The sequence below is a fragment of the Oncorhynchus masou genome, chromosome 16 (genome assembly GCF_036934945.1).
Source record: "Oncorhynchus masou masou isolate Uvic2021 chromosome 16, UVic_Omas_1.1, whole genome shotgun sequence".
Taxonomy (NCBI): domain Eukaryota; kingdom Metazoa; phylum Chordata; class Actinopteri; order Salmoniformes; family Salmonidae; genus Oncorhynchus; species Oncorhynchus masou.
This window is the reverse complement of record NC_088227.1, coordinates 8,625,749-8,769,927: the sequence shown is the minus strand read 5'-3', so window position 1 is coordinate 8,769,927 and position 144,179 is coordinate 8,625,749. Positions and strand designations below refer to the sequence as shown.

At 42.8% G+C, this 144,179-nt stretch overlaps 2 protein-coding genes across 5 annotated transcripts; both read right to left on the bottom strand.

The window, feature by feature from the left end:
• Positions 1-41,716: 41,716 nt before the first annotated feature.
• Positions 41,717-138,251, bottom strand: col12a1b (collagen, type XII, alpha 1b). 4 transcript variants are annotated; one of them, XM_064990672.1, is made up of 86 exons: positions 137,962-138,250; positions 136,164-136,277; positions 129,692-129,808; positions 129,287-129,430; positions 127,885-127,944; positions 126,409-126,669; positions 126,076-126,240; positions 125,324-125,497; positions 124,851-125,141; positions 124,134-124,736; positions 122,144-122,422; positions 121,750-122,025; positions 120,561-120,833; positions 113,447-113,716; positions 108,373-108,639; positions 107,679-107,871; positions 107,415-107,539; positions 105,079-105,228; positions 104,779-104,898; positions 104,054-104,218; positions 103,710-103,856; positions 102,756-102,895; positions 98,765-98,897; positions 96,910-97,055; positions 96,094-96,223; positions 95,276-95,412; positions 94,012-94,141; positions 93,394-93,533; positions 93,096-93,228; positions 92,941-92,961; positions 92,169-92,308; positions 89,648-89,777; positions 89,286-89,425; positions 88,922-89,051; positions 88,398-88,540; positions 87,671-87,800; positions 87,147-87,289; positions 84,286-84,415; positions 83,762-83,901; positions 83,449-83,572; positions 83,193-83,335; positions 82,939-83,068; positions 82,414-82,556; positions 82,185-82,314; positions 81,893-82,032; positions 78,305-78,434; positions 77,698-77,837; positions 77,346-77,475; positions 77,078-77,217; positions 76,830-76,959; positions 75,357-75,496; positions 75,075-75,204; positions 74,817-74,956; positions 74,499-74,628; positions 73,312-73,454; positions 72,056-72,185; positions 71,665-71,807; positions 70,815-70,944; positions 70,040-70,159; positions 69,047-69,199; positions 68,728-68,844; positions 64,115-64,267; positions 63,868-63,942; positions 62,970-63,109; positions 62,700-62,823; positions 62,340-62,483; positions 62,002-62,166; positions 61,830-61,868; positions 61,562-61,700; positions 59,404-59,546; positions 58,678-58,787; positions 52,917-53,075; positions 52,561-52,638; positions 50,819-50,905; positions 50,321-50,374; positions 49,806-49,901; positions 49,160-49,213; positions 47,793-47,846; positions 47,625-47,678; positions 47,114-47,185; positions 46,938-46,973; positions 46,768-46,834; positions 46,469-46,654; positions 45,720-45,788; positions 44,129-44,299; positions 41,717-42,631 (listed from the first exon to the last, which is right to left on the bottom strand). In XM_064990672.1, exons 2-86 carry the CDS (start codon positions 136,231-136,233, stop codon positions 42,510-42,512), a joined length of 12,033 nt encoding a protein of 4,010 aa, XP_064846744.1. In that variant the 5' UTR covers positions 136,234-136,277; positions 137,962-138,250; the 3' UTR covers positions 41,717-42,509. The 4 variants fall into 4 exon arrangements, with proteins under 4 accessions (XP_064846744.1, XP_064846746.1, XP_064846747.1 ...); XM_064990673.1 differs by having other exon boundaries at positions 42,539-43,871; positions 137,962-138,251; XM_064990674.1 differs by lacking the exons at positions 83,762-83,901; positions 84,286-84,415; positions 87,147-87,289; ... (1 more) ...; positions 88,398-88,540; positions 88,922-89,051 and having other exon boundaries at positions 137,962-138,248.
• A 1,757-nt stretch (positions 138,252-140,008) lies between these two features.
• Positions 140,009-141,684, bottom strand: LOC135557419 (cytochrome c oxidase subunit 7A2, mitochondrial-like). The gene is made up of 4 exons (XM_064990670.1): positions 141,580-141,684; positions 141,149-141,238; positions 140,376-140,460; positions 140,009-140,252 (listed from the first exon to the last, which is right to left on the bottom strand). The coding sequence occupies exons 1-4, from the start codon at positions 141,595-141,597 to the stop codon at positions 140,194-140,196; spliced, it is 252 nt and encodes an 83-aa protein (XP_064846742.1). The 5' UTR covers positions 141,598-141,684; the 3' UTR covers positions 140,009-140,193.
• Positions 141,685-144,179: the final 2,495 nt, after the last annotated feature.

Sequence of the window (144,179 nt, the reverse complement as noted above, 5' to 3'; positions counted from 1 at the left end):
CAGTTGCAATCATGTGTGACGTAGAGCGCATGTTCCACCAGTTTCATGTGAAAACAGAAGACCAAGATTACCTACGGTTCCTTTGGTGGGAGAACGGAGATCTAGAGTCTCAACCCTCAGTGTATCGTATGAAGGTCCACTTGTTCGGCGCAGCTTCATCTCCTGGTTGCGCCAACTATGGTCTCAAACATCTTGCTGCCGAAGGACGAGGAAGCTTCAGCGAGAAGTCTATCCAGTTCATAGAAAGGAACTTTTATGTTGATGATGGGTTGACGAGTGTATCGTCTGAAGCTGAAGCGGCCCAGCTGGTGAAAGAAGCAAGAGAGCTTTGCAGCATCGGCAAACTTCGGTTGCACAAGTTTATCTCTAATGGCAAGGAAGTTATAGCCACAATTCCCAAGGAAGAACGTGCCGAGGGTGCCAAAGACCTGGATATGGCTCTGGGTGAACCACACATGGAGAGAGCGCTTGGTGTACTGTGGTGTGTCGCATCAGATGAGTTCCAGTTTAGAGTAGTTGTCAAGGAACGCCCACTCACAAGAAGAGGAGTGTTGTCTACAGTAGCCTCTGTATATGATCCGCTTGGGTTTGTGGCACCCTTTGTCCTGGCAGGGAAGCAGATCTTGCAGAGGATGTGTCGTGACAAAATCGACTGGGATGACCCCCTTCCAGATGACCTACGTTCCCAGTGGGAATTCTGGCTCCAAGGTCTACAAAACTTGTCTGAAGTAAGGATCCAACGAAGCCACTTGCCATCAAGTTTCAAGGAGGTGCAGAGTTATGAGCTCCATCACTTCTCTGACGCTAGTACCTCAGGTTATGGAGAGTGCTCATACCTCAGAACAATCAGCACTGCAGGAGAAGTTCATTGCTCCCTAGTTATGGGGAAGTCGAGAGTCGCCCCCTCCAAGGTTACGACCATACCACGACTGGAACTTTCAGCAGCGGTGGTAGCTGTTCGAACAAGTGACATGCTCAAAAAGGAGCTAGAGATACAAGGTCTACAGGAATACTTCTGGACAGACTCAAAGGTAGTTCTTGGCTACATCAACAAGGAAGCCAGAAGATTCCACGTCTTTGTAGCTAACCGTATTCAACGCATTAAGCAAAGCACAGATCCCGAACAATGGAGATATGTGACCTCTGAAGAGAATCCTGCGGATCATGCTTCCAGAGGTCTCATATCAGAACAGCTCATGGCTTCCAACTTGTTCACAGGTCCAGACTTTCTTTGGCATGAAGAACTTCCCAAAGGACAAGTCAAGGGGGAAGAGTTCTCAGACAATGATCCAGAGCTGAAATCCCTGGTCCATGATACCCAAGCAAAGGAAGAAAGATCATTACTAGATCACCTTCATAAGTTCTCAGACTGGGCAAGAGTGGTAAAAGCTATTGCCAGGCTCAAACGACGTGTCAAGGAAGCCATAGGCTTAAAATTGAGGTCCAATGAAGCTACAAGCATAGAAGAAAGGAGAGAGGCAGAGCTCACCATTATAAAGATGGTTCAAGAAGCAGCCTTCTCCCATGAGATACACAACCTTAGGCACCAGAAAGACATCAAGACCAAAGATAAAGCAAGCAAGTTGCATAAATTGAGTCCATTTCTGGATGAGCAAGGTATCCTCAGGGTGGGAGGTCGCTTGGCTTATGCAACTCTTCATTCCCCTGTGAAGAAACCTGCAGAACCCTTTGACAAAAATCACCGGTGATTGGTGGGAGTGTAACTGACAGTTAGACTTACAGGTTATGTCGTTGTCTTTTGTTTGAATTGTTTACGTGTCCGCTGTGCGGGGGAAATGATAATACAAGCGGAACCACGTAGCTAATACTGTTGTAACAGGGATCCTTATTGTAGCAACACACTGTTGGAGGGAAGGCAATCCTGCGCTGCTAGTTAGCCAAGTTTTCAAGTCATCTGGTGTAGTTCATAAAGGTTGAAGAGTGTATGTTAGGATGAAGTGTGAATTCATGCCATTGATAATACGTGTGAAGTTTGATTTCCTCCCTTCTGTATAAGCAGCCAATGAGGTATTTTTCCTTTATTCATGTGTTTAATCTGAACCCGTTATAATGCCGGTTAAACTGTTATGCATGTAAGCACTTCAGAGTTATACCAAGCTAATAAGTCACTCGTAAGATAAGGTTGTAAGAGTGTGCTTAACTGTATTTTTCATTTACTTTATAGTTCTCACGGAAGGTGATAATTCTGACTAAAACTACAGAATAAAGCCGCCAGTTAAAATCAAGGAACGGTTGTGCTCGTGGTTACTGAAGGGAGTTACAATTACTAAATATGATTCATTCAATCTATAACACTAATACAGTGCTAATGCGGAAAATGTGCCGTATGGCAGCAAGTGCTGCAGTTCTCACACACAGGCTGACGTCAGGACTTCATTACCCAGATCAATCAAAAAGGAACAGCCTGGGTCTCATTTTTTAGACTAAGTTATTCTTTCTTAGTCACGTCAAGAAGTAGCGGGAAGTGGAACTTCTTCACTCAGTGGTTAAAGATGTCCAAATTCCCCTCAAATTAGTCAATGTCATCCTGTCTCCATGACAACAAATGCTGTTGTTAACCCAAAAACTTGAGCTTGCAGCAGGCTTCCCATGTCTTGTCTCTGTCTTGGCTGGGCGGACCTCCGAAATCTCCAGATGAGTAGGAGTGTTTCTGCTCTTGTTCTGTTCATACTGGACAAGGGTGAAATACACATGTGCTGTTTCAGCCGCTTAAGTTAAAACATGTTGAAAACAGTGTTGCCCATTTCATCGTCATTGAACCGCAGGGAGACCCAGAGGGCTTGGAGAGCTCCAACACTTGGAAATCTAGGAAATCGATTCCCATAATAAAAAATCCCTATTCACTCACAGCTGGCAATGTACAATATGGCTGTATATTCGTTTTAGGAAGTTGCCACAGAGTCAATGTGAACTTAAATGTAATCGGAGTGTAACGATGCCCAGGAGAGCATTGCATAATGGACATTACATGAACCCTGCAATGGATGAGGAATTGCTCAGAACTACCTCAGGTCTCTCATCATGTCGCGGAGAGCCTTCGAATGCATTAGCTTTCACTATAAAACACATAGCAGGTGTTTCATACCCATTAGCAGTTGCACAAGAATTATGATAATTTAACATGGCACTCTATTCCTTGCTAGGGGCTGAATTAAGTAATGCATTTGACCAAACACATTATGTATGAACGGCCATTTTATGTCTCAACTCAACATTGTGAGGGCAGGAAAACAAAAGGCCTTGAAGGAGCATTTAAACTTGTTGTCATGTAACCCAACACCCAAGCTCTAATTTGCATTGCATATGTTTCGGCTATTGTAACTGGCTCCAAGGAAACAAGTGGGCTCAGACATCGAAATTAAATGTGTTTGGGATCCAAGGTTCCTTTAACGGATGTTGTATCTTTAGCCCCTAGTCTTGCAATTAAGTAAAAGTGTCAATCACTGATTATCTTTATATTTTGCCTCAAATCCAATATGACATCCAAAATCAAATATAGCTTCCATAATAGCATTTGATGGAGGTTAAAACCCATGTAAATATGAATTTTGTAAATGAGAGGAATTTTTACAGAATTGTGAATAACACTCACACCTATAAAGACTGTTGATGTTAATCAATATTATTTTGAATACAATATGGCCAACAAGATTACATTTAAACACCTTAGCCTGCCCTTCTTCATTTTGCATTGTGTTACTCTGTCTTTAAAATTGGTGGGCCAAATGTGAGCCACCCTGTGGGACTCCCAATCACGGCCTGGAATCGAACCAGGGTGTGTAGTGATGCCTCTAGCACTGAGATGCAGTGCTTTAGTCCACCACATGACTTGGGAGCAGCAGAACCAACACATTTTTCAATGTGTATTCATGATTTAATCTCATTCACAGACTTACAGCATATCAACAATGGGCAATTCCACAAAATAATAACAATCTTTTCACAACACAAGCACACAGTAGCGTAACCAAGTTACAAAGCAACCGTAATACAACAGTCAGCTACTCTAGTAGTGTTTATGTAAAGCCCTCTTTTCCCCACTAAAACTAAGCTTGCAAGGTTGATTCAATGTATTTGAGGTGACCAGGACATGAATGCATCCTTAAAGGGTGAGGTGACAAAGTAGTTAGTTGTAGTTCTGGGGCCTGACCAGTTTGCACAGCTAACTTGTCATTCTGGGAAAGCTGCAGCAACAAGGGTAGTATCCTTCCTGTGTGACTGGTGGGTTATTGGGGCTGAGGGGTGATCCGTTTCCATTTCTACAGTTCACCATAGGCAGTCCGCAGATGCAGTTTGCATACAAAAGAGGCCCATTTATTAGCTGGAATGTTATCCCAGCCTGAATGATGCTGGGGATACTCCAGTAGTGGAATGGTTGGTTGTCTGGTTGTGAAGGACAGTCTGTGAAAGGGCTGTCACAAACAGACTTGTCTAAAGATCTTTCCAATGTCTAATTAGCCTGTGGGTAGAGTTTTTTTTTATGTTGAATGCGGCTAAATGTCCCGCAGGTGACATCCTGCATATTTCTTTATATTCCTACGGAAGTCAGGTACTATAGGATGATAATTTGGCCCATATTAAACATGGGTGGTTAACATTGATTACAGACTGGGGTACAGCCAGCAGGAGATGTGGAGAGTGACCTGAGGTTACCTAGAGTTTGGTTAGTGTAGCTAGGTCATAGACTATGACTGAGAAGCGTTGGTTGTGAGGGACATAGCACAGCTCCACACCCATATACATTTGAAGATGATCCCTGGGCTTTGATGGACAGTAAACGGTTTGCAGAGGAGGTGGAGATGATCAAGCAACTGTCTCACAGTCAAACCCCAGCCAACATAAACAATCACATACAGCAGGTTTAATCATCCTAAAGTGCCTCTTGTTTGCAATATGTCCTTCTCGGTTGGAATTACTGCAGTTTCCAAGACCAATGCATGAATGCATGAAGCTCATTCTTCAAATGCCACTGAACAAGGCAGTAAGCCAACTGTTCCCCGGTAGGCCGTCATTGTAAATAAGAATTTGTTCTTACTGACTTGCCTAGTTAAATAAACATTTGTTATATTTATTTTTTTGTTATTCGAGTCCAGTTCAGGTGCCACATGGGCTGGCCAATCATGGTTGGTAGCAAAATAGCTACATATGAGGACAATGCACGCCAGCAATTTCCAGACGGCAATCCCCCCCACCCTCTCAGAATGGCCTCGTCGGGGCATGGACTTTACAAGGTGTCGTCAAGTTGGCTGGATGTCCTTTGGGTGGTGGACCATTCTTAACATACAAGGGAAACTGTTGAGCGTGAAAAACCCAGCAGCATTGCAGTTCTTGGCACAAACCGGTGTGCCTGGCACCTACTACCATACCCCGTTCAAAGACACAAATCTTTTGTCTTGCTCATTCACTCTCTGAATGGCACACATACACAATCCATGTCTCAAATGTCTCAAGGCTTAAAAATCCTCCTCTTCATCTACACTCATTGAAGTGGATTTAACAAGTGACATCAATAAGGAATCATAGCTTTCACCTGGATGCACCTGGTAAGTCTGTTAGGGAAAGAGCAGGTGTTCTTAATGTATACTCAGTGTAGACTGCCCAGGTGAATGCACGTAAAAGCTATGATTCCTTATTGATGACACTTGTTGTAGAGCTAGGGATAGGGTGGTCAGGGTTGGATTCTCGTTCCTTTCGTTGAACCCAGTTACCTCATAGATGCTCAAAGAGGCTCAGTTACACATCAAAAAGCATGTGTAAATGTATGCATTTTTTGTCAGGCAGGACCATACAGCACTAAATGAGAGCAAAGTGTACTTGGGACGTTCGCTATTCCACCACAGATAAACTGAAAGATGGTGCCAAAAAAAAGAGCTATTGAGGCAGAAGCTGCTAAATGTATGAAATTAACTGTCAATAGCCATCTACTAGGCAGTTATACAGTGTGTTTACAAAAAAAACGAAATACAAGGTCAATTCGGAGACTGTCTGTGTATTTAAATTGTTTTATCAATATTTATTTGCTTCTGAATCTCAGTCTCTTCAGCCAAGCGAGTGGGTTAATGAGCTGTTTTAACAAGTGACTCTTGTGTCGGATTACATTACATAGCCACCGCCACTGAAGACTGAAAAGTCCTGTCTCTCTCCCGCTTTTTTCAAAGACCCGTCACTTCTTTGCAAAAAGATATGCATATGTATGTCAAACGAAGCACAAACGCTGGAAATCTATCCGCATCCACATAAACTAGTACCGTAATTGTTCTTTGACAAACACAGAAGGTTGCATATTGAATTCAATAGAAGAAAACAGAGAGAGGGAGGGGGAGAGACTGCCAGTTCCTTATTGTAGCCTTTGGCTGTATTATACAGCCAAAACATTAAGGAACTGGCAGTCTCTCTCTCTCCTTCTCTCTCTCCTTCTCTCTCTCTCTGTTTTCTTCTATTGAATTATATGTAGCCTAATATTTAAACACTTAGGTAAGTGGGCAGGGGAGAACACTTGGCATGACTAATTTGAAATACGTAGTTCGGCTGTTATAAGGTATTATACGCTGAGTTTACAAAATATTATGAACACCTATCCCTGACAGACTGACCCGGTGAATCCAGGTGAAAGCCATGATCCCTTATTAATGTCACTTGTTAAATCCACTTCAAAGAGAATAAAGTAGACGGCACGCGTCAAAGTAATTGATTTATGACCCTGCGTCAATGATGAAGTGTACATGTCCAAATATGGGCCTCCGGCCAGGCCATCCTGTTCCTGTGGTCACGTGTTAGAGGGTGTGTGTTATTTTATATCTATATTGCATCCTTTGAAGTAGTCATGGTGATTGATGTCTAGGGGCCTGGGTGAACTGGGGGGGTTGAGTGTTTGAACTTTTGGAACGTGTATGTCCCCCACCCCCAGTTTTATAGCCCTTATGGTTGTCTGATGAAGCAGGAATGTCCTGGGGTATTGGCTGTGGTATATGCATTATAAACATCCAGAACAAGGCCTGCGATTTTTTAAAATAAAGGCCAGAATATTAAACATAGAAAATGTCTCCAAGGCCAATTCTCGGGGTCCTCTGCAGCTCATGTCATGAATCCAATGACAAAAGCCTGGAGGATGTTTTGCGTGAGGCTCCAGAATGTTTTAAATGATTTTTGTGTACGAGTGAGGGACATGTGTCTTACATATTCCGACCTGAGGAATCTACGGTTAAGATATTCACAGACAGCTTGTCCAAACCCTTTTATAGGGCAGAACCCGAGAGTTTTCCTCCAGCGCTAAGGATGAGAGAATGGCTTAAAATAAAGACTTGCGCTGTGTCAAATTGAACAGGCCCTGAGTGCTTCAAGTCTACCCGGATATGCGTTGAAAGAACAGGTCTGCGGACGAAATGATCTGATGGTGTTAAGAGTCGCTTCAATGGCGTATACCCCGGAACGTGTATGGCCCCCAAGTTTTATTGCCCTTAGGGTTGAATGGCCTATACCCCGGAACCTGTATGGCCCCCAAGTTTTATTGCCCTTAGGGTTGAATGGCGTATACCCCGGAACGTGTATGGCCCCCAAGTTTTATTGCCCTTAGGGTTGAATGGCGTATACCCCGGAACGTGTATGGCCCCCAGTTTTATTGCCCTTAGGGTTGAATGGCGTATACCCCGGAACGTGTATGGCCCCCAGTTTCATTGCCCTTAGGGTTGAATGGCGTATACCCCGGAACGTGTATGGCCCCCAGTTTTATTGCCCTTAGGGTTGTTATCGGATGAAGCAGGAATGTCCTGGGGTATTGGCTGTGGCATACGCATTATAAATGTCCAGAACAAGGCGTGCGAACCCAGAACAGTAAACACGATTTTTAAAACATGGATTTTGCGATCAGTGGCAAAGCTGTGATGACTAACAATGGAAGCAGGACCGCGGCTGAAACATAAAGAAAGGGCAGAGTATACTGCCGCAATATACGATGCTCCAAAAAAGCGGTTTCTAAGTGTGTATAGAACCCAGATACCGCCCGCAACTGCGCTGAAGGCCTGTCGGGGTTCCAGGGGTTCTGGGGTGTCATAGCTGGAAAGGAAGGCTTGAACATGAGGATCAGACTTTGAGGGCGGTCCACTCGTGCTCCCACAAAACCTCCACTTTTAGGCCGTAAGTAGCCTGTAAAGAATCCAATTTGTCTTGAAACTCTTGGTACATTTCCCCAAAAGTCTTTTGGGTTAGGACACACATGGTCTGGGGCACAAAGCAAGATTTGCAACCATGGAAGAAACAACCGTTGTACTCATACACTGTCTCAACCCCGTCAATCTGGGTGTAGCCATCTACATGGTAAGAGCCAAATGCCTTCTCCCCCCGATTCAAAGCATGTTGAATAAAAATGTCTTTATCCTGGGCCATATACTCCAACCATTGAATGGACCCACTAGAGTATGACTTGAATTGGCGTCGGTAGTTGTCAGGCGAGGGGATAGCTATAGAGGCTGTAGGCAGATAGTGTGTACGATAGGTTTTCATGCATGCCGATGCAATAGTTGTACAACTCCAGGGGTCAATGCCTGCATCTTTGATGACCTCTTCTCTGAATCTGAGGCATCCTTCACGAAGTATAACCACATCATTGTCACAGTATGATTCCATCTCTTTATGGAAATCAAAGGTGCCATGTCTTACTATCTCGTACCACGTCATGAATCTCTCACGCTCTTTGGGAGACATTTGATCACACCCGTACATTTCTGGGCTGGGATATGATCCGACAATGTAGATATGTAGATTCTCCTCAGATGTGAAGAAGTGGGGGAACCAGCCTTTCACAGAGTTTTCAAAACCCAAGGCCTCTGGCATTTGAGCCAATCGCATGGGTAAGAAGCTTAAGCTGTCAATGTATCTCTGGTTGAAGGCTGGGTCTACAAAACACAAGAAGCAGTCAGAAGCAGGTAAGAATCGTAGGCTCTTGCATTGTGGGCTATAAACGTGAAGTTTCTGTACTGTGGCTTTCTAAAATGTTTTAGAAAGAGTAGTGCACAATTGGATCCTTCTGCAGACCACTTTTCCCCCTTGAATGTCATGGTAGATACAAAAATAGGCAAATGATCCCCCGATTGCTGATTTGTCTCAAAATCATAGAACACATATTTCTCTGAATGTTCATCTTCAGCCAAGGGCTGAATATAACACTCGTGTGGCACTTCTTGAACCACTTCAGCGTCTCTGCTTTTCAAAGGCGCTTTACAGATTGGACAATGTATGATTCCACACACATGAGGTTTAGGGCTATCTATTTTAAGGTTGTAATTGCAATGACATTTTGGGCATTTCTTGTTTATGGCACAAATTTTTTCGTAACAGTAGGTCGAAGGACATGTGCGGTGGCAATCCTCACAGGGTGACAAATTTAAGGGCTGCATTGGGCAATCTACATCCTGAACAGTTATAACGGCACGAGTGCCCCCCCATTTCGGGTGTAGCCGGTATGGCAGGATGGACACACATATGGGGCCCCTATGAACGCCGTGATGTTGGTAACGGCGTAGTAATGTTCGTTTTGCACATAAAAGTACAGAATCTGAGGATGCGTTTGGGGGGTGTTTGGAACTTCAAGAGAGCTGCATTAGCTCTACTGTGGTACAAAACCGCAATCTTGATATACCGAGACCCACCGCCGTTTGGATCTCTCTAGCCTTTTGCAATGCCGTCAGATCCGTACATCCAGGGTTAAGTAAATGCACTAGGCCTATTGCAAAACATAGCTTATTATCGGGATTGTGAACGTTTGAGGTAGGCCCTTTTATTGCTTATGATTTCTGACTGTATTAGGCTATCAAGCTTCCTTCTCTGCCCACCACCACCCTGGGGTTGACGTATTATTTGCACTACAAGCTCGAGGGTCCGATCTGCTATGATGGCTAAATTTGACTGAACAAGGCGGTCTAGCAGCGCGGTAAATTGTTCAAGATCTGCTTCGCCATTGGGTAAAATAAGAGATACGGTGTTATCTCCCCAAATTTCCAACTGTAAGACATCACATGGTTCGCCATAATCTCTTGCCGTCTCTAACAGATTGTTCAGAGTGTCCATTATCATCATGTAAAACACTGCATAGTCAAGATTCTGATTCACCCATAGGAAATTGAAAAACTGTCAAATCTCTGTATTGTTGAATTTATTCCGGTACACAACCCTGACACGTCTATCAATACCATCTCCCTCCAGATTTATTAGACAATTTTCCGATTCCCCAAAAACATCTTGTGGCGTTTCAGACTCTACGGACCTGGGCGTTACTGGTTGGTCTATCGCTGTTGGGGTGGCAGGGGCCGAAAATGTCTGACTCTATTGTTCATCCTATTAATTAAGGTTATGAGGGCTTCGGGAATCTGTGATAACAGGTTTTCATCGGGCGTCCCCGACTCATTCATACGATTAATCATTTCTAGGAGTTCGGCTGGAATAATATGCTTTCATCGGACGTCCCTGACTCGTTCATACGATTAATCATTTCTAGGAGTTCTGGCGGTATCTTTGCTAAGAGGCTTTCAACTGTCTCACCTTGTTCCTGTAGTTCTGCCATTTGGATAATTAAGGATGTGCATTTTTGGGTATTTCTGGAATGATAGGTGTTACATGTATGATTTTAGGGTCTGTATTTGCGTTTTTTAATCGGTTTGCTGTTTAACATGCGTGGAATTGTTTTATGCCAGAATAACATATCGTCTCTGTACTGTCTCTCAATTAAAAACACCCAGTCGTTTGTATAGCAAAACATTCCTCGATTTCAAAGCCCTGGAAAATAATGTGAAATACCTTTCTTGTTCTATTGCGGCTCTGGCTGCTCCATGCAGACTGGCGGCTCTGGCTGCTCCATGCAGACTGGCGGCTCTGGCTGCTCCATGCAGACTGGCGGCTCTGGCTGCTCCATGCAGACTGGCGGCTCTGGCTGCTCCATGCAGACTGGCGGCTCTGGCTGCTCCATGCAGACTGGCAGCTCCTTGCAGACTGGCAGCGCCTTGCAGACTGGCAGCTCCTTGCAGACTGGCAGCTCCTTGCAGACTGGCAGCTCCATGCAGACTGGCAGCTCCATGCAGACTGGCAGCTCCATGCAGACTGGCAGCTCCATGCAGACTGGCAGCTCCTTGCAGACTGGCAGCTCCTTGCAGACTGGCAGCTCCTTGCAGACTGGCAGCTCCATGCAGACTGGCAGCTCCTTGCAGACTGGCAGCTCCATGCAGACTGGCAGCTCCATGCAGACTGGCAGCTCCATGCAGACTGGCAGCTCCATGCAGACTGGCAGCTCCATGCAGACTGGCAGCTCCATGCAGACTGGCGGCTCTGGCTGCTCCATGCAGACTGGCGGCTCTGGCTGCTCCATGCAGACTGGCGGCTCTGGCTGCTCCATGCAGACTGGCGGCTCTGGCTGCTCCATGCAGACTGGCGGCTCTGGCTGCTCCATGCAGACTGGCGGCTCTGGCTGCTCCATGCAGACTGGCGGCTCTGGCTGCTCCATGCAGATTGGCGGCTCTGGCTGCTCCATGCAGACTGGCGGCTCTGGCAGCTCCATGCAGACTGGCAGCTCCTTGCAGACTGGCAGCTCCTTGCAGACTGGCAGCTCCATGCAGACTGGCAGCTCCATGCAGACTGGCAGCTCCTTGCAGACTGGCAGCTCCATGCAGACTGGCAGCTCCATGCAGACTGGCAGCTCCATGCAGACTGGCAGCTCTGGCTGCTCCATGCAGACTGGCAGCTCTGGCTGCTCCATGCAGACTGACAGCTCTGGCTGCTCCATGCAGACTGACAGCTCTGGCTGCTCCATGCAGACTGACAGCTCTGGCTGCTCCATGCAGACTGACAGCTCTGGCTGCTCCATGCAGACTGACAGCTCTGGCTGCTCCATGCAGACTGACAGCTCTGGATGCTCCATGCAGACTGACAGCTCTGGCTGAGCTAAACAGGCCGGAGACTCCGGCAACGCTGTAGAGGCGGAAGGCTCTGGCAGCGCTAAACAGGCGGGAGACTCCAGCAGCGCAGGAGAGGAGGAAAGCTCGGGCAGCGCTGAACAGGCGGGAGACTCTGGCAGCGTAGGAGAGGAGGAAGGCTCCAGCAGCGCTGGAGAGGCGAGGCGCACTGTATGCCTGATGAGTGGTGCTGGCACTGGTGGTACTGGGCCGAGGACACGCACAGGAAGCCTGGTGCGGGGAGCTGCCATCGGAGGGCTGGTGTGTGAAGGTGGCACAGGATGGGCTCGACCGTGAAGGCGTACTGGAGATCTTGAGAGCAGTGCTGGCACAGGACGTGCAAGGCTAGGGAGGTGCACAAGAGGCCTGGTGCGTGAGGCTGGCACCAACTTCACCAGCTGACTAACGCGCACCTCAGGACGAGTATGGAGCGCTGACCCAGGTGCCATCAAATCCCGACACGCTCCGTCGGGCGAATTCCAAACTTAACGCACCAACACAGCAACTCCCTCATTACTCTCTCCTCCAATTTCCCCATTATCTCATTCACAGTCTCTGTTTCGCTCACCTCCAACACCGGCTCTGGTTCTGGTCTCCTCCTTGGCTCCTCACGATAAACAGGGAGAGTTGGCTCAGGTCTAACTCCTGACTCTGCCACACTCTCCTTGAGCCCTAGAGCCCCCCCCCCCCCCCCAAGAAATGTTTGGGGCTGACTCTCGGGCTTCCATCCGCTTCGCCATGCTGCCTCCTCATACCGGCGCCTCTCCGCTTTCTCAGCCTCCAGTTCTTCTTTGGTACGGCGATATTCTCCAGGCTGAGCCCAGGGTCCTTCTCCGTCTAATTCGTCCTCCCATGTCCATTCCTCTCTTTGATGCTGTTGCTGTTGCCTGTTACCACGCCGCTTGTTCCTGTTGTGGTGGGTGATTCTGTCACGGCTTTCGTCTGTAGAAGGAGAGGCGGACCAAGCGTGGTTGTTATTCATTGTACTTTATTAAAGAAACTGTACACAAATAAACTAACAATACAACAAACGTGCAAAAACCTAAAACAGTCCTATCTGGTGCAAAACACAGAGACAGGAACAATCACCCACAAACACACAGTGAAACCCAGGCTACCTAAATATGGTTCCCAATCAGAGACAATGACTAACACCTGCCTCTGATTGAGAACCATATCAAGCCAGACATAGAAATAGACAAACAAGACATCCAACATAGAATGCCCACTCAGATCACACCCTGACCAACCAAAACATAGAAACATACAAAGTAAACCAGGTTTTTGGGACTGAGAATCCCCCTCATATTGTTCCAGACCCGTTAAACCACGTAAAAGCTGCGTAAATGTTGGGATGGGATCCTAACAAACGTTAGACAATATTACCCGTTATACGCTATATATACACTTTTTTAACATATATTGGCATTTGGCCTGAAATACACAAATAACAAGGGTTTAATATTACAATAATATTCCGATAATATTTAAACAAATCTTAAAATATATTTTTCACTTACTAACCTCCAGAAATATCCATTAGGAGAGATTCACTCAGAATTCATTCAGAATATATTTTTTAATCTGTCCGGGCAGCTAAATATTCGGGCCTGTGGGTTTGCGCTAAAGCTGTGCTAACCATGTTAAAAATAGATGCTCAACGTTCTGTCCCTGTATGCAACCACCCTGTATGTTTGGTTTAGAGAACAAAGGCGGTGAATTCAAAAAGACACTAAACATTGGTATAAAGAAGTTTACATCCTTGCATGCTTTGGAAGATACATATGAACTGACAGTTTTCGCCGCATTTGCACTATCATATTGTTCACATGCTAAAATTGTCACTCTGGAGTCCGGGGTATACGCCATTGAAGCGACTCTTAGGGCCATCAGATCATTTCGTCCGCAGACCTGTTCTTCCAATGCATATCCGGGTAGACTTGAAGCACTCAGGGCCTGTTCAATTTGACACAGCACGAGTCTTATTTTAAGCCATTCTCTCATCCTTAGCGCTGGAGGAAAACTCTCGGGTTCTGCCCTATAAAAGGGTTTGGACAAGCTGTCTGTGAATATCTTAACCGTAGATTCCTCAGGTCGGAATATGTAAGACACATGTCCCTCACTCGTACACAAAAATCCTTTAAAACATTCTGGAGCCTCACGCAAAACATCCTCCAGGCTTTTTTCATTGGATTCATGACATGAGCTGCAGAGCACCCCGAGAATTGGCCTTGGAGACATATTTTCTATGTTTAATATTCTGGCCTTTATTTTAAAAAAATCGCAGGCCTTGTTCGGGATATTTATAATGCATATGCCACAGCCAATACCCCAGGACATTCCTGCTTCATCAGATAACAACCATAAGGGCAATAAAACTGGGGGTGGGGGACATACACGTTCCAAAAGTTCAAACACTCAACCCCCCCATTTCAACCAGACCCCTAGACATCAATCACCATGACTACTTCAAAGGATGCAATATAGATATAAAATAACACACACCCTCTAACACGTGACCACAGGAACAGGATGGCCTGGCCGGAGGCCCATATTTGGACATGTACACGTCATCATGACGCAGGGTCATAAATCAATTACTTTGACGCATGCCGTCTACTTTATTCTCTCTCACTTCAATCTGTGTACATGAAGGGGAAGGGTTAAAGAAGGATTGAGACATTTGAAACATGGATTGTGTATGTGTGCCATTCAGAGGTTGATTGGGCAAGACAAAAGATGTAAGTGCCTTTGAACAGGGTATGGTAGTAGGTGCCAGGCGCACCGGTTTGTGTCAAGAACTGCAATGCTGCTGGGATTTTCATCCTCAACAGTTTCCAGTGTGTATCAAGAATGGTCCACCACCCAAAGGACATCCAGTCAACTTGACACAACTATGGGAAGCATTAGAGTCAACTTTGGCCAGCATCCCCTGTGGAACTCTCTCGACACCTTGTAGAGTCCATGCCCTGAAGAATTCAGGCTGTTCTGAGTTTCAGCCTTGTGTGGCTGAAATGCCAGTCCCTAACTTTTTCCCCAGTCCACCCCTGTCAGAGCTTGCAATATTGGGTTACATGAGCTGCTAGTTGGGGCAACCTGCACTGTAGCGGCTACAGTTTAGCCAATGCCCCAGCTCATTGAAGGCACTAATGGCACAGGGAGAAGGGCTCACATGCAGGGGCAGGAATGGGTAACAAAGACATAAAACTCTTAATGGACAACACATTTAGAATTCCTGGCACTAAAGAAAACATTTGTCTTAATAAAGGAGGTGTTGATTTGAATAAGTCACCAAACCAGTCTGTGACATACATATGGCCTTCGTTAAACGTTGAAATGATTGTTTGTATATTTACATGGGACCCTCTGATGTGGCAGAGAAGTAATTATTTTGAATTTGTTTTTTTTAATAAAGGAAGAAATCAAGATATGCATCCCAAATGGCACCCTATTCCCTAAGTAGTGGACTATTTTTGACCAGGGCCCATAAGGTTTCGTTCAAGATTAGTGCACTATATGTAATAAATAGGGTGCCAGTTGAAACACTGGGCTTGCGTCTGTCCTCTTTTAATAAACATGCCATATTAAGGTTATCAGTAATGAGGATTTGACAAGGATTTAATGTCTGGTTTTGAGGTCTGTCAATGTGACTGCGCTGAAACATTTCTCTGTACTTGTACTTCGAAAGTATTTGCCCCATACTAGCTCAATTGGCTTTTCTTTTGGAATAGCTGCAAAACTAGCTAGGGCTCATTTCAAACTCATTTAGTCAAGTTAATTATTAGTCGGTCATTAATATAAGTACAAGGACATGTTTTCCTTCAGTTGGGTCTGAATTCATTGCAATGGAATTGTAATTAAAGTTGCCTTTTGGACTGATAGAAGGAGGCTGCTCTTGTGAGGCATTTGATAAACAAATGCACACTCACTTTAGTGACCTGCAGACAATTCACTAAGTAAGTCTAGATTAGGAACGCGAAGCGGCCATCTCTGTCGGCGCCGGAAATCAATGATTAGAAATTAGATTAGAAATTGGTTGCTGTTAAACAAATCGCATGGATCAATCGACATGTTCTGTTTCTCTGACGGATTCATCACAAGACTTAAGAGAGAAAGTTACCATAAACTGTGTTACACTGATCCCTATTAGAAACAAAAAACTAAGTTTTAATTGAGAGGTAGGCATTGGTCTTAAGCTCAAAAATAAAGGAAATTCACATGAACACCACAATGCCTACTCCACCCATGCACTACCAAGGTTTCCAGCACACAGCTTCAAATAATCAAATAATCAAATAAATAAAATAAATAATCAAATAATCAAATAATGTGTAGGCAGGTTGCTTAGGATTCAAACCTTCTCAAACTGCCTAATTCATACTCTTAGAGGAGGTACTTCCACAATAATGTGATTTGTATCACAATCAAGTTAAAGTATTGGATTCGTCACACACCAGACTCATCGCATCCCACTACCTTTTCAAACTTTTTCAAATGATCTGAAAATAAGCTTCGCTTTTAAACTTACAAGACCATCATTTGATTAAGCGAGTGAGCTGTTTTGTCTTGCAATAATGTGGTGTCTGTCTGTATTTCTTTAAACCTTTTTATTTAGCAATACATGTACATGTCATTAAGAAAAAAATATTTTCCATTACATCTATTTTTGATCAGTAGGTGCCCAACATAACACCAGGTGGTTGTGTGTTGGACACAGACACTCATATGTAGAGGTCTATGGAGCCTGTCTGCACTCCTGATTTCTGAAATAGCACATATGGAATCATGTAGTAACAAAGAAAGTGTTAAACAAATTAAAATATGTTATATTTTGGATTCTTCAAAGTAACCATCCTTTGCCTTGATGACAGCTTTGCAAACTCTTGGCATTCTCTCAACTAGCTTCACCTGGAATGCTTTTCCAACATTCTTGAAGGAGTTCCCACATATGCTAGGCTGCTTTTCTTTCATCCCAAACCATCTCAATTGAGTTGAGGTCGGGTGATTGTGGAGGCCAGGTCATCTAATGCAGCACTCCATCACTCTCCTTCTTGGTAAAATAGCCCTTACACAGCATGGAGGTGTGTTGGGTCATTGTCCTGTCATTGTCTGGTTTGCACTTTGTCCCACTAATTGCAAAATAGATGGGATGGCGTATCACTGCAGAATGCTGTGGTAGCCATGCTGGTTAAGAATGCCTTGAATTCTAAATCAACCACTGACAGTGTCACCAGCAAAGCACCTCTACACCATCACACCAATGCCAAGAGAGGCAAAGGGTGGCCATTTGAAGAATCTCAAATATAAAATATATTTTAATTTGTTTAACACTTTTTTGGTTACTACATGATTCCACATGTGTTAGTGCATAGGTTTGATGTCTTCACTATTATTCTACAATATAGAAAATAGTACAAATAAAGGAAAACTCTTGAATGAGTAGTTGTTCAAAAACTTTTGACCGGTAGTGAGTGTGTGTGTGTATATATACATATATATCTAAAAAAATATATAAAAAATAAATAAATAAAATTTAATCGCAGGACACCGTATAGTCCATTATTCCACTGAAGAGTATAAATTAGGCTGTTTGAGAAGGTTTGAATCCTGAGCAACCTGCATACACATTGTTTGAAATACAACAGACCAACATAGCTACTGTGGTAGATCAAAGCTATAGGCTTGAAAACCTTAGTAGAGCATGGATGGAGTGGTCAATGTGATGCTAGTGAATTTGCTTTCTTTTTCAGTTACAGACCAATGCTTACTTCTAACTTAAAACATTGCTTTTTGTTTTTAATTTCCATGGTTTCTACACCGGAAGATGATTTTCTTTTAAAGGGGGAACTGCACCTGCTGACTTTTCCTCGTTTTTTGGGTTGCTTAAGAAATGCAGGTGGCCATGACAGAAGCCAAACGTGTGTTGGCTTGGGGGCGTGGTTTGATATGGGTTTCTTGGGTGTATCCTTGACACCACCAAAACATACCCATCTCCATACCCATACCAATCTCAACCACACTGCACACTGCCCTAACCCATCTGGACAAGAGGAATACCTATGTGAGAATGCTGTTCATCGACTACAGCTCGGCATTCAACACCATAGTACCCTCCAAGCTCGTCATTAAGCTCGAGACCCTGGGTCTCGACCCCGCCCTGTGCAACTGGGTACTGGACTTCCTGACGGGCCGCCCCCAGGTGGTGGGGGTAGGTAACCACATCTCCTCCCCGCTGATCCTCAACACTGGGGCCCCACAAGGGTGCGTTCTGAGCCCTCTCCTGTACTCCCTGTTCACCCACGACTGCGTGGCCACGCACGCCTCCAACTCAATCATCAAGTTTGCGGACGACACAACAGTGGTAGGCTTGATTACCAACAACGACGAGACGGCCTACAGGGAGGAGGTGAGGGCCCTCGGAGTGTGGTGTCAGGAAAATAACCTCACACTCAACGTCAACAAAACTAAGGAGATGATTGTGGACTTCAGGAAACAGCAGAGGGAACACCCCCCTATCCACATCGATGGAACAGTAGTGGAGAGAGTAGCAAGTTTTAAGTTCCTCGGCATACACATCACAGACAAACTGAATTGGTCAACTCACACAGACAGCATCATGAAGAAGGCGCAGCAGCGCCTCTTCAACCTCAGGAGGCTGAAGAAATTCGGCTTGTCACCAAAAGCACTCACAAACTTCTACAGATGCACAATCGAGAGCATCCTGGCGGGCTGTATCACCGCCTGGTACTGCAACTGCTCCGCCCTCAACCGTAAGGCTCTCCAGAGGGTAGTGAGGTCTGCACAACGCATCACCGGGGGCAAACTACCTGCCCTCCAGGACACCTACACCACCCGATGTTACAGGAAGGCCATAAAGATCATCAAGGACATCAACCACCCGAGCCACTGCCTGTTCACCCCGCTATCATCCAGAAGGCGAGGTCAGTACAGGTGCATCAAAGCTGGGACCGAGAGACTGAAAAACAACTTCTATCTCAAGGCCATCAGACTGTTAAACAGCCACCACTAACATTGAGTGGCTGCTGCCAACACACTGACACTGACTCAACTCCAGCCACTTTAATAATGGGAATTGATGGGAAATGATGTAAATATATCACTAGCCACTTTAAACAATGCTACCTTATATAATGTTACTTACCCTACATTATTCATCTCATATGCATACGTATATACTGTACTCTATATCATCGACTACATCCTTATGTAATACATGTATCACTAGCCACTTTAACTATGCCACTTTGTTTACATACTCATCTCATATGTATATACTGTACTCGATACCATCTACTGTATCTTGCCTATGCTGCTCTGTACCATCACTCATTCATATATCCTTATGTACATATTCTTTATCCCCTTACACTGTGTATAAGACAGTAGTTTAGGAATTGTTAGTTAGATTACTTGTTGGTTATTACTGCATTGTCGGAACTAGAAGCACAAGCATTTCGCTACAATCGCATTAACATCTGCTAACCATGTGTATGTGACAAATAAAATTTGATTTGATTTGATCTGTCAGAACCTTGCCCAAAGCTGTTTCCACCCAGTCATCCACAACAAACAAACCTCCTGCAGGTTAAGTTCAATAAATACAGGCAAATGTATGGTGAGCAGCTTTGAATAGGTCAGAAGAATGCAATGGCTAAACTTATATAGATATTGTAAACTAAGTGTTTTGATAACTTTCAAACGTAGTAACGTTTCCATGTGGAGTAAACAACCCTTTACATAATACCATAGAATCAGTGTTCGGCTAATATAACAATGTGCACCTTTCATTGTAATTGTGAGCCGGTACAGATACTGTGCCTATCAGCATTTTGTCTGGTGGTGATGGGGCTACCTTGGAAAACATGTCAGAGTGGTCAGACCTTCCTGTGTAGTGTCCCCTATACAACAAGAGTTCCCTGATCCTGGTGCAGAATACACAGGGTTTCTCCCTCCCTCTCCATATTGATTTTTATCGAATTGATTGGTAATACAAGTAAAAGTTGTCTAGTGATATCACGTAATATTGCAAATCTCCATGTGCTGACTCCATACATATTTCTGTGAACACATACACACATAGTCACTGTTCTATTACCACTGGCAGTAAGGATAGGTGATATCTGACACACAAACAGGTACTATGTAAAAGTTTGAACAGGTCAGATAAAACCTACCCAATGATGGTCTCCCCATCAAACGACTGAGACTGTCGTCTGGCAAAAGCATTTCCAGTCCATCTGTAGAAATAGGCAGAGTTGAGGCAGAAGTCATCAGTGACACATGGAATGAAAAGGGTGTTGCTAATACTGGACATGTGTGTTGTACTGTATGTACTGTAATCACCTCATAGTGGATGTGTTGCGTGGAAATGTTGAGTACCAGGTCTCTCTGCATCGGTGAACACACACACAGTCACTGTTCTGTTACCAATGGCAGTTAGGGATGGGTGATATCTGTCAGACAAACATATACTATGTTGAAGTTTGAACAGGTCAAACTAAACCTACTTAACTCTGTTCTGTTCTCCCCACGACGACTGTTGGCGAGCAGGCAAGAGGTGAGGTTGGAGGTAAGGTCTTTACCAGAGCAGCATAGATCAGCTTCTGGCCCCTCATCAAAGATACTGGTCAGTCACACACACACACACACACACAGAGCACTGATTAAATGATCAATGGTGGTTATGAGTAGCCTGGTGGAACCAAACTGATTGCTGCTTTCACCTTTTGATTTCACTTCAGATATCATAAAATGTGAAGTGAAATAGAATGAGGAACACAGCAATCAGGCTAGGTTATGCCCTGGACATTATATGCATGTAAGAAGTAGAAAATAAGCAACAAATTATGTCAGTTTACATAAATGATGTCTCTGAATTTGGTTATTAAATGTATCAAAGTAATGAAGTGGGTTGCCTTGTGTATTTGTATAAGTGATGAGCCTGTGAAAGCTGTTGCCGCTGACAGGTGAAGGTTGCTGGCAGGATACTTGCAAACATGAGGCTCACAGTGAGGGCATGTCTGCATGATGTTGATGAGGGGCCCCCTGCTGCTTTTCTCTGTGCTGCGTGTTCGGCTGCAAACAGGACATCTCTCAAACAACTGCAGCAGGTAATCTTATGAGGTGGTGTTGACTAGGAGGGCCTGTGACAGGGTGATGTAATAGACAGCCAATGTATTAATTGCATTTTGTTCTAAAGAAAGGACAAAGGTTTTGCTAATACACTTCACAACCAAAATGACTATCTGTTGCATCTTCTTGGCTTGGGAATTAGGCTACCAGTTCATCAAGCAGTGTGTTTTTGAATACAACTTTTATAATATACATAACCAGGTACATAACCTGCAGTCTATGCCCATGCTACCGGTATACTCACCACCATTGTACTGGGGACCAACAAACTCCAACCACCTATTCCGCATTATAGGGACCGTAGGCAGGGCATGCAAGCCATAGTTGGTCAATCTGTAGAAGGCTTTTCAGTCTCAAATGTCCGTGATACTTTAAAACAAATTCAGTAAAGGGAAGCAAAGTGGGCTTAGGGCTGATTTGAACGTGAAGCTTGGCAAAAAGGGGCATGATTTGTTCACATAATTGTAATCCAAACCCAACCTTCGTTTACTCATTGTGACACACTGAGGATCCAAACTCTTATCCTATTTTGTAGTACATTTTGAGACTCAATCTAAAAAGGATTTATTCTAAAAAGCACAATTCAGTTTCTCTCAAACATAATGGGAAAATGAGAAACAAAATGAGAATATTCACACAAGTACATAGGTTGTTAGAAAACCAAGACACTGATTTCCAAACGAGGTAACATGTTTCTGACTCCAATCGATGTCATATAGACATTTTTAAGGGATTCCTGTTTTTTTAGGGGCCGTCGCTCTTTAAACATTTCCATTGATTTTTTTTTGCAACCAAAAGTCTGTAATTGGCAGTGCTATTGGAACCTTTAATTTGGCCTCTGCTAAAAGGTCTGGGGCCTCATTTATAAAACTGTGCGGAGGATTCACGTCAAAGGGTGGCATACAGACAAAACACAGAAAGGGCTTACGCACTAAAATATTCTGATTTATAACGCAGTGCGCATGCACGTCCCAAGCCGGTTTCCCTTTATAAATCACAATCAACTCGAAATTTTGCGCACGTGTGCGAGCGTCTTGTTCCACCACCCTTTTAACGCCCATAGTTATAAATTGCCTATAAATAGTCAGTGAAGCGCCCCTAATTAATATTCATCCATACTGACTGCATAAAGGCAAATCCCGAAAAAAAAGGCAAAAAAAGGAATTTCACCCAGTGTGAAATGGAGGTTCTTGTAGGGGAGACTGATGCAAGAAAAAAAATATTGTTTGGTGGACACAGTGTGGGCATTACAAATACCAAAAAAGGCGTTAGCGTCCAACCACATACTACCACTCTGTATGCTGCTGGCTCAGAAGGTCGGAACCTCTCAGAAAAAAAAGTGGTCCGACATATAAACGTGGAGGCCAAAAGGCGCATATCCTTACACAGACAAAGTGTAGACAAAGTGTTGGTGCCATGGGCGGGGAATGGGGACACCGGAAATCAAGCGACTTGCTGTGTTCTAGGGGAATCGCTCCTGAGTGGAGTAGTGACGGAGAGGGACACGGATATACACGACACACCGGAAGATCCAGGTGTGTAATTAGTGTTCCCTCATTTGAAAATAGTAAACTAAATGCATTCACGTTTAAACATTTGACAAACAATTGGGACATTTTTCTATTGTTTTTAGTTGCTGCGTGTTCCAGCGGGGTCGGTGGTGCTGCAGCTGAGCAGGAGCTGAGTGCGCCCAGCCCCGGGGTCTCCACTGCACCTCACAATTATCCAGCGTCCGTGTCCTCACAGATGCAATCCTACAAATGCAAAGAGACACCATTGACGCTATCAACGAGGTTGCCAAGGAGTTGAAGTGGGACAGGCATGGCTTGTTTTCTGCAGGTGCTTCTCTGTGAAGCTGGGCCCACTACAGCACAGAGATCCAAGATAACAGATCTTGGTAATTGAAACTGGTTCATAAGGCACTCATCATTGGCCAGTAAATCTTGCTGGTCTCTGAATTCTCTCTCCGAATTCTTCCATTCGCCAAATCTTCCAACCGTGCCAAAGCAGCCATTGTGCGCCATTACGTATTGGTATTGCGTTCCTTTTTATACCCACCCATTTGATTGTCAAAGCTTACCAATTGCGTAACACCTTCAGGTGTGGTAAATACCCTGATTGTAACTGACAATGACAGGGCCATTATCACATTGCCAGTTCTGCGCAACGAACATGAGAACAATAAATGAAACTGTGCACTCCTATCTGCCCGACTGAGGCATTGAAAACGGCATCAGTTTAAACGTAATTTGTCCTACGGTTCACCTTATTATTTATGAGAATACATGTTATGAAATGTATTCTCATAACATGTAAGTATTGTTTAATAATTACAGATCCAATTAAATATGATTCCTGATTAAACTGTACAACATATTTAAGGGGTTATTTTGTAAAAACATATCTCCGTTTGTATTGATTATCCTAAATCATGTTTTCTTTAGTGTGCACTTTAGTGGGAACTCTTCATTATATAATACATGAGAGGTAATATTTCGATGTATTTTACACAATAGTATCAATTTCAAAGCGTTTCTCAAGTTTCACCCTTCTGCCATCGGACTCCGTTTCTAATTTCTCCAGTTTATGTGCGTAAGTATGGGTCAAAGTGTACGTGGAGGACCGCACATTCTCCCATCACCTTAGTATTTTATAAATCCCAAAGTTGTCTTAGAAAGTGGCGTAAGCCTTTTGTGCCTACTCCACGCTTATAAATGAGGCCCCTGGGCCTTATTGGCATAGGTGGTGTGCTTGCATAACGCAAGGGTTGCCGGTTTAAAGCCTGGTCTCTTGGCTGTTGCCCTCTAATAGCTCAAATCAGTTTTGAACTAGCTATTAAAGTATGTGTAGAATTGACCATGGATAGTCAAAAGTAATTGTATGCAGTTTTCAGAAGTTGAGAAGCTCAATTGATTGTGACAGTCTTACATTGTAAAATAAGACTCAATTTCCATTGAAAGCAAAGTAAAAGAGAACCATTTTAAGTCATTGACTTTTGAAGGTTGTATAGATCGTCCATAGAGACTAAAATATATCCCATTTACACTTGAACCACATCTTTCTTGTGCATTTTACAGCCTGTTTATTTTATATTGATATAATCTGGTTGGTTGGGGGGGGGGGCATTAGCCCTCCACCATGCCTAGAGCTGTGCCACTGGTATGGCCGTGCACGGCAGAGTTGTTGACAAATATCCAGCACAGAGTTGTTAGTTTGGCACTGTTGATCAGCACACATTTGGATTAAAATGCTAGCAGGCATGCATTTGCACACTGCAGTCAGTGACAACATAGGCTCTATTGGTTGAACAGTGCAATTTGTTTTCTCAGCAGTTTGAGTTGTGCAATGTCTGATAGTAAAATGTGGCTAGCTCTTACCGTAGCTTGTACTATGGCGTAGTAGCTAGCTACTGTTGCAAAAGCCCATTGTCTACATTGTAAGGTAGCAGCATGACAATTTTCCTCAGGTTTGGTGTTGCTTTTTAACTGCTATGTTAGCTAGCTATGTTTTGTGGGAAAATGTAGGACTGGCATTAGGATGTGAGCTAGCTAACGTCAATTAGCTTCTGTCGAGGCCCTTTGCCTGTTTGTTAGCTAGTTGGCTTTCAGCTGACTACTGTTAGCTAGCTACAGAGGCTATCGGACAAGCAAACTAACATTAGCTAACTAGCTAACATTACCTAGCTAATCAAAATATCTGTTTATCTGTTTAACCTCAGCTTGAATACAACCATATCAGAGTTTGTTCTGTTAGGTGACCTAAACTGGGATATGCTTAACACCCCGGCAGTCCTACAATCTAAGCTAGATGCCCTCAATCTCACACAAATCATCAAGGAACCCACCAGGTACAACCCTAAATCTGTAAACAAGGGCACCCTCATAGACATTATCCTGACAACCTGGCCCTCCAAATACACCTCCGCTGTCTTCAACCAGGATCTCAGCGATCACTGCCTCGTTGCCTGTATCCGCATCCCTCATCACTGTCAAACGCTCCCTAAAACACTTCTGCGAGCAGGCCTTTCTAATCGACCTGGCCCGGGTATCCTTGAAGGATATTGACCTCATCCCGTCAGTTGAGGATGCCTGGTCATTCTTTAAAAGTAACTTCCTCACCATTTTAGATAAGCATGCTCTGTTCAAAAAATGCAGAATTAAGAACAGATATAGCCCTTGGTTCACTCCAGACCTGACTGCCCTCGACCAGCACAAAAACATCCTGTGGCGGACTGCAATAGCATCGAATAGTCCCTGCGATATGCAAAGGAAAGGGAAGTCAGCAACCAAAACATGCAGTCAGTCAAAGCAAAGGCCAGTTTCTTCAGGCAGAAATTTGCATCCTGTTGCTCTAACTCCAAAAATTTCTGGGACACTGTAAAGTCCATGGAGAACAAGAGCATCTCCTCCCAGCTGCTCACGGCACTGAGGCTAGGTAACACAGTCACCACCGATAAATCCATGGTTATCAAAAACTTCAACAAGCATATCTCAATGGCTGGCCATGCCTTCCTCCTGGCTACTCCAACCTCGGCCAACAGCTCCGCCTCCCCTGCAGCTACTCGCCCAAGCCTCTAAAGGTTCTCCTGTACCCAAATCCAGATAGCAAATGTTCTGAAAGAGCTGCAAAACCTGGACCCGTGCAAATCAGCTGGGCTTGACAATCTGGACCCTCTATTTCTGAAACTATCCGCCGCCATTGTCCCAACCCCTATTACCAGCCTGTTCAACCTCTCATATCGTCTGAGATCCCCAAGGATTGGAAAGCTGCCACAGTCATCCCCCTCTTCAAAGGGGGAGACACCCTGGACCCAAACTGTTACAGACCTATATCCATCCTGCCCTGCCTATCTAAGGTCTTCGAAAGCCAAGTCAACAAACAGGTCACTGACCATCTCGAATCCCACCGTACCTTCTCCGCTGTGCAATCTGGTTTCCGAGCCGGTCACGGGTGCACCTCAGCCACGCTCAAGGTACCAAACGATATCATAACCGCCATCGATAAAAGACAGTACTGTGCAGCCGTCTTCATCGACCTTGCCAAGGCATTCGACTCTGTCAATCACCATATTCTTATCGGCAGACTCAGTAGCCTCGGTTTTTCTAATGACTGCCTTGCCTGGTTCACCAACTACTTTGCAGACAGAGTTCAGTGTGTCAAATCGGAGGGCATGCTGTCCGGTCCTCTGGCAGTCTCTGGTGGTGCCACGGGGTTCAATTCTTGGGCCGACTCTTTTCTCTGTATATATCAATGATGTTGCTCTTGCTGCAGGCGATTCCCTGATCCACCTCTACGCAGACGACACCATTCTGTATACTTCCGGCCCGTCCTTGGACACTGTGCTGTCTAACCTCCAAACGAGCTTCAATGCCATACAACACTCCTTCCGTGGCCTCCAACTGCTCTTAAACGCTAGTAAAACCAAATGCATGCTTTTCAACCGTTCGCTGCCTGCACCCGCACGCCCGACTAGCATCACCACCCTGGATGGTTTCGACCTAGAATATGTGGACATCTATAAGTACCTAGGTGTCTGGCTAGACTGTAAACTCTCCTTCCAGACTCATATCAAACATCTCCAATCTAAAATCAAATCTTGAATCGGCTTCCTATTTCGCAACAAAGCCTCCTTCACTCACGCCGCCAAACATACCCTCGTAAATCTGACTATCCTACTGATCCTTGACTTTGGCGATGTCATTTAAAAAATAGCCTCCAACACTCTCTACTCAGCAAACTGGATGCAGTCTATCACAGTGCCATCTGTTTTGTCACCAAAGCCCCATATACCACCCACCACGTGACCTGTATGCCCTTGTTGGCTGGCCCTTGCTACATATTCGTCACCAGACCCACTGGCTCCAGGTCATCTATAAGTCTTTGCTCGGTAAAACTCCGCCTTATCTCAGCTCACTGGTCACGATAACAACACCCACCCGTAGCAAGCACTCCAGCAGGTATATCTTACTGGTCATCCCCAATGCCAACACCTCCTTTGGCCGCCTTTCCTTCCAGTTCTCTGCTACCAATAACTGGAACGAATTGCAAAAATTGCTGAAGTTGGAGACTTTTATCTCCCTCACCAACTTTAAACATCAGCTATCCGATCACTGAAGCTGTACACAGCCCATCTGTAAATAGCCCATCCAATCTACCTACCTCATCCCCATATTGTTTTTATTTACTTTTTTGCACACCAGTATTTCTACTTGCACATCATCTGCTCATCTATCACTCCAGTGTTCATTTGCTAAATTGTAATTACTTTGCTACTTTGGCCTATTTATTGCCTTTTTTTTCTATTGTTTTATTGACTGTACGTTTGTTTATTCCATGTGTAACTCTGTGTTGTTTGTTTCGCACTGCTTTGCTTTATCTTGGCCAGGTCGCAGTTGTAAATGAGAACTTGTTCTCAACTGGCCTACCTGGTTAAATAAAGGTGAAATAAAAAAAATGTTGGTTTAGATATGATGGTAGGGAGATTAAAATTGAACACTTAGCTTTAATCAATGTATCCTCTCCTTGAGCACAATCTGCAGTCATGGCCTTCTGAGTAAGAAACGCCAGTATTGACGGAAATAAGGACAAACTCTTACCTATCATTACATTTACTTTGAAGACCAGTATCGATGACCAGTGATGATGATTTCTTCACCATCAATCATTCCTTGGTACTATCATTCACTGTCTGTAAAAGTGTTTGTATGTCTTCGACAGCCATATGAGTGATTTCAACAGCAACAATTCATGCCGATGCTGTATGTCGACATAAGTCTGCTTTGTTGTCATGTGTTCTTTCAATATGTGTGTGTGTGTGTGTGTGTGTGTGTGTGTGTGTGTGTGTGTGTGTGTGTGTGTGTGTGTGTGTGTGTGTGTGTGTGTGTACATGTATGTGTGTGTGTATATGTATTTGTGTAATTTGTCTGCAGACTGTGCATATTGCATTCAGTTTGAACATGCAAAGGCTTGTCAGTCTTGATATTTATAAAGTTCATTTAGGACCATCAACTGAGGATGTCCTGAAATATATTCTGTACTTCTGGTCATTTTATGGGACAATAAGATCACTTGAATGACCAAACACATTAGCACAGTCCAAGCCTTTGATGAAACATACTTACTCTTACCCATATCTAAGTTGAACCAGGTACACACACCAGTGATGCAGCAGAACTTGTGCATTTGCCCTCAGAGATCCTAGTCAAACACTAGGTTTGATCTTCATGTGTGAATCATTCTTTACTGTGACAGTGACATAATTAACAGGCTGTAAATGGTTCTTGTTTGTTTCGCACTGGGCTTATGAAGCGACCTGGAACTTGGGATACATCCCAAATGGCACCCTATTCCCTATATAGTGCACTACTTTAAACCAGAGTCTACAGGCCCTGGTCAAAAGTAGTGAACTATAAAGGGAATAGGCTGTCATTTGGGATGTAGCCTTGATCTTCACAGAGCCACAGAGGAGCAGAGCGGCAAAATGCTTTGCTTGCACTGAGATCTTATGAGACATACAGTGAAACAGCAGCTAACTTAAGTTAACCCCATAATGAACATAGACTCTACTTCCCTATTTAGTGCACTACTTTTAACCAGGGTCCATAGGGCTCTGATCAAAAGAAGTGCACTATAAGGAAAAGATTGTAGAATAATCCAATTACTTACTGCTTGTTAAATGTTTGCTATTTTTTCTCCAGCCCCTCTCTTTACTTTGACAGGTCCAGATTCACAAACCAGACTGATTACCAGAACGCGTACTCTGAACGTGTCTTCACTGACATTTTAAACCTCTCCCTGACCCAGTTTGTAATACCTACATGTTTCAAGCAGACCACCATAGTCCCTATGCCCAGGAACGCTTGCAAAGGCTGGTGATGGCTCACATCAACACTAAGAGATTCAAAGATGATGCAGTCTCTCCACACTGCCCTTTCCCACCTAGACAAAAGAAACACCTACGTCAGAATGCTGTTCATTGACAACAGCTCAGCATTCAACACCATAGTGCGCTCTAAGTTCATCACTAAATTAACCTCTTTAAACTCTGGGGGCGCAATTTCATTTTTGGATGAAAAACGTTCCCGTTTTAAACAAGATATTTTGTCACAAAAAGATGCTCGACTATGCATATAGTTGATAGCTTTGGAAAGAAAACACTCTGAATTTTCCAGAACTGCAAAGATATTGTCTGTGGGTGCGCTAGAACGGGAGCTACAGGCAAAACCAAGATGAAACGGCAACCAGGAAACCAGCAGGATTTTTGAGGCTCCGTTTTCCATTGTCTCCTTATATGGCAGTGAATGCGAGAGGAATGAGCCTGCCCTTTCTGTCGTTTCCCCAAGGTGTCTGCAGCATTGTGACGTATTTGTAGGCATATCATTGGAAGATTGACCATAAGAGACTACATTTTCCAGGTGTCCGCCCGGTGTCCTCCGTCGAAATTGTGCGTCTTTTTCAGCTGCTGGTATTTTTCCATGCGATTCTGAGGGGAAAGCAGGCTTCCACGAACTGCATATCAATGAAGAGATATGTGAAAAAACACCTTGAGGATTGATTCTAAACAACGTTTGCCATGTTTCGGTCGATATTATGGAGTTAATTCGGAAAAAGTTTGACGTTTTGGTGACTGAATTTTCGGTTCGTTTCGGTAGCCAAATGTGATGTACAAAACGGAGCGATTTCTCCTACACAAAGATTCTTTCAGGAAAAACTGAACATTTGCTATGTAACTGAGAGTCTCCTCATTGAAAACATCCGAAGCTCTTCAAAGGTAAATGATTTTATTTATTTGGTTATCTGGTTTTTGTGAAAATGTTGCGTGCTAAATGCTACTCAAAATGCTAAGCTAGCTTAGCATACTCTTAAACAAATTAGTGATTTGCTATGGTTCAAAAGCATATTTTGAAAATCTGAGATGACAGTGTTGTTAAGAAAAGGCTAAGCTTGAGAGCAGGCGCATTATTTTCATTTTATTTGCGATTTTCAGAAATCGTTAACGTTGCGTTATGCTAATGAGCCTGAGGCTTTATTCACGATCCCGGATCCGGGATGGGGAGTATCAAGAGGTTTTAAGGACCCTGGGACAGAACATCTCCCTCTGCAACTGGATCCTAGACTTCCTGACAGGCCGCCCCAAGTGGTGAGGGTAGGCAAAAACACATCTGCCAAACTGACCCTCAACACGGGGCCCCTCAGAGGTGCGTGCTTAGTCCCTTCCTGTACTCCCTGTTCAACAACTACTGCATGGCCTCGCACGACTCCAACACAATTAAGTTTGCCGATGACACAACGGTGGTAGGCCCGATCACCGACAACGATGAGACAGCCTATAGGGAGGAGGTGTGGGGCCAGGACCTGCCAGTGTGGGGCCAGGACAACAACCTCTCCCTCAACATCAGCATGACAATGGAGCTGATTATGGACTACAGGAAATGGGTGTCCGAGCATGCCCCCATTCACATCGACCGGGCTGTAGTGGAGTGGGTCGAGAGCTTCAAGTTCCTCTGTGTTGACATCACTAAGGACCTATCATGGTCCAAACACACCAACACGGTGTTGAAGAGGGAACTAAAATGACTATTCCCCCTCAGGAGGCTGAAAAGATTTGCACAGATGCACCATTGAGAGCATCGTGACTGGCTGCATCACCGCTTGGTATAGCAACTGGTTGGCATCCGACCGTAAGGCGCTACAGAGGGTATTGTCAAAGACTGGGTGGCAAGGCAAGCAGTACCGGAACGCCAAGTCTGGGACCAAAAGGCTCCTGAACAGCTTCTACCCCCAAACCATAAGACTGCTGAACAGTTAATTAAATGGCTACCCAGACTATTTGCCTTGACGCCCTTTTTTCTGCAATGACTCTTTTGCATTGTCTCTATGCACACTCACTGGACTCTACCGACACACTCACACTACTACACTGACACTCCAACACACGCAAGAACACACAATACCTACTGTATGCTCACACACACACACATTCATACTCTTTCACATACTCTGCTGCTATTCTGTTTATTATCTAACCTGATTGCCCAGTCACTTTTACCCCTACCTTAATTGCCTTACCTACCTCGTACCCATGCACATTGACTCAGTACCGGTATATAACCTCGTTATTGTTATTTTATTATGTTTCTATTTCATTTTTTTATTTTGCAAATTTTTCTTACTTTTGAACTCTGCATTGTTTGGAAAGAGCTTGTAAGTATTTCACCTGTTGTATTCGGCTCATGTGACAAATAAGATTTGATTTGATTGCAGACTCCTTAAACCAACAGAAAAGCTGATCTCCGTGCATTTAGTTATCCGATTAGAGCCATTACATTTGTTGGCACTAATAAGAAATATGTGAACAATGTACACTGCAGTTGAATCAAGATGCTAGTCTCTCTTTGTGATAGAAAGGAGCAACGTCCCTCTTTAACCTAATGCATGAGGATCTATAAGCAAGACAAGGTTTACTATTCAAAACGCAATCAATGTCAGGTACTAATCAGATGATATGAAATCTTTTCTGACTTTTTAGTCTTTCCAGTTGAACTCATCCTTTCAGAGACATCCTTACTTTGTCAACCACACAGCTTTACAATGTCATCACTGTGATCATGTCCAAGATCCATTTATATTCCCTGTTGCAATGTGCCACTGCAATCGGCAAAACCAATGAGAGAGGGCCATACAAACCTTACAGTAACTATAGTTGAGATATAATCTGTAGCGCAGAAGAGCTGTGTTATAGCTGTGTTATAGCTGTGTTATAGCGTGATTGAAATGTAATTTCCGATTCAGTGAATGCAGTCTCCACAAACGTGAGAGCATTGCCTTTAAATTTAAATATTTACATTTTTTTATTAAATCGGTTTTGCGGAAGATCCATGATATAGCATAATTAAAATGTAAAGGTGATATCCAATTGAGCCAACCTATGCAGCTTTGCCTTTCAATATAATTTGCGCTGTAGCACGGATCTTCCACGATACAGATTAAATCTAGGCCTAAACCTAAGAGCAGTTAATGATGTCATCAAGTGAGACCAGTGCCAGTAGAAACATGTGTCTTTCACACTACAAAGTTAATTGCATTGTTGGCTCTGGATGTGTAGTACATTTGTAACACTTACACTTGCTAAACAATAGGGTTATGTCATGTTTGGTTAACTTTTGAAAGCTTTCTGAAACTGACGAAACTGACAAAGGACAGGCATGAAATGAGTAATGATTCACACACTGTACTTTTCACAGTTGTCATAATACCATCACACCTATAAGTGTGCGCATGTTAAAACAGAAAGAATGCTGTACTAAGTCCTGCTTAGCCTGGTGGCTCATGGTCATAGAGTAGCACAGCATATGTCTCCTACAAAGATCAGTAATTGTTGCTATTTGGCTAACAGATTCTTCCAAGTGATTTAGCACCAAAATAGCTATTTATTTGAAAGGCATAAGTGGTGGTCATGCACAATTATTCAAGCATACTTTTCTACTCAGGCAAACAAGGCAATCCTGGGGGAGCAACCGCTCAATATTTGCATCTTTGGACATATGTGGTAGGCACAGAACTTTCTCAACTACATAATAAATCTGTGTTGGAGCAACATAATGAATGTTTTTGAGAACTGGTCATCATTTGTCTTATATTTATTTTATAGTCAGTTTCTTGCAGGATATTCTGCTTCCTGTCATTACACCATTCCATTCAATAATGTCTACCTACATAAAAACAATAAAGGTGTAATACGCAGAAATCGCTCCGCCATGTCCTAGTTGCAAAAATTTAAGTTTGTGACAAAACAAGCAATGTAGAGAATCTTTGTACCATATAAACCGCTGTGAAATATATTTTCTATAACCCCAAATATTGTATTTTCAGCTTTTTGAAGCTGGTGTACAAAACCGAAAGTAATAGACGCAAAAACTAAATTTAAGAATGGGAAACATAGAAATAGCACACAGAAAATATATACCGCTTCTTAGGCTTTCACTCAGAATGACATATCTATATCACACATTTCTATGTGAATTTGATCAGGTCATCCAAAAACTTTCATATTGCAGCATTAAAGTACCAATGTAGCCATTTTTATCTCAATATCATATTTCTGGGTAACAATTAACTGCCTTAAAGTGACTGTTTTCAATTACAATAGTCAAAAAGAAACAAAAATTGCTTCTTAGCAAGAGCAATATCTCAAGCAAGAGTTTTGCTAGGACTTTCTGGGAGTGGTCTGAGTGGGGATGGGAAAACTGAAAACTAGCTGTTAATGACAGAGATGTTTGGAACTCTCTTTCTTATTGGTCTATAAACTAATTTACAGCCTAGTGATGTCACCAGACAGTCCAAAACTCCATCCCACCAAAACAAGCTGGAATTTCAGTCAGTCTTTTCAAACAGCTCTTGCACTAAAAGGGCAGTATCATCATTTTCACAATTTCACAGCATTATTTCAACCTCCTAGTGTGTAAATGTATATACAACCCCAGAAAATCACGTTTTTGACTGCACAGGGCCTTTAATCCAATTTAATGTTTCTGTGGCTTTATTTTCAACCTCATGTGCTTGGTCACAGAGTGCTGCATCCGCAAACTAAATGCATTTCTAAATATTGACAAGAAGTGATGTAAGAGTAAGATGGAGCCAACTTCAAAGTTTTAAAAATATAATAATGTAATTCCATAGGAATGTATTTAGTGCCTGACTTGATAGCAGGTCAGGCAAGTTGCAGACAAACAAAATTAATACATTTTACTTTATTGCTTCGCTCTATAAAGTCCTGTCCATAATAATAATAATAATAATAATAATAATGAAAAAGGGGATTGTCATTTACTTTTGCCCTTTTTCAAAGTAAAAGTCACACAAAAGCCCTTCATGGAGGAACATGATAAATGTGACCCCGTGTAGTAACGGAACAATGATCTCACAAACAGCTTTTAAATGTATTTTATTTTTTACCCTTTTATTTAACTAGGCATGTCAGTTTACAATGACTGCCTAAACCAGCCAATTGTGCGCCTCCCTAAGGGACTCCTGATCACAGCCAGTTGTGGTACAGTCCAAGATCGAACCAGGGTCTGCGGTGATGCCTCTAGCACTGACATGCAGTGCCTTAGACTGCTGCGCCACCCGGGAGCCATGGAGAGACAGCAGAGCTTGTTTCCTGGTGAAACTCAATGCACAGGGCTGTATAAATAGCATGCCTAAAACAAGGTTTCTAATTGAAACTCTCACTCTTCTTGAACAATTTACTGTCTGTTGTTATGATGTCTGTATGTTAAATGACTAAGGAGTCTTACCGAGCATTTATTGTAAAACGGGGAGAAAATTAGACTGCTGAGCCGTGTAATGCTGTACCTTATCTCTAGAGACATTGTAGAGGAGAAATGTGGAGTCAGGGGAGATTGTTTAGAGAGTAATGTTCATTGGACTGTGTCTCAGTAAGAACAGTGTCTCAGTTGGCACTCCAACCATGCGTGAACAGCTATGGGGAGCTAGTAAATGCATGCAGTATGTAAGCGAGTATGATGAATGAAAGCTTAGCTATAATCTAAGACGGATTTCTGACGTAAACACAACAGGCACAGGTTCTCTCAAGTACTTTCTTTCAAATATGCATTATGTAGTGTGTGTCTTGTGTACTGTGGACACGCTAAAAGATTCCCTTGTACAGTAAGCGTTACCGTCTCTTCCAAAATGTCCATAAAAGTTCCTTACTCTTCAGTATTAACAGTATTTAGAGCTGAATTGACAATAAACTATGATCTATACTTGTTCGTGGTGTATAATCAAGAACACACAAGATGACAGTATATCACCATTTACCTCATAATTTAAAACCGCTTCTATCTCCAGGCCATCAGACTGTTAAACAGTCATCACTAGCAGGCATCCTGCTCTGAATCTTAGACACTGTCACTAGCCGGCTAACACCCGGTACTCTACCCTACACTTTAGAGACTGCTGACCTATTAACACTGGTCACTTTAATAATGTTTACATACTGTTTTACCCACTTTAAATGTATATATTGTATTCTAGCCCAAGCTCATCCTATATTCATATATTGTCTGTTCACATATATAAATATATACACAATATATATACACAATATATATATATATATATATATATATATATACACACACAATAAATATATATATATATATATGCACACAGTATATACACACAGTATATACACAGTATATACAGTGGGGAGAACAAGTATTTGATACACTGCCGATTTTGCAGGTTTGTAGAGGTCTGTCATTTTTATCATAGGTACACTTCAACTGTGAGAGACGGAATCTAAAACAAAAATCCAGAAAATCACATTGTATAATTTTTAAGTAATTCATTTGCATTTTATTGCATGACATAAGTATTTGATCACCTACCAACTAGTAAGAATTCTGGCTCTCACAGACCTGCTAGTGTTTCTTTAAGAAGCCCTCCTGTTCTCCACTCATTACCTGTATTAACTGCACCTGTTTGAACTCGTTACCTGTATAAAAGACACATGTCCACACACTCAATCAAACAGACTCCAATCTCTCCACAATGGCCAAGACCAGGAGCTGTGTAAGGACATCAGGGATAAAAGTGTAGAACTGCACAAGGCTGGGATGGGCTCCAGGACAATAAGCAAGCAGGCAACAACTGTTGGCGCAATTATTAGAAAATGGAAGAAGTTCAAGATGACGGTCAATCACCCTCGGTCTGTGGCTCCATGCAAGATCTCCCCTCGTGGGGTATCAATGATCATGAGGTGAGGGATCAGCCCAGAACTACACGGCAGGACCTGGTCAATGACCTGAAGAGAGCTGGGACCACAGTCTCAAAGAAAACCATTTGTAACACACTACGCCGTCATGGATTAAAATCCTGCAGCGCACGCAAGGTCCCCCTGCTCAAGCCAGCGCATGTCATGGCCCGTCTGAAGTTTGCCAATGACCATCTGGATGATCCAGAGGAGGAAAGGTCATGTGGTCTGATGAGACAAAAATAGAGCTTTTTGGTCTAAACTCCACTTGCCGTGTTTGGAGGAAGAAGAAGGATGAGTACAACCCCAAGAACACCATCCCAGCCGGATGCTTTTCTGCAAAGAGGACAGGACGACTGCACCGTATTGATGGGAGAATGGGGCCATGTATCGCGAGATCTTGGCCAACAACATCATTCCCTCAGTAAGAGCATTGAAAATGGGTTATGGATGGGTCTTCCAGCAGGACAACGACCCGAAACACACAGCCAGGGCAACTAAGGAGTGGCTCCGTAAGAAGCATCTCAAGGTCCTGGAGTGGCCTAGCCAGTCTCCAGACCTGAACCCAATAGAAGAGCTGAAAGTCCGTATTGCCCAGCGACAGCCCCGAAAACTGAAGGATCTGGAGAAGGTCTGTATGGAGGAGTGGGCCAAAATCCCTCCTGCAGTGTGTGCAAACCTGGTCAAGAACTACAGGAAAGATATGATCTCTGTAATTGAAAACAAAGGTTTCTGTACCAAATATTAAGTTCTGCTTTTCTGATGTATCAAATGCTTATGTCATGCAATAAAATCCAAATGAATTACTTAAAAATCATACAATGTGATTTTCAGGATTTTTGTTTTAGATTCTGTCTCTCACAGTTGAAGTGTACCTATGATAAAAATTACAGACCTCTACATGCTTTGAAAGTAGGACAACCTGCAAAATCGGCAGTGTATCAAATACTTGTTCTCCCCACTGTATTTCAGTGAAGGCTGCTGAGTAAATGGAATGGCATCAAACACATGGAAACCATGTGTTTGATGTATTTGCTACCAATCCACTAATTCCACTCCAGCCATTACCATGAGCCCATCCTCCCCAGTTAAGGTGCCACCAACCTCCTGTGATATATTTCAATTCCTGACTCTGACATTGCTCGCTCTGATATTTCTTCATATTTTCTTTTTACCATTTGGATTATGTGTTTATTGTTATTGTGTTATATTACATTACTACACTATTGGAGCTAGAAACATAAGCATTTCACCACACCTGCGATAACATCTGCAAATTTGTATACGCGACCAATAAACTTTGATTTGACCTTCTTGTCTTTTTCTGCCATAACACGCGACAGTGAAATATGCTTTCACCATTTAATTTACTACACTGCCATATTATGATGGTATAACAACCAATTGAATGACACTGCATAGCTTATTACTGTGTAAAAGTATGATTTACTGTGTGGGTAATTACACAATTGACATGGACTTTCCCTTGACCTTCTCAGGAAAACATCTGTAGCTACATGTTTTGAAGGAGCGTCTCATATCATGGCTTAAACGCTCATCTTTGCTCTTTCCTGACTGTCTCTATGTGATGATGGAATTTGTGTATGGACTCTGTCGGCAAATTGAACTGAGGCGATACCATATCAGTTGGAAAAAGAGCCGATGCCACAGAACCATGTTGAGTTCTTCTGTCCTTTTGAATTCCAGTTGCTCTTCCTCGGACTCCGCGTTGGAACTCTCTATTGGAATGTAAGTAAACAGAGGAGAAGGTGAAAGGAATGAGGAGAAACCTCACCATAATAGATATGTGGGATCATCTCTGTGGGGGTGGTGAGGGAGGCAGATTAAGCAACTATCAGGAAAAGGAGTGGCTGCTCAAGGAACACCTCGTGTTGTGCAGACGAGCCCCTCTGCCAGACTATCTCCTAGCTGTTGCTGCCTCTCTATCCATGAGGTCATCCCTAGCCAGGGAGATTCTGTGTGTTTATAGTTCTGCTAAGTGCCTTCAAAAGCCAGACAGAAGATAGGTTTTTCTTGCACGTCACAGCGACATATAAAACAAGGGTCTCTACATGGTGTTGAAAGCTGCTCTCCTGTGACTGAATGGTTTGAAACGTTAACGTCTTTGCAAAAAGCAACAGGGTCCAATCGTATGGATTCAATATTGTTTTTCACACATGACCAGGTGAAGCGTGGTAACTTTATACTTTTGTTCATTTCTCCATCCACACTCGAGTCATTGTGACACTACGGTATTAATCACTTTCAAACAGATTTAAGTGCTCGAGCCCTGTGTGTATACAACACTACCGTACCCGAGTTCCATTAATCAGAGAAGTCCGCACTGACAAATGAGGCGTCAAGTGTTTGATTATATTCTGCAGATGTGAGAGGTTTGAGCACCAGCTCAAACGTGAACCCCAGTGGCAGACCCCACAGTCCACCAGACACGGGAATGCTTCCCAAATGACACCCTATTCCTTATATAGTGCACTACTTTTAGCCCTATGGCCCCTGGTCAAAGGGAGTGCACTATAAAGGAAATAGGGTTCCATTTGGGACGCACCCAACTGCATCGGGAATGGTTTGCAAATGTGCAAACTGCTTCTCCTTCATCTGGCCTGGCGTCTGTGAGACAACGTGCTGCACTCAAAGTCAGAGGCACCTGTGCCAATAGTATCGTCTCTGACCCCAAAAAGGTGAGTCACGCCTGGCTTTTGAGAGGTGGATAACTTTTTATAGAGTCAGTAATATTATGCATCCATAACACGACGATGATGACACACTCTTTTCCTACCGTGTAGTGCTTACTATGTAGGGCGGTCATAAATCATGAATACTTCAAGGACCAAGGATGCTGTTTAAACAATTGGATGTGAATTCGAGTTGTCCCTTTGATTAGCTTTTTGGTGGACAGGTTAAAGGAGAGGACACATGATATTGCTTTTATTCTCACTGACCTTGGCTATATCATCAGAGAAAATGGTGACTTGAAACAATTTCTGCAGGGATTCTGTTGAGGAATGAACCAGCATCAAAGAGCAGCATCTTAATCTGCATACCTCTCTAGCAATGGTCCAAGTCAGGGATTCACATCAAAGACTCATTATTGATAAGAGTGGTGCGAAAGCAGCAAGCCCACTCCTCTTCCCTCCCTGCTCATCCCTTTTCAGTAAAGTACCAGAACTGTGCTGATGAAAAATGCCAGAGCTGCATATAGAGGTAGTGAACATCCTTAAATATTTTAAGTTGTATCCTTAGGAAAGCGCTTTCAGTCCAAATGTTTGAACTACATCTAATGGAATGGTGCAGTGCACATCCATGTCATCTAACCATCGGACATAACTGGGACACATGGCATCCAGTTGAAAAAAATCATCTATATTTTCCCAGCTTCCAGTTGCCTACATGGATGTGTTTAAGTTCATAGCAACAAGTAGCTTGTGTGATTCAGACCATGCTAAACGTACCCTTAAAACGAAAACTAAATCAACTCCAAAGCAGTTGAGCCAGAGCTGATGAGGTGTTTCCATGTAGTTAATAGATTCTGACCTGATGATTGTAACAAATACAAAGTTGTGAGCCTGACTTGTGTACTTAGCCATTACGATTTATGTTCGGGGCTCAGGCAAATGATTCAGGAGGAAAATATCTGATGAGCAAAAGTGGTGCGCAAATTGGTCAGATGAAATGAATTAGTGCCTTCGGAAAGTATTCAGACCCCCTGACTTTTTCCACATTTTGTTACGTTACAGCTGTAATCGAAAATGGAGAAAATAAATAAAAAATCCTCAGCAATCTACACACAATACCCCATAATGACAGGTTTTTAGAAATGTTTGCTAAATGATTACAAATAAAAAACAGAAATACCTTATTTACATAAATATTCAGACCCTTTGCTATGAGACTTGAAATTGAACTCAGGTGTGTCCTGTTTCCATTGAGCATCCTTGAGATGTTTCTACAACTTGATAGGAGTCCAATGGTGGTAAATTCAATTGATTGGACATGATTTGAAAAGGCACACACCTGTCGAAATAAGGTCCCTTAGCTGACAGTGCATGTCAGAGCAAAAACCAAGCCACGAGGTCGAAGGAATTATCAATAGAGCTTCAAGACAGAATTGTGTCGAGGCACAGATCTGGGGAAGTGTACCAAAACATTTCTGCAGCATTGAAGGTCCCCCAAGAACACAGTGGCCTCCATCATTCTTAAATGGAAGACGTTTGAAACCACCAAGACTCTTCCCTGAGCTGGCCGCCCGGCCAAACTGAGCAATCGGGATAAAAGGACCTTGGTCAGGGAGGTGACCAAGAACCTGATGGTCGCTCTGACAGAGCTCTCGAGTTCCTCTGTGGAGATGGGAGAACCTTCCAGAAGGAAAACCATCTCTGCAGCACTCCACCAATCAGGCCTTTATGGTAGAGTGGCCAGACGGAAGCCAATCCTGAGTAAAAGGAACATGACAGTCAGCTTTGAGTTTGCCAAAAGACACCGAAAGACTCTCAGACCATGAAAAACAAGATTCTCTGGTCTGACGAAACCAACATTGAACTCTTTGGCCTGAATGCCAAACGTCATGTCTGGAGAAAACCTGGCACCATCCCTACGGTGAAGCATGGTGGTGGCAGCATCATGCTGTGGGGATGTTTTTCAGCAGCAGAGACTGGGAGACTAGTCATGATCGAGGCAAAGATGAACGGAGCAAAGTACAGAAAGATCCTTGATGAAAACCTGCTTCAGAGCGGTCAGGAGCTCAGACTGGGGCGAAGGTTTTACCATCCAACAGGGCAATGACCCTAAGCACACAGCCAAGACAATGCAGGAGTGGCTTTGGGACAAGTCCCTGAATGTCCTTGAGTGGCCCAGTCCGTGCCCGGACTTGAACATGATTGAACATCTCTGGAGAGAACTGAAAACAGCTGTGCAGCAACGCTCCCCGTCCAACCTGACAGAGCTTGCAAGGATCTCCAGAGAAGAATGTGAGAAACTCCTCAAATACAGGTGTGCCAAGCTTGTAGCGTCATACCCAAGAAGACTCGAGGATGTAATCGCTGCCAATGTACTGAGTAAAGGGTCTGAATACTTATGTAAATGTGAAATCAGTTTATTTTATTTTATAAAAGAGCAAACATTTCTAAAAAACGTTTTTTTTTGTCTCATCATTATGGTGTAGTGTGTGTAGGTTGATGAGGGGAAAAAAACAATTTAATCAATTTTAGAATAAAGCTGTAAGGTAACAAAATGTGGAAAAAGTGGGGTCTGAATACTTTCCGAAGGCACTGTAAGTGGCATATAAAAGAAAATGCTCAGAGTAGCTTGCTCATTTTCTCTTGACTACACTAAGTTAAGTACCTTTCCAAATTCGTCTTATCTGTTCCTCGTCCCCTCATTCCTTCCATATTTCAATCTCATGGCAAAGAAGTAGCTCAATTTGCTAAACTTGTCCTCACGTTACAAATTCCTGTCAGACACTTATACTCTGATAATTTGGCAGAAAAAACCATGGTAAGAAATGCATAATGGTTTAACAATTTATACATTAACTGGACATTGAATCTTGCTACTATTTTCTCTCTCGCCACTTGACTTTTTCTTTGTTCAAACTAAACCACACCTCTCATGAGCTTTGTCTTTAGTACAAAGCAAAATAGTTCTGCCTTCAGGGCGTCCAACAAAATGAGTTGACATCCTGTCCTCATAGGCAGATTTGTCCCAGAACAAAGTAAATGTTATTATAGTTGACTAGATTTGATTGTGGTAGATGTTTTAATACATATCCCTGACAACAATCAATCTTTAAATCATCTATTTAGCTGGTGTGATATAATGATTGACACGACAGTACATTTTCAGTAGTTTTATTGAAAAATGCCTCTTGTGTTTCAGAAATAAATAAGAAAATAAGGCAGTGGAATTCACAATTTGCAGTTAAAACATGAAGCAGCAATACCATATCCATAGTCTTGCACACAAATTCCAACTGCATTCGCTATTAATAAAACAACAAATGACAACTATATTCTGATTAACAAACCATACTAAATATACACCACAGACATGCAATTCCACCTTTTGGTCAAATCAGCTGTGAGTTGATATAAGAAAACGGATAAATATTTTGTCTAAAGTTACAAAATGGAAGCCCTGTTTAACTGCAGTACTGAAGATGAAAACTGTAGGTAGATGGTGAACAAATGGCCATCTTTCAAGTGAGAAAAAAGGCAAAAGTATAAAATAGGAATAAAACAACATTTTGATAATCAGCCATTTTGGATGAACCGTAAAAGAGGCATTTTTTTGTTGGATGACCCAACACTGTGTGAACAAACATTTGCTTTCCTTTAATACCTTTGAATGATGGTTTTGTCATGAAGAGTGCATTGTCCAACACTGCAATTCAATAACACTTAATGCAGATATGTTACAAGCAAAATACACAATAGGGAAGACAGCAAGCTTACAGATTTGTCATGTTTTTGCTTCCCCCTCCCCCAACATATGATTTAAGGTACTTCCAAATATAGAGGTATCAAACCCCTTTTTAGTGGAATGTGCATAGCCCTTAATGACACCATATGTGAACACAGCAACAACAAAAACAAGAACAACAAAAAAAAGAAGAACATCCTCTTTTTTTATGAACCTATACTTTTGGATTCCATTCTTGATAGTGACCTCTTTCGACGCTCGTTTTCTGAGTCGTCTTCTTCTTCAGGTATTGGGACTACGTAGGTTTCAGGCTCAGGTGGATATGGGTCTGCTTGGAAATAGTGTTTTATGCCAATTGAACATGAGTGTAATTTGCAGAGTACGTCAGGCTCAACATGCACAAAAATGAATTGCTGTGTTAGGTTTTCTTTTCAGGCTTGGACATACAGTATACTGGTGGACGTGGTCATATCCCTCCATATGTTATTTTCAAAAGGCACTGATAGGAAGTAAACAATTCCGTGCGTTTTATATATCTGTGTGATGTTAGTATTACACCATGTTAATACAGTTTGAGTGGTGGGTGGGTTCAATCGTTCAGTGCATTTTCTATGTCTGTGTGATGTTAATAATACAATGTCAATACAGTTTGAGTGGTGGGTGGGTTCAATCGTTCAGTGCATTTTCTATAGCTGTGTGATGTTAGTACAGTTTGAGTGGCGGGTGGGTTTAATCATTGAACAGAATCATCATTGCCATTTGCTGCAACTCATTCATTTATAAAATATCAACACAAAATATCAAAAGATCAAGTAAGAGCTCTACCACCAGCCTATTCATACATGTTGGAATTGGGAGGTCATTCCTCATAACATAACAGAGGTAACCAGCTGGTACTGGAATCAATGCATGCTACAGCATAATGAATGATGATTCTCAGAATGCTACTGCCGTGTACATAGGTAGAAGAGCTAAACCTTCAAGGTCACATCGGCGCAAAAGGCACGTGGTTCAATATGGCCCTGAGCAGTCTGCGTGTGTTTATGCTACAGAAACATCCCTTGTAGGGGACGTGGTAGAAAAAGAAGCATTCGTATTGGCATTCACCAAGCAGCAGGTTACAAGGCAAAAGCATAACTACAGGTGTTAAAAACCACATTGAGTGGATGCGATTTAAACATCATTTACAAGGCATCATTAGTTTATTTACAGATTTCACCTCAAGAGTAACCATTGTTAATGTTGTTGTTGAAGTATTTGGTGTTTGTTTGTTTGCACATGCTTCTCCACCTGATAGAAGGTCTTTGTCTGCTCGTTCTCTGGCTTCAAGATGCAAACAGGCAACTATGTTGTTGTCATCACCGGTGCTTGTTTGATCTAGTTGCTCTACAATGTTGTTAGTACCGGTCCTCGTTGTTCTTGTCTTTCTCAACATAGCTTGTTAATCTTATCCTTTGGTGGCTTATCCTCAAACAGCTCTAGAGCGCGTGAGCAAAGCAGGCCTTTTTTTTCTCAGGATTTCAAAGTGAAAGCAGCACAGGCGATTTAGAAAGTTTACTATGGTGAACCTGAAATAGGTCAAACGAGGTGTTAGTCTTCAGTTGGTATGGGAATATTTACTTTCTCTCCAAATGTTAACAAATGAACTATCACAATTTATATATAGTAGTTTCTGGAATATATCCATTTTGTCAGCCTATACTGTACTCACTTATGTTACGTAATAACTATGTAGTAACTACACATGCTTTTCACTCATGTTTCATGCTTCGGTGACATGCAGTCAATGAGGATGTCATGCCCATCAACCTTTCCTGTTATGTACCTCTGTATCCTTGTCCATTGTACGGAATGCTGACGCACTGGGAAGAGTCACAGTAGCCAGGAGTGCCAGGTTGGCCCCTAATACCTGTGAACCCTTGGCGCCCAGGAGGACCGCGGGGCCCGGAGGAGCCTGCGGGGCCTGGAGGGCCGGTCCGAGCTTCGCCTGTTGGGCCTGTGGAGAGAGAAATCACAATCGACCAATTAGAAGGCATCGGCATGTCATCACCGTGACATCAGTGGGAGCTATAAGTGTAGTAACTGTTTCTGCCACAACGGTTTGGAAAATATTTTTTTCATTTTCTTTTTTTTACTGAAGGAGGAAAACCCTGGGTTCATTCGTTGATCCTTTTTCCCCCTCTGTTTCGTCTAGACGTTTAGAAAAGCTAAGCTTGGAATGTTTCCCTCAGTCTCTCATCCATGGTCCTCTAAGTCCTTTAAACATGTGGTGTTTATGTGACCATGACAGAAAGACCTCAGTAAATACATCTGATTGGCCCCTGAACAATGACTCACCATCAGCTATCTTCCCCTGTAATCTGGGCATTTCTCTTTCCCTGATTCAAGACCACTTCCCAAGTCTTGACCTTGTAGACCTTGAAGCCCAATGCTGTATAGTTACGTGTGCTGAATTTCAGTGGGAGTGGGTGGCTATAGTGAAGCGTGCTGAATTACAGTGGGAACGGATGTCTGTATTAGCTGTATTGCAACTCTATGGCCCCTGGCAAGACAAGCTCATATTATTGTTGGATGGCCTGGCAGGCAGTTTGGCTGGAATCTGTTCCTGTAGCTCCATTACAGGGTTCACACTGTCTGATCTCTGGTTTCAGAACTCAATCTATGATCTCTGTCGGCGCACTGGTCCAGTGTGCCGACAGAGGTCGTAGATCAGCGACAGCTTGTGATGACTGTGGTCCTGCTCAAGACGTTAGAATGGATGAAGACTGAGGCGAGCACATCATCTGAAATGGACCAACTCTGGTTACTATCCATATCAAGTTTGATGCTGCTAATCTGTTTGGTACATTAAATCTGTGATGTACATAAACCCAGTGGTGTAAAGTACTTAAGTAAAAAATCATTTTAAATACTACATTTTTGTTTACATTTGACCTGTGAATAGAAAATGTATTTCAACATCTGTGCGTACGAGCACCTCACACACAGAGACAACATGAATCCCCTAGAAGGCAGAGTGTTTAACTGGGAAAATGCTGAACGGCAGCGTTGGTCATTTATTAAACACAGCTGCCCCAGCACTGCTTCAGGCAACACCTCTGAGCTTAGCAATGCTTGGTTAAGCAGCCTTTAGTTACAGCTAAGGAGATTTAAACTGGGAGAAATGGTTCAATTCATAGTGACACATCCAGCTTAAAATGAGAGATGTGGCCAGAATGACCCCCATTACTGCAGCTAGAGCAAAGTAATGATTGATTTCCCCTGATTCTACCAAAGAATATGACGCCATGCGAATCACTCGGAGAGATTAAGCTTAATGAATGAGAAGTATTGCCATTAAGACAGATGTGACGCAATGCAGGACAAAAGACAAAGACTGGATTGTTATGGATCTGGAGCAAAAATGTGAAACTAACCAGGTGGTCCTCTTTGTCCTCGCTGTCCGACTGCTGCTGACCCTCGATCACCTTTCTCTCCTGCAGGGCCTGGGAAATAAATAGAAAATCACTCACAGCCGACAAAGACAAGGACACACACTCAAAGAGTAAACCCTAATGCAACCACTATGAGCGCACAGGAATTGACATTTTCATGAAGTTGCGGGGGGGGGGGGGGTAGACATTTCCTGAGCCACTGAAAACAGTCTGAGTGAGACAGGCCTATGGAAAGACACACAGAAATACAGACATAACCACTGAGATGAATGGAATATGTTGTGAAGATGAGACTTTGGAAAAGTCGGTGAAGGCTTCATTCCATTGCTATCGCAGCAATTCTAAGACGGAATTGGTATGTCTATGGAAAAATGTCCCGTCTTCGTTCCAACCGTGACAATATCGCACAGCAAGACACTCTAGTTAAGCCTACTGATACTGAACAGCTGGGCTAAGGGTGTCTATTCCTGGAGGCCCATGTGTCTGTTGGTTTTTGTTACTTCCTTTCAATTTGTAGTAAGACCTAGACAACCAGGTGAGGGGAATTTCTAAATAATCAATTACCTTAATTGGTCAATCATGTACATGGGAGGGGAACAAATCCGCAGACATACTGCCGTCCAGGAATTGAGTTTGACACCCTAGAGCTAAACCTATTGATAAACAGCTTTATCAGGTAACATAGGGGAGATCTTGGGTTCCTGACAGTCATGGACATCCTGACGACGTACCTCTCTCTCCTTGCTGGCCAGGTTGTCCTGAACTTCCTGGGAATCCATTCCTGCCTGCCTGTCCAGGCTCTCCACGGGGACCCTGGTTACCGCTGGGCCCAGCGGGTCCGGGGGGACCTGGGTTGTTGCTACTACGGTAACCGCTGGGAATCTGGTTCAGCATGGAATTGACTCTACTCATTTGTCCTGAAAAAACAATGATAAACATAAACACTGAGAAGGCAACAGACATTTTGATTTCTCTCTGGTAAAAAAGAAGTACTTACAAATGTAGTGCTGAAAAAAAAAGGCCCACTCACCATTTACTATCTGCTCACACACTTGTCTGGCAATGGATCGCATCATGTTCTGAGGAGCAAAGTCGCCCTAGAAACAAACAGAGAGGAAGGCTTGGTGATGAATATACATGACTTACTGAGATTTACTGTGGTTCACAACTTGGAGCTAGAACCCTGGAGATGTTACTCACTCTCTCTCCTCTGTCCCCTTTAATACCATTGGCTCCCTGAAATGAAATGAAAGTACAAGGCCGTTACATCTCACTGCATACAGATGTATGTACTGTATGACACAAAAACGTTGCCTTTCAGTGGTTTGCATGACATGCAGACCTGTATTATGAGATTTGGTGAGGTGGATGCTTACCGAAACACCTGTGTCACCAGGCTTTCCTGGTTTTCCTGAAACCCCAGGCATTCCAGGAGATCCAGGAGGTCCCTGAATAGTGACAAGACCAAAAACAACCAATCAAATACATGTATTGCACCATGCACTTCAAGGAACCACAATGGGAAGTCATCGACTTTGTTGTTATCCCTGTCAAGTTTTAAAATTGTATTTAAATTTTTTTAAGTATGTATTTTTTAAACTTGCAAATAAAACAATCAATCAATCCGGTGACACAAACAACGGACGGAACAAATCAGAAACAGTGACGCAAACAAAAGAACCAATCAGATACAGTGACACAAACAAAAGAACCATTCAGATACAGTGACACAAACAAAAGAACCAATCAGATACAGTGACACAAACAAAATAACCACTCAGATTACGCTCAAGAAACTTCTGGTCTCCCTTTACTATAGTTTAGTAGGCTGAGTTTGACAGTTCTTAAATGTCTTTATCTCCCTGACTTTACTTTGTCTGAGCATACCATTGGGCCTGTTGGACCTCTGGATCCAGCCTGTCCTTCCTTTCCTTGGGGTCCCTGCATTCACAACACACAGACAATAGAGTTAAACAAGTTGAGCTGATGGGATGAAGTTCATTTGACAGACGACATTGCATGATCATTAGACAAAGGCCCATTGATTTTACTTACCCTCGGTCCAGCAGGTCCGATTGGGCCGATGGTCCCAGCTATCCCAGGTGGACCCTGGGGAAAAAGGCGGAAACACAACCCACGTGAGAGCTGGACTTTCTTCATTTCTTCCTCACAGCTCACATTAACACAGGACACCTACCTTTGGACCAACCAACTCAAACCAGTTTATTTAACCACCAGTTTCCTGTGTGTCAAACAGCACATTTCCCATTTATTTCAAATTTCCTCTCAAACTCTGCTCACTTTTGTATTGTCAAATCCTCTCTGGCCTTTGATGCTTCGCATAAAATGTACAGGGAACATAATCTATTCCAGATCCGTTTTATTGGCCATTATAAATCAGGACTCTGCAAGTCGTTAAATGCATGTTGCTATATCATCTGTTCTATCATGTTCACCTGCAAACACTCGCCACAATCTATTTAAGCGAGGGGTTCACCAAGGCTTTTATCTTGGAATTTATCATTATTTTACACTTGGTATTTCATTCTCCAGTGTCTTGTGGCATCAACAAACCGGCATGAATTCTAAACTGAGGTAAAACTCAAAATGTAGGGAGGGGTAAGGCTTTGTTCCCAATTGACTCCTCTGCATCTGCATAGAAGTACTCTGAGTTTTCTGGTAGACACACAGGGGGCTTCTCCTTGTAAATCAGTAAATAAAAGATGCCATTTCATGTATGAGGACTGGAGGGGGCCATTTGTTTATGGCATTGTGAGTTTCATGGAAACCATCTCAGAGGATCTCTAAAATGCAGACGTTTGACGACACATGGAAGTGCATTGTTGCTCTGTAAAACGTCACAGACGAGGCCTGGAAATCATTGATGGGCTCGCATAATGTTGTCAATATTGATGAAGTAGAAGAGCCAGCTATGTTATGTGAGCAGAGTAATGCTCGTTTACCATTATGTTCTGTGTAGCGATGCCATCTATCATAGAGGTTTGGTATGTTAAAAAAAAAAAGACAGGTGTTCATGAAACTGGATTTTCCATTATTCCATTCTATATCACCTCATCCACTTTGTATGGACCACAGTAGGCGGAGAAGCAACGTCTGTTGACTGTAAAGGCATCACAAAGAGGAAGGCCTAATGTGCACAACCTAACCCAAAGCCCCTGGTTAAGAAGCGTTGTATATCAAGGTGATTTGTTTTCCACTCAGTTCTTCTTAACTTCAAGAAAGATTCAAAACAAATTTGGGAATCTCAACCTGCCTCTTTGTGAGTTCTCCTCATATGAAATATTGTCTGTGGCTTGCCACATGAAGAGACGCCAGAGAAGCAGAATATCTGTACCCTGTGAATTATCCCCGATTTACTGTTCTAAACCACAGCCAGGCCGGTGAGCCAAAGCAGCACTCACTTTCTGTCCAGGTAGCCCAGAATCACCAGCTTCTCCCTTCGGTCCTTGGCGGCCCTGAAACAGCGGAGGGAGAAACACATTCACACTCAGTGGATAACAACATAATACTTCCTCAAAACTCAACACTCACTAACCTTCAGGTGACAGATCTAAGAAAATGTGTTGTGCCAATCTGTCTTTAGCCCAAGATAAACACGCTGTGATGAGAGTTCTGTGCGAGATGTGTGGAAGTGTATTGGTGATGTCTGAACAGTCTAATGGCAAATTCCTTTTTTTGTGAAGAAGTGGATAAACATTCGTCTTGAGTTTGGGTGCTTTTCAGCGAAGGAAATCCCAGTGGTGATTAATGTAGCATTGAGCTGCATTGAGATGCATTGAGATTAGGCTGGTTTAACATATCCCTAGACATGAAGAAATGCAGGCTCAACGGGCCTCTGCCACAATTACTCTGCATCTAGTGATTTCCTTACATAATGAACGGACAAAATGATTCCTATTCGGGGTGTGTGGCGGCATCGTGGGATTTACGTCTAACTGCTGGAAACGAGCCGTGCGCAGCAGCAACGCCCGTGGCTGGGGGAGGGGGGGGGTATGTGGCGTGTGGAATGTGTGAGTGTGGAGTGTTCAGTGTAAGAGTGAGACTCACAGCTTCTCCTGGAATAGACAGCCCGCTAGATCCTTGAGGGCCAGGCAGACCCATAGGTCCTGGCAATCCTGTATCTCCACGCGGTCCAATTGGACCCTATCAGAGAAACAAAGAAAAGAGATAAGAATCAATTAGAGCTGGAAAGAATGTTGCTATTGAGATCTCCAGACTGAAAATAGCAGTGCAGTCAAATAAGCTACTGTTGCAATCTCTGGAAGAAGGCACCAAAACCGTGGAATGCCTACACTGTCAAACCAAGCCACCCTGAAATTTGGAGAAGACTGACATAGTCCTAATAAGTGAATTCAGATGTGTTCCTTCCTCTTCAAAGCCATGAAACTGTAAACAGTTCTCAGTTTTCATCAAGAGCAGAAAAAGCTTTAAGGACACTCCAATATCCCACATTCTCCAAACTGTGTCAAATGCCTTGACCACTTTATGACTTGCCTGCCGTCGGTTATAGCCCTGCAGTCCTAAAGAGGGAATCTGAGAGGTGAGGTTAGTGAGGTACTTACAGCCGGGCCAGTCTCTCCTCTTTCACCCCGGGGACCTTTGCTACCGGGGGCGCCCTGGTGAAGAAAGATCATTTGTCAAGTTAGCACCGGGTGTCCAGAAGCTCAGACCCATACTCATGATGGATACTCCCTCCCTGGGGGCTTCGTAATCATCACTGTAGTTTCCTTCTGGCTTGCCCTTTTAAAATGAAATACCAGCCAACTTTTGTTGTACATTGTTACAGTCAGTCCTACATAATGAATGCATGTATGTCAGAGGCAACTGTACAGTACATAAATCAAAATGTGTCAAAAAATATACTTTTTGCATCGGCAGATCAATGAGTTCACTAGAAACCCTGGCCTGCAGCATAGAGATGGAAGGAAAACAAGTCCTAAATGCAACCCTATTCCCTATGTAGTGCCTTATGGGCCCTGATCAGAAGTAATGCACTAAATAGGGAACAGAGTGCTATTTGGAGACAAATAGAGAGTGTAGTGGGTGTATCTGGTGCTTACCACTGCCCCCTGTGTTCCCTGGGGTCCTGTGCTTTCCGAGGTACATGTGCAGGCGTTGGGGAGGGACGGGCACTTGGACTCTTCTCTCTGATAACAGGGGAGGGAACAGACAAAGAGAAGTGTTGAGCTGCGATAACTAGAAGGAGTTGGGCTAAAACACAGACCCATTACTGCCTGTAAGTCTCTCCAGATAAAAGTGTCTGCTAAATGACCCAAATGTAATGTAAATGTAAGCAGAGGAAGGGTCAGGAGGTTACAGGATAAAACGTCTTATTTTGATTGATTAAATGTTTGTACCAGCAGTACGGTATATCTCAAGGAAGACAAACTGATGAAGTACATGCTCACTAGATAAGAGCAATATTTTATAGAACAACTCTAATCAGGCAGATGTGTTGGCATGCAACCCTATACAGCCTGAGTTTCCAGGAAGTCTATTGTTGTAAGCCCTACCCACAAGACATGAAACACATTAAAACACATTCTGGGTGTCCAACCGACAGTGATTGTGCAGCTCTGATTTGTTGAAACAGAGGCGTGTTCTTGGATCTCTCTGGCGGAACAAAAGCGAGAAAGTCCAGATCAAACAGGGGCATTGTCTTGACAGTTTAGTATTGTTTTCTGTCGGATGTACGTATCGTTGAAAGTCGTTCAAAGTTGTGATGCCTTTACAGTCAACAGACGTTGCTTCTCCGCCTACCGGCCGGGCTCTGGGACGGCGTATCTGCTAATCAGCAACACTCTCTCCTTGACAAAAGGTGTTTGAAGCTGCAGCTGGGCCATTTAAACCCAGTCATGGTTCTTTAACAGTCAGGACAGGAGACCATAATTATAGAATGGCCAACTAGGATTGTAAAATGAATGTGCCTCACAAACATCCATTGAGAGTCTTCCAAGAGTTTGAATAATTTAAGAAGAAGAATAAAACGGAGATTTCCTGTTCTAACTGATGAACGTTCTTTTTCTGCTGCCAAAATGTGCTTTGTAGTGAGGCACTTTTTCATCCAGCTTCGACTTTGACATATTAGAGAGAACAACTGCCTAGGGGTGGTTAGTCAAGTGCTAATCATGCCATACGTAGCTGCTCGCCATTCACTTTTCCATAGGTTGAGTGAAATATACGAAGCTTTCTGTCTGCACATGATTTGACCATTTGGAATCAGATTTGTAGGGATGCCGTTTCACTTTTACTGCATCTGTTATAAAAGTTATCAGGACAGCATTAGAATCCAAGACACGGCTCAGAAAATACAGGCTTGTTTTTCCATTGTTCCTCTTCACGTGTTCAGGATGAGGTAAGCATGTCCTAAAGCAGAGATGTTCGATGGATATGCGTCTGTTTCCTGCCGTGTTAAAAGGTGAGACAAGCAAGATGCATTGTCTAATACGCACATGTTCACACGCATGCACACACACACACACACACAACTGGATTTGATCTCAGTCACGGACACTCATGCCAGGCCGAAGGCACACACACACTCAGAGGCTCAACAGGTGTCCAGAGGACTATGGATTTGGGTCAGTGAAGATGCTTACAGACTGCTCAAGAGCTTTTTTTTGCAGCCTGTTAAGTTGTCCCGCCTCTCCCCTCCAGGGAGGTCCAGGTGTAGGGTGAAGTTGCCCCTAGTCACTGATCGGCATTTTCCCCCACTGATGGTTAAGGTTAGGATTGGGGGGAGAGGAAGCTGATCCTAGATCAGTAATGCCAGCGGAGGTCCACTGAGGCTCCTCTTACTCACCATAGACGGAAGGTCACAGCATCTGTCTCTGCTCGTCCAGCCCAGGGTGCACACTATATCGAACATCTGGAGCTGGAACTGTGGAACAGGGGGGGAAAAAGAAGGAAACTTTACATACTTCCTCCGCATCCCAAAATATAAAATAAGAAAACAAGGAGAACGTGGAGACAGAGAGCCCGCAGAGCATCAGATAAGGATAACAGGCACATTCCACTTGGGATGCACTGTGTTGGAGGGAGTGAGCTTCAAGGCTTCCTCCTGTCATAACAGCACTCAGATACACAGGAGCACTAAAACCGTCATGCTAGTAGGCTTGTAGGTCCATATCCTTTGATGTTGTATGACAGTTCACTTACAGTTGCAGATTCACCCTTGGAGCCAATGGACTTGGACATTTTGCCCAGAACTTGATAGCCATCCGTGGACGTGTTTCCAGCTTCCTTAATCTCCTTGTCCGCCACCTCTTGGCAGTCGAGGTTCAGCTTGACATTGGTGGGGGAAACAAGGATGTGGAGCTGCAGACAGAAAAGATTGAGAGTTGTTACATTCTTCGTCCAGGAAATACTTTCGTCTCGGGAACGTCTGCTGTCTATCCTAAAACTCTGCAAATCATTGGGTTATCTGGGGTTGGCAACAGAGCACAGAGAGACACAGGGTGTATTTGGATGTGTTATTTCCTCTCCTTGATGTGTTGTGCCTTGAATCTTTCCAAAAGAGATAGGCCAGAGTACAATAACAAGAGCAGCACACAAACATGATTTCAATGTGTTCCGATGATGTAGAGTATCCTAAAAGTGCACACAGGGTAAGATACGCTCAGGATAAGATAATCACCAAAATTCCATCGATGTCATCTCCATTCACTGTTAAATACATAACATTAGTCATATAGCATGTCATATCATCAGTAAGATTGAGCGAGTGTGATAGAACACAGTAGGCAATGCCGGATCAGCTGTTTTGCTTGCCTACTGATTTACAGAGCACCGCCATCCAATCATCTGTCTCATTGACTTTGTGGTGATGGGTTTAAAGTGATGTGGTGCACACCAAGGATGAGTCTTTCCACCACTGTGTTTCACAGAGTCAATGTACACACTGCGTTGCTAGTCCTGACTCAGATCGACCTCACCACATTTTCTGATGATGTTGTTTTGTGGTGCGGCATAAGAAGTGCTCCCTTTTCACCCTTTCCCTATATTGCCAAGCTTTGAGAGGCTAGCTGCTGTTCTGAGGAGTTCAGCTGTAGCCCAGTAACCACATTCTTACTGAGCATGCAAAATGATACTGTACAGTACCGAGCCATGGAGTCAGCCCCAGAGGTTTGACAACCACACACTGTTTAATTCATTGCGGTCGACAAATGTACAGCTATGTTTAGCCGACCACGAGCAGAGGAAACTCGTATCGCAGGATTCTTCTCGGAGAGCATGCAGACAGACAGCGGAGCACGCTCCGTAATTTATGGAAACTGTGAGTCTATTTTGGACAGCAAGAGGGTAAATAAGGCAACGCTACTGTGAGAAAGAAACTCGGCTCAAGGAAATGACATCATCATCAGCGCTCTAGGGCGAAGAAGAAATGCAGCACCTCTAGGAATGCTCTACACAGCCTCAGACTGTCCAGACCTTGGGCTGAGCCATTCAGAAACAGCAATACAACAAATCTCTCCTTGTAGCCCATCAAGAATCAGACACACAAAACCTTCAACTCTAAGAAAAGGGATACTGAGATGCTATCGTAACCCCAAAAAATGTGGTGTGCAGCAGGCAGGACCGTAAAGATGGCATTCCCGGTGAGCTCACTGATGTGACATCCAAGTTACAGACGTCGGAGTTTCCCTTGACCTCTGGTCAGTGACAGATTATCCAGCTCCTCCCAGACCTTCTACCATCATATGACCATATCCTCTCTCTCTGACATGACCATCGCCTAACATGTATTAGCCTTTTCATTCACAAGTCCTGGGTGTTCTCTATCCATTTGGTCTACACATGGTTTGAGTTTTGCTCACTGACTCAAGCTTCCATGAAATCCATATGCCTTTATTTAAGTATTTGGTACAATATGCATTAGGTTGTTATTGTATTATCCCAAACACAAGACAGTGGTTTTTGATAACGAATTAAATGTTTGATACTTTCCGCATGATGAAAAGCAGAGTCCATACTGTCAGGGTATGTCAACACTCATTTATCATCTTTGTGGATATTTAAACAAACTCCAAACGGCTATTAATCATGGTTTAAGAAACTGCTTTAGAGTTTGATTCCTGAGGGTCTGCTAAACCTACTATATGCTTACCGTAATCTTAGTTGAAAGAAAGGGTTACTGGCGAGAGAACAAAGCATTCAAACTGTCATCAGAAACAGGCAAATAGAGATGGTTTATACCAGGGGTTTTCAAACTGGGTTACAGACTGTCTGCATATTGCACCAAATGGGTACTGAACGGGGTCCGCAATTTTAATTTTTTTGCTAGCTGCAACATAACACCATGGATAACATTTTTATTTCTCTGCATCCAATATGAAGGAAGTTCGAGGTAGTTTCTAGCTAGCTTTAGCGCAATGACTGGAAGTCTACAGGAACAGTTAGCATGCTGGCTGTTCCTGTTCATCCGACTCTGGGGAAGTAGATAAAAGGCTTCAATGCCAAAATTTCGAACTACCCCTTTAATATGGAATCAAATTACATAATCTTTTCTGTATAGAAAATTCTTAGGCTTATTTCCTGCAATTCTACACATTTTGTCATGGAGTGCAAAGAAAATGTTGCTATTTTAAAGCAAATTTTCTTGCATGTGTATTCATGATATATTTGAGTGACTAAAAAGTACAACAATATCTATGGGCTAACAAAACTTAATAAAAAAACAATTTCTAGATCTGGACACTTCTGACAAATTATATAAATAGCTCTCTAAGGTATGTAATGACTAACATGACAAGAGGAACTGATGATGTCCTACCCAATTTGGAAATTGCCCCTTGTGCATTCTACTACTACAACTTTCAAGAGTAAGTTTAATACAGAATCGGTGACCCGTCCTCGTGCTCACCTCATTAGCATGAGGTTGTAAGAAACCAAAAAAAAGCCCGGGACATAGACATATCTGATATGGGCTGAAAGCTTAAATTCTTGTTAATCTAACTGCACTGTCCAATTTACAGTAGTTATTACAGTGAAATAATACCATGCTATTGTTTGAGGAGAATGCACAATTATGAACTTGAAAATGTATGAATAAACCAATTAGGTACATTTGGGCAGTCTTGATACAACATTTTAAATAGATATGCAGTAGTTCATTGGATCAGTCTAAACCTTTTCACATACACTGCTGCCATCTAGTGGCCAAAGTCTAAATTGCGCCTGGGCGAGAATGATTCATTATGGCATTTCTCTTGCATTTCAAAGATGGTACAGCAAAAAAAAAATCAAAAAAATGTATTATCTTTTACCAGATCTAATGTGTTATATGCTCCTACATTAATTTCACATTTCCACGAATTTCAAAGTGTTTCCTTTCAAATGGTATCAAGAATATGCATATCCTTGCTTCAGGTCCTGAGCTACAGGCAGTTAGATTTGGGTATGTCATTCAAGGTGAAAATTGAAAAAAAGGGGCTGATCCTTATGAGGATTTATTAAAGCTGCCACCACTGCCGACCCATTAAATATATTAAATAATGTATATATTTTTAGAATACCGTCTTTGAAAACTAACAATCAAATAAAAGCTAGACAGTCAGGGAGAGAAAAAAATAACTGCATTCAGGGCATATGGCTATTGATTTTGTTCTAATGTTTGAGGATTTCTTTTTGTGTGAATTTCAGTACAATTTTCTCTAAACCGCCAAGATACCTTTATCTATCTAGCTAATAGACTGTTTGAGTTTACACTTCCTCTTCCAATGAACTGTGGGGAGGTCAAAATAATGAAACTGTCTACCAAATCTGTTCATTCTAAAATGTTGATTACTTTTATTTGCCATTATCATTCACCTGATAATAAGACACAATGTGATTGTATTTTTTACTAAGATATGATGGGGGCTCCTGGGTTGCCGGTTTGCCTGGGCAGGGGTCCCTGGGTAAGAAAAGTTTGAAAACAAGTGGCTTATACAATAGTAGCAGTGAGGGTTTTTTTACTGACTGATATAATGGAATTGTATTTTGACCCAATATACACACAGGAGGCTCCCAATTCCTTCAGTGGAGCACATCTGTTAAACCTATTTTAGGGAATTTTGTATCATCGGCGGTAAGTAAGACCTTTCAAACGCTGAATTAGCAATTTCCTGACTTGCTTAGGTCGAGGTAAATCAGCCTTGCGGTGAAGCAGTGCAACCCGGCTGCTTAAAGCCCATAGCCCTTCTCACCACACAACACTATCCTAAACCTGCCAGAGTTGGCTTAGAAAACAAACCAAGACATCAATCAAATAAGGGAGTGAGAGTCTGGGTTCAAGCTAGCCCATCTAAATTGTGTTTGTTTATGCTGCATATTCTGGCAGCAGGGCGAGAAGAGTGGGTTCTATAAGTCACCAGATTCTGTAACTGACACGGTCATCTACTTCTTAAAAATACATTATGCATCCTGCAAAGGAAAGTTTCAACCGCTACACTGACTGAGGGAAATTACAAGTGAAAAGCGCTTAGCCTACTCAATCCCTACTCATTACTGTCTGTCTGTGAGTCTGTCAATGTAAGAAGTGTGGTTGAGGTCCTGTCCCCAAGTGAGAGCTGGAAATTTCCTAGCTTGGTTTCCAAATGGCACCCTATTCCTTACACTTTATTTACATTTTTTTTTTTTAACTAGGCAAGTCAGTAAAGAACAAATTCTTGGAGCACTACTTTTGAGCCCAGCTGGACAACACTCGGAGAGATAGTGCATAGATAACCATGCTGGAAGACTGGGACAGATACAGCATACATAACCATGCTGGGAGGTAAACCGCAGAACAGAGTCGCCGCCCCTACAGCAACGGCGAGAATTCCCCTGCGGTCGGCTACCAGAGGCAACAGAGGCAAGGCTTGCATCCAACATCCAGGCAGAGAAACGGCAGCAGAGCCAAAAATGGGATAGCGATAGAGAAAGAGAGAGAAAGAGAGAGCGAGCGAAAGAGAGAGTGAGCGAGCGAGCAAAAGGCAGGCAGAAAAACCTCCCCCCAGCCTGGCATTCCACTGCTGCCTCTCTGATGTAATTATTTAATAGTTATAGCAGTGACCCAATATTTTCCAGACTAGCACGCCAAGCAGCGACTAGCAGTACATTTTAATGGTCTCCGCGAGATGACTTATAGATTCTAGTGAACGTTTGTGATAGCGTTGTTAAATGACTATGTCCACAGCCCCTATGAGCACACGGCTCTGACCTTATGGTAAATGGAAACTCCGGTAAATACCAGAGGGAAGTACTTCCATATAGCTCTTAATGCACAGAGTATACACAGACTGCCTATGGTTAATCATTAATGGTCTCCCTCCCCCAGGCTACAATTTAATGCGCTAATCCAAGAGATCCAAGAGATCAAATATGCCAACAGAGTCTGATTTCTCGGCCCCACTTAGTCCAGTTTCTCCCGGGTAACCAACAGCCATCGAATTAGAGCCCAATGTGGAGTTGGAGCTGGACCAAACATGACCACTTCAGCTTAGCATGAACCAGTCATTTGATTAGCTTCAAAGTCCAAACAAACGGGTAAAAGATCAATGGCCACTTCTATCGCTTGATTACTTTGAGAGGCTTTGATTACCATCAATAACGTCAATCTATGCGTCATGTAACATTAGGGTTTATACAACTTACAGCCAAAGACCATCTGTTTGCATGAGCTGACACTGTTCTGCAGAACACATGTCTGTAGCTGTACCGGAAGGTACACCTCCTGTAATATACAATGTATTAGGAATGCCAGGTATCCCTTCTCATTATCTGTGTATCCTCAGGACATGCAAGCTGACGGCAAGAAGAAAGGAGACAAGTGTGATTGACGTGCCATACCTCAAGTCCAGTCGCCTCTGAATGTTCCATAATCTGACCATTAACTTCACTACACCCAGTATATTCCTCCAATCCCAACAGTCACGCAGACAGGCAAGTCAGGGTTTACCTTGTGGAAGCTTCCATGGAAGATTCTCTTCACTTGATCATTGTCGAATGTGACCCTCTGGATCTCCCCCCTCGTATCCTTGTTATAATACGAAATTGTTTGGCTGGAAGCTGAATAGAGAAAAACGAGTTTGAGGAGAGAAAAGAAAGAGGTTACAGATAGCTCTCCAACGTCGCATTAGGGCTTGGTGTCATGCAAAGCTCCTAAACTAGAAACAGTACTCCAATACCATTGTCATCAACGGGCAGTGTATCATGAAGCAGATATGCTTTGTGAAAGCTGCATCACAAACAACATGGCCGGGGCTTTATAAAGGCCAGCTGAAGATAGCTTATACAGGATGTTGGAACCGGAGGAGGGTGAGTGTGGTTACTGGGGGAGACCAAAGCAGCCCTGGGCTCTGGAGCCCATTACAGTCCCTTCACTGCTCCCATGAGAGAACATCAGACAGAACAACATAAGTCTATCTACAGCTGCTGGATATGATATCGCCTCCTCACACAACACCACTTCCTCCTTCCTCGATGGCTGTGTCACAAATGGCACCCTATTCCATATGAAGTGTACTACTTTTTTTGACCAGGGTCCATATGGCTCCGGTCAAAAGTAGTGCACTATGTAGGGAGTAGGGGGTCATTTTGGGATGCAACACCAGTAACATCTAACCCTCATTGTAAAACCCTATGTACTCAACCCCTTCAAATCCCCAGAGCTACAGAGCCTTACGATCAATGGTGACCCCGACTTCAGGCTTGTCGTCCTTGGTGGACACCTGCCAGATGTCAAAGGCCTCGTTGGGTGTGTCCGGGAGGAGACGGAACATCATGATGATGGTGTAGGAGTGAGGTAGTCCGTCTGGGTGGATCTCCCTGTTCAAACCCCCACACAACCCCAACAATAAGACTGACCATTAAAACAAAAAAAAAGACAAAATACACAATAATTAATTCACCATTAATATACATGTGTACAGTATTACTCTATGCCTATGAACCACCGTGATGTGGCTGATGTTTTTCCATAGAGTCGCAAACAGAGGTAAAACTCTGTGGCGGAAGGTTAAGCTGACTGGAGATATTTGATAGGCCTACTGTGCGTGTGGCTGATAAAACGCTTCAAAATGTCCGGTGTAGTTGGATGTCTCGGAGCTACGTGGGATGAGTGAACCCAGCAGCACGCCAGAACTTCAGATTAAGCTAGAACACTGCTATAGTCCATATTCTGACATGTTGGGACCTGTTGGGTCAGCCAATTACAAGCGAATAAGCAGGACATCGTACATTAATTGACCTAGTTTAGAGGGGAATGGGGTCTATCATTTTGTCTGAACATAGTTGAGTGTGACGTGTCATCTCCAAGTGCCAAACCAACATTAATACAGTTTTTACTGCATGGGAAAGGCCCACAAAAAGGTCATGTTTAAACAAGTAATTTCTTAACACCTGCACTCCCTGCATTGACCTTACATCTCATCAGTCTTCCTGGATTCGAGCAGAGACAAGCTTTCAGAGTCTGAGACTATCATTATAATGTGCTGCAACTCAATTATCCCTTAAATCCATTAGCTCACAAAAGCAGTGCAGAAATACATTGCAAATGAGTGGATTCGGCTATTTCAGCCACACCCATTGCTGCCAGGTGTATAAAATCAAGCACACCGCCATGCAATCTCCATAGATCAATCAATCAATCACATGTATTTATAAAGCCCTTTTTACATCAGCCGATGTCACAAACAGTGACAGTAGAATGACACGTATTGAAGAGATCAGTGACTTTTAACGTGGCACAGTCATAGGATGCCACCTTTCCAACAAGTCAAGTTTGTCAAATTTCTGCCCTGCTCGAGCTGCCCCGGTCAACTGTAAGTGCTGTTATTGTGAAGTGGCAACGTTTAGGACCAACAATGGCTCAGCCTCGAAGTGGTAGGCCACACAAGCTCACAGAAAGGGACCCCTCACTACAGAGTTCCAAACTGCCTCTGGAAGCAACATCAGCACAATAACTGTTCGCCGGGAGCTTCATGAAATGGGTTTCCATGGCTGAGCAGCCACACACAAGCCTAAGATCACCATGTGCAATGCCAAGTGTCAGCTGTAGTGGTGTAAAGCTCGCCACCATTGGACTCGTTCTCTGAAGTGATGAATCACGCTTCACCATCTGGCAATCCGACTGACAAACCTGGGTTTGGCAGATGCCAGGAGAACGCTACCTGCCCGAATGCATAGTGCCAACTGTAAAGTTTGGTGGAGGAGGAATAATGGTCTGGGGCTGCTTTTCATGGTTCGGACTAGTTCCAGTGAAGGGAAATCTCAAAGCTACAGCATACAATGACATTCTAGATAATTCTGTGCTTCCAACTTTGTGGCAACAGTTTGAGGAAGGCCCGTTCCTGTTTCAGCATGACAATACCCATGTGCACAAAGCTTTGGTCCATACAGAAATGGTTTGTCAAGATCGGTGTGGAAGAACTTGACTGGCCTGCACAGATCCCTGATCTCAACCGCATCAAACACCTTTGGGATGAATTGGAACGCCGACTGCGAGCCGGGCCTAATCACCCAACATCAGTGCCCGACCTCAATAATACTCTTGTGGTTGAATGGAAGTCCCCGCAGCAATGTTCCAACATCTAGTGAAAGCCTTCCTAGAAGAGTGGAGGCTGTTATAGCAGCAAATGGGGGACCAACTCCATATTAATGCCCATGATTTTGGATTGAGATGTCTGACGAGCAGGTGTCCACGTACATTTGGCTATGCAGTGTACAACCACAAGAATTGACCATTCAAAGCCAAAGACAATGATAGCGTGTAAAATTTCCAAACAGGACTTCTGAAAAACCTGGTGATTTTGTAATCCAAGACAATGGTATCGCCGACTCACGTGGTGGGCTGGGTCAGGAAGGAGTTCTTATGGAGTCTGTAGGCTGTGTAGCTGTTGAAGGAACCCGGTTCCATAGACACTCCCTTGATATAGCCATAGGTCTTCTCTGTCAGGTTGAACGCCTCCAGCATCCTGAAGCCTACAGCACAAGGTGAAAAACTCATTTTAAGTACTAGAACTTCTCAAACCAATGAGGGAATGATGCATGCGGTTTCTGCAGACGGTTCTAATTTGAGATGTACATAAATAATAATCTGAGCATTTTTACCAGGCGATGTGAATCCATTCAGGTAGATCAGGGGACAAGCTGTGAAAATAATATCAAAGATTAGCAACAGTTCAATTTGTTTCTAGAATTTTATCTTGGGCGATAAATGAAATCGCTTACAGCTAAATACTATAAGTGGTATCCCAAAATAACAAACAACAAAACAGCTTACATGACGTCGCTGTTTCGCAAATGAAGGTCACAAGGTTGTCTTGGATAGTTGCAAAGGCGTCAAAGTCGTCCACAACAAAGATGTGTCTGTCGCTTGGCTTGCTGCCAATGTTCTGCAGCTCAGCAAAATCCACATCGGCAACACCAACCACAAACACACTGTAACCTGGAGAAGGAGCACATGCATTCTCAGAAAACCAACTGCACTATGTGCATGGGGTGATGCTAAAATGCTACAGATTGCTAATACCTCAATGACAACATTTACAAGCATTATGGCATATGACTGACAATGGGTTGACTTGAAGATTGCTGTGCAGCAAATTGAGCAACCCTTACCAGCATGCTGCAGCGTGGCAGCGTTTTTCTTCACCTCATCCTGAGAGCGACCGTCTGTGACAGCTACCACAACCTTGGGGACATTCCTCCTCATTCCATTTTCTGGGGCAAACACCTTCTCCTTGACATGCATCAAAGCAGCGCCTGATCAAGAACAAAGAAAGGTAGATTAATTAAGGTGATAGACAACAATGTATACTCAAAGGGTGGATATATGCCTGGCTCCGATGAAACATGTTGGTGTCCATTGCAAAGTCACTTTTACATAAGGCCCTGGGCAAAAGAAGTGCACTATATAGGGAATAGGGGGGCATTTGGGAGACAGTCTAGTTGATGGAAGCTGGTTTTGGGGAGCCTCACCGGTCTTAGTGTTTCCTCCTCGGTACTGGATCAGCTGTAGAGCAGCGAGAGCGTTGCCCTTGTCCGAGTAAGAGTTCAGCCTGAACTCTGTCTTTGCTTCGTCGCTGTACTGCACGAACGACACCTGAATCCAAACGCATTACAAGGAGTTATAGTACGATTTCATACCGCACCTATTATTCTAAACAGTTTGCCAAGTTGACTAACAATTACAACTTGCTTTTTCCACTATTACAATGTGCTTTTCCCTCTATTTACAGCACTACACACCTGCATTCCTGTCGATCCGATGACGTCGAAGGCTCCAATCATGCTGAAGACGAACTGCACCACTTTCCGGAAACTGTCTTCTCCAATACTCCACGAGCCGTCAATAAGGAACACCACATCTGCCTTGGCACCTTTGCACACTGAGGCAAAAGAAAAAGAACTCAGTGAACTGCACTTTAAAGATTCCATGGCAGGCACCAGATTCTGGGCTGCCTGGAACACCAGGCCCGATAACAGAGAAAGGCATGATAATGAGAGTCGGCAACCTCAAAAATTTAAAAAAAGTCTGCATGAATCTCACAAACAAAATCATTGAGAGAAAGAAATTACATAATGAAGCTATACATGGCAATTATTGGTTTAATTGATCACACTTTCCTGAAGAAAATGAAAAAAAACTAGGAACATTTGGTTACTATAAAGGCTTCGAGATAATGTCTGCCTGATGTGATAGAGCACTTTATTTTTGTATCTCTCGCAATCCCCTTCTTCCAAGTCAGAATCCATAAACAAGTTTTACACCATACCTTATCAAACAAACAGCTTCTTTGGACTTTCTCAACACCTAGGTCAGTCATTAGTCAATGGGTGAGTTCCCATTGAAAACCCTGGAGGGTCTGTGTGGAGCATGTGGCGGCCATTACTTTAACACGGGCACCACTCTGATCCAGAGGAAATATCTCTGCAGGTCTCTGCTTCTGCCAAATAGTAAGATTTTGATGGCAATGCATGTTTTCTGAACCTGGCTTTTTATGACTCGCAACTAATCGCACTAAAACACACTCAAATTCAAATGTCGATGACTTCTATATAGCATTGGTGAATGTGGTGCCGTTTGGTGCTTTGGCAATATGGAGGTGATGTATGTCGTAGTCATCATGGCGCCATTGGTTCTTACCTGCCCATGCAGGAGGAATGGTAGGTGGTGGTGGAGGAGTGGGTGGTGGCGTTGGGGCTTCAGTAGGTTTGACCACTTTGAGAAAGAGACAACAAAGTGTCAGTGAACATCAACAAAGAAATGACAAATTCGGATAGCACATCGGCACCACTTGTGCAAAAGGCTGAAGACTACTGAGGTAACTGCACTGACTGTAAGTCACTCTGGATAAGAGTGTGTGCAAAATTACTCAAACGTAAATACTCACATGTTCTCTCTTTGGCGCTGACTCCAGGGCCCTCGAGGTTAGGGGTCTGAACGAACACGGTGGCGCTATAAAGAGCGTCAGGGGAGAGCCCCTTGAAGCAGTACTGGCTCTGAGCTGCAGTAATGGTGATCTCCTGCTGACCTTTACTGGAGGCTACACACAGATAAAACAAGGAGAAATTTGAGACATGTTGACATATGTTGAGAAGAGAAACATGTTGACATGTGTTGACTGCCGAGGCCGCCGCCTGCAACGTTGCTCCTCGTAAAAGGGTCTTCTCGGAGTACGAAAAGCAGAGTTAATGCCATTCAGCTGGGGCCATGACAGTGCTGCGGCAAGGCAAATAGATGTGTAGCGTGACAACACCGATATTACATGTAATTCAATATGAATTGTTTTGGGGAAAATGGAGAACGTTTTCCAAAATGTGGTATTTTTGGTCAAATGAACCATGAGACCAAGACAATGGCCTTATAAGGGCAAATATCCCCTCAATCACTTCTCCTGGGCTGACCCCTTGCTGCTCAAGGTAGAAGACCAAGATTATTGAGCAGAGATGTCTGCTATGATCCTCATTCCTCAACCACAATCCACTTCAGTAACAAACACTTGGCATTCCAATACTGACTTGGAAGCTCAGTCTGTCTGGGAAGCATCTTTAAAAAGGTCGCTAGCTTTTCAAACCTTGGGGACTGTTTACTTTCGGTGAGTGTTCTCTAATCTCTACCACAGTTGTCTTTCTGACACAAGCCTGCTTAAGTTTGGAAATATGTCATGGGTAGTGATTACCATGTTCATATTTAAATCCTTGAGATACTGCGTCTTGTTTTTAACAATTTATCCCTCTACTGAAAAAAAAAGAAAAATCGGGAAACAAAATAATAATTGTTGTTATACAATACATAGCCTAATAGTCTACCGCGTATTACGCATGGCAAAATTAATCATATTATTCTTTACGATTTAATATGTATAATAATTGGTCTGACCTATTGGATCCTCCAAAATGAAACTGAATTGTCCGTAGAGTTCCGAGGAGGATTGTGTCGAGGCACAGTTCTGGGGAAGGGTACCAAAAATGTCAGCATCATTAAAGGTCTCCAAGAACACAGTGGCCTCCATCAGTGGCAGGGACTGGGAGACTAGTCAGGATCGAGGGAAAGATGAACGGAGCAAAGTACAGAGAGATCCTTGAGGAAAACCTTCTCCAGAGCACGCAGGACCTCAGACTGGGGCGATATTTTCACTATCCAACAGCACAACGACCCTAAGCACACTGCCAAGACAACGCAGGAGCGGCTTCGGGACCAGTCTCTGAATGTCCTTGAGCGGCCCAGCCAGAGCCCGCACTTGAACCTGATCAAACATCTCTGGAGAGACCTGGAAATAGCCTTGCAGCGACGCTCCCCATCCAACCTGACAGAGCTTGAGAGGACCTGCAGAGAAGAATGGGAGAAACTCCCCAAATACTGGTGTGCCAAGCTTGTAGCGTCATACCCAAGAAAACTTGAGGCTGTAATCGCTGCCAAAGGTGCTTCCACAAAGTACTGAGTAAAGGGTCTGAATACTTATATAAAAGGCTGTAGCCCAACAAAATGAGGAAAAAGTCAATGGGTCTAAATACTTATATAAAAGGCTGTAGCGTAACAAAATGAGGAAAAAGTCAATGGGTCTGAATACTTATATAAAGGCTGTAGCGTAACAAAATGAGGAAAAAGTCAATGGGTCTGAATACTTATATAAAAGGCTGTAGCGTAACAAAATGAGGAAAAAGTCAATGGGTCTGAATACTTATATAAAAGGCTGTAGCGTAACAAAATGAGGAAAAAGTCAATGGTTCTGAATACTTATATAAAAGGCTGTAGCGTAACAAAATGAGGAAAAAGTCAATGGGTCTGAATACTTATATAAAAGGCTGTAGCCCAACAAAATGAGGAAAAAGTCAATGGGTCTGAATACTTATATAAAAGGCTGTAGCGTAACAAAATGAGGAAAAAGTCAATGGGTCTGAATACTTATATAAAAGGCTGGAGCGTAACAAAATGAGGAAAAAGTCAATGGGTCTGAATACTTATATAAAAGGCTGTAGCGTAACAAAATGAGGAAAAAGTCAATGGGTCTGAATACTTATATAAAAGGCTGTAGCGTAACAAAATGAGGAAAAAGTCAATGGGTCTGAATACTTATATAAAAGGCTGTAGCGTAACAAAATGAGGAAAAAGTCAATGGGTCTGAATACTTATATAAAAGGCTGTAGCGTAACAAAATGAGGAAAAAGTCAATGGGTCTGAATACTTATATAAAAGGCTGTAGCCCAACAAAATGAGGAAAAAGTCAATGGGTCTGAATACTTATATAAAAGGCTGTAGCGTAACAAAATGAGGAAAAAGTCAATGGGTCTGAATACTTATATAAAAGGCTGGAGCGTAACAAAATGAGGAAAAAGTCAATGGGTCTGAATACTTATATAAAAGGCTGTAGCGTAACAAAATGAGGAAAAAGTCAATGGGTCTGAATACTTATATAAAAGGCTGTAGCGTAACAAAATGAGGAAAAAGTCAATGGGTCTGAATACTGATATAAAAGGCTGTAGCGTAACAAAATGAGGAAAAAGTCAATGGGTCTGAATACTTATATAAAAGGCTGTAGCCCAACAAAATGAGGAAAAAGTCAATGGGTCTGAATACTTATATAAAAGGCTGGAGCCCAACAAAATGAGGAAAAAGTCAATGGGTCTGAATACTTATATAAAAGGCTGTAGCGTAACAAAATGAGGAAAAAGTCAATGGGTCTGAATACTTTCCAAATGCACTGTATGTGGAAATAGCACTTTAGAGGAAGATAAATGTTTCCAATGACATCATCAACCAATTACTAGACAATTAGTAGGCAATGCCTCCTCATCATTGGTGAAAGCACATGATGGACACTGATTATGTCATTGGAAACATTTATCTTCTATCTTTCTTTCAACAAAACATAGAAATGTGACATTTTCACATATGTTGATGTTGGGATGGTGCTGGAGATGATGAATTTGAAGTTGAAAATGTAAAACAGTTTAAGCACATTTCTCTGCTGTGAAACCGGAGTAGCCTATTAGAATGATTGAAAACGGGACAACAGGGAAAGCACAGCCGCCATTTGCTATTCGAGTGCAGACGGATGATAATGGTCCATTCTAAATCAAAACAAAGGCAGCACATTAATAAAGACAAGATTACATTGAGAATAGTCTGATGAGTTTGAATATTTTCACTTGATGAGGGAACAGCTAGAGCAACAGAGCGCAAGCTTTTTGTTTGTGACTTTTTACAAATCACCAATATAGTTGCATAGAGCAGCCCATATATGTTTGGATTTATAAGACATTCTGAAGTTGTGTCATTCACAACTAAAGTTGCCAAATAACTCAAAATCTAGCACTCAAAATCTGGTCACTTTCACGCGCAACATAGCTCATATGCGCACTCGCTCGGGAATGGTAAAAGTTTACTATAAAATCATATAATAAAAAATAATGGCACAGAATTTATGAGCATATCTTGTCTATTAAATGAACTAGCCTACAGCCTATGCTCCCATTGACATGGCACCTAGCCAGATAACATACAGTAGGGCCAACTCATATTCTGCTCTTCTGAAATACATTTTTTCCATATCATAATGTTTCTTTAGACCTGCCTAAAAGAAATAATGTACGTATTGTGATGGTGGATTTATTAGACTTTGGAAAATGTTGTTCCAAATCAGCAGCTTGTATGTGCGGACGCCTGGAGATGCTAAGCATGTTTACGTTAATTAACGGTCAATTACCATGAGAACAGCAGTTATTTACATGACAGACCCCATCTGACACAATGTCATGACAGTCGCCATTTGACACAATGTCATGAAAGTCACCGCCCTAGGTCTATGTGAACATTAATACAGATGGATTCACAATGTCATGACAGTCACCGCCCTAGGTCTACATGTGAACATTAATACAGATGGATTCACAATGTCATGACAGTCACCGCCCTAGGTCTACATGTGAACATTAATACAGATGGATTCGCAATGTCATGACAGTCACCGCCCTAGGTCTACATGTGAACATTAATACAGATGGATTCACAATGTCATGACAGTCACCGCCCTAGGTCTACATGTGAACATTAATACAGATGGATTCAAAGGCCGACAGTAATAAAAAGGATGTCATCTTCTCAGACAGAGACAACTAACCCTTGGTGGTCGGATGCTTTCGGAACACGCCACATTGATGCATTCTCCTTCAAGAGATAAACACAGGGGCGGGCTGAGGATAAACAGTCGTGTGAATGTCTAGACCCAATCTCAACAGCCAGCACCGTACCATTCCAATATTCTGGACACAGAGGAGGTCGTGGCTCTGATCAGTGGGGATCTATAGCATCTCTGACTAGTGACTGACTAACAACAACTACAGCATGTGTTGATGCTCCTTCTGAAGTCTCCTTTATGGCTTCAGACATAAGAAGAAGCATAAACTCAATTATAATGCAGCAATTCTTCAGGGTAGAAAAAGAGTCTCTCGTGTAGCCAAGCTTAAAGGTGCAATCTGAAATGAACGTTTGGCTGAGACTTACGGTCCAGAGGGTTGAGCTTGATCCTGTAGGAGGTGGCAGCCCTGTGAGGACTCCACTTGACGCAGAACTTGTCGAAGCCAACGTTGTAGGTCTCGAGGTTGGTGACGTTCAGGTAGACTGGAGCAGAACACAAGAAGACATTTCTCAGACTGACTTCAAGACCGAGTCCCAAATTTGCACCCTATTCCCTACATAGTGCACTACTACAGACCAGGGCACATAGGGCTCCGGTCAAAAGTAATCCACTATATAGTGAGCCATTTGGGGATGGTTGACATTGATGCTTCAGAAAGATGATATTTGTAGATCAGATACATACGTGTTGTTCCTTGTCCTTCGAGGGCCCCGCTCATGCCAGCATCATACTGGGCAAACACTTTGACATCGTAGGTGGTGCCAGGGAGGAGGTTCTGGAGGGTGTATGAGGTCACGTCACCCACAAACACATCCAAGCTCTTACTCTGATCTTCTTCTGCAGGTAAAAACAACACAACCTCTACATTAATAACAGCTACACTACAACACAATCTCTACTTTAATAACAGCTACGCTACAACACAATCTCTACCTTAATAACAGCAACAGTACAACACAATCTCTACATTAATAACAGCTACACTACAACACAATCTCTACTTTAATATCAGCTACGCTACAACACAATCTCTACTTTAATAACAGCTACACTACAACACAATCTCTACCTTAATAACAGCAACAGTACAACACAACCTCTACATTAATAACAGCTACACTACAACACAATCTCTACCTTAATAACAGCAACAGTACAACACAATCTCTACTTTAATAACAGCTACACTACAACACAATCTCTACCTTAATAACAGCAACAGTACAACACAACCTCTACATTAATAACAGCTACACTACAACACAATCTCTACCTTAATAACAGCAACAGTACAACACAATCTCTACATTAATGACAGCTGCACTACAACACAATCTCTACTTTAATAACAGCTACGCTACAACACAATCTCTACTTTAATAACAGCTACACCACAACACAATCTCAACTTTACTCATGAGGATAAGGAGAAGAGCAGACCTATCTAAACCTGAAATCATCTCATATGAAATGTAAAGATGGCCCTTAGATTTCATGCAAATTATTCTGGATCCTTACTTAGTCATTGCTGTCAAACGTTTACTTTGCACTGCAACCGTTGACGAGTAAAACGCGGTATGACAAAACGTGACATTGTGAAGTGCTGTAACTTTTATTTCCGAGCGTGTTATGGGTCCCTGCTCATGATTGCATGCACAGAGTCGGACGTCATCTCACCCGCAGGCGTGTAGACCAGCTTGTATCCGAGCACCGGAGACGGCGAAGGGTCCCAGGCAACACGGAAGCGGGTGTACCACTCATCCGAAACGCGCAGGTTCCTGGGCTCCAGCAGGCCAACTGTAACCAAGGCAGAGCAACAGAGTGAGCAGAAACATGTCAACATTCAATCAGTCACAGCAATTACCCTCAACAGCAAGTAGGGCCATGACACCATTTCCAGTCTTGCTAACCCTCAGTGCAGTAAGTCACCACATTACCATAGCACACAGCCCGGCCTGCTGCTAGACTACTGCTGTTTTTCCTCCTCCTGTGTTTATGAAGACTATTATGAGTAATACATGTGTTTAGATTGGATAGATTTTTCCATGGTCTTGCTGAGGGAGCTGGGCAGTGGATGGGTGGGTAGTCGGGTGCGGCGTAAGCTCCTCATTGGAGCGAGGCCCATCCAAACTGCCTAGCTGGCACAGTGGTGCCTCGGTCCAAGCCAAGACATAAAGTTTCTATTGTTTGTGTAACTCGGGACTAATGTTCGCCAGTCGTTGAGCTTTCCCAGTTGCTCTACTGTGAATTCCCCAATCCTCCGAACTCTTCAAACTGAAACATGTTGGAATCGGTTGGCTATTTTGTATGGCTCTTTAAAGTATTTTCCACTCTTGTGCACAGGTCTCACTCCCAGCTCATCAGGCTTGGAAATTATGTACAACTAGCTAGACTATTAGGTGTTCAGTATAGCAGGCTGAACACTTCCTGACCACTTTTCTAACCGCCTTACCTGTGCGTCCGGGCCCGTTCAGCGATCCCCCTGCTCCATCAGCATAGATGGCTTCCACAGTGATGTTGTAGGGAGTGTCAGGAAGCAGGTTCTGCAGGATGGCATTGTTTCTGTTGCCAGGGACAACGGTCTGTAAGGAAAAACACCAGAAAGAACTGTCAGTTCCTTCAAAAACGGCTTCCCAACACACTTGACATAGTCCTTTCAGCTCCTACTGGAGCAAAGCGCCTCAACACACAAGGGAATGTAATAGCTAATGGAAGCTATGTGTCGCTGCTAGCCTAGCTCCTACGTCACTGCAGCATAGAGAAAACGAGGGTAACCAGGAGGCTAATAATGAAAGTTTCCTGTCCTCTTAAAAAAAATTGGACGATTTAGCTCAAGTGACCTTTCATTTCAAATTCAGCATGTTAAAATACTCCTTACATTTTTCTCTAGTTAAGTAGAGTTTGTTAACACAATAGATTACCTTGCTAGGTAGGGGGCAATGACGCAGCACAGCTGTGCTATCCTTAACTGGTGCTCATGTTTAAGTCATTAATAATAGACTGTAAGGTAACATAATGTTTCCAGTGATAATGTTGATCTTAACGAGCATTTAATTCATCTTACTAATCAGCAATTAACTGTTGCGAGTGATATGCCTTTGTATGCCTTCAGTGCTTTGGCAGTAGTAACATTATCACGTTGAACAGAAGGGTTAATGCGAGTGTATGGGATGTGTATTTGATTTGCCACTCAGCTACATATAAAATGAGACATGATTAGGCCATAAACTCAACTCATCCCTCGAGTCAAACTCTAAGTCCTGTGCTACATGAAAGTTTGTTGAGAATGACTTTGAACTCACAAACTCAGTGATGGGGTCTCCTGTGGTGGGAGCGTAGGCTATCTTGTACTGCTGCACGGTTCCCTCAGCGTGGTCCCAGCCGATGGTCAGAGTGTTGGTGGTGGCATCAAACACCCGCAGGTTCCGAGGTCCAGCACGGGGCACTGCAACAACACTGGGTTACACTCACACACATGCACCTAGCAACCACCACTACACCGTGTGTTTGTTGTATATAGCTATGTGTATGTGTGTGCGGACGTGCTTGAATGTAGACTACAGTATAAGCAAGTATGCCTGGAAGCGTGAGTAACACGATCATGAGCCGGTAGTATCAATGTAAACAAAAGTCGCATGAGTCAGTAGTACCAATGTATACAACAAAGTCAGATTGATTGGATTCAAGTCTCACATGTTTTGCCGTCTCCCTTCACCGGTGGTCCCTCCCCGTCGGCGTACAGAGCCAGGACGCTGACCGAGTACGGTGTGTCGGGAATGAGCGAATCCAAGAACGCGTTGTTGATGTTCCCCGGGACCAAGACCTTTGGCGAGGTCACAGGACATAGATCACAATGATGGCTTACAAGAGAGGAATCATGGTTTTGTGTCCCAAATGGCCCCCTGTTCCCTATTTAGAGCACTCCTTTTGACCAGGGCCCGTAGATGCACCCTCAAATGAGCTTCTTCAACCATACTACTCTGGCACGAGACACGGACATAATGAGCTCACTGTGAATCCCTGCTAGTGTTTCCTTGGAAGGAGCCTAGTGCAAAGGCTAGCGGGAAGTACTAACAACGCCCTGAAGAGGTTTAAAAAGATAAACAAATGCATTCATTTTGCTTAAAAGTGACTGATAAACAGTTAGTGTTATGGAGGCAAATGAAGACGACGCAACCAACAGCAAGAGAGAGCAAGCGCTCTGTCATTGAACAGGCCTCAACGTGTATCTCACCCCTGTTTCTAACAACAGTGTAGCCTAGACTCGTCATATCATCAGGGTAATCACTATCACGACGCAGCCCATTATCATGTCCGAGGGAATGCTGCTACATCATGCTAAACACAGCTGCTCTTTAAAGTGGTCTACCCTCGTCTACAGCTTATCAGGGGATTCAGCAGAACATCTCTGTATATAACAGTATATGTCCTCCAATTCTTCAAATGTAAGAATTTGCAGATCTCTCGCGGATGTGCACATCAACATTTTCCAAACTCCTAGTGATACAGTAAAAGCTGTTTGTTGGGCAATTAGCTCCATCTTTCTCCTGTAATCCAAGATATGTTCATCGATGCATGAAACCAATCCTGATATTCAGATAATTAAAAAGCCAAATAGTCTGGATTTCCGCATGACTGAACATTAACCTTATTACAAAGTACCATCTGTGTCGGCTTCTAAACAGACTTCCTACAACACTCTTCCAGAGGCTTTTCGATATCGTTGCTAAACGTGTAGCCCAGCAACCATTTTCTACTATTTTTGCTTACGTTCCCTTTCCTTCTGAGAGGTCTGAGCAGAAAGGGAGAGTGAACGGGAGCGTGAACATACTTCCCACCACACCACATTGGAGAGAGATAGCTAGTATGTCCCAAATGGCACCCTATTCCCTATATAGGGCACTACATAGGGAATAGGGTGCTATTTGAGATGCATCCATTGAACTTACAGTCTCTGCAGGTCTTTCTCCGGACAGAGGTGTGTAGATGACACGGTACTGCTGCACCTGGCCAGAGGCTGGCGACCAGCGCACGTTCAGGCTGTTGGTGGTAGGGTTGTACACCTGGACGTTCTTTGGAGGGGTGCGTGGAACTGGGGGTCACAGAGGGTCATAGAAAATCAAAAGGGGAGAGGGCAACTGCTAGATTGACTTCCCCTAACAAGTTTAGCTATCTTAACAACCCAAACCAACAACAACTTTGATTTGACTCTCTCGGAATTAAGTAAAGATACCACAAGAAAATGTTAGAATTATTTGACTGCTAAATTTCAAATAGGACGTAGCTCAGTAAAAAAAAATAATACAAATGCTGAGGGGTGCAAACTCTCCAGTCTCCAAGTGATTTTATAGTGTCTATGTAGACAGCACATAGAGAGAAGCAACACAGTTTGGGTTTATGAAAAAAAACTCTTAACTTCCCGTTTAAACTAAAACAGATGTTCATATTCCTCTGGCATTCCGCAATTTAGCCCAATAAAGCTAGATGTAGTAGGTAGACAGATCCAGCCACCTTATTGAGAAGCAAAGTAGAACCTATTTGTCCAACAGTGAGCTTCATTCTATACTGAACACGTGTACAAGTGCACATGTATATGGTGTCTCTAGGAAGATTACTCTGTCAAACATCTCTTCACATTTGGCCGAGGAGCAGAGCACATCAGATGTGAATCCATGATCATAAATCTGTGTCCGTCTCAAGACTTGAAACTGACAAGGACATAGCAAGATCAAATAAAATGCTTGACTTCCATTGGACGTCTTCATATTAGCCTTGCACAAACGGAGTCTCTGGAACCTCCCGTGGAACCATCACGCACCATCAGCTCTGTAATACTGATATGCTCCGCTGGTATCACAGCTTTCCAATTAACTTCTCTGGGACGGATTTCTGCTGACTCAGCATGGCAAGCCATTTGAGCAGAAACAAAACCGATGCACACAGCCTGGTGCAAAAACGGCACAGACACAGGCAGGGCAACCCAACTAGCAAGTATTGTTTTTATGGTGAGATAAGCTACCCCTCTGTTGCGGGGGGGGGGGTATGATGCTACTGAATCAAAATAACTGAATAAGGCACATCTTTGTCCCAATAAGAACAACATGGATTACTTGAGGTCACTCAGTTGATAACTTACGTGTCTTTCCAGTCTCAGACTGGCGCAGGCCCTCTCCCTCGGGGTAGACGGGGACCACTGTGATGGTGTAGGGCGTGTCTGAGAGAAGGTTCCTCAGGACGGTAGAGGTGGTGCCACCAGACACTTGCTCCTGTTCACAGAGAGGTGTTTGAGATGCATTATCAATGTTTATACCATTGATTGGTTGAATGCTGCAGGATCCGTATTAGGAAGTAAACAAATTCCTAATATGGATGCCGTACTCGACTCAATTCTGATTGGTCAAGAGATACCCTGTACAGTATCAGCTGTGAAGGCACAGATAGTTGGTGGTCTTACCATGTCCTCGGCTCCGCCAGAGGCAGGGACGTAGAAGAGGCGGTACTGGCGCACATTGCCCTCCGCTGGCTCCCAGCGCACCTTGAGGGAGCTAGTAGTCGGGTCTATGACCTGCAGGTTCTTCACCCCACCCAAGGCCTCTGACAAGTCACCAAACAGTGAGTTGAGCATCAAATCACTCTTTCGATTTTGCTGCACATTTGTCTTTTCCTCACTGTATTGTACCTGTATTGTGTAGTTTGTTCAGTCATGACTTACTTGTCTTTCCATTTTCAGAAGTTCTCTTCCCTTCAATATCGCCGTACATAGGCACCAATGTCACTTTGTACTCTGTGTCTGGCACAAGGTTCCTGAGAACGGTGTTGGTTGACATCCCAGAAACTGTGGTCTGAAAAAGAGTTATCGGTTTGACAAGAATGTAAAGTAAAAGCACACTACTAAAGACATTCAATTATTCACCGTACATGTTTATAGTGCGCAAGTTAGTGAGTGTGCAGATATCGCTTTGATGCACTATGAAAGGAAGTGTTGACTTTGTACCGTGAGTTCAGGCCCTCCTGCTAGCGGGGCGTAGATGACAGTGTACTGGCGCACATCCCCCTCAGCTGGCTCCCAGCGTACCCTCAAGGAGTTGGTGGTGGGGTCAGTCACCTGCAGGTTCTTCACTCCACCCAGAGGCTCTGAAGAAGAAATAACACAACAACATCCCTTTAAGTAAATGGCGCCAAGATGCTCACGCTGTTACTGAATCTGATATGGAAGCATATACAGTGGGGTCTGAAATGATTAATACCATTGATAAAGATGAGCAAAAATGACAGTGTAAAATAAATAATTGAAACACTGAACTATGCTCCAAAGACATTGGGAAACTATATTATTTTATAGTAATACAAAAATGTGGAAGTTGGAATTCGTGACACCTTTCAATTCCTCACCTTGCGAGGATAATGGGACTGAGCCTTTTTCTAAATGTTTTTCTAGTTGGACAACATATTAGACCATTCCTCCATAGAGAATCCTTCCAGATCCTTGATGTCCTTCATCTGCGCTTATGGACTGCTCTCTTCAATTCAAACCACAGGTTTTCAATGAGTTTCAAAAGATTGAGATGGCCATTGCAAAATATTGATGTTGTTACCAATTAGCCATTTCTTTGTATTTGGGGTAATGTTCTTGCTGGAAGATTCACTTGCCGCCAAGTTTCAGGCAAACACATGTTTGGCTAAAATATCCTGGTACTGAATAAAGTTCATGATACTGTTGTTGAGCAAGGGCCCAAGGACCAGTGGAAGCAAAATAGCCCCATAACATCCAAGATCTACCACCATATTCTATAGTAGGTATGGGGTTATTTTCTGCTCCTGCATTGTCATTTCAATGACAAACCCACCACTGGTGTGCATTGCCAAATACCTCTATTTTCATGCCCTTGTTAAGGTCAAGGGCATCTTGAACTTCACCCATTACCAGAATATTTGAGCCAAAAACCTGGTTGCCTCTGCCAAGAAGTTGAAACTTCCAGTAAGACCCCAAGCTCACATCAAAATCCACAAACAAATGGTTATTTGGCCACAAAATCATTATTTTGCAATGGCCATCTCAGTCTCCAGACTGAAAAGCTGTGGTTTGAATTGAAAAGGGGAGTCTATAACCGCAGATGAAGGATCTGGAAGGGTTCTTTATGGAGGAATGGTCTAAGATCCCTCCCAATGTGTTTTCCAAAAAAACATTTGAGTAAAAGTTGCCTTTATCCTCGCAAACTGAATGATTTATTGGTATTGAAAACAGGGGTGGCAATACTTTTAAATTCTAACTTTTTGAGAAAAATAAATATTACTTGTTAAACAATCTCTTTCTCTGAGCAATCGTATTAGTAAAAAAATATATAATTGTATTTTTGCTCATCTTTTCATGTGTCAATCATTTTTAGATAGTTGACAGTTACATTCTTCACTAGTGTTATAGTATGGGGTTTCTGAGTAAAAGAAAGTATTGAAACGCTTCACTCACTTGTTTTTCCCATCTCAGACTGTATTATGCCGTCCACGTCTGGGTAGACTGGGACAACAGAGACGTTGTACTGGGTATCGGACTCCAGATTATGCAGGATAAGGTTGTTGGTGCCTCCAGAGACTTGCTCCTGTTCAGGGCAAGTGCAGATCAATGTTAGTACTGTATAACAATTCCATAATCTACTTATAGTGTAAACATGGCTAAGTTGACCGTAAAATGGCGAGAGAGATGAATAGGAGACGTGCCATTTGCTCCTTCCCATCTGGCTGGGCCACGTAGAAGACCTTGTAGTTGCGCACGTTGCCGACAGCCGGGTCCCAGCGAACAGACAAACTGTTGATGGTGGGGTCGATGACCTTCATGTTCTTCACTCCACCCAAGGGATCTGAGGCAAAAGAGACAATGTTATAGCATCACACTTACTGTACAAGCTGAACAAGTAGCAGACATTTTGAAAATGATCTGTTGCTTAGATGGTCTTTGAATAATTTCACCCCGTTCAGTTCAACTCACTTGTCTTTCCATTCTGAGACCTAGAGAGACCCTCCATCTCATGGTAAACAGGCACAACTGTCACAGTGTATTCCGTGTCTGGATTCAGTTCCTTCAGAACAGTGGTGGTCGTTGTTCCAGACACCTGGTCCTGTTCAAGAAAGAAGAAGGGAGAATATCAGTCAGAAACGGGGCTTACTTACACCTGAGCCATGTTGACTAGCTATAGGGGAACACAACATAGGCTTATGACACTTTAAATGGAAGGATGGGCTGATTGTAATGGATTTCACCCTCCACCAGTCTCCAATGGAATACACCATTGTTAGTGCGTTAGTAGGGGTGTTGTGTTGGTGAAGTGATCCGGACGCACCACTTCCTGCTCCCCGCCTGCAGTTGGGATGTAGACGATGATGTACTCGCGCACGTTCCCCTCAGCTGCGTCCCAGCGCACGTTCAGGGTGCTGGTGGTGGGTTCAATGACCTGCAGGTTCTTCACGAAGCCCAGGGGCTCTGAGCACCAAGAGGAAACAGGGCAACTTAGCCATCACGTCCATTTGAAAACAATGATACACCTGTTGCACAGCTATGTTTTACTACTACTATATGCCTATTGATTACGTGTGCAGATGAGCTAATACACATTATGAACTGGGTGGTTGGAGCCCTGAATGCTGATTGGCTGAAAGCCATGGTATTTCAGACCGTATACCACAGGTATGACAAAAATATCTATTTTTACTGCGCTAATTACATTGGTAACCCGGGGTTTGTGGTATATTGCCAATATACCACGGCTATATATGCATGCACTCCGCTTTGCACTGTACATAATAACAGCCCTTAGCCGTGGTATATTGGCCATATACCACACCCCATCAGGCCTTATTGCTTAAGTAATTCATGTCTTTCACTGTAGAATTTGCCCGTAACTATCACCAGTCACTGAGAGCATCGTGCAATAAGTTGTCGTTACTCACTTGTTGTTCCATCCTTGGTCTGGGTCTGACCATCTCCTTCCGGGTACACTGGCAGCACAGTGACTCTGTACTGTGTGTTGGGAGAGAGGCTCTTCAGCACTGTGGTGGTTGTGCTCTCTGAGACTTCCTCCTACAAAGGAAAAAAAATGATGGTGTCACACCAACAGAAGCTCCAACAGACATACTGGAACACTATGGCTGCATCCCAAAAGACGCCCTATTCCCGTGCATAGTGCACAACTTTTGACCTGAGTCTTTGGGCCCTGGTCAAAAGTAGTGCACAATATAGGGAATAGGGCGCTATTTAGGACGCAGTTATATCTCATATACCAGATCCACACGAGAAGGCCCATGTACCACCACTGTTCTGTGATCTGTAAAACTACATGTCCTGCTCTAGTTTCTCTCACCCTTCTGTGGAGTTTATTTTGACAGGTTTGATTTTGAGCAAAAGCCCTGCACCACACTGTTCAGGCCAATTCTAAACAGATAAACCAAACAATGCTTTAGACCAGTGGTTCCCAAACTTTTTATAGTACCGTACCCCTTCAAGCATTCAACCTCCAGCTCCGTAACCCCTCTAGCACCAGGGTCAGCGCACTCTCAAATGTTGTTTTTTGCCATCATTGTAAGCCTGCTACACACACACTATACGAAACATTTATTAAACATAAGAATTCGTTTTTGTCACAACCAGGCTCGTGGGAAGTGAAAAAGAGCTCTTATAGGACCAGGAAACAAATTATAATAATAATATAAATAATCAATAACTTTGCTCTTTATTTTCCATCTTACATATAAAACCTTATTTGTTCATAGAAAATTGTGAATACCTCACCACAGGTTAATGGGAAGTGTGTGTTTGACAGGATGCACATAACTCTGCAATGTTGGGTTGTATTGGAGAGAGTCTCAGTCTTAAATCATTTTCCACACACAGTCTGTGCCTGTATTTCGTTTTCATGCTAGTGAGGGCCGAGAATCCACTCTCACATAAGTACATGGTTGCAAAGGGCATCAGTGTCTTAGCGCAATTTGCCAAGGCAGGATACTCTGAGCACAGCCCAATCCAGAAACCTGTCAGTAGCTTCTGATTAAATTAAATTTTCACAGAACCGCTTGTTGCAATTTTGATGAGGCACTCTTGTTCAGATATCGGTAAGTGGACTGGAGGCAGAGCATGAAAGGGATATTAAATCCAGTTGTTTGTGTCATCCGTTTCGGGAAAGTACCTGCGTAATTGTGCACCCAACTCACTCAGGTGCTTCGCTATATCACATTTGACATTGTCCGTAAGCTTGAGTTCATTTGCACACAAAAAAAATCATACAATGATGGAAAGACCTGTGTGTTGTCCTTGTTAATGCAGACAGAGAAGAGCTCCAACTTCTTGATCATAGTCTCAATTTTGTCCCGCACATTGAATATAGTTGCGGAGGGTTCCTGTGATCCTAGATCCAGATGATTCAGGTGAGAAAAACATCACCCAGATAGGCCAGTCGTGTGAGAAACTCGCAACATGCAAGTGGTTGGACAAGTGAAAATTATGGTCAGTTAAGAAAACTTTAAGCTCGTCTCTCAACTAAAAAAAAACATGTCAATACTTTGAACCCTGATAACCAGTGCACTTCTGTATGTTGTAAAAGCGTTACATGGTCGCTGCCCATATCATTGCATAATGCAGAAAATACACGAGAGTTCAGGGGCCTTGCTTTAACAAAGTTAACCATTTTCACTGTATTGTCCAAAACATATTGCAAGCTGTCAGGCATTCCTTTGGCAGCAAGAGCCTCTCGGTGGATGCTGCAGTTTACCCAAGTGGGTCGGGAGCAACTGCTTGCACGCGCGTTACCACTCCACTATGTCTCCCTGTCATGTCTTATGCGCCATCAGTACAGATACCAACACATCTTGACCACCAAAGTCCATTTGATGTCACAAAGCTGTCCTGTACTTTAAAAACCAGGCCCGCCACATCTGTTGACTCCTCCAGCTGTAACGCATAGAATTCACTGGCTTGTATGCGAAGTAATTGTTTCAAAACATCTCTTGCCATGTCACTGGTGTGTCATGAAACAGTGTTGTTTGATGAAGTCATTGTCTGCATAGATTTTATGGCCTTTTCCCCCAGCATTGTCCCAGCCATATCCGCGGCAGCAGGAAGAATTAAGTCCTCCACAATAGTCTGGGCCTTGCCTGTCCTAGCTAGTCGGGAGCTCACCATATAAGACGTTTCTTGCCCCTTCTTATTAATGGTATCTGTTGCTTTTATACATATCTTACTACTCGAAAGTCGTCTTAATTCTCCCTCCAAAAATTCCTGTGGCTTAATTTTCAAATTGGCATGTTTTGTTTCTTAATGTCTGCGCAAGAGTGAAGGTTTCATCGAGTTGTTAGATAGAACTTTTGCACATACAACACACTGTGGCTGAGGAAAGGCATTACTCCCAATATAAGTGAACCCCAAATCAATGTTGTTCTCATCATATTTGCACCTCTTCGATGGTCCAACGTCCCTGTCTGTTGTTCGGTGCTTTTCCGGGTAAGGGAGCAGTAGCTCTTCGGCTGCATCAGATTCACAGCTGTCAGTGTCCATGCTAGCTGGGCTAACAACATATGTAGAATTACTGATGCTAGCATTGGATGTGCTCGTGGAAGCAGAACAACTTGTGTCGTTGACAGGTGCAGGTGTAGTGCTGCTGGTCGTAGAATCTAGGGCCTTACATTTTTTTAAACATGAATCAATTTTCGAGCAAACGGAATGAGCAGCAGCTATGATTGGCTACATATGGACCGTTAGTGGAATTCCCACGAGAGAGTAACGGTTAATGTGATTGGATGTTCATTATTTGACTAGGCCACCTGTGTTTGACATTGTGTTGTTATTTTTGCTGAACACTAGATGGTTAAAAACACGCATACCCCACTTTGGGAATACCTGCTTTAGAGTATCTTGTTCCGTATAAGCCAAACCAAACCAAAAAGTCCATTGCATTAGAGTTGTGATCACAGAGCTGTTCACACTCTGTTATTTATTTTTTTATTTTTTTATTTTACCTTTATTTAACTAGGCAAGTCAGTTAAGAACAAATTCTTATTTTCAATGATGGCCTAGGAACAGTGGGTTAACTGCCTGTTCAGGCGCAGAACGACAGATTTGTACCTTGTCAGCTCGGGGGTTTGAACTTGCAACCTTCCGGTTGCTAGTCCAACGCTCTAACCACTAGGCTACCCTGCCGCTCTTACGCAGCCTGAACTCCATCCTCGCTAGGCTACAACGGCGTTACTACTCTGCTGCATCATGCTTAACACAGCAGGCGAACTGCTAACGCTAAGTCCTAACGCTAACGCTAAGTCCAATGCTAACTCCTCAACACTACTCCTCATGCTGGGCTGACGAAATGCCCACTCCACAAAGTATGCCGTGCAAGGAAGCTGGATTCTTCCCTCCCACAGGATTGGAAACCATTGTGTTAGGCTGAGCTCAGGGGGATTACACTGTCAACAAATGTAACATCACCGTATCAGTGATGACTTTTAGGCTTATGGAGATAGGCAGTGTGGATCGGAGTACAGTAGAAAACTCACAACAATCTCAAGGCCTCCTGCGACGGGAGTGTAGATGACTTTGTAGCCCTGCACATTGCCGTCAGCTGCGTCCCAGCTGGTGGTGAGGGTGGTGTGGGTAGGGTTGGTGACCTGCAGATTGGTCACTCCACCCAAAGGCACTGGGAATAGAGATACAAGTGTGGCATTATGATTATTATATGATTCTGTGATTATTGGAGAAAATCAAGTAGACCATATTTCACATTTCCAATATTCCCAAATCACAAAATAGGCTGTATAGGCTACCAGTTAATTTCATGTTTCTACTCACGTGTCTTTCCATTCTCCGACTGGCGTTTCCCATCCCTGACTGGGTAGATAGGCAACACTGATATTGTGTAAGGTGTGTCAGGATTGAGGTTTCTCAGAACAATGGCGGTGGTGCTTCCAGGTACTTGCTCCTATTTACACGAGAGAAAAAGTGATTGCAGATGAAATGCTTTATCACAGTTTAATTTCCTAAACGCTATTTATGAGGTCATAAGGTGAAAGAGACCCACCATTTCCTCTGGTGTTCCTCCAGCCACAGGAACGAAGAAGATCTTGTACTGGCGCACGGCTCCGTCTGCTGGGTCCCAGTCCACCTTCAGAGAGGTCATGGTGGGTTCAGTCACCTTCAGGTTCTTCACTCCCCCCAACGGTCCTGGTGAGGAAAACAACATTAGAAACAAAACTATAGAAAACCTGGCCCTCATCCATTATATCCATCTTATCTCATTAATAATCATCTTACATTGAAAACTCACAGTTTACGGAAGCTTATTGCTGCCAAAAAAAGAAAGAAATGACCGGACAAAGAGAAAGGTTCTCTTTCGGGCAGCAATGAGGTTCCGTACCTCCATACCGTAAAAGGAAAATATAAAAAGTGAATACAAATAATACAGCATACAGTGGGTACTAATGGCAATTTATGAGATTTATGCATGCCCTGGCATCTGAGTTGTTCTGAAAAAGTGGAAGTGTGTCTTGGTTGCAATCAAGGTTCACGCATGGCGAAAGATTGCTTGGATGTCAGCCAGTCTTACTTGTCTTTCCGTTCTCAGACTGCCTTCTGCCCTCTGTCTCGGTGAAGACAGGTACCAGTGAGACGGTGTAGAGGGTGTCTGGTTGGAGGCCTCTCAAGACAGTGCTTGTAGCAGTAGCAGCCACAGTTTCCTAAAGATTACACAAACACATCCCAACTATTAGCCTCGACCCATCCCAACATACATGTGTTATTATATGGCAAGCAATGGGGAAACAACCATTTCTACACTATCAGCTACAGTACTCGTCCTACCATGGCCTCAGCAGCTCCACCAGCAGCAGGTACATAGAAGACTTTGTACTCCTTGACTTTCCCATCGGCTGGCTCCCAGCGCACGTTCAGGGTGGTCATTGTGGGGTTGATCACCTGCAAGTTCTTCACTCCACCCAAGGGCCCTTGGACACACCAAAGTTCAAGTTAAAAGCCATTAATGAAGAGCTCCCCTCTACTTATGATACTCTGAAAGTATCATTATCTCCGTCCCTCTTCCGATGTCAGCCAGGCTTACTTGTCTTTCCATTCTCAGACATCTTCTTGCCATCTCCCACTTCGTAGACCGGCACGACTGAAACGGTGTAAATGGTGTCTGATGTCAGGCCCTTCAGGACTGTGTTGGTTCCAGCCACAGTCTCCTTTACATTATGCAAACACAATACAAGTATTAACGTTTGCCCACTCCCAACATAACAATAACTAAGGTTATATAAATCACAAAATATGACAAGCAACTATATTCAGTCAAACAGGAGTGTATAAGGATTATGAGTACTCATACCCTTGACAGTAACCACACTTTCTACACTGACAGTTACCAGTCCTACCATGCTTTCAGCTCCACCGGCAGCAGGTGCATAGATGACTTTGTACTCTTTGACTTTCCCCTCGGCCGCGTCCCATTTCACGTTCAATGTGACCATGGTGGGGTTGGTCACCTGCAGGTTCTTCACTCCACCAAGAGGCTCTGGACACACCAACCAGGGCTTTAATAATATAACTTGATACTGATTGATAGTACTTATTACAGTACCATCGTATCTTATGGAGTTTGCATGTAGTTAAAATCCATCAAAAAAAGAGTTAACCTCTCCATTGATGATACTAATGGGTTTCAAGGCCATTGGGCAGTCTCTGAAACATACTGATTACATTTGGTATTGCAGGAGTCTGTATAAAGTTCAAATACAGACTCAATGTAGAGTTATCCTCCGCATTGGTGGATATTTATGGATTCACTCCATAAATCGGCTTTTAAGAAGGCCATTATCAGTCCCTGAAAAGATCACTGAATAAGTGATCTTTAGAAGATCTTTAACGATCTTTAGACGTAGATGTCAGCCCGTCTTACTTGTCTTTTCGTTCTCAGACTGTTTCTGTCCATCTCCCACTTCATAGACAGGCACCAGTGAGACGGTGTAGAGGGTGTCTGGCAGGAGGCCTTTCAGAACCGTGGTGGTGGAAGTGGCATCCACAGTCTCCTTTACATTACACAAACACAACCCAACTATTAACTACGGCCCACTACCAACATGCCAACAATACATGTTTTGAATGGCATGAAAACAACCATTTCTAACAACACCGTCAGCTAGAGTACTAGTCGTAATTAGTGATGAGGGGGAGAAAAAAAATCGCTATTTATATAATCGCAAAATAATTTGAGGGAGATAATATATTGATATTTGGCTCGTTTTGTAAAAAAGTTACCAAATATATATATATACACATACAGTACCGGCCAAAAGTTTGGACACACCCATTCCTTCCAGGGGTTTTCATTATTTTTACTATTTTCTACATTGTAGAATAATAATGGTGAAGACATAAAAACTATGAAATAACACATATGGAAACATGTAATAACCAAAAGAGGTGTTAAAAAAATCAAAATATATTTTATAGTTGAGATTCTTCAAAGTAGCCCCCCTTTGCCTTGATGACAGCTACCTTGTCACAACAAAACTGGCTCAAACGCATTAAGAAGGAAATACATTCTACAAATGAACTTTTAACATGACACACCTGCTAATTTAAATGCATACCAGGTGACTACCTCATGAAGCTGGTTGGGAGAATGCCAAGAATGTGCAAAGCTGTCATCAACGCAAAGGGTGGCTACTTTGAAGAATATAAAATATAACATATTTTGATTTGTTTAACAATTCTTTGGTTACTACGTGATTGCATATATGTTATTTCATAGTGTTGATGTCTTCACTATTATTCTACAATGTAGAAAATAGTAAAAATAAAGATAAACCCTTGAATGAGTAGCTGTGTCCAAACTTTTGACTGTTACTGTCAGAGCTTGAGAGGATCTGTAGAGAAGAATGGGAAAAACTTGCCCACTACAAGTGTGCCAAGCTTGTACCCAAGTGCCTTCGGAAAGTACTCAGACCCCTTGACTTTTTACATATTTTGTTATGTTACAGCTTTATTCTAAAATTGATTAAATTGTCTACACCCATAAAGACAAAGCAAAAACTGCTTTTTAGAATTTTTTGCTAATTTATTACAAATAAAAAACAGAAATATCACATTTACATAAGTATTCAGACCCTTTGCTTAGTACTTTGTTGAAGCACCTTTGGCAGCGATTACAGCCTCGAGTCGATTTTCGGTATGACGCTACAAGCTTGGCACACCTGTATTTGGGGGGTTTCTCCCATTCTTCTCTGCAGATCCTCTCAAGCTCTGTCAGGATGTATGGGGAGCGTTGCTGCACAGATATTTTCAGTTCTCTCCAGAGATGTTCGATCGGGTTCAAGTCCGTGCTCTGGCTGGGCCACTCAAGGCCATTCAGAGACTTATCCCGAAGCCACTCCTGCGAGTGTCTTGGCTGTGTGCTTAGGGTCGTTGTCCTGTTGGAAGGTGAACCTTCGCCCCAGTTTGAATTCTTGAGCACTCTGGAGCAGGCTTTCATTAAGGATCTCTCCTAACTTTGCTCTATTCATCTTTGCTTCGATCCTGACTTGACTCCCAGTCCCTGCCGCTGAAAAACATCCCCACAGCATGATGCTGCCACCACCATGCTTCACTGTAGGGATGGTACCAGGTTTTCTCCAGACGTGACGCTTGGCATTCAGATCAAAGAGTTCAATCTTGGTTTCATCAGACCGGAGAATTTTGTTTCTCATGGTCTGAGAGTCTTTAGGTGCCTTTTGGCAAACTCCAAGCGGGCTGTCATGCACCTTTTACTGAGGAGTGGCTTCCGTCTGGCCACTCTACCTTAAAGGCCTGATTGGTGGAGTGCTGCAGTGATGGTTGTCCTTCTGGGAGGTTCTTCCATCTCCACAGAGGAACTCTAGAGCGCAGTCAGAGTGACCATCTGGTTCTTGGTCACCTCCCTGACCATGGCCCCTCTCTCCGATTGCTCAGTTTGGCTGGGCGGCCACCTCTAGGAAGAGTCTTGGTGCTTCCATTTAAGAATGATGGAGGCCACTGTGTTCTTGGGGACCTTCAATGCTGCAGAAATGTTTTGGTAACTTCCCCCAGATCTGTGTCTCGACACAATCCTGTCTTGGTGCTTTACGGACAATTCCTTTGACCTCATAGCTTGGTTTTTGCTCCGACATTCACTGTCAACTGTGGTGTCTTATACAGACAGGTGTGTGCCTTTCCAAATCATGTCCAATCAATTTAATTTACCACAGGTGTACTCCAATCAAGTTGTAGAAACATCTCAAGGATGCTCACTGGAAACAGGATGCACCTGAGCTCAATTGCAAGTCTCATAGCAAAGGGTCTGAATACTTACGTAAATAAGGTATTTCAGTTTTCAATTTTTAATACATTTGCAAAAAATTTCTAAAAACCTGTTTTCGCTTTGTCATTATGGAGTATTGTGTGTAGATTGCTGAGGATTTAAAAAAAATCAATTTTAGAATAAGGCTGTAACGTAACAACATGTGGAAAAGGTAAACAGCCTGAATTCTTTCCGAAAGCACTGTATGTATGTTTTTGCTACTGTAGTTGGCTGTACCTGCTCCAGAATTCCAGTATGTTTCATCCTATAGCTTGTTTTCTATCTTATTTTAAATAGTGAGCCAACATGCGTTTAGCGCATTTATTTCCCTGACTGATCAAAACCAGTTTTCTCTGGTCTCTCTGCAATTCTCTCTTGTGAGAATTTCAATATACATTGTTTTTGGCAGCTAAGTATTGTGATTTCGTATTGTGTGATCCCTGGCAATTCCCAGCCCTACCTACCATTGCCTCAGCACCACCACCAGCAGCAGGTACATATAAGACTTTGTATTCTTTGACTTTCCCCTCAGCTGGCTCCCATTTCACGTTCAGGGTGGTCATGGTAGGATTGGTGATCTGCAAGTTTCTCACTCCACCCAGGGGCCCTGGATACGCCAAAAAAGGCTTTAATAATATCACATTATATTGATTGATAGAACTTAATAAAGTACTATCTTATCAAGGTTGTATGAAGTTAAAATCCAGCAATGAAGAGTTATCCTCTCCATTGATGATACTAATGGGTTTTAAGGCCATTAGGCAGTCCCTGAAACATTATACTGATTGAACTTGGTATTGCAGGAGTCTGTATAAAGTTAAAATACAGACTCAATGTAGAGTTATCCTCCGCATTGGTTGTAATTTATGGATTCACTCCATAAATCGGCTTTTAAGAAGGCCATTATCAGTCCCTGAAAAGATCACTGAATAAGTGATCTTTAGAAGATCTTTAACGATCTTTAGACGTAGATGTCAGCCAGTCTTACTTGTCTTTTCGTTCTCAGACTGTTTCTGTCCATCTCCCACTTCATAGACAGGCACCAGTGAGACGGTGTAGAGGGTGTCTGGCAGGAGGCCTTTCAGAACCGTGGTGGTGGAAGTGGCATCCACAGTCTCCTTTACATTACACAAACACAACCCAACTATTAACGACGGCCCACTACCAACATGCCAACTATACATGTTTTATATGGCAAGTGTGATGGAAAATGTTATGTTTGTGCTTTTCTAATAACCAATTTCTGTGTTCATGCAAGGGACTGACTGAATGAATCCTCACTATCAGCATCTGAAATTTGGCAGTATGCCCAGAACCTAGTTTTGAGAACGAAATAATATCTCAGTTTGAAGGTTATAGCTTGGAGAGAAGAAGCCTTGTGAGGTATTGGTCTGTCACATTCATGAACCAGTATTTGTCGGTCACATGCATGAACCAAACATGAATGATGAATTAATTACGAATAATGAATAAAATGAATCATGCAAATATAACTGTCTGTGTACGCAGTACATTAGAGGACTAACGGACAGCCCCCGTGGAGCTCCTGACAGACATGTACTATGTCGCATCAAGTTTGTTAGAACCTCTCCAACTAACGTACAAAAACAATTATTCATTAAATTTGACTTTGAGTGTCCCTCTGTAGAATTTCCACGACACAAGAAATGGGGAAACAACCATTTCTACACTATCAGCTACAGTACTCGTCCTACCATGGCCCCAGCAGCTCCACCAGCAGCAGGTACATAGAAGACTTTGTACTCCTTGACCTTCCCATCGGCTGGCTCCCATTTCACATTCAAAGTGGTCATGGTGGGATTGGTCACCTGCAAGTTTCTCACTCCACCCAGGGGCCCTGGATACGCCAAAAAAGGCTTTAATAATATCACATTATATTGATTGATAGAACTTAATAAAGTACTATCTTATCAAGGTTGTATGAAGTTAAAATCCAGCAATGAAGAGTTATCCTCTCCATTGATGATACTAATGGGTTTCAAGGCCATTAGGCAGTCCCTGAAACATTATACTGATTACATTTGGTATTGCAGGAGTCTGTATAAAGTTCAAATACAGACTCAATGTAGAGTTATCCTCCGCATTGGTGGATATTTATGGATTCACTCCATAAATCGGCTTTTAAGAAGGCCATTATCAGTCCCTGAAAAGATCACTGAATAAGTGATCTTTAGAAGATCTTTAACGATCTTTAGACGTAGATGTCAGCCCGTCTTACTTGTCTTTTCGTTCTCAGACTGTTTCTGTCCATCTCCCACTTCATAGACAGGCACCAGTGAGACGGTGTAGAGGGTGTCTGGCAGGAGGCCTTTCAGAACCGTGGTGGTGGAAGTGGCATCCACAGTCTCCTTTACATTACACAAACACAACCCAACTATTAATGACGGCCAACATGCCTATGCAACCCTGTTTGACTGAAGATACTGTAGTTGTTTGCCATATTTTGTGATTCATAAAACAAACAATATCAAACAATACAGTGATATGCTCATTCTTATTTTTGGATGTGAATTGTTGGGAGTATTTTCTACAGTCAGCCAAATGTAAGCTGAGAGACTTCCTACCGGTCCTACCATGCCTACCATGCTCTCAGCTCCACCGGCAGCAGGTACATAGATGACTTTGTATTCTTTCACTTTCCCATCAGCCGCCTCCCATTTCACGTTCAGGGTGGTCATGGTGGGGTTGATCACCTGCAGGTTCTTCACTCCACCAAGAGGCTCTGCGTAAAACCAAATGGCTTTAATATGGGGTTTCAAACATTTGACTGTGTGTTCTTGTTATAATATTGATTGAACAGAAGTCAAAATCCTGTACAAAATCGTCTTATCTTCTCTATTGATTGTACTCTAAAATTATACATCTATTGGGGGAATGTTGTGGGTGTTCTCTGGCCTTTTATACGTCTGAGGGTTCGAGAGATCCTGTCGCCAGGTCCACTTACTGGTCTTTCCTCGGCCTGAGATGTCTTTGGCCTCTCCGCTGGGGTAAATGGCAGCCACGGTGACAGAGTAGGGAGTGTCAGGCGTTAGCTTCTGGAGGATGACACTGTTCTTCTTCCCTCCTACCTGGGTCTGTTTGGGAGACAACATGTCAACAGTCAGAGTCTTTTCTATGTCTCTGGGAGGATAGAACATCTCACTTCAAAGTTTTAAGAGCAATACATTATAAAGGGCTGATAGATGGATGACAAGTAACACTGTTTCAATGGTTAGCGCTTTCCTCGGCTCTGAGACAAAATGCCCTGAAGCCCACTAGCTAGCTACCTCGGCAGTTGAGGCCAAGCAGAGTTCTTCGACACTGTCCCGGGGAAGCCATCCCAACGTGACCAATGTAAACTCCAACTCTATCAAAGCAGCAATTGAGTTTCTCTATAATCAACCAATACGTGAATCATTTATTTACCTGATGCCATGTGTGAACAGAGTTGCTCATTCAAACACCTTAGGAGAAAACAATTGCCTTTCTCACACTACTCTGTTCATCAACAAGTAGCATGTAAAGGGAAGACGAAATGGTCTTGAGGGACACTGGACATCATGGAAGCCTTTTACGTTGCAACATCATGCCGATTAATGGGCACTACAGTAAGCAACAACTATTGACAGCAGGAAGCGCTAAATCCATTGAGCGGAAAGACATACAATGCCATTTCCATTGCATTTGCTTATATCTGACATATCTACTTCGCAGCTCACCGAAGCAACACATCCACTGTTTGTGCTTTGACATCCCTAAACCATCATATCAGAGAAAGGCACTTGAGGATCCTCATATCACCCAAGTGTGAACGTCATGCCTGGCTTATATGAGGATCCTCATATCACCCAAGTGTGAACGTCATGCCTGGCTTATATGAGGATCCTCATATCACCCAAGTGTGAACGTCATGCCTGGCTTATATGAGGATCCTCATATCACCCAAGTGTGAACGTCATGCCTGGCTTATATGCCTTATGTTAAATCAACAAGTCTTCAGACCCACAGCAGCAGATGTCTCCATACTGTTTTAAGTGTACAGAGACACAGTACTATAATAGCAATAATGTGCTATGACGGGATCAGATGTACATGCAACAGCGCTGTCCCAATGGTGTCATGTTGAGATCACGGTTTAGAGAACTGACACCTTGTTTGGGGTGCCTTGTCATAACTTCTCAGTGACACTTAGGAAAATTGTTTAACTAATCAAATTCTTTTCATATTAGCGCATTGTCAACCGAAAAAGACCCCCCCAAAAAAAGTTCCTAGAGGAATTCCCAAGCAATTTCCGACGCTGCTCACAATTAAGTTATCAGTTAGGAATGTGGGCTTGGCTGCCAGATACAGTAAGTACACAAACAGACCGGATAGGAAGACATTGTCATGATCAAATGTCAAACTAACGATGTGCAGGAAGACAAAAGAGCCTGTTGTTAATACATTTACATTTTACACATTTTAGTTCTGGTCCCCTGTGGGAATTGACCCCACAGACCTGGCATTGCAAGCGCCATGCTCTGCCAACTGAACCACACGGGACTACTACTTACTACTCTTGTCAGTGGGGGGGGGGGGGGGGGAGACCACTAGTGGGTCCCAAGAGGCAAGGGATTTCATGTTACAATGAACCAATTCAGAAATGCTTCAGTACTTCTATGCACACGGATTTAGCCCTTTGACTTTAAAGGCATAGTTTTGGCCGAGTTACAAAATGACATATTGGTTTCGTTACCCTGTAAGCAGTCTCCGGAAAATGTATGACAGCAATCCATTCTTTGGTTTAGTTTTCCTGGCACTATTTCCACATGCTAATGGTGTAGCATTTGTGGCACAAATCCCATTGATGTTATGGGACCGATGTCAGCCTTTTTTGCACGTCATGTCCAAATCATCCAAAAGTATCTCAAATGTATTGCTGAAAGTCACTTACAGATGATTTTAACATGATGTGCAAAAAAATGCTAACATCGGTCCCATGATTTGAATGAGATTTGTGCCATAAATGCTCAAACGTTAGCATGTGGAAACAGTGCCAGGGAAACTAAACCAGCGCATGGATTTCTGTCATACCTTGTCCATAGACTGCTTGCAGGTTAAGAAAACCAATATTTTATTTTGTAATTTGGGTGAACTATCCCTTTTAAGGTTTTGGGCTGTTTTTCTGTTGGCCTTAAGAAGTACTGATGCACAGATTTTCCCGTTTTCATCATTGGGGTTAAACTACTTCCGGCACATTGGAGAAAATACACTGATAACAACCAACATCACCGCTCACTTACAGACCAGAAAGTAAGAACAACCTACTCTAAATTATAGGTGAGTAAACTGAGAGATATCATACCCAGAAGGTATAATTAATCAAGTTAAAGGATTTAGTAGTTAGGGTCGTCATGGGCGGCCAAAGCTTATCAGTTGCTCAAAATACACTCTTAGTTAGAATTAATCAAATTTTTCAAGAAACTACTGGAGGGTGTGTGACTTACTGAGAGAGCTTTGCCTCCTGCCACAGGTTGGAAGGAGATCTTGTAGTTCTGTACGGGACCTGGGGCGTGGTCCCACTTCACTGTCAGAGTGACCGTGGTCGCGTTGAACACCTGCAAGTTCTGCGGAGGTCCAGTGGGAGCTAGGAACACATTACAATCAACACACTGACCCAAGACAGTGGTAATGTATATACAATGGCTGCAGGGCACATGACACAGCCTTGACCAATTCCCAATGATCACTTGGGGGTCATGAAGCTGGATGAAGCAATGACGGTAATGATGGGGGGGTGAGATGATGGGAACACGTGATTTGGTGATGAGAACACATGGATTTGGTGAGGAAGTACACATAAGCGACACAAAAGGAGAGTGAAGCAGCCGGTAGGGTTACCATTAAATATGGCACATGCATTTCTAATGATGGGGACATTGATAAGGAAGACATTGTGACATGATGAGGCTTGACATTAAAGACATGATGAAGGACAACATTACGGCATGAAAAACGACATTAAATGAAATGAGAAATGATATTATGACGAATGGTTGACAATGAGGTGTCTGTGGTGGAATGTCCGGTCCCTGTGGGTCAGTAGTCACACTTTTGCATTTGCAGCTCTTTAAAGGCACATCAATGCACATGCAGATGATTATTTTTTTTAAAGTGTGTTTTCCATCAACAACACTGTCATTATCGTTGGCATTACCATAATAATTAAAGTCATGAATATTACAATGACAATGTCCTTCTCCGTTTCAAATAACATACCAGGTGTGGTCATCTTTAACACTGGAAAAAGAGAACGTTAAAGAGAACAACAGGTTATTTCAATACGCTGTGGACCACATCTGTGGTCTAACTGGAAAACATGAATGGAATTGATAGGAGGATGACAGAGGAGAAGAAGAGAAGGGTCAACCTACATGTGCGCTGGCTGCCAATCAGGTCCTCGCTCTCTGACTCGTCTGGGTAGATGGCCGTGACGGTGACATCATACAGGGTGTCCGGATCCAGGTTCTCCAGATTATGGGACGTTTCATCACTGTTCAGGATAGACTGGAGAGGGGAGGGGTGGGGGGAGTGAGAAAGGGAGAGAGAAAGAGAGAGTGAGTGAGAAAGCATAAACAGTCACATTTCACCACTCCATTCAATCCTGTCCGCTCTATAGCAGTAGATAGTCCAGTCAACAATCACCGTCGGCTAGCCACTTGATCAACGTACATATTGGAAGTTGTTCTCTCCCTTCTTGGTCCAGCCAATTCGGTAGAGGGCCACGTCAGGGGCCCCGTGTTCCCAGGTGGCCCTGAACGAGGTCTGGGTCACCTCGGACAACTTCAGATTCTGCGGGGCAGGAACAACATCTGTACACATGGACAGAGACGTGAGAGAGGGAGACGTGGTTATTATGAGGAAGTCCTGAGAGATGAGGCACAGCCATTTCATCAGAAGGGCTGCGAACCATGTGAGGAACATTTTTGCTGCGAGTCCATTTTGTGGAACAATCGTCGACAAATGGGTTTTTGCGTGTGTGTGTGTGTGTGGAAAACAAAATGTCCTCAAATCATCTGTGATTAATGATGAAGAAGGCCCCATGCAGTGAGTGACAGCAGACACACACAAACACACACACACACACACACACACACACACCCCTCCCCCTCAGGGAACAGTGGCTTCATGTTTGGGCTTCATCTAGAAAGACGAGAGGCTGAATCCAAGGGGGATCTACAGACTCAATTCTCACCATACAGACACACTCAATTCTCACCATTACAGACACACTAATCTCTAATCTACTGCTCGTCAGCCAAACAATAAATCAGACAAACGATTGTGTACCTGTAATGGCTTGTCCAAGCATAGAGTTTCCAACGCCTTCGTCATAAACTGGGGTGACAGCAACGTCGTACTCAGATTGAGAGATGAGGTTGGTAAGAGGCAGGTATGTTATATCACCATTGACTTCAACCTGGCAGAAAAGGGGTATTAGGATTATAGGATCAACAAACAATTAACAACTGTATTTTCTGCTGAACAACTAGCATGAACTCCCACTACTAACATTAACATGAACTCAGATTGGCCCATTTTGAACATTGATGTTAACCAATACAATGTTCCTCTCTCCAATTTCTTTCCTTGTTATTTCTAAACGTCATCAGCACATTTGAGAAAAACCTCATGAATAATAGTACGTGTCCGTAGAAAAGTCCTATGGCTATATTGGTAATTCCAGAGGATGTTTAATGGTAGGAAAAACCCTTGAAGTCAAAAAGCTTCCAGCAGGAATGCGGATAAATGTCTCTTTCAATTCAGTTTCCACTTCAAACTTCGAGAAAGAAAATCAAGAAAAAGGTGTCCATAACAGCGACAGTCCTCCAATTGTAACGTGGAGAAAAAAATCTGTGGCAACCGACAGGGCAGACCTTAGAACATAAATCCACAGAGAGAGGCTACTTTGGAGACAGCAGCCTTCAGATGTTATCCATGAGAGGAGCTGGTTGGATGTATCCAGTGGAGGCCCATAGCTCATCCATCAGTCATTTCTGAAGGTTCTTTCAGGGGTGTCCAAAGAGACACCTCCTTCAACATCAATTTTGAGCTTTCTTCACAGCTTGGCGGTCTCTTAAATGTAAGTGAGAAATGATGGCGTGTGACGCCAGTGATATATCTCTGAGCCTGAGGCTGGGTGCTGGGGCCAGGGTCTTCTCTGACTGCCAGTAGGCCTCTTTCCCCACATCGACGTGTGCTGGCCTGCCCATGGAGTCAAGATCCCAGTCTACTGAAAGGGCTGCTATTATAACCCCCTGACTTCAGTGGCCTTCCCTAAACAGCTAGGCGATCATAGAGAACGTTGAGTTCCTCACTCACACTTTTCCCATGACCTCATGGCACCACTGTAGAACCTTGAGGACAGTATTGGTGTGTCCTAAATGACACCCCATTCCCTACATAGTGTACTACTTTTGACCAGGGCCCATAGGGCTTAACCATACATGTTATTTATTGCTGTAGCTAGAGATTGTGTTTCAAAACCTTTCAGATTGAAAGGAAAATTCTATATTAGCGACAGGCCTGTTTAAATGTGTGGTGCTCGTGTCACCTCTTTGAGCTCTCCTTCCTCTGGCTTGTAGGTGATGATGTACTTGAGGACTTTCCCCGGGGATGCGTCCCATCTGAGCTTCATGGCACTATGGGTGACAGCAGTGATCCTCAGATTACCCGATGGTGGCAAGGGCACTGGGTAAAAGGAATGACAGAGAAAGGGATAGAGAGGGAGAAAAGAGAGTGTGTGGTAGAGGGGGCAAGGGAGTGAAAGTTAGTGAGTCTTAGACCCATCTATGTATTGTAAGGTAGTACACAGCTCTATAGGGTCATGGTGGGGGAAAGAGATGTTGATACACTCCCATATCTATTGGGTGAAATACCCATGTGGCATCACAACAACAAGGGCAACCAGTGAAGAACAAACACCATTGTAAATACAACCCATATTTATGTTTGCTTATGTTCCCTTTTGTACTTTAACTATTTGCACATCGTCACAACACTGTATATAGACATAATATGGCATTTGAAATGTCTTTATTCTGTTGGAACTTTTGTGAGTGTGATGTTTACTGTTACATTTTTATTGTTTATTTAACTTGTGTGTATTATTTATTTGACTTGCTTTGGCAATGTAGACATACGTTTCCCATGCCAATAAAGCCCCTTAAATTTAATTGAAATTGAGAGAGATAGAGAGAGACAGAGCGAGAGAGAGAGAGAGTGAGAGACAAAAAGAGAGAGAGAGAGAGAGAGAGACAAAGAGAAAGAGAGAGATGAGAGAGAAAGAGAGACGAGAGAGGAAGAGAGAGACACAAAGAGAGACAGAGAAAGAGAGAGAAATAAAGAGAGACAGAGATAAGAGGAACATACAGGTGACTCCTTGGTCTATGAGGGGGTTGCTGGCTGCCACTCCATGTAGGGCGAACAGGGTGAGTGTATACGCTGTGTCGGTGATAAGATCCTTCAGCTGAACATCATTCACATCTGCCCCAACTCGTACCTGCACAGCAGGGGAGGCAGGAGAGGGGGGAAGGGGAGAGGGAGAGAAGGAGAGGAGGGAGAGAGAGAGTGTTAGAGTAGGCCGGACGACAAAGGGGAACAAAACAACAAGACAGGACTTGTCAAAAGGACACTTTTTGAACACCTGGTCCACAGCGCTAACTGGTATGCCTGCCTTGCTGCCTTCAGTCCATAGTGAAATCCCTGTAAAGGGTACACTATGTCTTGTCAGCCCTTACAGAAGCCTGCAGTTCAAAATATACAGCATTTGTTAAGATTTTATTTGGTTAATATCATCTCAATGACTTCACTGGTGAAAAAATCATCTGCACAGGGTTAGCATGAGCTAGTCCTTCCCATTACCCTATGGGTCCAAAGGGTCTGTTTTTTTGTAGGCCTTGCCTGAACACCACTGTAAACGTCCACTTCCTGCTCTGTGCAGAGATCATCATATTGCCATCTGGAATGAGTAAGGCCCCACTAGCAGAGGCCTTGGCTTCAAGGAGTTATAAACTGGATGGGGATATGCTGATCAAGCACATGGAGCTCCTATCCAACGCATCCTCCACCAGGATGTGTGTGTGTGTGTGTGTGTGTGTGTGTGTGTGTGTGTGTGTGTGTGTGTGTGTGTGTGTGTGTGTGTGTGTGTGTGTGTGTGTGAGTGTGTGTGTGTGTTCTCCTACTCACCTCTTTCTCCACAGTGGGCACAGTGGCATTGATGGCACGGTAGAGCAGCATATAGCCTGTCGCCCCTTCAGCCTTCTCCCACCTCACCTTAAAGGTGGTCATGGTCTCGTCGTACACAGTCAACTTGATCACCCCGGGTAGTGGCACTACGGAGAGAGCAGGTAGGAAACCCACAGTTAGTCACCACCAGTCGAAGCTCTCCTCTATCCTGGCACCCCAACAGTGGAACAAGGTCCACCCTAACATCAGAAGAGCAGATTCCTTGCCCATCTTCTGGAAATGTTGGAAAACCTACAACCACAGCTACCCACCTAACTCTAGACTATTGACATCCACAACACAACCCAGCCACCCACATCTCTGTGTTTATGGCTGAGCCACACTAACAGATTACACAGGAGGGCCCTGGTCAAGAATAGTGCACTATTATAGGTAATAGTGTGCCACTTGGGTTGCAAACGTCACTTAAGTAAAAAGTACTTAAGTAAAAGTACTTAAGTAAAAATACTTTGAAGTACGAGTAGTTTAAGTAGTTTTTTGGGAGTATCTGTACTTTACTAATATTTTTTGCCAACTTCTACTTCATTCCACATTCCTAAAGAAATAATGTACTTTTTACTCCATACATTTTCCCTGGAACTGAAAAGTACTCATTACATTTTGACAGGAAAATGGTCCAATTCATACACTTATTAAAAGAACATCCATGGTCATCCCTACTGCCTCTGATCTGGCGGGCTCACTAAACACAAATGCTTCGTTTGTAATTTGTGTTGGAATGTGCCCCTGGCTATCTGTAAATAAAAATGTAATAAATGAATATTAGGAATTTGAAATGATTTATACTTTGACTTTTGATACTTAAGTATATTTTGGCAATTCCATTTACTTTTGATACTTAAGTATATCTAAAACAAAATACTTTAAAACTTTTTCTCAAGTAGAATTTTACTTGGTGACTTTTACTTGATTCATTTTCTATTAAGGTATCTGTACTTTTACTCAAGTATGACAATTGAATCGTTTTTCCACCACTGATCAACGTGTTAGCTTAAACTGACAAATAAAGGAAACTATGGTGATCTCACCCTACTATTACAGTGTCCAAGTGGAGGGCGACAAAACAATAACCATGCTTTATGGGAGTGAGAAATATCTTAGCACATCCACCATGTAAATCAAAGGGACACATTTCAAAAAGTAACAACGTCCACTATTAAGTACAAATAGAACAATGAAAGTGGTCAGTGTATTTAACCATCATGTGAAATTATGTCAGTTTTCTTAAGACACTTTTAATGAGGCCCAGAAATGAGAGAACAATGGTTATTCTCCTCATAAGAAGGGAAACCTTATGGGAACTTGTTGTTTAACACTTTGCTGCCACCATTCAGATATACACCCAATATAACCCTGGTGGTGTAAACAACCCTGTTTAATACGCCTCCAAGAGCAACATAAAGTTCCATCCATGTTCAACCCATTTAAAAACAGCCTAATAAGCATGGAGGGCATGGGGATGTAGTTAATTTCAGCATCGTATACCGTAATGAAACAAATGAGCTCCTACACCAGTGGAACTCATTGGAGCGGTGTTGCTATCCCTACATTAAAGTTCCCTTTTAATCATCCCTGAGGGCAACCGACAGATGTCTTTGCGAAACTCATCTCATCTGCAGCTCTGCTGAGTCATTCAACTTCCAAATAAGGCTATTGGATTGGCTGATCCGGGCCACCTTTCCAGGAAGTGATTACAAGGTTTACTCTGGGTAATTGGGACGAGGTTGTGTGAGGAAACGGCAGAAGAGCAATACAAGACAGAGAGGAGAGGGAGCAGCACGACTGCAGCACTTACAGGTGGTTTCAGTGCCCTTCAGTGGCTCTTCGCTGGTCTCCCCTCCGGTCACAGAGAAGACGTTGATCACATACTCCGTCAGAGGGGTCAGCTTGGTCAGGACCACAGTGGTGACCGCCCCATCGACAATCATCTGAGGAGTGCAAAGGAACACGGTCGTTATGCAGGAAACCCCGCCTCAAAATCCAAGTACAACAGGAGGATGGTCCAAAAAGCTGAGCAGAAAATAAACAGCAACCGCAGATTCGTCATGGGACTTTATTGGAATTACAGCAGGTCAAAGGCAAATGTCCCAACTAATACGGCACACATTTAGGAAACCCCAAAACAAAACTAACAAAACTAATCTTCTCGCACACATACTACTCTCTCTTCAAAATGTCAGAGGGCTATCCAAAATAACGGAGCACATATATCATCAAATTCAATGTCAAATCTGATTTACTTGTGTGAAGAAGATTTTTGGGGTCCAACGCAAGTATGAGTATGGATGGATTAGCCAAGAATCCGTTTCTAGCAGGAGAAGTTTTGTTACAAGTCTAAACTACAGGCCTATCTCAAACCTCCCCTTCAAAACATGGCCTCTCATGAACTTTCCGAACCCTTTCAGTCAGGCTTCCGGGCTATGCATTGCACTAAAACTGCCTTGGTAAAGGTAGTGAACAACCTCCTCTGTGCTGCTGATGCTCTCAACATCTTCATCCTTATCCTCCTGGGCCTGTCTGCAGTATTTGATACTTGTCTGCCATTATATTTTAACTGACTGTATGGAGAGGCTTCTTGGAGTTTCCGGAACACTCCTTGCCTAGTTCCACTCCTATATATCTGATAGACAACACTTTGACTACATTGGCAACTGCAGGTCTGCCCCAGCCCCTGTATCCAATTTGTAAGTCGCTCTGGATAAGAGCGTCTGCTAAATGACTTAAATGTAAATGTAAATGTAATGTATCACAAGGTGTCCCACAAGGCTCAGTGTTACGTCCATTGCTGTTTAGTATTTACATGCTACCCCTTGGCCAAATCCTCTGTCAATTTTTACTCAGATTTCACTGTTATGCAGATGACACACGAATCCACATCCACACAAACCCCAACTCCACTATGTCAACCCCCTCTGTTGTAGACTGTCTCCGTGAATTGAAAACTTGGATGACCATCCTCACCATCCCTCGCACCAGGCTCTGCTCCATGTGAGACCGGGCTTTAGCAGTTCAGCCCCCCAAAACTGGAACTCCCTCCCTCTCCATGTCAGAACCTCACAACCCATACACATATTCAAATCCACACTATAGACGCACCTCTTCACACGGGCTTACCCGCATTCTCTGTTGTTGCCTGGTTAATCTGTTATCATGTTTAGTGTACTCCATGGTTAGTCTGTCCTCACGTTTAGTGTACTTTTATATACTTCTTGCTTTTTATCCTGCTGATTTTATTGTGTATGAAAAGTGTCTTTGGGAGTCGAGAAAAGTGCTTAAAATACAATGTATTATTAAACTGACTGGGTCTGGTCTTAGGTTGAGGCCTAGTGGAAACTCTTTGGTCTCGCTTTCAGACAGGGCTCACTAGAACCACCCAAATCCTGACGAGGGCCAATGAAAGCAAAGCATGGAATAGATCCATTCCTTCACATAAATATGAAACTGAATGCAGGTCTGCCTCAGCCACTGTTGTCCACTTCTCAAGGGTGAGAAGAGAGCCAAATTAATCTGATCAACATGATGAAACGGATCGATGATGACAACTAGGTGGATTTAAGCAAACAATTCACTGTGGATAACACTCGGTAACCATGAAATCTCCCGTTCGGCAGCATAGAAGGCAGTTCCTCCTTCAGAAACTCCTGGATAAACAAAGTGCAATGAGGCCGTTGCCTAAGTGACCCTGATCACCTCTGGCGAGATGAACCATAGAGGTCTGAGAGAGGAATTCAGAACAAAAGGAATAATACAGCCAATTCTCTGTTACACAATCATCTGCATATTTATTTGGACAGTGAAGCAACACATTTAATTTGCCTCTATACTCCAGCATTTTGGATTTCAATCAAATGTTTCATATTTAGGCGACAGTACAGAAAGTCACCTTTAATTGGAGGGTATTTTCAAACATATCTGTTTTAATGTTTAGAAATTAAAGCACTTTATGTATCTAGTCATTCCATTTTATGGGGTAATAAGTATTTGGACAAATTTACTGACATGTGTATTCAAATAGTCAAAAGTTTAGCATTTGTTCCCATATTCCTAGCGCTCAATGACTACATCCAGCTTGTGACAAATGATGCATTTGCAGTTTGTTTTGGTTATGTTCCACATTATGTTGTGCCCAAATAAAAATGTATGGTAAACAATGAATTGTGTCATTTTGGAGAAAATTGTATTGTAAATAACAATATAATATGTTTCTGAATACTTCTACATTAATGTGGATGCTACCATGATCATGGATAATGATGAATGAATCGTGAATAATGGTGAGTGAGAACGTTACAGAGGCACAAAGACTCATACCAAACAAGACATGCTAACTTCTCACCATTACCAATAAAAGAGGAGGTAAGAATATTTTTTTTGGGGGGGGGGTATGATATTGACTCCCCTATAACATTCTCACTTCACTGATAGTGATAGACGTCATATGTATATACTGTATTCTAGTCAAGGCTCATCCTATATAACTACTGCTGTACACATATTTTCTATTCCATACTGTCTATACACACCATTCACATACATACAGTGCTCGACTTGGACTGAAATAGGTGCCGGTACTCATGTTTGGTACTGTTTATATTTAGGTGGAGGAGTTCAACAATACTTTTGAGCTAATATTTTACAGGAGCAGTAGGAGCTCAGGCAGTAGAACATTTGAAGCTAATTTCCTGCAATTCTATCCATTTTTTTATTTTCTATTTTACCTTTATTTAACTAGGCAAGTCAGTTAAGAACAAATTCTTATTTTCAAAGACAGCCAAGGAACAGTGGGTTAACTGCCTGTTCAGGGGCAGAACGACAGATTTGTACCTTGTCAGCTCAGGGATTTGAACTTGCTACCTTCCGGTTACTGGTCCAACGCTCTAACCACTAGGCTACCCTGCTACCCTTGACGTGGGGTTTCCTCTCCTTGTTCGGGGCGGCGGTCTAAGCCACCAACCTTCTAGCCACCGCTGATCCTCTTTCCATATTCCTTTGCTTTTGTCTTGTCTTGTATAGCACCTGGTTCCAATCCCATCAATTCCATGTTGTGTATTTAACCCTCTGTTTCCCCTTATTGTCTTTTGTCGGTGATTGTTATTTGTAAGTGTTTGTGCACGTTGGTCCTGGCGTGCGTAGGGCATTGTACCCATTTGTTATATTTGTTATGTTTCCCGGTGAGTTTTTGTTTAATCAACGGCGCCGTTGGAAACACAGTTCTCTCTCCTGCGTCTGACCTCTCTGCCGCCAGTACCCTCTTACATATACTGCATTCTCAACATAGCTCATTCTAGTATTTCTACTACTGTACATTGCATTTTAGTTCAATTGTTTATACACTGGATTCTTTACAAAGATCACTCTAATATACAGTATCTAATGCTGTACATAACAGTCTTAGTATATAGTGTAAATTCATCTGGTGTATTTACATATAGATTGCATTTGGATTACTGCTACAGTGCTATTTGGATATTAATTGGATTCGTTCCGACATTTCTTGATTTATTCTTTCAATTTGTATTATTATTATTATTATTATTATTGTGTACTGTTTGACATTTTACTGCATTGTTAGCACTAGTAACATAAGCATTTCGCTGCACCCGCTACATCTGCTAACCTGTGTATGCGACCAATAAACTTGGATTTGATTCGATTTTGGGTGTAATGTATCTAAACCAGGTGTGAGAGCTGACGCTCTTCAGTTCAAATGCAGTAAACGTGGAGAGATGTGCTGAGCTTGGAGAGGTGAGGTAAGTGAGGTACAGTACTGTAGGCTATAGGCTTACCTGTTCGGTGATTCCTCCCACCACGGGCATGTAGTCGACGCGGAACTTTTCCACAGGACCTTCAGGACCGGTCCAGGTAGCACGGAACGAGTGGTGGGTTACCTCGGAGGTTACCAGGTTAGTGGGCGGGTCTAGGCCCCCTGCACGAGAAGCGGCGGGAATGTGAGCAAACACCTCAAACATTTCATGACCTGAACAGTCTCACAAATCTGTCCCGAACACCTCAAACATTTCATGACCTGAACACTCTCACAAATCTGTCCCGAACACCTTAGCCTCATTGACACAGCGCTGTTGGAGCTGTTTCTATATATCAGACCAAAGTCTTCTTGAGGAAATAGTTTCCCTCCCCGTGTAGTAAATCACCATTGTGTTTCCTCCTAAATTTGATTTAAGGACAGGAGTGTGTCCAAAAATCAAAAGTTTCCATCAAATGGGTGGACCTTATGTAACATAAGTGAAGAAACTCAATTTATCAAGTGTGTGAGGCAACCTTTGAGACAAAATCCAAGTGTTGGCGTTCAATCTGTCTTTTTATTGGCTCGTCTCATCAATCACGCTGCTCTTATTGCTATTCTCTGCCTTCTATGCTAATCCATTTATGCAACTGATGGGAGAGATCAGTACAGCTTGTTCTGGGTGACAGATTAAATTACTTTCTAATGCCTGCTCTCTGCCATCTGTGCTGCTTTTGGCATCTTAGATTAGAAAGACCACTAACCGCTGTACCAAGTACAATACACAGCTTGACTCGGGAGAATCATTTTACAATAGCAAAACTTTAAGTTGAGCATTGCTTCACAAATCCATGTTTCTCTCAGTGATTGGGAAAGAGTTTGATAATTAAAGAGAGAGAGCGAGAAAGAGAGACAATGAGAGAGAGAGAGAGAGAGAGAGAGAGAGAGAGAGAGAGAGAGAGAGAGAGAGAGAGAGAGAGAGATGGCCTTACAGTACCTGGACCCTTCACACTGTTACAGAGGTTGATGGTGAGCTCATCCACTATGTCTAGCAGGAAGGAGAAATCATTCACATTGTACATGTGAATCTCATCTGGGTCTGAGGCAATGGATCTCAACTCATTCTCATCAGCGTTCTTCACACCTAAAAGTCACACAACACCACAATATTTACTTATGTGGGGTCTGGACAAAAAGATTGTCTTTTCATCTGTCTTTTTCATACAGTCCAAGCGTTGAAAACCTCATTGTAAAATGTCTGTTTTCACTTGACATGGTCACGAACTGATGATTAGCTGAACCATGACAGATTTTGAGTTATACACTAGGAGGGTCACTCACCGATGGCGTAGAGCTCGATGTTCTCATCCCTCAGCACCTGGGAGTTGGTGATGATCTCGTCCTGCGACTTGCCGTCAGTAATGAGCACACCGATCTTGCGCGAGTCCTTACGCAGTCCCACGTTGGTCTTGAAGTTGTTTGTGAGGATATAGTTCAAGGCCATACCTACAGAGAGACATTCGAGAGATTGTTTAGAGGCCCAGTGCAGTATATTATTTTATATCATTTCCACAAGTTGGAATAATACTGTGAAATTATGAAAATTATGATAATCCCATTTTAGTGTAAGAGCTGTTTGAAAAGACTGTTTTGGTGGGATGGAGTTTTGGCCTTCCTGGTGACATCATCAGGAGGTAAATTAGTTAATAGACCAATAAGAAAGAGAGTTCCAAACCTCTCTGCCAATAACAGTTAGTTTTCAGTTTTCCCCTCCCCACTCAGACCACTCCCAGACAGTCCTAGAAAAATTCTTGGTTGAGAAATTGCTCTTTGCTAAGAAGCTATTTTTTTAAATATTTTTTTACCATTTTCATTTAAAACAATCACATTGGGTACTTAATTGTTAGCCTGAAATTATTTGATATTGAGATAAAAACATCTGCTTGGACTTTTATCATGATTAAGTTAAGTGAAGTTATTTTAAGTTAAAGTAAGTTAAGTTAGCTTAGGTTTTTTTTAAAACAGATGACAGCTCGGAATTATCCCTTAATTTGATGATACGTCACCTGTCATGGTGTTTCCCCCTTTGTAGGGCAGGTCAGCCACAGCTTTGAGAAGCCCATCACGGGTTGGATGGGCATTCAGATGCCACTCAGTCTTGGGGTCTCCACTGTACTGAACCATACCTGGAGACACACACAACACAGCATGAGACTATACACCTACCTCCAACCAAAGTGATTGTTCAGAATGTAACATTGATTTTCAATTATGGCACCAACTCCAGATCAAACTCAATTGAGTTGGGTGATGAACCTATGCCATCGTACACATTGCTAATGGGATTTGATCAAAAGAAAGATTACCGATCATGACTCGATCAGGGTCGATGTCAAAGACACCAACGATGCGAGCGATGAAGGCGCGGATGGTTTTGAAGTTCAGGCGGCCAATACTCCATGAGCCATCGACCAGCAGGATGATGTCAGCCTTGGCCTGGCTCTTACACTTGGCTTCTGTAAGGGGTGGAGGAGAGGGCCGTGAAAGGGAGGCCTGATACCATGGACACCCCTTGGATTTGACCACTTAGTACAGTCCATGTAGTGTGACAGCAGAGAGGATGTGTGTAGGAAGGGATGAGGAGAGGGGTGCCAAAGAACATTAGAATAATAAAAAAACAGTTTCAGACAGACATGCACAGGCAAAATACACACATCAAATACAGACATCAACAAGCAGGAGGCAGAAAGGCATTACAAATATCACAATAACTATACTAAAAAACAATACGTACTATACAATAATGTTTCTACAATAAACTATCTATTGCTTCAACATGTTTTGCAGCAGTATTTTTATCTTGCGGGGGGGGATCAACTATTTTCTTTCCCCTGGGGGTCCATCTTCTTTTTTTTCTGTGTATATCCAAAAAGCTTTTTGTGGACTGCGGCTCTTCGGGATGCTTGTGGGGTTTCTGTCGTTGGGTTTGTCCCCTGCCTCTGAACAACAAGATCAACCAGCTCACAAACGATATACGAGAGACTCCTCTCCCCGAGTTATTGCACATTCCTGCTGTGCTCGCTCCTCGACACCTGTGGGGGTGAAAGGGTGGTTGCTCGCTCGTCCTGCAGCCGAGCAAAAGGACCCAGAGTCGTTCAGACACGGAGCTATGCAATCTGCCCACTGTATCTGCAATTGAAAACAGGTTAGAGGAGAAAACAAACATTTACCCACTTTCTTTACTGCAGCATGGAGAAACAGGTGCTTGACGATGTGTGGGGGATAGCCCCTCGTAAAATGTGTATCTGGTTATATTTGGAAGCAGTTTGTTTGAGTTACACAACTGAGACAGTAAGACACTGTAGAGGAGTCTTAACGACTTAAGTCTGGTCATGATGGACTGGAACGTCCCTAGCTCTGCTCTGATCGGTGCGGTGGGCAGTGTGTCACTGTGTGTCAGTGTGTCTGCTCCCCGTCACTGAGAGGAATTTCGGGCCAAGGTCAGCAGCTCTCTTAGGGTCTTTTATGAGAAACATTTTCCTAGCCGCATAGAGCTCTGCTCCACGGCAGCTCGGGTGCACTGCATACTCTCCTGGTTGTAAAACATCTCTAATTAAAAGCAGAGAAACATTTTTTCCCCCCAATAACTAACTTTTTTTTTTGCGAAGTAAAAATGAGAAATATTAACTTTTGCATGTCAGGAAGGATTAAGGAAGAAACAATATGGCTGCTGGGTCAAATGGGCACAGTGATGAGAAATATTTGTTTGTGGCAAAAGATACACAAACATGTTTGGCACACTGAACGTTTGGAGTTGTGGGGGAGTGTAAGTCATCACACAGTGGCACTGCAAGAAAAAGGAGGTCAAGACATAGTACCCATAATTAATTCATCCTACAAATATCATAATGTCTTGCTTATCACCATGCTGTGATAAGTATCATATGAAATTACCCTGGTACCCTGGTTCAGTTTCCTGGAGCGTTTGTGAGGATTCTACAGAATATGTTTTGCTTTCACGAGACCAGAAAAATAATTGTTTCTCGTGTGATTAGCAAGACGCACATTCTACATGACGTTAGCGAGCTAGCTTGTTTATAACGGGCCAAAAAATTTCACCCGACTCGCACTGTCGCGTCACAGTACCTGGTACTCTGGTCCTGGATCTTGGACCCGCTACTCACGCAGGTCCAGAATTAGTTTCAGCCAGTGTTCGATTATGTTTCGCACATGCTTTAAAGCGTGATCGGGGTACCAAACGCTCCAGAGATTTTTGAAAGTGCCTTTAACATGATATGAGGCAGAAAAAAGGCCATTGAAGCCAAACAGCTATAAGTGATTAGAATTGATGGCAGTGTGATGTGGTGCTTTATTCCAATGAGTTTGTGATGTGGATTAGTTTAGACAGACACATAATTCCCTGTAATGGGATGATTAGCGTCATACTGTAACTCGCAGTGGGAAAGCCAGTCCTCTGCTCTACGGATGGGAACAGAGACGGGCTGTGGCTGGGACACTGTGTGTCTGTGGTTTGGTCTGTGTTTCTATCTGAGTGGTTGTTCTGTGGCTGCCTCCAATACGGCGCCCTATTCCCTATATAGTGCACTGCTCTGGTCAAAGCTAGGAAATGAGGTGCCCTTTAGGATGCGACAAATGTCTGTTTGTCGGTAGTCGGTTACGTTATGGTATTGTACGGTTTTACCGTTCCAAGGTTCCAATGGGACTTCGGGTGCATCGGAGAGGGTCGTCTTCTCCTCTCCAGCCAGTGCAGCAGAATGGCCTCCATCAAACATTCCAAACACTGCTACAGAGTACTTGGTTCCGGCCCTGATGAGATGGAGAGATGAGATTCAAATGACTATGGTCAATAATAGTGCACTATATGGAATAGGGTGCTATTTGGGACGCAGAAAATGTCACAATGCAGAAGACTTCCTGTCTGGGGTTATAACTTCCTGTCTCTCACCGGAGCTCCTCTAATACCACAGTGTTGTCATAGGGCCCAACCAGCAGCTCTCCCAGGTCGATATCATTGCCACTGGGGTGGAATGTGACCTTGTAGCCACGCACATCTCCAGGGGCTGCGTCCCAGGATACTCTGAAGCTGGTCTTGCCAGGGTCCGAGGTCTTCAGGTTTCTGGGAGCTTTGTAAGGTGACACTACAAGGGGACAAACAGAGCAAACATATCAGTTCAAACTCATGAAGAAAGATCGTAACTTCATCTTTGGCAAAGCTAGCCATTTTTCAATGAGATCAGCCAACCCACATTCCAGTCAGTTTCTCATTAGTCCATAATACAAGTCTTGAGTCCCAGCATGGGTCCCAAATGGCATCCTATGCCCTATAGAGCGTACTACTTTTGACCAGAACCATATGCACATCAACAGTAGTGCACTACCAAGGGAATATGTTGCCATTCGGGCGTCTAAGAACCCAATGTCATTCCATGTGTTAGTAAGTGGTAAGATCTCTCTCTCTCTCATATATATATATATATATAGTATTTTATACCTTTATTTAACTTTGTGTTAAATATATGTGTGTATTAACCAAGTCTCTGAGGTGTCCTTAGTGAAAGATACCTGTCCCACTCCCACAGTGTTTCCCACTGCACCCTACTGTCTCTCATCTCATGGGGTTGAATTATGGACCAACGTACGTGTCGTTCCTACTCCTTGCCTTGCTTTTCCTTCTCCCCGCTTGTAGATGGGGTGCACCGTGATGTCATAAGTGGTCATGGGCGTCAGTCGCTTCAGCACAGTGGAGGTGGAGGTGCCAGGAACCTTGGCGAACATCTCTTTGCCGCCATCGGTGGGTACGTATGTCACTCGGTAGTTGATGACTTTCCCCGGTGCCGCCATCCACGTTATCTTCATGCTTCGCTCGGTCTCATCGGACACAGTCAGAGCCTTCGCAGCAGCAGACACTGAGGACAGAGAGGAGGAGAATGTTCGATAGGTAGCGAGGATGTTGAGAAAAATGATCTAAACGAGAGTTTGACTCATATCCCCAAATCTGTTTATCTTAAAGGCCCAGTGAAGTCAAATACTTGATTTTTCTGTGTTTTAGATACAGTTGAAGTCGGAAGTTTACATACAATTGGGTTGGAGTCATTAAAACTCATTTTTCAACCACTCCACAAATGTCTTGTTAATTGCTTTTGGCTGCAAGGGCAGTATTGAGTAGCTTGGATGCCCAGAGTAAACGGCCTGCTCCTCAGTCTCCTCAGTCTCAGTTGCTAATATATGCATATTATTATTAGTATAGAAACACTCTGAAGTTTGTAAAACTGTTTGAATGATGTCTGTGAGTATAACAGAACTCATATGGCAGGCAAAAACCTGAGAAGAAATCCAAACAGGAAGTGAGAAATCTGAGGTTGGTCGATTTTCAACTCAGGTCCTATTGAATTCACATTGGGATATGAATGAAGTTGCACTTCCTAGGACTTCTTCCACTAGATGTCAACCATCTTTAGAAACTTGAATGAGGATTCTACTGTGTTGTGGGACTGAATAACAGCTGAATGAGTCAGCTTACTGGCAGAGAGCCATTTCCTGGTCACGCTCATTCCGCATGATATCGCCCTGCGTTCCATTGCTCCTGTAGACACAAAGGAATACTCCGGTTGGAACTTCATTGAAGATTTATGATTTTAAAAATCCTAATGATTGATTCTATACTTAGTTTGAAATGTTTCTTTGACCTGTAATATAACTTTTTAAAGTTTTTGTCTGAAGTTTTTGTCCAAACGCACGAGCGTTTGGATATGTGTACCTAACGCTAACAAAAGTAGCTACTTTGACATAAATAACGGACATTATCGAACAAATCAAGCATTTATTTTGGAACTGCGATTCCTGGGAGTGCATTCTGATGAAGATCATCAAATGTAAGGGAATATTTATCATGTAATTTCCGGTTTCTGTTGACTCCAACATGGCGGCTAATTTGATTAATTTTCTGAGCGCAGTCTCAGATTATTGCATGGTTTGCTTTTTCCGTAAAGTTTTTTGAAATCTGACACAGCGGTTGCATTAAGGAGAGGTATATCTATAATTCCATGTGTATAACTTGCATTATCATCTACATTTATGATGAGTATTTCTGTTGAATCGATGTGGCTATGCAAAATCACTGGATGTTTTTGGAACTAATGAACGTAATGCGCCAATGTAAACTCAGATTTTTTTATATTAAGTATGAACTTTATCAAACAAAACATACATGTATTGTGTAACATGAAGTCCTATGAGTATCATCTGATGAAGATCATCAAAGGTTAGTGATTAATTTTATCTCTATTTGTGCTTTTTGTGACTCCTCTCTTTGGCTGTTTTTCTGTGGCTTGGTGGTGACCTAACATGATCGTTTGTGGTGCTTTCGCTGTAAAGCATATTTGAAATCGGACACTGTGGAGGGATTAACAACAATATTACCTTTAAAACGGTATAAGATACATGTATGTTTGAGGAATTGTAATTATGAGATTTCTGTTGTTTTGAATTTGGCGCCCTCCACTTTCACTGGCTGTTGTCATATCATCCCGTTAATGGGATTGCAGCCCTAAGAAGTTTAACAAACTATAGTTTTGGCAAGTTGGTCAGGACATCTACTTTGTGCATGAACCAAGTCATTTTTACAACAATGGTTAACAGACAGATTATTTCACTTATAATTCACTGTATCACAATTACCGTGGGTCAGAAGTTTACATATACTAAGTTGACTGTGCCTTTAAACAGCTTTGAAAATAGCAGAAAATGATGTCATGGCTTTAGAAGATTCTGATAGTCTAATTGACATCATTTGAGTCAATTGGAGGTGTACCTGTGGATGTATTTCAAGGCCCACCTTCAAACTCAGTGCCTCTTTGCTTGACATCATGGGAAAATCAAATGAAATCAGCCAAGACTGGTCCATCCTTGGGAGCAATGAAGGTACCAATGCCTAAAGGTACCACGTTCATCTGTACAAACAATAATACGCAAGTATAAACACCATGGGACCACGCAGCCATCATACTGCTCAGGAAGGAGACGCATTCTGTCTCCTAGAGATGAACATACTTTGGTGCAAAAAGTGCAAATCAATCCCAGAACAACAGCAAAGGCCCTTGTGAAGATGCTGGAGGAACCAGGTACAAAAGTATCTATATCCACAGTAAAACGAGTCCTATATCGACATAACCTGAAAGGCCACTCAGCAAGGAAGAAGCCACTGCTCCAAAATTGCCATAAAAAAAGCCTGACTATGGTTTGCAGCTGCACATGGGGACAAAGATCGTACTTTTTGGAGAAATGTCCTCTGGTCTGATGAAACAAAATAGAACTGTTTGGCCATAATGACCATCATTATGTTTGGAGGAAAGGGGGGGAGGTTTGCAAGCCGAAGAACACCATCTCAACCGTGAAGCACGGAGGTGGCAGCATCATGTTGTGGGGGGTGCTTTGCTGCAGGAGGAACTGGTGCACTTCACAAAATAGATGCCATCATGAGGGAGGAAAATTATGTGGATATTTTGAAGCAAATGGTCGCAAATGGGTCTTCCAAATAGACAATGACCCCAAACATACTTCCAAAGTTGTGGCAAAATGGATTAAGGACAACAAAGTCAAGGTATTGGAGTGGCCATCACGAAGCCCTGACATCAGTCCTATAGATAATTTGTGGGCAGAATGAAAAAGCGTGTGCGAGCAAGGAGGCCTACAAAACTGATTCAGTTACACCAGATCTGTCAGGAGGAATGGGCCAAAATTCACCCAACCTATTGTGGGAAGCTTGTGGAAGGCTACCCAAAATGTTTGACCCAAATGAAACAATTAAAAGGCAATGCTACCAAATACTAATTGATTGTATGTAAACTTCTGACCCACTGGGAATGTGATGAAATAAATAAAAGCTGAAATAAATTATTCTCTCTACTATTATTCTGACATTTCACATTCTTAAAATAAAGTGGTGATCCTAACTGACCTAAAACAGGAAATTTTTACTAGGATTAAATGTCAGGAATTGTGAAAAACTGAGTTTAAATGTATTTGGCTAAGGTGTATATAAACTTCCGACTTCAACTGTATATTTGCACACTATGAGGTTGGAATAATAACGTGACATTTTTAAAATTATGATAATGCCCTTTTAGTGTAAGAGCTGTTTGAAAAGGCCGCCAGAAATTTCAGCCTATTTTGGTGGTATGGAGTTTTGGCCTGCCTGGTGACATCACCAGGCGGTATAAGTCAATAGACCAATAATAGACAGAGTTTCAAACCTCTGCCAATAACAGCTAGTTTTCAGGTAACATATCCCTCCCATTAGGCTAATCCAATTTGGACCCTTCACTCAGACCACGACCAGACAGTCCTAGCAAAATTCTGTCTTGAGAAATTGCTCTTCGCTAAGAAGCTATTTTTGTTTCTTTCTTTGCCATTTTAATTGAAAACAACCACAGGAAAGTACTTAAGTGTTACCCAGAAATGAATTTATATTTTGATTTAAAAAAACAGCTGCATTGGACCTTTAACTTTGCCTTTCCCCTATTGTGAATGAAGCTAAGCTCCATAGACCATGCAATAAGGTGCATTTGTTCCACCATTTCGGCACGCAAGAATAGTCAAACCAAAGGCAATCCTTCCAAACAGTTAATTATCCCAGGAAAAAAAGTCAGACCACTCGCCTTCATTCGTTCACTAGGAGGATTGTTATTGGCGGAAAAAAACATGACCTCCAACTTCTCAATGTGTTGATTGACCTGAATGAACCTGTAAACCCTGTTACCAGAGATCCATTGGTTCCGCTGTGCGAACGTAATGAGGTAAGCACGGATATGAAAGGTGAGGTCCCCTGAGAGTGTCTCAAGGTTATTTACTGTTCAAAATATGCTTGACTTGGCCTGCCAGAGTCAATAAACTAAATTACTTTCCATATCTACAAATGTCTAATCAAACCATCTCAATGGTTCCTCAAGTGTTTGAGGACATTTCCATCAATGTGATTTCCCATGTGTAGGATAGAGGGATGTGTGGTGGATTTGATAGTGTGTCTAAATACTGCTCCCACGCACCCGAACAGCAGTATACAGGACACATTACACCATATGCCAACAAATGCATAATTAAAATGGAAAAAATCCCCTCCACAAAAGTGAGGTTATCTTAGATTCTAGAACACATAATGCATAATAACTGTCACCACCTCGGCTTTCCACTGCAAACCACAGCTGAAAAGGGAGTCTTAGAAATGACCCTTTTCCAAAATACCCGACACCAAGACAAAAGAGTTCCAGAGAGTGAGGATGATGAGCACTGGAATGGAATATTTTCATATTTTATCAGTTTGTTTAAAAAAAAATCTCAATCTTGGCACTGGCATAGTGCTATTGTATGAAAATATATGTGATGGCCCAAGGAGAGTTTCAAACCGTTCGACAGGTCTACAAAATGCTTCATGGATACATCCAAACCGCCACAACTAGCACCACTTCAGTGACTCATTACTTTGGTAATCCCTAGCAGTGATGAGACTTTGATTGTGTCCCAAATGACACCCTATTCCTTACTTAGTGCACTACTTTGGACCAGGACCATATGGGCCTTGGTCAAAAGTGTTCCACTATATGGGGAATAGGTTGCAGTTTGGGATGCTGCCATTGTGTCCACCTCTGACGTCCAACACTGAGAGCCTTCCCTGGCCACAGACAGAATGAACGGAGGATGATGTGTAATAAGTCTTACCATCGGTGGTCTCCTGTCCGGTCAGTGGGTCCCCGTCTCCTCTGCCGTAGGATGCCACGACAGACACCTGGTAGAGGGTCTCAGGTGTCAGACCATCCAGGACAGTGTTGGTGACATCTCCAGGGACCGTCTTCTCCCCTGATTCGTCACTGTACAACGACTTCCAGCGGATCCTGTACATCTTCACGTTTCCAGGGGCAGCCGTCCAAGACGCAGCAAAGCTGGTGTCCGTTACGTCGCTGGTGACAAGGTCCTTGGGGGAGCCCAGTTCTGAAACAAACACAAAGGGAAAAAAAATATCAGATTTCTGGGTGAGGATTTGGGAGAGGATACGGGATACAATGGTTGGTTAATGAGAGTCAATGAACGTTCCACCACACTATCCGGATAGGCCCTTATGCACTTCTCAGTAAAGGAAGAGAAAATGCTCAACTCTAAATCATCTTGCATAAACAAGTAAAAAGGGTGCTTAGAACCGTAAACAATATGCACTTTTGCAAACAACATAGAAATTCAGTGCCTTTGACAAATCCCCACAGCCCAGCTGTATCTAAGCATCCATTTTGACTGACTGCATCTGGCCAATGGCACTACTCAAAATGGAAAGCATTGAAACCCGTGTCCAGAGGACAGCATAGTTAAACAGCTAGTCACATCTATAAAGGCAAAAGAGCAGCAGAGATACCACATATCTACCTCGGATGACAAACATGCCTCGCACTCCGACTGGACCTGTGACATATGGGCTGACTGATAGGAGACTCCCAATAAACTAAAGGTCAACAGTGCACATCTGCTTCATATACTGGATGGATGGAGAGAGTGATGGAGGGAGGGAGGACACTGACAGGAGCTATGGGTCTATGCGAGAGCGTGGTCATGATGTGGGTTGTCACCACGGTTCCTAACTGATAAAGCAGACAAGGGAAGCCTGTTTGCCTTCACATATAGATGTGTTTCATTAAACAAGACCAAAACTAATTTCATGTGCACATGGCTCATGTTACTGCAAAAAGACACATGGAGTTTATGCTGCACAGAGCCAGCAGTCTATAGGGACTAAAGACATGACTGGGGTTTGTTAATGGCGGTGACAATCTGTATCGCTATTGTATATGTTACATTGGGCGCATTCGTTTTGCATCACTCTGTGCCACTGCCGGGCGGAGTTTGCTCCTAAGGGCGATAGCTCACCGACCCTGGGAACCGAGCGATGCAAAACAAACTCACCACATTGGTCATGAGTTGAATAGAGGTAAAACATTGCATAGTAGTACAAACTCTGTCTGTTTTTGATAATAATGAAACATGTCTGGTCGAGTGATCTAACTAAACAATGTAACTACAATGTAACAGAGAGTAGCCGTTAGACATACAACACTTCTCTTTCTGCCAATGGACATATTGGGATTGTAATGGATAGTGCACTGCACAGTCAACCGATTATAGTGGACCACAGCCAGTATTACTCTCCAGATACAAGATGACATTTTCATGAATCATCAAAACCTGTGTTAGGTTCATAATGTGGTGGATCCGAGACAGACTCTCTTAATCGTTTTAGGATAGCCCAGAGCAGGACTACTGGTGGATATTTACTGGTAAGACACGTGACCAATCTAACCATGCCACCACGAGCACATCGAGCAGATTCTGACTTAAACCGTTACCTTTTTCTCATCTTACCACTGAAGCCAAACAAGCTAACCGATAAACGCAAACGTCCGGTGCCCCATCAAATCAACATGTGTCCTCTTTCATATTAAAAACAAACATATGGAAGTACTGTGATACCTCAGGGGGGGAAAGAAAGATGTGGGGTTTTTTCCTGACAAAGAATTGTACAGGGGGAGATGTTAACTTTAAGCATGTGTTTAATTTTATAGATCAACAAGTAAGCTGCGTCTGATTTCAGGGAAAGTCTTTCCAACTGCCACGCCAAAAAGAATCTATCAAACATAATATAATCTGAAGCAACCCATTCCAGTCCCGGCTAAAATCTAATTTCCTTCATTTTACTGGACATGTACTGCCTCAGTCCACATGGGCAGGCTCTTCGTCTCCACCACAGAGGCACAGCAGCAGCCACTGCCATTGGCTCTCACTTTCAATGTCTGGGAGGGAGTCTGGAGGTTTTCTAAATATCAAGCCGCAGGCGGCTCTAGCAGGGAATCTGGCGCTCGGCGGCCGGGCCTGAAACCCACTCAACCCTATTATAAGGCAAAACTGAACAAAACCACAGTAAATTCAACTCGCTTTCTTTTAAACACTACACTTACCATTTCTCTCAAAAAAAACAATCCACTATTTTGGCTTGGAATACTTTCTGAATAAACAACCATGTGATTTTACGGCTGCCTGCATAACATTGAATAACAATGTTAAGCCAATCAAATGAGTTAATTGTTGAAACGTAACAAAATATATACACTATTGTTCTGTTCTATTTTATCTGCACTCACTGTAGCCTTCCAACACCAGGCGGCATTGATTTTGTTCAGGCCTTTGACATTCTAAATAGCCTTGACATATCAAGCACGTTGCAATCTCCTCAAGACTCAAGACAAAACTCTATCCAGCGGAGAAATCTGCTGTGCATTTGTATCCAGCACTGATATTAAGCCAAAAGAGCCTAAAAGTTCAGTACCACAGTCAAAACAAGCTAAACTTTAATGTTTGAGGTTTGAACCTTGCTTTCATATTCTTTAGACCCTGGTCCAATAGAAGGGAGAGTGCAGGTCCTGAAGTGCAGTCTGCCCACTACATGTTTGTCTTCACGGCATCCCTGAGGATCAGTCAACAGCAACTGGAATCCTTTATAAACTCTGACAAATGCCAGATAGGAGAGGGAGAAAACGTTCTGCTCACTGCGAGGGGGGATTCTAAGGTGCTATCTATCCTAAAGGAAGACAACTATATAGCTACAGAGCCTGAGTCCCAGTAAGAGTAAACCACCTCTTGACTAGGCCTTCAACCTCCTTTATGCTCGTTGTTGATTCAATTTCCATGCCTCGCTTTGGTTCTTTTTGATTCCTGGCAGTCTGGGCTCCTCGTCATCACCACTCCCTGATGAAAGTGGATGGTGAGTGCTCAGTATGGAGGCGGCCAGGGTTTGCACAGCTTTGAAGTATTTTCCCAGGTAACACTTTCCATACGCCTCCTTTGTCTTTAACATTCATTATCTCACCACTTTCCCTTTTTCATTTGTTTTCTTACAATTATTCTGTCCTCCTCCTACCACATCGAAATATTAAATTAGCAGGGGGGAAACATAGTGTGCTCCGTCGATTTAAAAGGAATGAAAAGGAATGTGAACTCCAAGTCAGAAGTCATCCTTTTCCCCCAATAGGGATTGGAGCTGTGCTGGAGTGTGTTGCGGGCCAAACTGGGCGCTCCACAGAAACGGCCACCCCCATAGGCAGGCCTAGGGTACGGCCAAAATGGCACCCTACTTCCTATACAGTGCACAAGGGTGCCATTTGGGACGTAGCCCGGTGCAGGGCGTGGCTCCACTACCCTTTAAGTGTGTCCAGGCATAGGGCCTGACAAATAATCACAAAATGGACTCCCCTGGTCAAATTTACTCCAAATCCCCACTACCTCACTGGGGCCAACATTATTGGATTTTGCTCTGTTTATAAGGACTTGCAGCTAGATACTGTACATATTCATCATTAAAGTACGTGCCTTCTACAATATACCACTACGGTTCAGTTTTGTTTTAGGAATTCACACAACATTGTTACAGTGGGAGAAATTGCAACACATCAAATCCAGTAATTCCACTGTTTTCAGTTGGGAATTGAAACATACCATAGGTTCTTCCCAGTGGTTGAATCCCTAGCCTTCCAGTGGAGCCCAGCACAAAGTGATCAGTGTGTGTCGGCTAGGCGGCATGAGCGAATGCAGAGAGAGTCCCAGATGCTGTGTCAGAAAACTAACTAACTCAGAGACTCTGAAACTCCTCCACGACCCTCAGGAGAGAAGAAAGTCTGCCAGCAGGGGGCCCGGGGCCTCCCCCAGTCGCCTCGACATCCATGACAGGCTCAGACACGTTCAAGGACCATGGCCCATTCCCAGTCACACCAAGTCAAGGTCCAGTCAAATATGCACCATTGTGCAAAGCCTGGAGACGGAAGGCTGGCTAACGTCAAGCTCTTGGCATTTTTTTAAATGAATGTAAAAGGGAAGGATTTAGTGGAAAAGGCAAAAGGGATGAGATGTTCTCAGTTTAAGACTCCTCTTTTGCTCCTTCCTACTGCATTGCATATGTGACTGTTGCCAAAACAGTCTAATATCGCCTAGTGGTTCTGCTTTATGCCAGCTCTGATGCTACTTCAAAGTCCATTCCATTGAAATTGGGCCACAGTGGCAGGTAAAGAACTAGGTGAGCACCACTGGGTGTGATACATTAGCTGTGTTATTGTGGCAGCAATCCGGGGCAACCAGCTTGACCGCCAGCCAAAACACAAGCACACAACATGCTCTCCAGCCTCCAGAGGGATGGAGCTGAGCTGACTAAAACAGCTATAGGAAAACCAGATGGCCGACTAGCTGAGGTACGAGTTGGGGCAGATGTGAATGATGTTCAGCTGAAGGATCTTATCACGACACAGCGTGTACACTCACCCTGTTCGCCCTACATGGAGTGGCAGCCAGCAACCCCCTCATAGACCAAGGAGTCACCTGTATATTCCTCTTATCTCGGTCTCTCTTTATTTCTCTATCTTTCTCTCTCTCTTTGTCTCTCTCTTCCTCTCTCGTCTCTTTTTCTCTCTCTCTTTGTGTCTCTCTCTTCCTCTCCCGTCTCTTTTTCTCTTTCTCTTTTTCTCTCTCTCTCTTCCTCTCACGTCTCTTTTTTTCTCTCTCTTTTTCTCTCTCTCTTTTTCTCTTTCTCTTTTTCTCTCTCTCTCTTCCTCTCACGTCTCTTTTTTTCTCTCTCTTTTTCTCTTTTTCTCTTTCTCTTTTTCTCTCTCTCTCTTCCTCTCACGTCTCTTTTTTTCTCTCTCTTTTTCTCTCTCTCTTTTTCTCTCTCTCTTCCTCTCACGTCTCTTTTTCTCTCTCTCTTTTTCTCTCTCTCTCTTCCTCTCTTGTCTCTTTTTCTCTCTCTCTTTGTGTCTCCCTCTTCCTCTCCCGTCTCTTTTTCAGTCTCTCTTTTTCTCTCTCTCTCTTCCTCTCACGTCTCTTTTTCTCTCTCTCTCTTTCTCTCTTGTCTCTTTTTCTCTCTCTGTCTCTCTCTTCCTCTCTCGTCTCTTTTTCTCTCTGTCTCTCTCTGTCTCTCTCTCTCGCTGTCTCTCTGTCTCTCTCTGTCTCTCTCTGTCTGTCTCTTTCTGTCTCTCTCTCTCTCTCTCTCTGTCTGTCTGTCTGTCTGTCTGTCTGTCTGTCTGTCTGTCTGTCTGTCTCTCTCTTCTCTCTCTCTCTGTCTCTCTCGCTGTCTGTCTCTCTCTCTCTCTCTCTCTCTCTCTCTGTCTGTCTGTCTGTCTGTCTGTCTCTCTCTCTATGTCTGTCTCTCTCTCTCTGTCTCTCTCTGTCTCTCTCTCTCTGTCTCTCTCTCTCTGTCTCTCCCTCTCTCTCTCTCCCTCCCTCCCTCTCTCCCTCTCTCTCCCCCTCCCCAACCCAATTGGTCCCAGGGATTCGCATAGTGAAAAAGCTGAAAAAAGCCTCACATTGAAGTTATATACCATGTTATTTTCAGGACAACCAGGGCTAAAAGTAGAACACAACATTTGGCATAAACAGTTGCATTCATGAGTTTTATTGACAAATGTCAATGAACAATAAACTCTGCCAAGCAAAAACATGATACAAATTTATACGAATACTAAAAGTAGAGGGAAAAAAATCTCAGTTGGAAATGAATATCCAGCCTAGTCAGTAACAACTATGTTGTGTTTGTGACAGCAGCTACACTACCGGTCAAACGTTTTAGAACACCCACTCATTCAAGGGTTTTTCCTGATTTGTACTATTTTCTACAATGTAGAATGATAGTGAAGACATCAAAACTATGAAATAACACATATGCAATCATAAAGTAACCAAAAAAGTTGCAATGGACATTAGACAGGTGGAAATTTGTCCTTTGGTCTGGATTCCAAATTGGAGATTTTTGGTTCCAACCGCCGTGTCTTTGTGAGACGTGGTGTGGGTGAACAGATGATCTCCGTCTGTGTATTTTCCACGGTAAAGCATGGAGGAGGAGGTGTGATGGTGTAGGGGTGCTTTGCTGGTGACACCGTCTGTGGTTTATTTAGAATTCAACGCACACTCAACCAGCATGGTTAACACAGCATTCTGTAGTGATACGCCATCCCATCTGGTTTGGGCTTAGTGGGACTATCATTTGTTTTTCAACAGGACAATGACCCAACACAACTCCAGGCTGTGTAAGGGCTATTTTACCAAGAAGGAAAGTGATGGAGTGCTGCATCAGATGACCTGGCCTCCACAACCCCCCGACCTCAACCAAATTGAGATGGTTTGGGATGAGTCGGACCGCAGAGTGAAGGAAAAGCAGTCAACAAGTGCTCAGCATATTTGGGAACTTCTTCAAGACTGTTGGCAAAGCATTCCAGGTGAAGCTGGTTGAGAGAGTGCCAAGAGTATGCAAAGCTGTCATCAAGGCAAAGGGTGGCAATTTGAAGAATCTCAAATATAAAATATATTTTGATTTGCTTAAGATATTTTTGGTTACTTCATGATTCCATATGTGCTATTTCATAGTTTTGATGTCTTCACTATTATTCTACAATGTAGAAAACAGTAAAAATAAAGAAAAACCCTTGAATGAGTAGGTGTTCTAAAACTTTTGACCGGTAGTGTATGTGAGCTTATTACAGTATTATAGACATTATGTCCTCAGATTTCCTATGATCTTCTATGTAGACGAACCCTTTACCTTCTAACGATTTTTGTGTGGCTTGTGAACATCATATAGCAAAGCAGAGCGTGTTCGTGAAAGTCACAGCTCATCATAGTGGGGTCATAATAGCTTGTAGTTCAAGCCGTTCAGACTTTACATACGTTTTTGTGAGAATAACTGTTTTTCGGGATCCGCCCTTGTCTCACAAACACCACTCTAGCTGCACTCCAATGAAACAACTCTCTGCTTTACCTTCCAGTGTGGTTCCTTTCCCCTCCAGAGGGTCTCCTAGGCCAGAGGAGTAGCGTGCGCTGACCGCCAGATCGTACTCCGTGCCAGGCAGCAGGTCCTTCAGAAGGGTGTTGGTGTTCCCTCCCTTCACCGACACCTCCTTCTTCTCGCCACCCGCCGACGGACGGAAAATGATGCGGTACTGGAGGACGCGGCCCGGTGCCGCCGCCCACGAAAGCCTCATGGTGGACACGGTCTGGTCAAAGACCTGTAGGTCACGAGGAGATCCCAGCGCTGGGAGAGAAGAGGCGGGGAAAGCCACACTGTCAATGAGGAGCCAATCAAAGTTGAAGTTGTTGTGTGTAGGCTATGGCATATCACCAATTAGCTGAGGTGTCTAGTATAGCCTGATTATAGTCTGTTGTTAGACAAGACAGATTGTAAAGACCACAAGTCTTCATTAATGCAAATCTTAAGTCATATAATTACAGAAACCTTTAGATTTTTGGAAAGGTACGCAGTGGTTAGCACAATAAGGGCAAAATTGTGAAGAAGATTGAGGTAAAAACACAAATCCATCTCTGAAACAGCTGGGTGGTGAATGCCAAAGAGGCACAGGCTGGGATACGTTCTACGCTTTCAAAGGCTCTGGAAATAAACAGCTGCCTTATTTAAAGGAGCTGGAACATCCGTGGGCACTAACTGCTCTGAGAGCTGATAATCACTGAGAAGAATGTGGCTGCCGTGGTGAATAAGAGTACATTTTTGTTTATTTCTCCTTGCTCCTTTGGCTCCGACGCTGTAAACTACAGCATTACTGGACACACACACACAAACACACCTCCGGTATGCATCGAAAAAAATCCCCCCTTAGATTGCAACCCCTTTGTGATGCCTTTCCGCCAAAAATCTAATGACACAGTCATTTTGGGTGGAAAATTAGCTCAGTAGAACACGAAGTTTAAAAAAATGAACACTTTGTCAGAAACAAAAGGCATGTTCAGTTCGCACCCCTGGAGGGATAAGGGAGTAGGATTCCTAGCCTCAGTCCCCAGCATGAAAGGTCTCAAATAGCTTTTCTATAACATAATTGGCTAAGACGTTGCAAGGCAGAGGAGCCCTAGTCTGAGCACAGTGAGGGACTGCGATGTAAAGCTATACTATTAAGCAAGCGCAGAGATGCCTGTTACATAAGCAAAGATTTAGTCACCTTCTTTGGTGGTGCCATCGATCTTCATCTCAGCACCAGCGCCCGACTGGTACTCTGCAGCCACCATCACGCGGTACGTTGTCAAGGGGAAGAGCTCTGGCAGCACGATGGTGGTCTCATCGCCGACGGTGGCTGTCTCTAGTCTTGTGCTGTCACCTCTGACTGGTACGTAGGTTAGACGGTACCGTACCACTGCCCCTGGTGCTGCCGCCCACGACACCCGGAAACTGTCTGTCGTTTCCTCTGAAACCCTCAGGTTACGCACTGGTCCTTGTTCTGCAACAAAGACGGTGGGATTAGAGGTCATAAGGAATTTAGAGGTTATACAAATATAGTAGAACAGAAGTGATGCATTGGCATCAAATTCTTTATCTGTTGGTCTGACGGTGCTGACCATCTAGTGTGGTCTCAAATCCATTCAGAGGGAAGCTGTCTCCTTCGCTGTACTGGGCAAAGACGTTGACCTCGTAGTGGGTGAGGGGTGTGAGGTAAGGCAGCAGAGTGGTGAGCATGTCCCCGGGCAAGGACATGGACACAAAGTCCCCGTTGACGTCAGCAGCAGGTCTGAACTGGATCAGGTAGGACAGGACATTGAGGGCATCGGTCTCCCAAGTGGCTCTGAAGCTCCTGGCGGCAACCTCAGAGAAAGTTAACAACCTCGGTGGGAGTAAGCCTGGAGGAGATGGTAGATGACTACACGTTAGGCCACAACACTCAGGATGCGTCCCAAAAGGCACCTTATTCCCAGCCTCCCATAGGGCTCTGGTCAAAAGTAGTGCACTGTATAGGGACTCAAGCGCCATTTGGGATGGAGCCTCAATAACACTCAAACATCTCTATTCCATTAGTGTATTGTTTTCTATGTGTACAGTTATTGATGTTGTCATAATAGATTATTATGTAAGGAATATATCATGGGTAACCAAACCTTGTGTGAGTTACGCAATACACTGGCCATGTAATGCAGAGCGACTAATATTTGATATTATATTTCCACATGCAAGTCATCTTACTGCCCTGAGAGGGCAAGAGTTTTTACATGTGTAACACATTGCTAAACAGAAGATGATAACTTTGGAAAAGAGTATTGTGACAGATGTAATTGCAAGCATATGTTGTATACAATCTTAGGATTTTCTCTTCTACTTCTCAGGTCATGGACCAACAAGACCAAGGTAGAGTGGAGTCATTTTCAAGAGTTATTCTCTCCGAATTGTCCAAATAGAAGCAGTTGATCAAAACTACATTGATTAATAAAGTATTTAAAAAAAAATTAAAAGGTGAACAATTTTTGCCACAATTCATCAAATTACTCATGTAATAGTATTTCAAAACATGGTTATTTGCTCAAAATCAAGAAATCAAAAACGTAAAAAGCGACTACTGTTTCGGATGTAAGTTATACATCAGAAATCTGTGCTCCTTGCTTGCTGCTATATGGCGCTGTATGATACTGTCTGTGTCAGATGTTAACTTCACACTTTACACACTGTTCGAATCTCATCACAAACAACTTCAGCATTTGAGCTACTTTGCAACTACTTAGCATGCTAGCTAACCTAACCTTAACACTACCCTTAACCCTTTACCCTAACCCCTAGCAAAAAATTTGAATTCGTAACATATCATACGTTTTGAAAATTGATAACTTATTGTATGAATTGCAATTCGTAAAATATTGTATGAACTGCAATTAATAACATATCATACGAATTGTAATTTGTCACATGGATGATGGCCTTCCACAAATTAATACATACCATACGAAAAGTAACATATCATATTAATTGAAGTGCCCCGGATTTACTTTTACTATGTAATTCAAAGAATGCTAGCATTTATTTTTGTATTGCAAACATATTGTATCTAAGACACTTACATTAACATCTTAGACTTTGGAAATACTGGGTGCTGGGCCATTATCTCCATTGAGAATATATGGCATACACAAATGTCCCCCATATTTCTTGTTTGCAAGACATTCTATTTAGCTCAGAAATTCCTTTACTTACTGTAGCCTAGCAGTTTGGTGAGTTGGGCCAGTAACCGAAAGGTCGCTGGTTCAAATCCCAGAGCCAACTAGGTGAAAAGTATGTCGATGTGCACTTGAGCAAGGCACTTAATCCTAACTGCTCCAGGATCGCTATCAATAATGGCTGATCGCTGGCTTTGACCCCACTCTCCGAGGGGGTCTCATGGGGAGTGGGATATGCCAAAAACGAATTTCCAATTCACACATGTACATGTGTGGAATACGACAAATGTAAGCACCCCCCTAATTACTATTATTTTTAACCATTATCTTCACTTGAGTACAGTTGGCATGGGTTTACTGACTAACAAAAATAACTACATCATGCAGATATAGAGAGGGTCCTACTCACTTTTCTTCTTGATGTTGAGGAGCTCCTGCTCAATCCTCAGGCAGATGGCCTGGGTGAGCTCTTTGGAGATCCTCTGGAAGGCATCAAAGTCCTCCACGGTGTACACATGGGTCTCCACAGGCTCGGTAGCAATGGCTTCCAGTTCAGACCTCACAGCGTCCTTCACGCCCACGGCAAAGATCTCCACATCTGCTTTCTTCAGCTTGGTGGCCGGGTCCTTGAAGGAGTCGGACGACTTCCCGTCTGTGATGAGGATAGTGACGCGGGGGACATTTGGCCGCGATCCTCGGTTGGTCAAGAAGATCTTCTCCCTGACATAGGTCATGGCCCTTCCGGTGTTGGTGGAACCGCCACGGTAGGGGAACGTCCGGACGGCATTGACCACAGCGCTCATGTCGTGGTGGGTGTTCAGGTAGAACTCAGTGTGAGCGTCCCTGCTGTACTGAACCAAGCTGATCTGAATCTTGTCCTGTCCAATGTCAAAGGAGTTCACCAGCACCTCCAGGAAAGCTCTGACTTTAGCGAAGTTGGACAGTCCGATACTGTACGAGCCGTCGACCAGAATGACAACGTCAGCTTGCACGTCTACTCCAAGAGAACATTCTAGAAGAGGACGCAAAAACATCTGTCATGTCATGACAAAATCAGACACTGAATAACTACAACAATGACTGACATACAGTATGACTTTAAGATATTGTTGTGGAGTATACTCACCAAGGGACACTTTGACTGGCTCAGTCTTCTCCATGGTTATGATGGGCTCACTGGGGGTCAGGCCCTTGAGGGCAAACAGGCTGATCTGGTACTCTGTGTCTGGAGACAGGCCCGTAACCATCACTGAGGTCTGGCTGGCACCTACGTACAGCTCGTGGCGCTTGCTGCCGGCCATCATGGGGATCAGCTGGAGCTTGTAACCCGAGACATCTCCAAAGGAAATGTCCCATGTCACCCTCATAGACTTGGAGGCCATCTCCATGACTCTGAGGTTTGATGCTGGTTCAATAACTGTAAATGAACAATCACAACAAAGAAATCACGACGGGAATTTGTTAGGAAGTGATCTTCCTCTCCCTAGCTGGAAAAGTTTTGATCCACCCCCATTAATTCCTTCATCTCTAATAATTTCTTCAACGTTTATCCACGCCAAAACCACTTCCAACATTTGAGTCGTAAAACTGCATTTTTACCTTCCTCTCCGCTGACGAGCGAGTTGAGTTGATCGTCCACCCCCGAGCACACATGGGTAATGAGCTCTTTCTGCACATTTTTGATAAGGTCAAAGTTGAGAATATTATAGACATGGGTCCTGTAGGGGGTTGAAGCCATTTGTTTTAGCTCGTCCTCATCTGCTCCTTTGATCCCTAAATTGGACAAAGAACAAAAAAGTGGTGTAAAATGTATATGGTCTCTTGTAAAAAACTCGGGAAAATGTTCCATATCACCATTGTAATTCTGATCTCCCGACAGTTTCAGAAGGTTTACTCATTCATAGTTAAAGCCAATAAAGTCCAAACACTCCTTGTTAAAGTCAATGGCGGCACATGAAAATTATTCCGAATGTAGGAATTAATTGCGGCATAGTTCCTCAGGTTTTTATTATACTGAATAAAACAAGTGATCTATAAAGATATGAAATGAAGCAAGAGGCCTTTCCCTATTTTCCACTTTTAAGAACAACCAGCTGGATTCACTATGGAATATATACATTTTTCAACAGACCATGTCATAACTTCAGTTGGAAAGAATGACAACATGGTCAAAATGTGTGAAACACATTTCATACCATTCTAACTTGTAGGTTTCCCAGGATCCTTTACTTGGTGATATGAACACGTCAATTTACTCCCGTGACTATAGAATATATATGTAGACAGGATTAGCAGTATCAGTAAGACATAAACAGGGTCAGATGACAGAAAGGTAGCCTGTAGTCACATACCCAAGGTGAAGATCTCCACCCCCATGTTCTTAAGTTTCTTGGCAATGTTCTCCACAGGGTCTTGAGACTTCCCATCTGTGATAATCATGGCCACCTTCGGAAAGCCTTTCCTGGCACCGTTTGCCTCAGTAAACGTGTTTTTCAGCAAATAGTCCATGGCCTCACCTGTAACAAAGTGGCATGACGTCCCTTTTGGTTATAACATTGCGCATTTGATTCACTCTACCAACCTCAGAGAGTTGTTGTTAATGACGAACTACGGCTTTGTCAGTTGGTATTATGTTATGATTGTCTATTGTATAGCCAGGTACTATACATGGGATGGGTAAGTACCTGTCATGGTGTTGCCACCCTTGTAAGGCAGTGTGTTGATGGCTCTGAGGAGCTCGCCCCATTTCATGTGCTGGTTGAGGTTAAACTCTGTCTTGGTATCAGTGCTGTACTGGACCACGCCCACCCTGGTCTTGTCCTCCCCAATCTCAAAGGCACCCGCCATGGCGGAGATGAAGTTACGGATGTATTTAAAGTCTCTTCCAGTGCTCCATGAACCATCAACTAGGAACACCAGATCTGTGATGGCACTGAATGAGCACTCTGGGAGAGAAGGAGTGGTGGAGAGAAGGAGTGAAGAAGGAAAATGAAAAAAGTAGCATAGACTGGAAAAAATGGGAGAGGCAAATTATTTGAGCTGAGGAGAGGCATGTCCTGTTTGCGTAGCTTTACAAGTCCCCGATAGCTGTATCATTGACCAAAGAAAACAATGTGAAGAGTGCTGCTGGGCAAATATATACAGTGAACAATGAAAGTAGCCTCCGGGTGCAAACTTTGGTCCAGGTGTTTTAACATTATTGTATGAAGAAAACAAGGAAAACTACCCTCTTAACACTCATATACTAGACAGGAACTAAGGAAAATCAATTAATATTTCTTATTGGCAAATGCAAATGCTCAGATAGGACCCTAAGGTGACAAAGAAAGAATGCAATAAAAATGTTGATGTTATAGCCATCCCTTTTGACAGAATACCAAAATCAGCACTGTATTCATCAGGCTCTTCATCAGACTTTTATTTGACGAGCCGGTGGTCATTCACCATCCTCACGAGACCAGATACCGGGTTAGGGATAGTGGCATCAACAGTGCAGTCAAGAATAATCCGATTGATATAAGCCCAGCAGCCACCATCCAGCTCAAATAATTATATAAACTATTAGGGTGATACTTTGAGATGTAAGCCCTCATAGCGGGTACAGTCTTTGGGAACACTACGAAAGGTGCAGTGAAGTTACAGTGGGTGAATAGGGGGTTACCTGGAGGGTATTTTCCAGGTATGCCTTCTGGATAGAAATACCGTCAGAGAGAGGTTTTCCCCAAGCAGCAGTAAGCATGCTGGGGGAGGCCACAGTGCTCTTGTAAAGAGCTGTATCCATAACAGTTTCCACTTTTCTCAACCTGGCTGTGTTCTCTTCCAGGTCCTGCCCCCTGACACAGGTGTTCGCTCCACACCACTGACCCCCACACTGAGCATGTGCAAACTCCTTCACTTAGCATGATTGACAGCCTGACTATGACAGGCAGCAACGTTATGATCTATATTTTCGAGAAGAACTGATTTGGCTATACAATGGGGCATTGAATAGAATAATATGTGGAAACTCCCTCTACTGTGCTGTCGACCACACACCAACGGAAAGAGACCAGGCACAATAAGAGAAATTTAAAAAAGACTGTAGCCTATGAACAAACTGGAAAATGATGTTAACTGCGAAGTGTCAGAAAAAGAAAAGGACAATGACGCAATGGACTTACTGACTGAGTCTGTGACCTGTGGTTTCCTGGGACCTCCTTGTGCTGTGCCACTTGATTGGACTGAAACACAAGCAATGAGACAAAGAACAATGTGAGTTAAAAAAAACAACTAATAAATATATTTAACCTTACCCACAACACCTTAATGTGAAAGAGTCAACTGGTAGAATGGGGGGGGGGGTATATATTTGATGAGGTTGTCTCTAATAAAATAAAATCCATTAGGGGTCACAATGAGCAGGCAGGCGAAGCCAGCTCCCAAATTATAATGGACTGATGCAATTAGTTACGGCAGTTTTCTCAGTAATCTCTAAAGACCCGGACTGGGCTGCTTAGGACTCTAGCATCAGAACTAAGGACTGGTGCCAAAGAGGTTTCCCCACCAAGCAGTTCATATTACATTACATCATACTTTAATCACTGTTAGACTTGGGAGAGGGGTTGCCTCTGTGTTAGGGCCGTGGATTGTCCTTCCTCTTTCTATACATTTGGAATCATTCACCAGTAGACTAAATCCTCAAAAAAGTTATACAATTGCACCATTGAGAGCATCTTGACTGGCTGCATCACCGCTTGATACGGCAAGTGCTTGGCATCCGACCGCAAGGCACTACAGACGGTAGCGTGTATGGCCCAGTACATCACTGGTGCCGAGCTCCCTGCCATCCAGGACTTCTATACCAGGCGGTGTCAGAAGAAGGCCCTAAAAATTGTCAAAGACTCCAGCCAACCAAGTCATGGTCTGTTCTCTCTGTAACGCACGGCAAGTGGCAGCAGAGTGCCACGTCTGGGACCAAAAGGCTCCTGAACAGCTTCTACCTCAAAGCCATAAAACTGCTGAACAGTTCATTAAATATCTACCTGGACTTTCTGCTTTTTACCCCTTACTTACATGTCAATCAATCACCCCAACTACCTTGTATCCCAGTACACTATCATGGTACTGGTACTCCTAGTATATAGGCTGTATATATCCTCGTTATTGTTATATTATTATGTTACTCTTTTCTTTTTATCTATTTGATAATGTTCTTACTTTTAAACTGCATTGTTGGGAAAGGGCTCTTAAGTAAACATTTCACGGTATGGGACAAATACAATTTGATCTGAAATAAGACGTCGGGGGACGGCGTGTGTCCCAAAAGGCACCATATTCCATATAAAATGCACTACTTTTGACCAGGTCCCAAAGGGCTGTGGTAAAAAAAAAATGTGCACTGCATAGGGAATAGGGTGTCATTTGGGATGCAGTCTCTGTGATAAAGGCCATGCAGTAATTCAGTGTCATTCCTCTCTCTCGTCTGAATCAATCACCAGTAGACGAAACAAGTGTCTGTGACCGTAAGTGACTCACTTCATTCATCAGTATAGTCTACATAAGATGTGATAGTAAACGACTCACTTGTGAGCTGTCCTGAGATGGGCAAACTTTCCTCTGACCCAGAGTATGCAATGATTGTTACGACATAGTCCTTGTCTGGTGTCAGATCTGTGATGGAGGTCTTAGTGGCAGTGGCAGGGAGGGATACATGTTTTGTTGGTTCGTCTATGGAAATAATACAGTTAAAAGTTAAGGGTTAGGGAAATTAACAATTCTGAATCTCAAAATCAAGCAATTTATGCCTTAACAATCTTAGGAGTTCAGTGCATGAAATGTTTAATATGTGGATCCCACAATGAATTGGTGAAAACAGGAAATCTAGGTGTTTTGTCATGTCAATGGCAGTGATTGCTTGCTACACAGGTAATGTTGCAGTAAAGGTAGTGAAGTTGAGAGAGATGGCTTGCAGAAAAACAGACCACCCACCTGTGTCTGAGGCCACTTGTATCTTGAATCCCTCTATCCGTGTTAGTGGAACATTCCATGTCATTTGTACTGTGTTCTCATTTAAAATCTTAAATCTCAAGTCTGAAGGTGGTTCAACTGTGAAAAAAAGTTGCAAATGTTAACTCCAGCTTTTGCAAAAATAAATGTATTTATGATTAAACATAAGGTGTAGGTAACACATATCCCAACAATCAACACTTCAAGGTTGAAGTTATCCGATTCATTGTTGGGGCAAACAGCAAGGTGACAAGGCAACATAACATTTGAGACGCGAGCAGCCATTTTGGAGAAAAATGACATTCGTTTGAGCTGTCCGACCACAGTCAACAACTCAAGCACATACAATATAGCGAGGAGAATAACAAAGGGTGGCAAAAAAAATATCCACGGGCACAATTACTTTTGTTTACATTGACTAACTAACATTTTGCATGCTGATAAGGGCATGCCTAAACTGAATCACCTGACAAAAACATATGCCTTTCATAAAACTTGTGAAAATGGATTTTACAATGGAGTCTTCTCATACCTCATATACCATGGTTGTGTAAAGGCCGACATGCAGTCATACATAGCCTTCAGTACATTGTTGCTTTTGATTGACCCATGTGTATGACTCCCATCCATTGCAAACCTCTTAAAAGAATACACAACGCCATTTAAGACCATTGGGTAAATCTTTTCCAACCCCTCTAGCACTAAGTAGTGAGAATCCACAGTGAAAAAAAAAATATATTAGGAAAACACAAATCAAACAGAAAAGCAAAACAAACCATAAATGTGATTGGTCACAGTAAATGGACTGTCTGAAGATCATGCACATGTACATGAAAAGTTGTTTATAACAACTTAAGGAACCAGACAAAAGTTTCCATGTAACAAGACGGACCAGAGAACATATTTTAGAAATATTTTAAAATGATATTCGTCTGTTGGGGGATGGGTTTAAGTAAGTTAGGCTATTAAGAGAAAACAGCATTAACAAGAGTAAAGTATTAAAGGGATGCCTTTGGCAGTGAAGGCCGTTATCTACTTCCCCAGAGTCAGATGAACCCATGGATACCATTTGTATATCTCAACAGGCAGTTTGAAGGAAGTTGCTAACTAGCATTAGTGCAATTGCTAACTAGCATTAGCGCAATTGCTAACTAGCATTAGCGCAATGACTGTAAGTCTATGGTAACTGCTAGCATGGTAGTAGATACCATAGAGTTTGTTCGCTAGTTAGCATTGGCTTGAGAAACTTCCTCTAACTTCCTTCATACTGGATGCAGAGACATAAAAATGGTATCCATGAGTATCCTTTTAAATAGCCTATATAGGAATGACAGAATGTCTTAAGATGTCTAAAATGACAAATACAGTAAATGATAAGTATGTGGTTTAATATTAATCTGCTTGTTGATTAACTATAACAAGATAGTGTGTCAGTGGATAGTGCAGTGGTGCATAGCAGTGTAAGTATGGGGTTATAGTCTAAATAAGGGTTTTCTAAATAAAGGGAAGCTGGTGGAGATCAAGAATATCATTCTAAAATATTGTTGAAAAGCCATGACTCAGGACAAATTGAATGCAAATTTGCACAGCAAATGACCTGAGCAAAGCTTGTCCAGTACAGGATATCAAAAATGAGAACCACCAACCTGGCAGATCAACTCAAGGGCCATGGTCTGCTCCTTCTCTGTTTCCAAATGGTCCCATCAAAACCATACAGTACTGCCCACATTTTCTTTGTTACGAAGCTCTTAATTAAAGCACACACACCACAAGCAAGCACAGGCATACGCGCATGTACACACAGTCCACAAAGGCATGCACACGCAAACACACCCAAACACACACACACAAACCTCAATGATGGGCCAAAAAGTTTTGTTGGAGTTATGACTCTTTCTCTTCGTTTCTGGTTTTTCCAAGTAGTTCAAGATTTGGTCAGTGAGCATCCTGGTCTCAACATGTCAAGCCATTCAACAAGGAACCTACCAATGTGGGGGGTGGGTGCTACTATGACCTCTGTTTTTGACCTCTAGTTCTGGCCATCAAGGTCCGAGTGTGTAGGCTACAGTCTCCTAAAAAGAGAGGTCTTCTCTTAAAAAATACGGGGTCTATATGATAAGCTAACAGAATACTATAGCCTGATTATAGCCTGATTTAATGAGAAGAAGGCAGTGCTGTAATCTGTAATCTGTAATTTATATGAATGGTCATGGAAGCTTCTGAAGAATGTTTTTTCTCAGTTTTTGGAAAATAATTTTAGACACTCATATTTTGTCTTTCTGTTCCATCAGACAAGAAGGAAAATCAAGCCCCCTTTTTCTCCAAATGAAAGAGGAGACAATTGAGTTCTCGGTTCATTTTTACTTAGTACTGTATTAGCATTTTTACTCTATTACATCCCTTACGGGCAAAACATGTGTTACTTCCTTCACTTAATTGTTTTACCTAGCTCCTTTATCATTACCTAGCTCCTTTATCATTACCTAGCTTCTTTATCATTACCTAGCTCCTTTATCATTACCTAGCTCCTTTATCATTACGTAGCTCCTTTATCATTACCTAGCTTCTTTATCATTACCTAGCTCCTTTATCATTACCTAGCTCCTTTATCATTACCTAGCTCCTTTATCATTACCTAGCTCCTTTATCATGACCAAGCTTCTTTATCATGACCTAGCTCCTTTATCATTACTTAGCTCCTTTATCATGATAGAGTTATGGTCAGATTTGCCAAATGGAGCGCGAGGGAGAGCTTTGCATGCGTCTCTGTGTGTGGAGTAAAGATGGTCAAGAATTTTTTTCCCTCTGGTTGCACTGCTGATTTATGTTTCCCTACATTAAAGTCCCTGGCCACTAGGAGCGCCGCCTCAGGATGAGCGTTTTCCTTACAAATAAAATTTGATTTGATTACCTAGCTCCTTTATCATTACCTAGCTCCTTTATCATTACCTAGCTCCTTTATCATTACCTAGCTCCTTTATCATTACCTAGCTCCTTTATCATTACCTAGCTCCTTTATCATTACCTAGCTCCTTTATCATTACCTAGCTCCTTTATCATTACCTAGCTCCTTTATCATGACCAAGCTTCTTTATCATGACCCAGCTCCTTTATCATGACCTAGCTCCTTTATCATGATAGAGTTATGGTCAGATTTGCCAAATGGAGCGCGAGGGAGAGCTTTGCATGCGTCTCTGTGTGTGGAGTAAAGATGGTCAAGAATTTTTTTCCCTCTGGTTGCACTGCTGATTTATGTTTCCCTACATTAAAGTCCCTGGCCACTAGGAGCGCCGCCTCAGGATGAGCGTTTTCCTTACAAATAAAATTTGATTTGATTACCTAGCTCCTTTATCATTACCTAGCTCCTTTATCATTACCTAGCTCCTTTATCATTACCTAGCTCCTTTATCATTACCTAGCTCCTTTATCATTATCTACTGTACCTTCCCTTATCATTAACGAGTTCCTTTATCATTACCTACTGTAACTTCTTTATCATTACCTAGCTCCTTTATCATTACCTAGCTCCTTTATAATTACCTAACTCCTTTATCATTACCGAGTTCCTTTATCATTACCTAGCTCCTTTATAATTACCTAACTCCTTTTTCATTACCGAGTTCCTTTATCATTACCTAGCTCCTTTATCATTACCTAGCTCCTTTATCATTAGCTACTGTACCTTCCATTATCATTACCTAGTTCCTTTATCATTACCTACTGTAGCTACTTTATCATGACCTAGCTCCTTTATCACGACCTAGCTCCTTTATCATGATAGAGTTATGGTCAGATTTACCAAATGGAGGGCGAGGGAGAGCTTTGTACGTGTCTCTGTGTGTGGAGGTGGTCTAGAATTGGAAAGGTGGTCTAGAATGTTTTCCCCTCTGGTTGTATATTTAACATGCTGATAGAAATTAGATAAAACTGATTTAAGTTTCCTTACATTAAAATCCCCGGCCACTAGGAGCGCCGCCTCAGGATTAGCGTTTTCTTACAAATAAAATTTGATTTGATTACCTAGCTCCTTTATCATTACCTAGTTCCTTTATCATTACCTAGTTCCTTTATCATTACCTAGTTCCTTTATCATTACCTAGTTCCTTTACCATTACCTAGTTCCTTTATCATTACCTAGTTCCTTTATCATTACCTAGTTCCTTTATCATTACCTAGTTCCTTTATCGTTACATAGTTCATTTATCGTTACCTAGTTCCTTTATCGTTACCGAGTTCCTTTATCGTTACCTAGTTTCTTTATCATTGCGTAGCGCCTTTATCATTACCAAGCTCCTTTATCATTACATAGCGCCTTTATCATTACGTAGCGCCTTTATCATTATCTAGTTACTTTATCATTACCAAGCTCCTTTATCATTACCAAGCTCCTTTATCATTACCAAGCACCTTTATCATTACCAAGCTCCTTTATCATTACTTAGCGCCTTTATCATTACCAAGCTCCTTTATCATTACCAAGCTCCTTTATCATTACGTAGCGCCTTTATCATTACCAAGCTCCTGTATCATTACCTAGCGCCTTTATCATTACCTAGTTACTTTATCATTACCTAGTTCCTTTATCATTACAAAGCCTCTTTATCATTACAAATCTTCTTTGTCATTACCAAGCCTCTTTATCATTACCTAGTTCCTTTATCGTTACCTAGTTCCTTTTTCATTACCTAGTTTCTTTATCATTTCCTAGTTCCTTCATCATTACCTAACTCCTCTATCATTGCCTACTGTAGCTCCTTTATCATTACCTAGCTCCTTTATCATTACCTATCTCCTTTACCGTTACCTAGTTCCTTCATTGTAACCTAGTTCCTTCATCGTTACCTAGTTCCTTCATCGTTACCCAGTTCCTTCATCGTTACCCAGTTCCTTCATCGTTACCTAGTTCCTTTATCGCTAACTTGTCACTTTATCATTAACTTGTTGCTTCATCATTACCTAACTCATTTATCATTACCTAGCTCCTTTATTATGACCTCGTTCCTTTATCATTACCTGGTTCCTTTATCATTACCTGGCTACTTTATCATTACCTGGCTACTTTATCATTACCTGGCTACTTTATCATTACCTGGCTCCTTTATCATTACCTGGCTCCTTTATCATTACCTGGCTCCTTTATCATTACCTAGCTCCTTTATCATTACCTAGCTCCTTTATCATTACCTAGCTCCTTTATCATTACCTAGCTCCTTTATCATTACCTGGCTCCTTTATCATTACCTGGCTCCTTTATCATTACTTTACTTATTTTTTTAACAGATTTCTTCCCTTCACCAGAGAGTTGGGCCTGCTTGAGGAACTAGGTACTGATGACAAAGTCCTATAAAAAAAATAATCAAGCAAGTGCCCCTCCTAGCGCAAGAAAGACTTCACTACAACTATCATGCTGAGGGAGTCGCCCCTTCACTAATTTCCAGACTAGCCTACTACACTATTAGAAGAAAAGGTGCTATCTCGAACCAAAAAGGGTTATTCGGCTGTCCCCATAGGAGAACCCATTGAAGAACCACTTTTGGTTCCAGCTAGAACCCTTTTATATTCAATTTAGAACCCTTCTACAAAGGGTTCTACATGGAACCCCAAAAAGTCATACCTGGAACCAAAAAAGGGTTACCCTATGGGAACAGCCGCAAAACCCTTTCGGAACCCTTTTTTCTAAGAGTGTATTCCACTTTGAACTTTTGAGATTTAAAAAAATCAACTTGAACCAGTTTTAGATTAAAAAATATAATTGTGCATTCCATAAACTGTACTCAAAAGTTTAAAGTGTGATGTTTGGAAGTATAGGGGGTTGTCACTAATTACCACAGCCACAAAGTCAGAATGGGCTATTGTAAAATTTAATGACAACAAATATTTGCTTTTTGGTCTTAATTTAAGGTTAGAGTTAGGCATAAGGTTATCAGTGTGGTTATAGTTAAGGTTAGGTTTCAAACCAGATTTTAAGAATATACATTTTAGAAATAGGCAGGGTTTAGTGAGGAGTACGACTTTGTGGCTGTGGTAACTAATGACGACTAAGTAAAAGGTTAGCCTACCTACCCTAGGCTACTTGTTTGAGTTGATTCAACCTTTCACAATTAATAGGCAGAGAAAATTGGATCAAAAGACAAATGAAATAGCCAACCTATTCAAACAACAAAAATACAAGAATCCATAGGCCTACCGATGAAATAGGCCTATAGGCAAAGGCCTACATGAGATACAAATACTGTAGACATTTTATTTCAGCAAACATTTATTCATAAAATAAAAATGCATTGGTGAAAGTATTGTAATTTCACCTTGGGGAGTTAAAAAACAGATACAACTAGCTACAGAGATGGGGGGGGGGGGGCTGCACAATTTTCATTCGGATCAGATGTGTTTAATTAATAGTAGGAACATTGGAGGGGGGAGGGAGGACAGGACAGCGGGTGAGGGGTAACTTTACCTTGAGCCTCGACGGAGGATAGTAGCACTGCAAGGAAGGCAGCCGCTGCCAGAGACAGCCTTATCTTCATTTCGACTCGCTCTCTCTCTCTGGCTCAGCAGAACATGAATGAGGCTACAAAAGGCACGGGCAATTACACAAGGATCTCAGCAATGCGCCATCTTTCAACACACAGTCTACCTTTAATGACCACAAGCAAAATGTGACATTTTAGTCATTTAGCAGACGCTCTTATCCAGAGCGACTTACGGTAGCGAGTGTATACATTTTTGTTCCTTTTCGCAGATGTCCTATCATCCAATAGCCTACTCTTATACATACAGTGGGTATTATATCATGCGTTTTCACCCCCCTTGGATTTTTTGTTGTGTGACAAAGTGGGTTTGACTTAAATTTAGTTGTGATTTTTTTTGTCATTGATCTAAACAAAATACCCCATAATGTCAAAGTGAAAGGAAAATTATGCAAATGTTAACAAATTAATAAAGATTTAATAACTAAAATATTGCAAAAGTATTCACCCTTTTTTTAGGCGAGCCTAAATTAGTTCAGGAGTAACATTTGGCTTAGGAAATCACATAAATTACATGGACTCACTCTGGTGAAATAATTTTTCAATCTGCTTGAAAATCTATGATCCCTAAACACTTTGACAGAGCTTGAAGAATTTTGAAAAGAACACTGGGCATATATTGCAGTATCCAGGTGTTTAATTTCTAATTCCTTTTTTTAATATTGAATTCTTATTTTCACTTTGACATTATGGAGTATTTTGTGTAGATCAATGGAAAAAAAATCTCAATAAATACATTTCAATGCCACTTTGTACAGCAACAGAATGTGAAAGAAATCCAAGGGAGGGGATACTTAGGATATGACACTGAGCGTGGGTAGTTAATTAATATAAAAGACAAATGGCAAGACCATTGAACGTCCAACTGCATTGGCTTAATAAATTAACATATTATTAAATAGAATCTTAAATAGCATTAAAATTATCCTCAAAAACACACAATCAACTTTCAATGAGGTTTAAATGCACAGCTACAAATGGAAAATAGTCCCTGGTAGATCTACACTTTTCTATGGGACAAGTGAGCCTGCTGTAGTATCTGATCAAAAAGGCTGTCCCCACTAAATCAAAACGTGCCTTGAGGAATACAATAGAATTGATGGAGATGGAAATGCTGTGCCTCACTAGCAAGACACAAAAAACATAACTTTCACAAACTTGTACAAACCCTATGAAAACACAATGCTTAGCATTCCGTGGTCTCCCAACACAAAATCCAAATAAAAGGTTCAAAGGCGCCAGAATGCAGGTGCGCCAGATGCAGGCTACTGGCCATCACTCTGCTGCTGATAGAGCAGACGATTTCAAAAATTTGACCATCTTTATCCAGCATTGCATTGCATGTTGATGTTAAGTGTTATAGCGAAAACTGAATACGCTAACAAGTAATCAATATGTTGTTTCTTCTCAAGTTAAATTCTACTTTACATCACATACATTATTACACGAAGAAGCAGTCAAATATTCCAACACGCACTGCATTTACGTCATGGTTGTTGGGCTAGAATTATGGGCTATATTTAATTTCAAACCAACATGACACCGTGATGATAAGGCAAATTAACAATATGCAAATGCTAAAATACTTGCCCAGAGGCCAATCTTGGGATAGCCTAGCCTACTTCCCTGGTCTCCGGATGACCACAACTCACCTCACTCTCCCCATCTTCCTCTCAGAGAGCCTAAGCAATAGTCCAATCCACACTCAATTAATTCAATACTGACCTGTGGAAATGATGTTTTCTCTCGTCTCAGAATATGAAAAAGTAAAGCCTCTTTTGATATGCCTCTTCTGCCGAATGATGGATAAAAGCTTCACTTGAGGAGAATCAAGTAGCCTAAGCACAGACGAAAACTCAGTGCTCCTCTTGCGGAGGTCCCAGATAAGAAGCCTTTTTCCAAGTGGGAAGACTCTACACAATCTGCTACTTAATAGGGGGCTGTTCCCAACTCTCCCTTTTACATCGTAGGCTCTTACGACAGCCAGCAAGCATGGAACCCTGCCATGGATTGACATGTGCAGCCTCTCAAAGTGTGGGGATTACTTTTGGAAACTTTGCATAGTTTTCTGCATTCCTTTGCAATGATGCCCCTCTATGTGCTGTATCCACAAGTCCACTGCAAATTAAAGGGATACGCATCTGCGTTTGGAAACCAGGAGATGTTTTACTGGCAGCCGTTAAACCGTTATTTTTTGTTTGACAATGGAACAATGGAAAACTCCTCAACAGCCCAATAGCATTTATTAAGTGACCAAGTTTAAGAGTCAGTAACCATGTCCTTTTAATTTAATGTGCTTTATGTCAGTAGATAAATATTTATAAACGTATTATGTTATTGAAGTATTTAATAGGTCTTTGGATTCAACTCAGAAAATGTCAATAAATTCTTAACAGTCCAATCAGAATTATACAGGCAAGGCACGGGGAAAGGGTGATGCTTTCTGTCCTGGTTCCTTCTCTGTGAAAAAAGTGAATTGATAGGCCTAACTGAATTAAGGCCAAGATAAAACAAACCCTTTGTCCTGCCTATCAAAAATAGGCTATTGGAGTAGTCTAATAAACCATCATTTATGAAATACAGATTATAGCCCTACAGATCATTTGGAAGAGTAACTTTTCCAAATGAACATTGTTGATAATCGACATGATAATGGAATGAAAATAGATAGTCACGTTTAAACTATTTTATGACAGAATTTAGTTACCTGACCATAGACCGATCATAATGTGAGACCAAATCCATTCCCTTGAAGACATAGCCCTCTAGTGACTCAAGAGGCAAAATGCTCACGCAAAAGAATTCCTGCAGTGCTGGTTCCTTGGGCAAATAAGTTCATTAAAAAAAACAATTCATTTGAGTTAAAGGTCTGATAAAAACACTTTCTGCTACTCAACTTCGTAATGTGCACACAGCCTATCACCATTTATTAAATATACAGCAAATTGCATCTCATTACATTTTCCCATGATATAGTCTCGTCTCGATTTCTGAGAGCTCAAGGGACATTTCAAAATAGGAGCATCATTTTCTGATCGTAGATATACTAATTCCTTTACATTGTATGATGAATAAATTTAAGACTGCTCTTGGCCAAATGTAGCCTAGTAATCTTAGACTGGCTTTAAACCAGCCAAACTGTGCAAAGTGGGAAACGTGTAGTCAGGTAGCCTAGTGGTTAGAGTTGGACCAGCAACCGAAATCCCTAGCTGACAAGGTAAAAATCTATTGCTCTGTCCCTGAAAAAGGCAGTTAACACCCTGAAATTGGGGCAGAATTGTTCTCTCTGATGCTGTTTATAATAAGATCAGTGTGTATATCCATTCAGGAAATTTCTAAGACAAGATTACTTTCAAGTTACAGCACGGATAATAATTCCCATCATGAGAAAGTCAGTAGCAAACCAGATGAACAACATTGTTAACGCCTTTCTTCCTCTGCCTGCGTTGATAATGAACACTTACCAGACATCCAGATGTAGGCTACCACCAACATTCCTCCATACAGACTATTGTGAGCATTGTTTATTCAGTGTAGTTTAAAGGACAAGAGAAACCAACAAACTTCAGCCATGCCCAGTAGATCACCTGCTGGGTTTCAACAAACGGTGGCAATACCACATGCAAAATTGTTGGCACATTAACAGAAAATGACAACCAATGTTCTGTGGTCAGAGGCGATAGGATGGCCGCCTGCTGCGCACTACCGACGTTTATGGTGTCCCGTACTTAAAATATAAAATGTACACACAAATAGAACATAGACCACTTGGTAATGAGAGGCATATTTAATCATCCTCAGTTATAAATAAACAAATAATTAAATAAATAAATATTAATCCCATGAACATGAAACAAAAGCCATTATGACATGCCAAATCAACCCCCTGATGACACAGAGACAACTTTTTACAACTAATAGGGTGTCATGTAGAACAGGTAAGTCCAGCAGCTGGAGTCACTCCTTCTTCTTGGGGAAAGCGGCACAAACCAGTTCATATACGACATATGCAGATCCTGCAATAACATAAAACATCATTACTAATTAAATACAGTGCTATTACAAAGGTGTTGAACAACTTAAAGTGGTAATTCACAACCAGATCTGGTTGTTTTACCATTGAGTCCATCTGTACTCACCTAGGATGGTGAGTGCCATTGTTGCTCTGTACAGGATGGCGTCGCTGACACCTCCTTTCAAATGGATTGGAACCCCATTGTCCTCCTGGTGAAGAAAAACATACTATCAAACTCATGTCATGCACAGCAACATGCAGTATAAGCATCCTACTTCCTTTAAGCCCACCAAAGCTGTGGTATTTGCAGAGTGGACATGGACTTGCTTGACATTCCATTCAGCTTCTAGTGGCACAAAGGGCCTCAATGGTGCATCTACAGCCAACTCTGTTCTAGGTGGTTGAGTGGTCATTAATACCCCCAAAATGGACCAGTTTAGATAGCCACAGAATGCAACATGTTGCCATTTTCATTATTGACAGCAAGATCAGCAATGCACCTGTTTTAGGATGCATTTACAGCAACAGTTTGCAGTTATTGAAAAGCAGTCAATGAGGCAGTCGCATCACACTCCCTTGGTCATGGGTTTCTCATCTCATGCCATGGTCCAGGTCCCGCTATTCCCTATTTAATGCACTACTTTTGACCAGGAGCCACACTTACACTCTACATGCAAAAAAGTAACGCCAACCCAGTGAGCTGTCCTTCAGATGTACTTATCTGTCAACTATACGCATCTCAGGCTTCATCGTGTAAATAGAAACTACAGGAGCAGACATGTCACCAGTCATTAAAACATATCACATTGTCATTGATTTGAAACGACATTGAACTGAAATCAGAGAACGTTAATGTTGAGCTTGAAATAGACATTTTAAGTGTAAACTGCCAATTACCTGGAAATGCTTCTGTTTATGTGGTACCTTGTTCTCCACCTGCCTGCGCGCACTGGTGCTCAGTGTCCGCCGCGACACCTGCTGGAGCGCCTGTCAATTAACGGAAAAGAGGCATCCATTTCTAAGCCCCACACCAGCTCCACAGATCTGGAGATTTTACGATCAACGCTGGTTTGGAATAGGCCGCTGTCTATCTGAATATTCAACAAATTAGCTAGTCTGCCATAAAGACTTGTCAGAACGTAAGCTATAGAGAAGCTACGGGCACCCAACGCAAGTCTAATAGGATATGTCCTCACATGCCCGCTAAAGGCTCGTGATGCTGGCTTCTCGTGACCTTTTAGAATGCATTAACAAAAAAGGCAGACCGATGGCATGGAATACAATTATATTAAGAACTCCACTCAAAACCATACCAAACCGCATCTTACTTGAATGTGTCGGTACATAGCTCCACGTCAACAGTCGTCGTGTGGTCGTACAAGGACACCGGAAGACTGCGCATCCACTATTTTCTTCTTTGAAAGGATTTACTGACGCGTCACGAACACTTGTGCATGCTGCCACATAATGGTCAGGAGTGGGTACTTGGAGAGTAGCCAACACATGAGCCACCATTCTCTCCATTTCTGAGCTATAAAAAAAGCCTTAAGATTCTCACAAATTTGTATACATATTCACTTTTTCCATTTCGCAACAAGAGGTACATCTCTAAACATTTCTAAATAAAATCAGGTGACTAAACAAAATGAGTTGTTCATACATTTTATTTGTCAAGCAACAGACAGAATCTCCAGGTAATAAATCCATGGCAACTCTAAAGTGCAAAACATATTTCAATTTGCTGCAGTCTTAGTAAGAAAACAAATGGAGGTTTACACAGACGAACATGAACAGTAGCCTGGTCCCAGATCCATTTGTGCTCTTCCCTACTCCATTGCCAAACATGTTTGGCATGACAATTCCATAGGGAGTTGGCAAGAGAGCAAAGAGCCTGGCACCCAGACTCCTGTACATGAATAAAGCTTTGGTCCCTGAGAAAGTCATTTTCAAGGTTGTGTAATATTACATAAACTTGACTCAAGCTCTGCACATTCCAGGCAGCTAAACATCATTACTGTATATACTGAGAGTAGAAGTAGATACAAAGCAAGCAATCCATAACACTTGCCCTGAAAATGAGTGCACATCCTTGTACAAGCTATAGACCCCTATCTGCAGTGTAAAAAGACCAGACAAATGTGCCTCAAACTACTGTACAGTAACACACAACCTACTTGTATGAAAACAAAAAGTCTATAGCCTTGATTCTTGAAGTAATTCTAGCCTAACAGACTGTTCAGATTTGCTTGACAATATGCAAACGTTCTTTTAAATAATCTATTCATAGCGATGTAAACATCTATGACTGACATGCACATATTTCTGCAATAAAAATGAACTGCGATAGAATTCTCACGTCGATGTAGCGTCATTCAATTTCAACTTACTGCCACGATAACGACTTGACAGCAAAACTGCTTACAGTACATAGCTGCATAGCTTCCTGACCATGAAAAATAAATACCAGAGAACTTTCACTTTATCGTAATTTTCCCGACATCTACTCATCCAATACTTGCACAGCACTTTTGACAAGCAGGCCATTCTTACATACAGTACACAGGCCAGGCACAAGCGTACCACCAGCGCTTGTAATTAGCCACTGGTTATGTCTGCTTCCTCTGCTAGCCAGTATGCAACATACCTATTGGACATCTTTAGTTAGGGATATCAGCGCTGTGGTTGTGGCTGCCATATTTGTGGTGGATGAGGACCACCCCCAGGAAGAAGCAGAATGAGCACAGTGATGTTGGCGATGCCCAGGAAAGGGTTCTTCCCCCCCCAGGAGACGGTGCTCAGGATCACACGCTTCTACCCTTCAAAGCCACGAACAGGATAGTCTGGGATCAACTCAGTAAGGTTGAAAAAATGTTAAACTTCAGACGCATTTAACATCTGACTAACCGAAGAACTCTGTAGCAATAAGGATCTTAACGTATCATACCAAAAAAGTGGACTCATTATGAATATGTTAGTTTATATTAGTGGAAATGACAAAGAAAGCCAGCATTCATCTACATCCAGCAGGTGGTATCTATTTTTATAGCAAGTGAAGGAACGGCCACCTACTGCACACGGCTGGACATCGACCTGGTCTGTCTGACCTATTATGACAATGACTGATTTGAAAAGAATTAATACTACATCACAAGCCATCATTCCACAAACCCAAACTTCCTGTACAGCTGTATCATTTGAACAGCTGCCTGTGAAAGGATACTGTAGGTGACTTCCAGGGTGTAGTTGCCCCGGGGAAGAGTCGGCGTCACGTTCTTCTGGATAATACAGTACAGCTTACAGAAGATGGGGAAGGCAGCTGTGCGCATCCACACAATAAAGTCCTCATTGATGAAGTCATTATTTTCAGCGTCTGTGTCCAGCTCATAGACAGGCTTGCGCCAGTTGATCGGCTTGATTGTTCCAGGGGGAGGAAGTGACCGTGAGTTTCCTAGGAAAGGACAGTGAGACTCAACTTCAACGGTAACAATTCTTCTGAAAGCTTGCTTACCTTGGAAAACACTTGAGGTTGGGGTTGCCTCCTGAACTTCACATGCTTGTCTGTCCACCAAGCGATGCCCTTCAGAGGAATTTGGATTCTTGTGCCATTAGGGTCAATGTAACACAGCGCCAAAGTGTGAGGATAAAGATCCTGACTAAACGGAGCTGCTCTTATTTCAATCCTTGTAATTCTGACCTAAAAAAAATGCTGTTGGCGATGGCACAATGGGCATGTTTTCATTATGAGCGTAAGGCTCACACTCCTTACTAGGGTTCTGTGGACATTACAAGCAGACAGGTAATGTTGCATATGTAGGTCATAGCACAGAACATGACATCTTGACAATTTGAGGGATATGTCAAATAACTGAACATGTAATGCTGATGATCAGTCAAAAGTAATTGCAGAGATTCAGGAATGCACAGTGTC

Bases quoted from the DNA above. Each gene is read 5' to 3' on its own strand.
- col12a1b (XM_064990672.1), bottom strand. From the start codon at position 136,233: ATGAAGATAAGGCTGTCTCTGGCAGCGGCTGCCTTCCTTGCAGTGCTA. The intron at 92,309-92,940 runs GTATGTTATTTG...ATGTGTTCCTAG, and splicing joins GTTAAAGATGACCACACCTG to CTCCCACTGGACCTCCGCAG. The intron at 89,778-92,168 runs GTAAGTCACACA...TCTCCCAAACAG, and splicing joins CAGGAGGCAAAGCTCTCTCA to ACCCAGGTAGGAGGGAAGAA.
- LOC135557419 (XM_064990670.1), bottom strand. The intron at 140,461-141,148 runs GTAATTGGCAGT...TTTCTTCACCAG, and splicing joins ATAAACAGAAGCATTTCCAG to GAGGACAATGGGGTTCCAAT. The intron at 140,253-140,375 runs GTGAGTACAGAT...ATGTTATTGCAG, and splicing joins AATGGCACTCACCATCCTAG to GATCTGCATATGTCGTATAT.